A 144,179-nucleotide genomic window follows, 5' to 3' on the forward strand; every position below is an offset into this window, starting at 1 on the left:
TGAAGAGCTGCTGCTTCAATTCTATGCCATACTTCACATCAGAGGGTACAGCAGAGATCCGAAGACTTGGGTCCTGGAGTGGATGACTGGCAATGTTCATCACGAAGCCAATGCATTTGACATCATTGAGCTTACTGGCTTGCCCACTCCTGGCGATCTCTTCGAGCAAGGCTGTCAGCTGCATACTGAAGCTATTGAGAGCATCTTTCAGCGGCCAGAACCTGATATGAGTCAGATGCTCAGCATGATGAAGCCATTGCCCCAAGATGCTGCTTATCCCACAGAGTTCTTCATTGAAGACCTTGAGTATGTGCCAAGAACCATCTATCACATCATCAGGCGAACTCTCTGGCCTATCAAAGGGCACTCTCCAAATGCCAAGCTTCAGGGTGCAATGAAGACTTTGGTCTTCTATATACTTCATGGAAAATGCTTCAATGCACAAGACTTCTTCATACGCCAACTTGCTGCATCAGGCATCGATCTGTTTGGTTTGAAGTTCTACGCCCCTTGGGTCATGCGGCTGATCAAGCTACACTCCGCCATCTCGTATCAGCCCTCAGCCCGCAACCATCAGATCTTCTTGCCTGATGTGGACATGTCTACTGAAGCCATTTATTCTGAGCCTGCCAAGCAACCTCTAAGTCTTCAGAATGCAGAACATCAGAGTTTTACTCAAAACGTTGAAGGCGTTGAAGCAGTTTCTCGGGTGTATCCTTTGGCTGGCACTACACGTGCACCACACCCTGCTTCCACTGAAGCCACTGACAGTGCCACTGCTCCAAGACCCAAGAAGCGCACTCGTGTTCTCAACGACCGAGAGCTTCTTGTGGCTCTACATCAGAAATAGGATAGGCATCATGACTGGCTGAAGCGTCAGATGAAAAGCCTCTTGGTGGATGTTAATCGCACTCAAAATCTTGCCACCAAGAATGCTTTCGTTGCCCATGAAACCTGTCGCCGAACATGGAAAGGGCTCACGATGATGTGTTCTGAAGCTGATCTTCAAGAGGATGGCTTCACTGAGAGATTCAAGTTTGACTCCACACCTCCTCGAAGGGTTGTGCTGCTAGGAACTCCATCCCTTGAAGTCTCTAAGTTCTCTTCCTTTGCTGCCACAGTGACTGCCAGAATTATTGAGGAAGAAGACGATGCTACTTCACCGCCACCTCCTTCGGCACCTCCAAGCTCTTCTGCACCGCCAAACAACACCAACAACCCTGCTACTTCACCTACTCCTCATGGGAACGAGTAGAGGCTCTATGTCTTCAAACCTTTTTGGTCATTACTGACAAAAGGGGGAGAAGCATATGAGATTGATAGTCTTCAAGCGGGTCCATATGGGCGGGTGCCTTATATTTTGCTTCGTGCTTACAACTCTCATTTTTGCTACATTTGGTTCTTATGAGTTGTAACACTTAAACTAGATGGTCGTCTGCTACTTATTTGCCACCTTGTTTTGCGAAGATAAATTCCGCATGTGCGATGATAAATTCCGCACTTAGCTCATTCTGCAGACGTCCATTTTCCATTATGCATGTCATTATCTTCATATACTTTCACATGCATAGTGGATTGTCATCATAAGTTGAAGTGGATATTCACAAGTACAACCTGCCATGTGCATTTGCATTCCAAAAGCAAATTAACTTATATGCACATCTTCAGGGGGAGCCCTTGCAACTTATGAAGACAATTCCTTATCCTTTACAATTTCACAGATTATATTCCCCGTTGAAAACTTCAACTAGTTTGTCATCAATCACCAAAAAGGGGGAGATTGTAAGTGCATCTAGTGCCACCCCTAGTTGGTTTTGGTGTATTGACGACAAACCTAGTTGAGGGACTAATGTGTTTGTGAGAATTGCAGGATAACACAGGTAGAAGTCCCTCATTGATTCGGTTTTACTACCAGAGATGATCCCTAAAAATGTATGAAGACATTGAAGTCAAAGGTGGTATATGAAGATATTCATATTGAAGACTTTCACAACAGAAGACACTATATGAAGCCTATGGAGCTCGAAGACTTACATCTTTCGTAGTTCTTTTTCTTTTGTGTTGAGTCATAGGAACCACCGTACTGTTAAGTGGGGTCCAAGAGAACCAGTCAGAATGACTGAAGTGATGCCTAAACCAAAAACCTATGTCTTCGAGTGAAGACTATGAGAGCGAATCTTGTCCAGAGTCGGACAAGTCAGCTTTTCTTGTAGCCCAAGTAAAGTTGTCGTGTGAGTTTGAAATCTGACCATTGGAACACGTGTCAGTTCCTTAGTGACCCAGGGTCATTTTGGACAAATCAGGTCGGGTTGCCAAGTGGCTATAAATAGCCCACCCCCTACAACCATAAATGGTTGGCTGCTTAGATTGAAAGTACGGCTTTTGTCGTTTGAGAGCAACCCACCTCGAAGCCTTTGAGAGAGAATTCCTTGCAAGGATAATGCCCTAACCACCAGAGCCAGAGAGAATTGGGCATCACTTAAGTCTTCTTGTCTGTGTGATCTGAAGACTTATTACACTTGAGGACTGTGCATCCTCCAGCCGGTTAGGCATCGCGTTCTGAGCATCCAAGAGACATTGTGGACTGCCGATGAACGAAGTCTGTGAAGGTTTGGGAGTCTACCTTGAAGACTTACCAGAGTGATTGGGCGAGGTCTATGTGACCTTAGCTCAAGGAGAATACGGTGAGGACTGGGTGTCCTGAGCTGCGTGTTCAGGACTGGGTGTCCGGGACTGTGTTTCCTAAGGTTTAAATACCTAGCCGCTCCATCCAGACGTACAGTTGTCACAGCAACTGGAACTGGTCCAACAAATCATTGTCTTCAACGAGTCACTGGTTTCATCTTCACTTCACTTTACTTATTGTTACTCCTTGTGAAGTCATTGTATGTTTGCACTATCATTTGTCTTCACTGAGTGACTGCGTGTTCTGTTTGGCTTCACAATATCTTCCTACCTGATCCTTACTACCTAGCTGCTGTTAGTCTTTGTGCTTTCACTTCACTGAATACTTGACTATGGTTTGCCTAGTGTAGTCTACCTTCCACTGCATGGTAATAGGTTTAATTTTATCGTTTGTCTTCAAAACTTCTATGTTCTGAAGACTTTCATAAAAATCGCCTATTCACCCCCCCTCTAGTCGATATAACGCACTTTCACCACTATACCCTCTATAATTTCATGAGCAATACTGGGATCAATTTCAATAAAATTGCCTTTGGCAATGCAATCCAAGAGTTGTCTACAAGATAAATTTAATCCAACATAAAAGTTGCGAAGAAGAATTCTAAAATTCACCTCTAGGGTGCAATTACGATAAAAACCCATCATTCTAAACCAAGCATCTTTTAAGTTTTCTCCTTGTCTTTTTTTGAAGTGAAGAACCTCAAACACGGGAGACAAAGGGGAAGATAGGGGACTAGCCATAATGACAAGCAAGCAATCCAACACACAAGCAAACGAGGAACGGGCAAAGAGAGGCAAATAGAGAATGAGAGGGAGGATAGAGAGAGAGGGCGAATAAAACGGCAAGGGTGAAGTGGGGGCAGGAAAACGAGGGGCAAATGACAAATAATGCAATGCAGGAGATAAGGGTTGTGATGGGTACTTGGTATGTTGACTTTTGCGTAGACCTCCCCGGCAACAGCGCCAGAAATCCTTCTTGCTACCTCTTGAGCACTTGCGTTGGTTTTCCCTTGAAGAGGAAAGGGTGATGCAGCAGACTAGCGTAAGTATTTCCCTTAGTTTTTGAGAACCAAGGTATCAATCCAGTAGGAGGCCATGCACGAGTCCCTCGTACCTACACAAACAAATAAATCCTCGCAACCAACACGATAAGGGGTTGTCAATCCCTACACGGTCACTTACGAGAGTGAGGTCTGATAGATACGATAAGATAAAATTTTTGGTATTTTTATGATAAAGATGCAAAGTAAAATAAAAGGCAATAAAAATAACTTTGGAAGATTAATATGAAGGAAGATAGACTCGGGGGCCATAGGTTTCACTAGTGGCTTGTCTTGAGAGCATAAGTATTCACGGCGGGTAAACAAATTACCATCGAGCAATTGACAGAATTGAGCATAGTTATGAGAATATCTAGGTATGATCATGTATATAGGCATCACGTCCGAGACAAGTAGACGGACTCATGCCTACATCTACTACTATTACTCCACACATCGACCGCTATCCAGCATGCATCTAGAGTATTAAGTTCAAGAGAACAGAGTAACGCTTTAAGTAAGATGACATGATGTAGAGGGATAAACTCATGCAATATGAAATAAAACCCATCTTGATATCCTCGATGGCAACAGTACAATACGTGCCTTGCTGCCCCTCCTGTCACTTGGAAAGGACACCACAAGATTGAACCCAAAGCTAAGCACTTTTCCCATTGCAAGAAAGATCAATCTAGTAGGACAAACCAAACTGATAATTCGAAGAGACTTGCTAAGATAACCAATCATACATAAAAGAATTCAGAGAAGATTCAAATATTGTTCATAGATAAACTTGATCATAAACCCACAATTCATCGGTCTTAATAAACACACTACAAAAGAAGATGACGTCGAATAGATCTCCACAAGAGAGGGGGAGAACTTTGTATTGAGATCCAAAAAGAGAGAAGAAGCCATCTAGCTAATAACTATGGACCCGTAGGTTTGAGGTAAAGTACTCACACTTCATCAGAAGGGCTATGGTGTTGATGTAGAAGCCCTCCGTGATTGATGCCCCCTCCGGCGGAGCTCCGGAACAGGCCCCAAGATATGATCTCGTGGATACCAAAAGTTACGGTGGTGGAATTAGGGTTTTGGCTCTGTATCTGGTAGTTTTGGGGTATGTAGGTATATATAGGAGGAAGGAGTACGTCTGTGGAGCAACAGGGGCCCCACGAGGGTGGAGTGCACGCCTAGGGGGTGTAGGCGGGCCCCCCTACCTCGTGGCCTCCTGGTTGATGTCTTGACGTAGGGTCCAAGTCTTCTGGATCATGTTCATTCCGAAAATCACGTTCCCGAAGGTTTCTTTCCGTTTGGACTCTGTTTGATATTCTTTTTCCGCGAAACCCTAAAATAGGCAAAAATATAGCAATTCTGGGCTGGGCCTCCGGTTAACAGGTTAGTCCCAAAATTAATATAAAAGTGTATAATAAAGCCCAATAATGTCCAAAACAGAATATAATACAGCATGGAACAATAAATAATTATAGATACGTTGGAGACGTATCAGTCACCTGCTTACCCCGACGGTGCCTGACATTACTGTTTAGACGTTTGTTGGAGGCCTCCACGAACACTGAGCATGTATTCACCTGGCTCAACACCAACGGTCATACTCATGACTCGGCGCCTTGCTCATGTATATCATCCATCACAACGACAATATATATAACAGCCTAGCTAGAGAGGATACTATGGTACAGAGTATGTACTATCGTGAGCGACCGATCATAATGCCACTACACACAAGTGTGTGTCTGATCGATTCGTCCATTATTCGTAAGTTACGCATGGTTGCGTGGTGTCTAATGGTGGTCGTCGAAGGCTAGCTGGCGACAAGAGCGGTTGCATGGACACATGCTTGTCAATACGTGCCGCATACGCTTCAAAGGCTCGTCATCCAGGAGTTCACATTTTACCACCACGCTAGCCTCTGACCGCCCCGGCCTACCGAAACCCCTTCCATCGCTAGAGCGTGCTTCCCGCCTGAAACGGTCAAAGTCTCTCCCAAACATCAATGTCGCATTCACCGGACTTAACTGCAGGTGCAGTTGATGTGTCACTGACATGCGGGCCAGATGCCCGTTGGGCCCACATGTCAGTGACCCAACGCACCTGCAGTTAAGTCACTGAAGCATCGTCCACATTCACGCCCGACGCGACCTCTCACTAGCACCGGCATTGCAGCAGCGCGACGGCCGAGAGAGCACCACCCGCATGGCATCCTGGTGCAAGCGACTGCTCGGCATTAACGACACCACAGCCATCCTTCCGTCTGCCGCCTACATTAATGACACGCGGCTGCCGGCGAACCTACTCCGGCGCTCGCCGTCCATCCGTCTACTGCGGCTCATTACCATTCGCCCGCTATATTAACTTGAGCCCCAGCTCCTAGCTATAGCCAAAGACCCACACTCATTATCCTCCGGTCCCTTCCTTCTGTCAGCACCACTCCAACCATGGCCTCCTCACACTCCAAAGCTCTCTTGGACATACTGTCGCAGGAGCAGATGAAGGACATCGGCGGCTCCACTCTGGGCACGATCCAAAGCTCTCTTGGAAGAACTGTCACAGGAGCAGACGAAGGACATCGGTGGCTCCGCTCCGGGCGTGCTCCAAAGCTCTCTTGGACGTATTGTCGCAGGAGAAGACAAAGGAGATCACCGGCTCCCCCCCCCCCCCCCCCCCCCCCCCCCCCCCCCCCCCCCCCCGGCCACCCTCTGCTACCACGACCACGAAGCCGGCGCGCGTGCGCGGGCGCAGCCTGCAGCGAGGAAGAGTAGTACACGGTAGGTCGCCGCCGCTTTGGTCCCAAGAAGGCCACCGCTCCTCCACTCAGTCGACGCCAAGCTTGGTGTGATAAACATCAGCGGCCAATTAACTTGACAGTGATGTGGAGGTGGAAATCTTCAGAACCTTGTGCTTTGGAGGAGGAAGTTATCGAGGTGTATGAGGAGGAGGGAAAGGCAATGGCCGGCTTTCTCGGGTTCATGGCCGGACATGGTGGTCGGGCGTCGGCAATCGTTTAGATTAGGTTTACAGTAGGTTTAAGTACGGTTTGTGCGAAATATGTAATGAATTTCATCCAGTTTATAGGAAAAGTTTTTGAAATGTAATGAATTTTATCCGGTTAATTTGAGATCTGCTTTGTTTACAAGAATTTCGTCCGGTTAGTTCATATAGTTGTCGAAAGGTATGCGGGCAGCATTGGATCAGTGTCCTCGGACAGATGCCAGTGTAAATTTGTGGGCTAGTGCTGGAGATGCCCTAACTATCATGCTATAATCATTAGCAGTGCTCCAGTATTTCGTAGGGAACAGTTATCCCACGATCAAAATCAGATCTGCCATGTTTCGCACTCCACCCACGTAAGAGTGTAGACTATTGCTTACATAAAAATGGAGCAAGTGGACGGCACTGTAACAGGTCATATCACTCAAACTAGCCCGCCTAACGCACGTGAAAGCACCACCCTCGTCATTTTGTTGTGTATTTCTATCGATCGATCGCACAAAAATGTTATGCTCTGCAAGTTCAAAAGGAAAAGGCGGCACACTTACGAGTCGTATGTGTCACGTTCATGTCGCACCCCCAACAGTCCGGCTCACATGCCTCTGACCAGAGGGGACACGCGTTGTCTTGCATTTTCATTGACATGTGGGACTGCAATTGAATAAATCGTTGATAGCTGAAATCTCATCGCTCCGCGGGCGTCGGCTAAGAAGGGAGAGACGGGGGAGGGAGAAGAGATCGCCCACCCGCCGCGCACGGACTCCAAGAAATATATGGTGATAATGTGAGGTGGGCCATGAGGGAGTCCGGACCGCTTCCATGCCCGCTTCTGACCGCCCTAACCCACCAGAAACCCCCCTCCCCATGCGCGCTCCCCCCTCAGACGAGAGCTGCACACATTCATAGCAAGTAGTACCAGTAAATACTGGGCTATAAGCCCGCTTATGTGGAGGAGAGAGAGGCATTGACAAAGTCAAGGAGTGGGATCTGCAAGAGCCCGTGTCTACACGTGCTCCTAGGTATAAAAAGCTAATTCTAAAAAAAGAGGCATAAAAAACAATTGTGTCTAAAAAAGAAAGGTAAAAAACATTTGAGAGGAAATAGATAGAGAGAAAGTGAGAAAAGGTTGTAACCTTATAGCCAACCTTATAGTCACCACTATGGTAGTATTACATGAGGAAGGAGGGAGTGGTGCACATGCCAAGTTCACTGGGCTGCCGTATTTCACAAGCCTCAGTCATATAAGTGGAGACAATAGCTTTCGTCAAAAATAAATAATGAATACTCGTTGCTCATCCTCTATGGCCTCATTCGGTTTAAAGGATTTTTACAGGAAAAGCATAAGAACAAAGATTCCAAAGGAAAATTTCCTATAGATGCATTCGGTTAGTAAGAAAGGCATGTGGATTTTCATAGGAATACTATTCATTTCCTATGTTTTTGGAGGAATCTACACATCCACTCAAAGCTCATTTTGTGTGTAGGAACGAGGCAAGACAATTCCTTAGGACGGCAAGTTACATCCTATCAATTTTCTTTACTATTCCTAAATCCTACGTTTTGGTTTCGTCCAAACCGAATGAGCCTATATCGTAAAGAATACTTTCATTCGCCGACATGTGGGACGTCGACCATCCTGGTCCACCTGCCATGCACAAAATTATCCAGGTCCATCCCGGTCATAGCGCAGGCCCAACCTTTCCAACTGTAAGTTTGTTGGACAAAGGAACCATCTTGACTTCGTTGAATTCCACTTCTTCAAGAAAACTTACTGTACACGCAATACTGCTACCACATGCGAAGACTGGACGACACTGTACCGCGTCATATCACTGAAACCCACTAGGCCAAACTAGCCAGCCTAGGATTTGTGCTCCCTCCATTTCAAAGTTAGTAGAACAAAGTTGAGTTATCTATTTTGGAACAGAGGGAGTATGTCTCTGTACTGCTATGATTTTGTGTTGTACGTCTCTGTACTTTTGCTATGATTTTCCTATAGTATGAACCAAATGAGGCCTGAATGTATCCGTGTCGACTATTGTCTGATTGATCGCTAAGCCTACAATTTTATGAGCTTGGGCTATGGGCCGATCGACGACAGATCAATATAAGTGTACCACGAGCTCATCAGCCCCAACGTTTCTCTTTGGTGAGTGTTTTTCAAGTACTATAGCTCGCACAATAGCTAGCCTACTAACACCAAGAATCATCAAACAAGCCCTGCTGATATGATAAACAGTTCAAACTTACATCTAATCATGCCATATATTACATCAAAAGCTGGTGAGGATACATCTGTTTCCATAACTCGGAGACGGTTTGCATGATTCACTATCAAACAAAAGTAGCAAGTACCGCCCACACAAGACAGTGCACTAGCCCTAAGATGGTTTGATAACACACATCGTTCTGGTAATTAAACACAATGCAAACTACCCTGAAGGATTAGTGCGACCAAGTATTTCTTGTCATCGATCTCTCGGGCAATGACCACAGCACAGACAATGGCATGGCAATCAATGTGTAGGGCGATACCCACAGGATGGACCGCGACATCGGAATCGGTCTCTGGGGCGATGTCCACAGGATGGACAGAGGCATCGGAATCGATCTCCTGGGCGCTGTCAATATGACAAACCACGACATCGAAAATGATCTCTAGGCCGTTGTCCAGAGGACGGGCTGCAACATTGGAATCATCAAGGATGTCCACCAGCACCTGCACAACCCTAACATATTAGCAAGCACGTTGCAAATAATCAAAAACCACATCTATGGTAAGCCATTAATTTTTACCTTGTGCAGCTCACCGGGGGATCCCATCCCTCAGGGGGCCATCTCCTCGTCCTAGATGGGGGCCATCACCTTTCCAGGGGAATACTGCTTCTCAACGGCGACTATCTCCTCAAACTCTGCCTTGAGCCTCACATAGGTGGCCATTAGAGTTTCTGGGGTAGGCACGGTGGGGCCCTTGCTGTTCTTCCAACTTTCTTTGAGGAGTTCGTCCGCCAACGTCGTCAACTCTTTGTCAAGTGCTTGTTTCTTGGAGTTCTTTGTCTCCATGGGTTGGCCCACCAACACGGTCAACTCGTTGGTCGGTGCTCGCTTCCTGGAGATTGCTGTCTCAAGTGGGTTGTCCGCCAGCAACTCTTTGCCTAGTGCTCCAGGATCCATCAATGAACTGACAAACAAAAAGCAATCGAAAGGAAACCACAATCGCAATGAAAACGGGAAAAGAATAAGATGTGAGAATTGGTCGGTGCTTCACAAAATTAAGATTCTTGGAATGAAAACATAGTAGCATCACTGATTCGCCCACCTTTCCTTCGTCGGTACAGAATAAAAATGGCAGAAGTGAGTAGCCTGGAGTGAGGTTTTCTTCAAGAAAGGGGAGAAAGGGCTTCAACGAGCGTTCCAATGAAATGATGGTTACTTCGTCGAGTCCAACTTCGAGGCCACTTTAGCAATTCTAGTAAAGATGTGGGTTTTCTGATATGACGGGTCATGACGGCCACAGTGGGGTGACCGGTTAGTCTCGACTGTAGCACCTCGCTGCGATTTGGTGAATGGCACACGGGCCAGGATGCTTTGATGTCCCGCATGAAGATAGAGCGGCTAGTCATATACGAGTACTCAATATTGTGCATCGTGACCGAGGCAGAGAAGAAAACAAGAGAACTACGTATTTATTTACGGTGTAGATTCACTCATTTTGCTCCATATGTACTATACTACTCATTTAGGGTGTAGTCTAGTCACTTGTTGAAATCCCTAAGGCAAATACTCCTTTTCGGTTTACAAGGCTATACTAGCAAGTAGTACTACAATAGTGGGATCAAATAGCAAATTTTTCTCATGTAAGAGCCTGGCTATATGCGTGCTCCAAGGCACCGCACCACGCCCCATCCCTACACAAAGACTGCCACGCAAGCATTCGCAACTGCCACGTTCGGGTTGCGCTTGGCTCTTCGCCTCTTCGAGAAGACGAACAAGGATGTTACTACTACTACTTCTATAGTATCGAATCCACTACTGCATGTCCGTCCACCGCGTGCGGGAGGGATAGCTTGTTGCCCTTCCTCGTCTACGAGCCACCGCGCGCATGGGCAAGGGAGAAAGCATGTAGTAGTAGAATCAAGCTTCTCCTTGTTGTATGAGTTGACGCGACACATCATAGCACTAGCGCCACATGGTTGCCTCTAAACTTGGCTGAAAGACCCGTAGTGTACAATATATTTTCTGCAACCTCTAACATTTACCCCACCACAAATTAAAATATATATTCCTGTCTTGACCAGATGAGCATGCAAACTACAACCACCAGGATGACAGGTAGGGCCAGAAGATTATTTTAATCAAAAAAAAGCTTCAAGACGACCTCATAGCATGGAGCCGACCCCAACCATTTTAAGCTTAGAGGCACGGTACACGCTATCCTACACTACTCTACACATGAAATTGCCACACAAGCATCCGGGCTGCGCTTGGCTCTTCGCCTCCTCAGGAAGTAAAACAATGATGGAGTACTACTATAGTGGGGGAGTACTACAGTATGCTCCTGGCCATCTGACACCGAATGAACTGCTGCATGCCCACCGCGTGCGGGAGGGAGAGCATGTAGAGAAAGCTTCTCCTAGTCCTACCAGCCACCACGCTCATGGGTGAGGGAGGGACGCAGCTTCATTGACTTACTACTCCTGTCTTAGCGTGTATGACAGGTGGGCCCAACAGGTGGGTGGCCACCTGTCATACAGTCAAAGGCAGGTGCAGTTAATGCACCGGAGCTCAGTTCGCGAGGGAGAGAGCGTTGTAGTAACCCAAATTCTTGTTGTTGTACGAGTTGACGTGACCCATCAAAGCACTCCACTCGATATATTTCAATAATTTGCGTTTACCAATGAATTAACTACAACGCATGCATGCATGTCGTGACTTTCCTTTTGATACTTGCATGTGTTGATTTAATGCACCTTGCCAAATTTTGCCTATAAATTTAACTAACCAAATGTTCATGCATGTCACAAAAATTACATCATTGAAAACTATGTTCAAATACGAACCAAATGATATAATTTTTGTTAACATGCACTAACATTTTGTTAGTTAAATCTTTGGTCAAAATTGAGCACCAATTACAAAGGGGCCCAATAAATATTGTACTCTGACATTTTGTTTTGAGGATACTCCCACATAGAAAATATAAATAATAATGCTTGTTGGGGCAGCCCACGTTTCCGATAATGTTAACCGTGGGCTTGTTCACAAATTTTACGAGGCGGTGGTTGTTCATTTAATGGAGGTTCTTGTACCAGACTTGAACGATACAAAGTGCGACCTAGCACACCGTAACACCACTTGGAATAAGCAGGTAGCTATCTCGAAAATTAATCAACATCTCAAAAAAAGGGTGACTTTACACAATTTTGAACGATTGTTTGATGGAGTGAAAAAGGAAAACTACCCCACTATGTATATATAGGCTAGAGCCTCCGCGCTTGCTTGCTAGGGTCGCTCTATTCACACACTCTCATCCTCTCCATATCTAAACAAGATAGTGGTGGTAACACTATCTTTCTCCCTTCAAAAACACTGTCTTTCTATCCACACCGCTAGTTACAGATCCGGACATATCCCCCTCCGTCGGTGAAGGGGAGGAGGGGCAGCGTCTAGGCCATCATTAACAGCAAGGGAGGAGACCCACTGCCATCCGCACCATTATCTCTGGCTGAGCGCCAGCGCGGGAGGTCCTCCGATCCCTTCGTCGTTGCCTTAGTGTGGGCGGATCCGGCCTCCCGCTGCCCACCTATCCACATCTCGACGACCTTCAGGTATATCTTCCCTCGAAACTGCCCTATCTCTACTTCCCCAGCTCACTACATCGCTGCATGTGCGTCATTTTATACCTCTCAGCCCCTCTCGATCGGATGATTCGATGTCACCTGTTTTTTTTCTTCTACTGTTAGAGGTAAAGTTACTTCATGGAGTCGAATCTTATACTTGGTTCAGACAAGAAATAGGGTGGGGGGGGGGAATTTAGTATGTACATCAGACTTGGTACAAACAGGAAGGAAAGGGGGGAAAGTAGTACAGACTGGTCATCCAACAGGTCTTTTGGTCGAAGAGGGAAATATATGGGAAACGTTGTACACAGTGGTATGACCAGGACTAGTTTGCTATCCACACATAGGAGTAGGGGGCTAGAGTGAAGAAAAATGGGACCAACCCAGATATGTTTCTTGGATGTTTGTTTCTCGGGGCAACAAACTCTGAATCACCACTTTATGCCCCGATTTAGGTACATGGTGCTAGACTCCTGGTGCACCCACTGTCCCATGCCCTTATACCAAATATTTAGTTGTTCTTAATCTAATGCCCTTGGTAAAATGAAGCCATGCCACTGTTATAAGACATGGCAAGTTTAGCCAAATGTTTTTGCCTATAATTGTTTGAGACTCTGACCGTTTCCTCTATAGACAGGGATATCCATTTCATCTGGTTGCTCTTGTGACCTTTTGGTGCACTGCACAAAACACTTCTTAAAAGAAGTGACTTTTGTGATGTTTAACTGGAATGTCAGAATGGCACAGTTGGTTCATTTCGATGGAATTGCACAAAGGGAGATCTTTGTTCCAATCCTCATCATCCATATTGGCACCATAACCTTCCTTTAGGTAAGAATGATATTTAATGCATGTGTTCATCTCTATTTGGTGACTGCCATGAGAAAATAAAGCTATTATTTACGTACACTTGTACTCCCTCACTGACAAAACCAATTCTGAAATAGAAGTCCAATCATGTACTTGCTTTCACCAAATGGTGAGGATAAAGAGAAACTAAGCATGAAGAGGATGAAGAAGAAGAATAAATAGTGCCAAGGTGATCTTGCTAATGCTCGAGGCCTTAGTCGAGGCCATTCAAGGGCTCTGGCAACGTCTACCTTACATGTGAGATGATCCTCCAGGGAGCCCTTCCACTTCTGTTGTCTCTCTTGCAAGGTCACTTAATTAATTAGGAGTACTTAAGTACCACTAATTTATTGCTTCCTAATTTTCCTATCAGAGTTAAACAAATCTTTAGTAGCACCCTATGCTGAATCATGTACGTGTGTATGTTTGTCTGTGGAGGTGAATCATGTGGTGGAGCAGGGAGGAAATCTTGGTAGTGTCATGACATAATAGTGCTATTGTTTTGCATGTCAATTTATTGCCATTGGTTCAATGAGGCAATGTTTTGCGTACTGTCCATCATGAATTTGATGCTACTATTAGAGTAATATGCTAATGTCTTTCTATCCTTTCTCACTAAGCTAATGAAGGTTTCACCTTGTTCCTACTTGTGCAAATAGGGATCATGTTGTGCCAATCATACAGTTGAGTGGAACTACACAAGACAATACAATGAATTGTATCCCAGCCAATGCTTTAACTCTGCTGGAAGTTCTTGATAATCTTTCGATATAATCTCAGCACTAGTAAACAAGAGTGATTTCAACTATACATCTGAAGTGCACAAAAATATATACTATCGAGTGATTCAAGTGAGTGCTTTATCATCTCTTCTGGGACTGCATGAATAATCTTTTTTGCTCAGGTTAGTACCGGCTTAAGGCCTTCATCCATATTAGTTTGATGTCATCTCTATTTGTATCATGCTACTGTCATGAGAAACGCCTTTATCTTTGCACATTAAAGTTTTGCAACGTATGATACATGGCAATGCTTTGAGTGTTGAGCTAATTGGCACTAATTAAATAAACTAATACCTATCTTTAGGAATGACTACAATGTTGCTAAGTTTACCCATTAAGATAATGAGGGTGCTTCTATTTGTTAGTTTATGTTTCATCAACTAGTCCCACTATTACACTAATCTCACTCTCTCAATATATCTGCCAATAGGGATGCTCGATTTTGGAGGAACTGCACAAAAACTTTGGGTGCTTCATTGCCTTGACAACTTACTTCCTTTCCTGACAGTGGCTAATCTGGGTCTGCTTCCTTCCTTTGCTGTCAGTCGCTTCGCTTATCTCGACTTCCAGTCAAAGGAAATAGTAATTGATATGCTACCTCACACCGGTTGTTACTGGTCTTTATCCTGATTATTGTGCTTGTCATATGTATTGGTAATCTAGTATTGTGCTACTTTTTGCCGATTTTATAAAGGAGTAACTTGGAGCCTAAACTCGCAGGCAAATCAGTACATTGGGCGATTCTAATAGAACTGCAGAAAAAGATCAGATTGACAGATAATTATGCTGCTGCTATGTACTCCAAAGTTCACTCAGACAAGCATCGATGTTGACAAGAAGAAGTTCCTATATTCATTCGAGTATCAATGGGCGTCAACTAGTTGTCAAACTCCAAGTATTAGGATAGTGAACGCCAAAAATATTGCTTGGCGCATAGCCTAGAAAAACGCAGTCCCGTCTTTGGTCCCAACTTGTGCCTTTTGGTTATTGATAACCCACAAGTATAGGGAATCGCAACATTTTTCGAGGGTAGAGTATTCAACCCAAATTTATTTGATTCGAGACAAGGGGAGCCAAAGAATATTCTCAAGTATTAGCAGCTGAGTGGTCAATTCAACCACACCTAAAAGACTTAATATCTGCAGCAAAGTATTTAGTAGCAAAGTAGTATGAAAGTAATGGTAACGGTGGCAATTGTAACAGTAGTAGTTTTTGTGACAATCGTAACAATGGCAACGAAAAAGTAACTAAGCAAAGATCAATATGTGAAAAGCTTGTAGGCAATGGATCAATGATGGATAATTATGTCGGATGTGATTCCTCATTCAACAGTTATAACATAGGCTGACACAGAACTAGCTCCCGTTCATTAATGTAATGTAGGCATGTATTCCGAATATAGTCATACGTGGTCATGGAAATGAACTTGCATACGTGGTTATGGAAAAGAACTTGCATGACATCTTTTGTCCTACCCTCCTGTGGAAGCGGGGTCCTATTGGAAACTAAGGGATATTAAGGCCTCCTTTTAATAGAGTAGCGGACCAAAGCATTAACACTTAGTGAATACATGACCTCTTCCAACTACAGTCATCACCGGGAGTGGTCCCGATTATTGTCACATCGGTGTTACCGGATCATAACACAAGTGACTATTAACTTGCAAGATTGGATGAAGAACTCACATATATTCATGAACACATAATAGGTTCAGATATGAAATCATGGCACTAGGCCCTAGTGACAAGAATTAAGCACAACAAAGTCATCGCAACATCAATCTTAGAACATAATGGATACTTGCGATCAAACCCTAACAAAACTAACTCGATTACATGGTAAATATCATCCAACCCATCACCGTCCAGCAAGCCTACGATGGGATTACTCACGCACGGCGGTGGGCATCATGAAATTGGTGATGGAGGAAGGTTGATGATGATGATGGCGACGGATTCCCCTCTCCGAAGCCCCGGACGGACTCCGGATCAGCCCTCTCGATGAAGATTAGGGCTTGGCAATGGCTCCGTATCATAAAACGCGATGAATCCTTCTCTCTGATTGTTTCTCCCCAAACGTGAATATATAGAGTTGGTGTTGACGTCGATGGAGTCTTAGGGGGCCCACGACGCAGGGGGCGCGCCCCAGGGGGGCGCCCTCCACCCTCGTGGACAGGGTGTGGGGCCCCTAATGCTGATTCTTTCGCCAGTATTTTTTATTAATTCCAAAACGTGTCTCTGTGAATCTTCAGGTCATTCCGAGAACTTTTATTTCTGCACAAAAATAACACCTTGGCAATTATACTGAAAACAACGTCAGTCCGGGTTAGTTCCATTCAAATAATGCAAGTTCGAGTCCAAAACAAGGGCAAAAGTGTTTGGAGAAGTAGGTACGTTGGAGACGTATCAACTCCCCCAAGCTTAAGAATTTGCTTGTCCTCAAGCAATTTAGTTGGCAAACTGAAAGTGATAAAGAAAAACTTCTACAAACTCTGTTTGATCTTGTTGTTGCAAATATGTAAAGCCAGCATTCAAGTTTTCAGCAATGATTATGAACTAACCATATTCAAAATAACATTTAGGTCTCATGTTTACTCATATCAATGGCATAATCAACTAGCAAGCAATAATAACAAATCTCGAATGACAACACTTTCCCAAAACAATCATAACATGATATAACAAGATGGTATCGCGCTAGCCCTTTCTGAGACCGCAAAACATAAATCCAGAGCACCCCTCGACATCAAGGACTGACTAGACATTGTAATTCATGGTAGAAGAGATCCAGTCATAGTCATACTCAATGTAAATTAATAGCAATGCATGCGAATGACAACGGTCCTCTCCAACTGGTGCTTTTTAATAAGAGGATGATGACTCAACATAAAACTAAATATATAGGCCCTTCACAGAGGGAAGTAGGGATTTGAAGAGGTGCCAGAGCTCGAGTTTTGAAACAGAGATAAATAATATTTTGAGTGGTATACTTTCAATGTCAACATAACAACCAAGAGATCTCGATATCTTCCATGCTACACACGTTGTAGGCGGTTCCCAAACAGAATGGCAAGTTTATACTCCCCCCACCACCAACAAACATCAATCCATGGCTTGTCCGAAACAACAGGTGCCTCCAACTAACAATAATCCTAGGGGAGTTTTGTTTGCAATTATTTTGATTTGAGCATGGGACTGGACATCCCGGTTACTAGGCATTTTCTCGTGAGTGATGAGCGGTGTCCACTCATCGTGAGAATAACCCATCCGGCATGGAAGATATATACAACCCTAGTTGATACATGAGCTACTTGAGCATACAAAGCAGCATTTCATTTGAAGGTTTAGAGTTTGGCACAGACAAATTTACTTGGAACGGCAGGTAGATACCGCTTATAGGAAGATATAGTGGACTCATGTCGAATAACTTTGGGGTTTATGGAAGTGGATGCACAAGCAGCATTCTTGCTTAGTACAAGTGAAGGCTAGAAAGAGACTGGGAAGCGACCAACTAGAGAGCGACAACAGTCATGAACATGCATTAATATTAATCAACAATGACTGCAAGCATGAGTAGGATATAAATCATCATGAACATAAATATCGTGGAGGCTATGTTGACTTGGTTTCAACTACATGCGTGAACATGTGCCAAGTCAAGCCACTCGAATCGTTCAAAGGAGGATACCACCTTATCATACCACATCACAACCATTTTTATAGCATGTTGACACGCAAGGTAAATAATAATAAACTCCTAGCTAATTAAGCATGGCATGAGCAACTATAATCTCTAATTGTCATTGCAAACATGTTTCATTAATAATAGGCTGAATCAAGAATGATGAACTAATCATATTTACAAAAACAAGATAAGTCGAGTTCGTACGAGCTTCTCTCATCTCAATCAGTCCATCATATATCGTCATTATTGCCTTTCACTCACACGACCGAACGGTGTGGATAATAATAATAGTGCACGTGCATTGGACTAAGGTAGAATCTGTAAGTATTTAATACAAGGGAGAAGACAAGGTAATATGAGCTCTTGGTTAAATCAACAATAATGCATATGAGAGCCACTCAACATTTTCATCATGTTCTTCTCCTCCCGACCCCCAAAGAATAAGAAAAGAAATAAAACTATTTACACGAGAAAGCTCCCAACAAGCAAAAGAAGAACGAGATATCTTTTTGGGTTTCTTTTAATTACTATTACTACAGGCATGGAAAGTAAACTAGATAAAAGCTACAACTAATTTTTTTGGTTTTTCTTAAGGTTTTTCAAACACATAAGAAGAAGGCTTAGAGCAGAAAATAAACTAGCATGTATAATACAATGAAAAAGTATCAGCATCGACAACTCGCATGAGTGTGTGAACCTGAATGTAATGTCAGTGAGAAATACGTACTCCCACAAGCTTAGGCTTTTGGCCTAAGTTGTTCTATGCCCACGGATCGAAGCTACTCTCTCTGGTGTACTGATAAGGGTCCTTAGGATGCCACTGGTTGGTGATCTCCTCCGAATCCCACTGATAAACTGATTGTCGATAAGGGTCAAGTGGTGGCTCAGGCTCAGGTAATGGGACTTGTGTCAGCCTCCAGTACGCATAAATGGCCTCGGGTAAGATGAGGTACGTGCCTGAAAGTATGTTAAACAAAGAGGGTGCAGGAAAGGTAATATCTCACAATGAGTTTCATCAAATATCAAATTATACTTAAGCATCTTCATCTTATCTATACCTACTATTAAAGGAAATAGGTATTGTTGGTTTGGTCCTGCTTTCTTTCGTCCCGTTTTAGATATTTTTACATATGCTATATTTTAGTTGGAAACTGAGATATACGTGAAAAAAGGAAGAAAAAACTAAGCGAAACGGCCAGCCGGCCAACCCATGTCTGAACTCCTGTTGGCTCAACCTACGTATGCTATGTTTCAGTTGGAAAGTAAGATGTACGTGAAAAAGAACGAAAAAACTAAGCGAAACGGCCAGCCGGCCAGCCCATGTCTGAGCTGCTGCTGGCTCAACCTTTAGCAAGCTAAAAAGAATTGCTGCTCGCGCAGGTGTCGAACTTGCAACCCCACACAAACAGATAAATCTTCTCCACCAACTTATCCAGTTGTCTCCTCTAAATTGTCACAGGTTCCTTTCTATTTATACATTACTTTTGACAAAGTTACGTAGGCTAGGTCCTCAATGTGCGTGTGAGGAAAAATTCTACATGTAAGATCCTTAAAATTACGTGTACATGCAGATTCTTACAAAAAATCATGCATGTGTAGAAACTTTTTTTTCTTGACGCGACACATATGCACAAACTTGCTATTTTGAATTGCCATGTGAAGAAACTTGTGTTTTTTCTTTTGAGAAAGTGAGGAAACTTGATATGATGACCTTTTCATCTTTTTTTAGGGGTTGATGATATTTTTACCTGATACACCATACTAATTGATGGCAGGTCTGCCTTAAAAAATGTGTGCCGACTCAAACTGGGCCTGCTTCGCAAGAGAGAAAATGTGATCAATCGTTTCGCTACCTGATTAAATAGGACCACCTTGGCTTTTATACCAAATTTTATAGATTTATATGCATGCACGAGTTGTCTTGAAGACAAACAAGGCGCCTCAAGAATAAGAACAAAAAGGATGAAGTGTGTGTCTCATTCATCCGGTGGGCATAAATGGAAAGAGAAATTAATACCAGGAATTAAATATCCAACGAGGTGAGGGGTCATGGCATAGATTCCTGCAGGACAAATAGCAATGACACAACCATGTGGACTAATAACACAATGAAAAAAATATGAGGTAGGAGGGCACGACATGAGAGTCGATTTGGGAGGTGAGATGGGCTAAAACACATTTAGCAAGTTTTCTTCATGACCCCGTGCGCATTTCGAGAAATTTCTCCAACTTCCGAATAATGCCTTGGTATGTAGGATTTGAAATGAAGCCTTTTAAATAACATAGTAGTTGTAAAAAATCGTACCAAAAATATCATATGTGATGGTTTTTAATGTACGTCTTATAGGTATTTCTGGTAGCGTTTGTCTTGCTGCCGCCATTGGGTGGCACCATTCGGATATTGTTATGCCGTGTTGTGGTGGTGGACATGTTAATTATCTCTCCCATTGCAACGCACGGGAATATGTGCTAGTTTTTAACAATAAAAACATGTGCTACCATACTCTTACAATCTATAAAAATAGGGGCAGCAACTTTTCCTCTCTCTCATAATGCCGAATAAGTATCTCAAAGTGTTCAGCAATGCGTGAAGCAAAGATGCCTCCGAAGATGGGGCCCTTTGTACGGTTCAGACTCAGTTGTTTAGCAACAATAGCACCTAAGCTAAAAGTTGTATCACGAAACAAAGCATGGCACAAAATGAAAATATCCAGAGCACTAAGATTTCCACTATTCCCACAACCAATTAAGCATCTACTAGCAAATATCGCAAACTAATGTAGAACAGGAAAATGTATACTAGTAATTCTTGCATCGAAAACTTTCCTAGTCTCATCTACAACAATTCTATCAATAAACCAATCCACATCACTACAATGTGGTTCCTCGATGCTACCCTCACTGGATATCTTGCAGACCTGACAAAAATGATGGAGTGACATCTCCTTAACCTCATCATATAAGTGAAACTCCACTGAAGGTGGTGATTTCTTAGCATGGAAATAAAATTTTTGAATGAAAAAATTAGTGAGTAGGAGATACTATTTGTGTTGGTCGTGGAGGAAGTCGGTGAGGCCTGCATTCTCAGCCAAGTAATCAAAGTCATCCTGAATTCCAGCGGCTCTCAAGAACTCATCACAAGGCCATTCTCACGGCCAGACCTCAGCAGTGCGAGGAAGATTGTATTTGGTCTTTTTATTCTCCTCATTCTACTTATCCTTCGAGCTTCGGGTCGAAGAGCCTCTCAACAATCTCTTCAACATTTTCTCCCTCTGAAAATTTATGAAATTTTTAGTGACTCAAAATAAAAGTGAACCAAACTCAACAAAATTGATGGCAACTACTCCCATAAGTGCCTAGAGGCTATGTCATGCATTAAAACTACTTTGGACCATATAAATTTGACATGCAAGCTCAAGACCAGGATCACCTTAGCAGCAAAAATTTTCAATATATAAAGCACTAGAGAAAAACTAATTGGACCATTGGAGGATTCACATACCGAAGAACAAACTCCCCAAACAGTTTTGTGAATGGAGCTTTAATCAAGGAGATCTAAAATGGCAGCAAGATGAGCTAGAACATGGGTTTGAGGTATGGGAGGATTTTTTCTGGAGGAAGACGAAGTGAGTGGGTGCTGGAATAATTGGAGGGGGTCCACGTGGGTCCACGAGGTAGGGGGGTGCGCCCCAGCCTGTCCTGCACCCTCATGGACAAATGGTGGGGGCCCCTGGTGTGTTCTCAGTGCGAGTAATTCTTAAATATTCTACAAAAATCATATTTCATTTTCAGAACATTTGGAGAACTTTTATTTTCGGGGTATTTTTATTGCAAGGATAATTAAAAAAACAGACAGAAAATACTATTTTGCGTTATTTAACCTCAATAACAGAAAGTAAAAGGCGGGTACAGAGAGTTGTGCTTTCTAACTTCATCCGTCTCATGCTCATCAAAAGGAATACACTAACAAGGTTGATCAAGTCTTGTTAACAAACCCTTTCTGAATAACATGAAACCGGAGAATTTTCGAATAACAGTACGTTACCTCAACGGGGATGTGCATGTCCCCAACAATAAGAATATCATATTTCTTCTTGACAGTAGGAAGAGGGAATTCAAAACCTCCAATAGTTATCGTCGAAAATTTTCCAATAGAATTGATACTGTGGACTTGAGGTTGTTTCCTCGGAAAGTGTACCATATGCTCATTACCATTAACATGAAAAGTGACATTGCCTTTGTTGCAATCAATAACAGCCCTTACAATATTCAAAAAGGGTCTACCAAGAATAATGGACATACTATCATCCTTGGGAATATCAACAATAACAAAGTCCATGAAAATAGTAACGTTTGCAACCACAATAGGCACATCCTCACGAATACCGACAGGTATAGCAGATGATTTATCGGCCATTTGCAAAGATATTTCAGTAGGTGTCAACTTATTCAAATCAAGTCTACAATATAAAGATAGAGGCATAACACTAACACCGGCTCCAAGATCACATAAAGCAGTTTTAGCATAGTTTCTTTTAATGGAGCATGGTATAGTTGGTACTCCAGGATCTCCTGGTTTCTTAGGTATTCCACTTTTAAAAGTATAATTGGCAAGCATGGTGGAAATTTCAGCTTCCGGTATCTTTCTTTTATTTGTAACAATATCTTTCATATACTTAGCATAAGGATTCATTTTAAGCATATCAGTCAAACGCATATGCAAAAAAGATAGGTCTAATCATTTTAGCAAAGCGCTCAAAATCCTCATCATCCTTTTTTGGATGGTTTAGGAGGAAAAGGCATGGGTTTCTGAACCCATGGTTCTCTTTCTTTACCGTGCTTCCTAGCAACGAAGTCTCTCTTATCATAATGTTGATTCTTTGATTGTGGGTTATCTAGATCAACAACAGGTTCAACCTCTACATCATTGTTATTGCTAGGTTGAGCATCATCATGAACATCATCATTAACATTATCACTAGGTTCATGTTCATTACCACATTGTGTTTCAGCATCAGAAATAGAAATATCATTGGGATTCTCAGGTGTGTCAACAACAGGTTCACTAGAAGCATGCAAAGTCCTATCATTTTTCTTTTTCTTCTTCCTAGAAGGACTAAGTGCATCAACATTAGTTCTCTGAGAATCTTGCTCAACTCTCTTAGGGTGGCTCTCGGGATACAAAGGTTCCTGAGTCATTTTACCTCCTCTAGTCACAACTCTAACAACATTATCATTTTTCTTATTATTTAATTCGTTGAGAAAATCATCTTGTCCTTTAAGCACTTGTTCTACTTTAGTGGTAACCATAAGCATGTTTACTAATAAGTTTAAGGTCACCTTTAACTCTAGACATACAATAACTCAAGTGTTCAACCATAGAAGCTTTACGTTTCAACTGTCTACCAACATAAGCATTGAAGTTTTCTTGTTTAACAATAAAATTATCAAACTCATCCAAGCATTGGCTAGTAGACTTATTATGAGGAATATCACTTTCGTCAAATCTATATAGAGAATTTACCTTTACTACCTATGTCGGGTTATTAAGACCATGTATTTCTTCAATAGGTGGTAAATTCTTAACATTTTCAGCTTTAATACCCTTTTATTTCATAGATTTCTTTGCCTCTTGCATATCTTAAGGACTGAGAAATAGAATACCCCTTTTCTTCGGAGTTGGCTTAGGAGTTGGTTCATGAAGTGTCCAATCATTATCATTACTCAATATATTATTCAATAGCAATTAAGCTTGCTCAACAGTTCTTTCCCTGAAAATACAACGAGCGCAACTATGCAGGTGGTCTTTGGAAGCATCAGTTAGTACATTATAAAAGATATCAAGTATTTCATTTTTCTTGAGAGGATGATCAGGAAAAGCATTAACTAATTGGAGAAGCCTCCCCCAAGCTTGTGTGAGACTCTCTTTTTCAATTTGCACAAAATTATATATTTCCCTTAAGGCAGATTGTTTCTTATGAGCGGGGAAATATTTAGCAGAGAAGTAATAAATCATATCCTAGGGACTACGCACACAACCAAGAGCAAGAGAATTTAATCATGTTTTAGCATCACCCTTTAATGAGAACGGAAATAACTTAAGGATACAGTAGTAACGAATGTTTTCCTCATGAGTGAATATGGTGGCTATATCATTCAGTTTAGTAAGATGTGCCACAATAGTTTCAGATTCATAGCCATAAAAATGATCAGATTCAACCAAAGTAATTAACTCAGGATCGACAGAGAAATCATAATCCTATCAGAAATACAGATAGGTGAAGTAGCAAAAGTAGGGTCATATTTCATTCTAGCATTCGAAGACTTTTCTTTCAGCTTAGCTAATAGTTTCTTAAGATCATATCTGTCTTTTCAAGAAAAAAGGTCTCTAGCAGTTTCTCCATCCACAACATACCGCTCAGACACATCAGGCAATTCATATCTAGGGGGAGAATCTTCCACATCGCTTTCATCAATATTATCTGTTTCAATAATTTCATTCTCTCTAACCCTAGCAAGTTGTTCATCAAGAAATTCACCTAATGGCACAGTATTATCAAGCATAGAAGTAGTTTCATCATAAGCATCATGCATAGCAGAAGTGGCATCATCAATAACATGCGACATAGCGGAACCAATTGTAGGAGTAGGTGTCGCAAGTTTACTCAAAACAGAAGGAGAATCAACTGCAGAGCTAGATGGATGTTCCTTACCTCCTCTCGTAGCTGAGGGAAAAATCTTGGTTCTTTCATCTTTCAAGTTCCTCATAGTGATCAACAGATATTAATCCCAAGTGACTCAAAGAATAGAGCTATGCTACCCGGCAACGACGCTAGAAAATAGTCTTGATAACCCACAAGTATAGGGGATCGCAACAGTTTTCAAGGGTAGAGTATTCAACCCAAATTTATTGATTTGACACAAGGGGAGCCAAAGAATATTCTCAAGTACTAGGACTCGAGTTTTCAAATTAACCACACCTGAAAGACATAATATCTGTAGCAAGGTATTTAGTGGCAAAGTAGAATGGAAGTAATGGTATCGGTGGCAAAAGTAACAGTAGTAGTTTTTGTGGCAATCGTAACAGTGGCAACGAAAAAGTAACTAAGCAAAGATCAATATCTGAAAAGCTCGTAGGCAATGGATCAATGATGGAGAATTATGTCAGATGCGATTCCTCATGCAACGGTTATAACATCGGGTGACACAGAACTAGCTCTAGTTCAGCAATGTAATGTATGCATGTATTCCGAATATAGTCATACGTGCTTATGGAAAAGAACTTGCATGGCATCTTTTGTCCTACCCTCCTATGGCAGCGGGGTCCTATTGGAAACTAAGGGATATTAAGGCCTCCTTTTAATAGAGTACCATACCAAAGCATTAACACTTAGTAAATACATGAACTCCTCAAACTACGGTCATCACCGGGAGTGGTCCCAATTATTGTCACTTTGGGGTTACCGGATCATAACACATAGTAGGTGACTATTGACTTGCAAGATAGGATCAAGAACTCACATATATTCATGAAAACATAATAGGTTCAGATCTGAAATCATGTCACTCAGGCCCTACTGACAAGCATTAAGCATAGCAAAGTCATAGCAACATCAATCTTAGAACATAATGGATACTAGGGATCAAACCCTAACAAAACTAACTCGATTACATGGTAAATCTCATTCGACACATCACCGTCCAGCAAGCCTACGATGGGATTACTCACGCACGATGGTGGGCATCATGAAATTGGTGATGGAGGAAGGTTGATGATGACGATGGCGACGGATTCCCCTCTCCGGAGCCCCGGACGGACTCCAGATCAGCCCTCCCGATGAAGATTAGGGCTTGGCAGCGGCTCCGTATTGTGAAACGCGATGAATCCTTCTATCTGATTTTTTCTCCCCGAACGTGAATATATACAGTTGGAGTTGACATCGGTGGAGTCTCGGGGGGCCAACGAGGCAGGGGGCGCGCCCCAGGGGGGTGCCCTGCACCCTTGTGGACAGGGTGTGGGCCCCCTGATGTAGATTCTTTCACCAGTATTTTTTTAATAATTCCAAAACGTGTCTTCGTGAATTTTTCAGGTCATTCTGAGAACTTTTATTTCCGCACAAAAATAACACCATGGCAATTCTGCTGAAAACAACGTCAGTCTGGGTTAGTTCCATTCAAATCATGCAAGTTAGAGTCCAAAACATGGGCAAAAGTGTTTGGAAAAATAGATACGTTGGAGGCGTATCAGTTATCGGCACATATGGTAGCGAACTATATGACATAGAGTCTAAAGATTCCAGACAAGTTGGTTGACGCGTATATTCATCTAGCACTTAATCATTCTGCACGCCAGGGATGCTCCATTTCTGTTGAACTGCACACAAAATTTGGGTGGTTCATTTTCTCAACCGCCTCCTTTCTTGTTTGAAATGTAGAATTTTGGCGAGCTACAGGACCAAGATGAGCCAGTAAACTAGTTGGATGAAACTAGTGGACAAGTTGCTCAAACCTCCCTCGGCACGGGGCTACTATTTGAGGATAAACCTACAAGCAAAGTTCAGATTGTCTGTGCTGCCTCTTATGTACTCGAAAGTTTACTCGTACAAGCATTAATTTTAGCAAGAAGTACCTCCGACCGAACACTGATATGTCTCCAACGTATCTACTTTTCCAAACACTTTTGCCCTTGTTCTGGACTCTAACTTGCATGATTTGAATGGAACTAACCCAGACTGATGCTGTTTTCACCAGAATTACCATGGTGTTATTTATGTGCAGGAACAAACGTTCTCGGAATGACCTGAAACTTCACGGAGCGACTTTTCAGAAAATATGAAAAATACCTGCAAAAGATGAAGGCCAGGGGGCCCATCACCTCTCCACGAGGGTGGGGCCATGCCTGCCCCCCTGGGGCGCGCCCCCTACCTCGTGGGCCCCCTATTGCCTCTCCGACTCCAACTGCAACTCCATATATTGTGTTTCGGGGAGAAAAAAATCAGGGAGAAGAAATCATCGCGTTTTACGATACAGAGCCGCCGCCAAGCCCTAAAACCTCTCGGGAGGGCTGATCTGGAGTCCGTTCGGGGCTCCGGAGAGGGGAATCCATCGCCATCGTCATCATCAACCATCCTCCATCACCAATTTTGTGATTCTCACCGCCATGCGTGAGTAATTCCATCGTAGGCTTGTTGGACGGTGATGGGTTGGATGGGATCTATCATGTAATCGAGTTAGTTTTGTTAGGGTTTGATACCTAGTATCCACTATGTTCTGAGATTGATGTTGCCATGACTTTGCTATGCTTAATGCTTGTCACTAGGGCCCGAGTGCTATGATTTCAGATCTGAACCTATTATGTTTTCATCAATATATGAATGTTCTTGATCCTATCTTGCAAGTCTATAGTCACCTATTATGTGTTATGATCCGTTAACCCTGAAGTGACAATAATCGGGATACTTACCGGTGATGACCGTAGTTTGAGGAGTTCATGTATTCACTATGTGTTAATGCTTTGTTCCGGTTCTCTATTAAAAGGTGGCCTTAATATCCCTTAGTTTCCATGAGGATCCTGCTGCCACGGGAGGGTAGGACAAAAGATGTCATGCAAGTTCTTTTCCATAAGCATGTATGACTATATTCAGAATACATGCCTACATTATGTTGACGAACTGGAGCTAGTTCTGTGTCACCCTAGGTTATGACTGTTACATGATGAATCGCATCCGGCATAATTCTCCATCACCGATCCATTGCCTATGAGCTTTCCATATATTGTTCTTCGCTTATTTACTTTGTCGTTTCTATTGCTATCATCACTACAAAATACCAAAAACATTGCTTTTACTACTGTTACCTTTTGTTACCATTACCACTACTATCATATTATTTTGCTACTAAACACTTTGCTGCAGATATTAAGTTTCCAGGTGTGGTTGAATTGACAACTCAGCTGCTAATACTTGAGAATATTCTTTGGCTCCCCTTGTGTCGAATCAATAAATTTGGGTTGAATACTCTACCCTCGAAAACTATTGCGATCCCCTATACTCGTGGGTTATCAAGACTATTTTCTGGCGCCGTTGCCAGGGAGCATAGCTCTATTCTTTGAGTCACTTGGGATATATATCTGCTTATCATTATGAAGAACTTGAGAGATCCAAAAACCAAGATCTATCCCTCAACTACGAGGGGAGGTAAGGAACTGCCATCTAGCTCTCCACTTGATTCACCTTCTGTTTTGAGTAAACTTGCGACACCTACACCTGCTTCAGCTATTCGTTCTGATATGTCGCATGTTATTGATGATGCCACTTCTGGTATGCATGATACTTATGATGAAACTACTTCTATGCTTGATACTACTGTGCCACTTGGTAAATTTCTCGATGAACAACTTGCTAGAGCTAGAGAAATTGAAAATATTGAATCTGATGATACTGATGAAAGTGATGATGAAGAATCACTTGCTATTCCTAAGGGTTATGTTTTTGAAAAAATAGAAATGAACTCAAAAGGTTATTAGCTAAATGGAGTAAGCAATCTCTAAATGCTAGAATGAAGCCTGACCCTGCTTTTGCTACTTCACCTATCTTTGTTACTGATAAGGATTATGAATTCTCTATTGATCCTGATATAATTATTTTGGTTGAATCTGATCCTTTTCATGGTTATGAATCTGAAATTGTTGTGGCACAACTTACAAAATTGAATGATACAGCCACCCTATTCACTAAAGATGAGAGAACTCATTACTTTTACATCCTTAAAATATTTCCGTTCTCATTAAAGGGTGATTGAGGGAGTCCTGGATTAGGGGGTGTTCGGATAGCCGAACTATACCTTCGACCGGACTCCTGGACTACGAAGATACAAGATTGAAGACTCCGTCCCGCATCCGGGGGGGACTTTCCTTGGTGTGGAAGGCAAGCTTGGCGATACGGATATGAAGATCTCCTACCATTGTAACCGACTCTATGTAACCCTAACCCTATCCGGTGTCTATATAAACCGGAGGGTTTTAGTCCATAGGACGACATAGACATCAACGATCATACCATAGGCTAGCTTCTAGGGTTTAGCCGCTTCGATCTCGTGGTAGATCTACTCTTGTACTACCCATATCATCAATATTAATCAAGCAGGGCCCGAACCTGGGTAAAACTTCGTGTCCCTTGTCTCCTGTTACCATCCGGCCTAGACGCACAGTTCGGGACCCCCTACCCGAGATCCGCCGGTTTTGACACCGACAGTGATGCTAAGATATGGTTTAATTCTCTTGATCCTGGTTGTGTGTGTAGTCCCCAGGATATGATTTATTACTTCTCTGCTAAATATTTCCCTGCTCGTAAGAAACAAGCTGCTTTAAGGGATATATATAATTTTGTGCAAATTGAAGAAGAGAGTCTCCCACAAGCTTTGGGGAGGCTTCTCCAATTATTTAATGCTTTGCCTGATCATCCTCTTAAGAAAAATGAAATACTTGATATCTTTTATAATGGACTAACCGATGCCTCCAGAGATTACCTGGATAGTTCTGTTGGTTTTGTTTTTCAGGGAAAGAACACCGGATGAAGCTGAAATCCTATTGAATAATATGTTGACAAATGAAAATAACTGGACACCTCCGGAGCCAATTCTCGAGCCTATTCCTAAACCAACTCCGAAGAAGAGGGGTATTCTATTTCTCAGTCCTGAAGATATGCAAGAGGCAAAGAAATTTATGAAAGAGAAAGGTATTAAAGCTGAAGATGTTAAGAATTTACCTCCTATTGAAGAAATACATGGTCTTAATTTAGCGCCTGTTGAAGAAACATATAATATTAATCCATTACCTATTGAAGAAACTCATGGTCTTGATAACCCGACACAGGTAGTAAAGGTAAATTCTCTCTACAGATATGATAAAGCTGAAATCCCATTTACTAAATTTGCTAGCCCATGCTTAGATGAGTTTGATAAATAAGCAAGAAGACTTTAATGCTTATTTTGGTAGACAATTGAAATACAATTCAAATATGCTTGAACACTTGGGTGATTATATGTCTAATGTCAAAGGTGAACTTAAACTTATTAAACATGCTTCTATGGTTACCACTCAAGTAGAACAAGTACTTAAAGCTCAAAACGATTTGCTCAATGAATTGAATAGTAAAGATAATGATAATGCTGTTAGAGTTATGACTAGAGGTGGCAAAATGACTCGGGAACCTTTGTATCCAGAAGGCCACCCTAAGAGAATTGAGCAAGATTCTCAGAGAAATAATATAGATGTACCTAGTTCTTCTAAAAAGAAGAAAAAGAAAAATGATAGGGCTTTGCATGCTTCTAGTGAACCTATTACTGAAACACCTGAGAATCCAAATGATATTTCTCTTTCTGATGCTGAAACTCAATCTAGTAACGAACCTGAAACTAGTGGTAATGTTAATGATAATGTTCATGATGATGCTCAACCTAGTAATGATAATGACATAGAAATTGAACCTGCTATTGATCTTGATAACCCACAATCAAAGAATCAACGTTATGATAAGAAAGACTCTGTTGCTAGGAAACATGGTAAAGAAAGAGAGCCATGGGTTCAGAAACCCATGCCTTTTCCATGAAAGATATTATTACAAATAAAAGAAAGATACCGGAAGCTGAAATTTCCTCCATGCTTGCTAATTACACTTTTAAGGGTGGAATACCAAAGAAACTTGGAGATCCCGGTGTACCAACTATACCATGCTCCATTAAAAGAAACTATGTTAAAACTACTTTATGTGATCTTGGAGCCGGTGTTAGTGTTATGCCTCTCTCTTTATATCGTAGACTTGATTTGAATAAGTTGACACCTACTGAAATATCGTTGCAAATGGCTGATAAATCAACTGCTATACATGTTGGTATTTGTGAGGATGTGCCTGTTGTACTTGCAAATGTTACTATTTTAACGGACTTTGTTATTCTTGATATTCCCGAGGACGATAGGATGTCTATTATTCTTGGAAGACCCTTTTTGAATACTGAAGGGGCTGTTATTGATTGCACTAATGGTAATGTCACTTTTCATGTTAATGGTAATGAGCATACGGTACAGTTTTCGAGGAAACAACCTCAAGTTCATAGTATCAACTCTATTGGAAAAATTTCATCGATTATATTTGGAGGTTTTGAATTTCCTCCTCCTACTGTCAAGAAGAAATATGATATTCTTATTATTGGGGATGTGCATATCCTCGTTGAGGTAACATAGTGTTATTCAAAATTTCGCCGGTTCCATGTTATTCGGAATGAGTTTGTTAACAGGACTTGATCAACCTTGTTAGTGGATCCCTTTTGATGATCATGAGATGGATGAAACTAGAAGGCACAACCTTCTGTACCCCACTTTTACTTTCTGTTATTTATATCAAATAAAATAAAAATAAATATTTTTCTGTCTGTTATTTGATTATCCATGCAATATAAGATACCTTGAAAGTAAAAGTTCTCCAAATGCCCTGAAATTTAAATATGATTTTTTTCTAGAATATTTGAGAATATTTGGCACTGAGAACACAGCAGGGGGGTTGACCACCTGCCCACGAGGGTGGAGGGCGTGCCCACCTGCCTCGTGGGCCCACGGTGGCCCTCCACCACTTATCCTTTTACCCATACACTTCCTCTTCCTCCCACAAACACGAATATCCAGCTCAAGCACGAGTTCTAGCTCACTTTGCTGCCATTTTCGATCTCCTTGCTCAAAGCACCTCTCACAAAACTGCTTGGGGAGATTGTTCCTTGGTATGTGAATCCTCCATTGGTCCAATTAGTTTTTGTTCTAGTGCTTTATTCATTGCAAAATTTTGCTGCTTAGGTGACCCTGTTCTCGAGCTTGCATGTCAAATTTATATGGTCAAAAGTAGTTTTGATGCATGATATAGGCTCTAGGCACTTGTAGGAGTAGTTGCTATCAGTATTATTGAGTTTGGTTCACTTTTATTTTGAAGTTACTAAAGAATTGCAGAATTTTTTAGAGGAAGAAATATGCTTAGGAAAATGTTCCAAGGTGGTTCTTCGAGGAAGCAAGGACCCAGGCTTGCAATGCGTGATGCTGATGACGAGCCACCAAGAGACGCTCAATGCGTCCTTGTGAATGGCCTTCTGAGAACTTTATGGATCGAGCGGGAATTAAGGAAGAATTCAACGCATATTTGTGTAACGCTGATCTTGTGAGCTTCGAGGAAGAGAAGTGCAACCAGTACCACAACCTCACCAGTACCTTTGTGAGGAGGTTTGAATTTTCATCTTCACGTAATTCTCCAACTGTCCTGTTTGATCTTTACGATAATTCTTACACTATGGACTTAGAGGATTTTACCACTGCTTGCAAACTTCCACAATGGGATAGTATAAGGGATCCTTGCAAATCTGAATTTAGAGATTTTCATGCTAGCATAACTGTGGGAGAATCTAGATATATAACACAAGCTACCATAGGGAGCATTCACTTTCCAGCTATACATTACTTTGCTCTCTTCATAGGTAGATGCATTAATGGTAAAGATGAGGCATGTCACATGTGTGTACCTGACCTTAGTATTCTTAGGAGTGCTGTGTTAGGAGATAAATCTTATAATTTGGGAGCCATTGTTGCATGTAGGTTGCATCTTAATAGATTTAATGGAGATTTCTTTGGTGGAATTTATGCAACCCCCATAGCTAATTTTCTTGGTGTAGCCATACGCGAAGATGATATTGAATTACCTCTTGCTTATCTAGATTTTAATGTTATGGTTCACCACCAGTTTGTCAAGAGGAACGAATCACCTCTCCAGTATCGACTAATCTTTGACAGACGTTGTGATGTCCATATTACTCTCCCTGCTCATGCCTTCTTTGATTATCAGGCAAGAGGAAGATATACTATTACCAGAGAGGAGGCAGATGAGTAAGAGAGGAGAGCATAGGCCGCTCGTTGCCACGCCGCAGCTCAGCAGGCAATAGCCGCTGCATCGCAGTACGACCCCAGCTACTATTATGGATATCCGCCAGGCCACCCGTGGCCATAGACCAACTTAGGCCAAAAGCCTAAGCTTGGGGGAGTACATATTTCCCACCGACATTACATTTATGTTCACAGACTCATTACTAGATGTCAGTGCTCATACTTTTTCATTTGTATCATCCATGCTAGTTTATTTCATTTTTATGCTTTCTTCTTGTGTGTTTAATAAACCTTAAGAAAAACCAAAAAAACCATCCTTGTAGTAGTAATTAAAAAGAAAACCCAAAAAGATTTCCTGTTCTTCTTTTGCTTGTTGGGAGATTTCCCATGTAAATAGTTTTATTTCTTTTATCTTCTTTGGGGTCGATAGGAGAAGACCATAATTAAATTGTTGAAGTGGCTCTTATATGCATTATTGTTTATTTGACAAAAGAGCCCATATTGCCTTGTCTTCTCCTGTTTATTGAATGCCTGCAGATTCCAGCTTAGTCCAATGCACATGCACTATTATTATTATTCACATCGTTCGGTCGTGCAAGTGAAAGGCAATTATGATGATATATGATGGACTGGCTGAGATGAGAAAAGCTGGTATGAACTCGACCTCTTTTGTTTTTGTAAATATGATTAGTTCATCGTTCCTGATTCAGCCTATTATGAATAAACATGTTTGCAATGACATCTAGAGATCATAGTTTCTTGTGCCATGCTTGATTAGCTATGAGTTATAATGGTTTACCTTGCGTGCCAACACGCTATTGAGATAGTTATGATGTGGTATGATAGGGTGGTATCCTCCTCCGAATGATTTAAGTGACTTGACTTGGCGCATGTTCATGCATGCAGTTGAAACAAAATCAACATAGCCTTCATGATTTTTATGTTCATGGTGGATTATATCCTACTCATGCTTGCATTCGGTGTCGATTAATTTTAATGCATGTTCATGACCGTTGTCGCTCTCTAGCTGGTCGCTTCCCAGTCTTTTGCTAGCCTTCACCTATACTAAGCGGGAATACTGCTTGTGCATCCAATCCCTTAAACCCAAAAGTTATTCCACATGAGTCCACTGTACCTACCTATATACGGTATCTACTTGCCGTCCCAAGTAAATTTGTATGTGCCAAACTCTAAACCTTCAAATAAATATCCTATTTTGTATGCTCGAATAGCTCATGTATTAACTAGGTTGTCCGTATCTTCCATGTTAGACGGGTTATTCTCAAGAGGAGTGGACTCCGCTCCTCACTCACGAGATAAATGGCTGGTCAACGGGATGCCCAGTCCCATGATTTATGCAAACTAAATCAAAATAATTGCAAAAAAACTCCCCCTGGGACTCTTGTTAGTTGGAGGCACTCGTTGTTTCGAGCAAGCCATGGATTGATGCTTGTTGGTGGAAGGGGGAGTATAAACTTTACCATTCTGTTTGGGAACCGCCTATAATGTGTGTAGCATGGAAGATATCGCCATCTCTTGGTTGTTATGTTGACAATGAAAGTATACCGCCCAAAATATTATTCACCTCTGTTTCAAAACCGAGCTTTGGCACCTCTACAAATCCCTGCTTCCATCTGCGAAGGGCCTATCTATTTACTTTTATGCTGAGTCATCATCCTCTAATTAAAAAAGCACCAGTTGGAGAGCACCGCTGTCATTTACATTCATTATTGTTAATTTACAATGAGTATTACTTGATTGGATCTCTTTTACTATGAATTACAATGTCTAGTCAGTCCTTGGTCTTTAAAGGTGCTCTGCATTTATGTTTTGCGGTCTCAGAAAGGGCTAGCGAGATACCACCTTTTTATATCATGTTATGATTGTTTTGAGAAAGTGTTGTCATCCGAGATTTATTATTATGGCTCGCTAGTTGATTATGCTATTAATATGAGTAAACTTGAGACCTATGCGTTATTGCAAATGTGGTTAGTTATAATCTTTGCTGAAAACTTGAATGCTGACTTTACATATTTACAACAACAAGAGCAAACAGAGTTTGTAAAAGTTTTTCTTTATCACTTTCAGTTTGTCAACTGAATTGCTTGAGGACAAGTAAAGGTTTAAGCTTGGGGGAGTTGATATGTCTCCAACGTATCTACTTTTCCAAACACTTTTGCCCTTATTTTGGACTCTAACTTGCATGATTTGAATGGAACTAACCCAGACTGACGTTGTTTTCAGCAGAATTACCATGGTGTTATTTATGTGCAGGAACAAACGTTCTCTGAATGACCTGAAACTTCACGGGGCGACTTTTCAGAAAATATGAAAAATACCTGCAAAAGATAAAGGCCAGGGGGCCCACCACCTCTCCACGATGGTGGGGGGCGCGCCTCCCTACCTCGTGGCCCCCCTGTTGCCTCTCCGACTCCAACTCCAACTCCATATATTGTGTTCCGGGGAGAAAAAAATCCGGGAGAATAAATTGTTGACACCAGATTTTGGCATGGTCACGAATCCGGGTTCGTATGCAAAAGTTAGAGGCAACACTTCGCGGGCCGGCCCTGAGTGAGAAAGTATTCGGCCTTTGCCGGCTGAATGAAACCTTGCCGGGATAAAACCTTGCCGATGTGAGGCCTTGCCGACGTGGAAAGCTTGGCGGCGGAGAAGCTTGCCGGCATGGAAAGCTTGCCGACGGAGAAGCTTGCCGGTGTGAAATCTTGCCGAGGGAGAAACCTTGCCGAAGAGGAACTCTTGCCGGGGTAGAAACCTTGCCGAGGAGGAACTCTTGCCGAGGTAGAAACCTTTCCGATATAGGGAGAACCCTTGCCGGTGTAAAAACCTTGCCAGGGTGAAACCTTGTCGGTGCGGAAAGCTTACCCGGGTGGAAGGTCTGCTCGGGGTAGAGGTTGTGATAGTCAATCCGACCAGAAGCTGAAGATGGGCTCAAATGATTATCTAGATGGACTCAAATGGAGAAGTGATCTACATGAAAGAGTTTCGTATTATTGATATGAACATATTTGAATTTTGGGTCATCGCCGTCCGATTTCATCTCGAAGGCCGAAACTATGCTCGAATTACCAAGATCTTATATTCAAAGTACAGTTTAGCCGATTAAGCCCCCAAAACGACCTCAAATGAAAAAATGATCTACACGGGTTGTCTTCGTCTCATCGAAACGATCGGTTTTGATATAAAAATCGTTCAAGTCCGAGTTTGTATGCAAAAGTTAGTGCAATCGGAGTGCAGCCCTATCACGATGCGAGATGTGGCGCGCACCACCAGACACATGTCTGACGGGTAGCGCGAGGAGATAGCCTGTGTTGCGAGACCGATCTGACCCTCAAGATGATCTCTGATCAAAAAACCTTCAACATGAAAGTTGTTCGTCTCGTCGAAACGGTCAAGATTGCTTTTGGACTTGTTTTCATCCGAAATCGTTTACCGCCGCAAAAAGGACCCGCAAGGTGTAGCCAGTTTAAGCCGAACAGTTTTGGAAAGTTTGGATAAAACCAGTCCGAATTTGACTAGGGTTTTGGACATGAATTGATGTAATTTTCTTGTAAGGAAATCTTAGATAAATCCTTTGCTTGTACGGGAAGTCCAGCCGCCTCTTATATATGTTGGGGGTGACGGCCGATTGAAACAACACACAATCGAACAAATCAATATACTAATTTTTCATCTACGTTTTATCTCTCCACCGTTTTTCTCTCTCGTTCTTCGCTGTTCTTCGTTTGAGAGCTGCGAATTCCATGGCTCTAGGGGTGAGCGAATCGACCTAGGGCAGCCCATAGTCGCCGCACTCCCTGACGGGGTCCCTCTCGAGGGTGTGGGGTTTTCGGGTCTGCAAAAGCGCCCGTCGACTGTCTTGTGTATCGCGCTGTCGGTCGGGTCTCCTTCGACGTGAGCTGCGGTGCATCACCCCCGGTGTCGAGGGTACACGCGACATGTTCGTGTGTCAACACACTTTTTGGCGACTCCGCTGGGGATCGAAGATCAATCGTCATCATCCACCATGTCTGATATTCCCAAGCCATCTGAGGTAGACGCCGATAACATCATTAAGCCCAGTCTTATGAGATATCGGCCGATCATCGCCAACTTTATGAGGAGTACAAGAAGGCACGCGAGGAGAATAACTTGCAGGAGTTCCTTGCAAAGTTCAAGAAGGATCGCCAAGGCAACATCACTCCGATTGAAGAAATCAAGTTCCCTCCTCTTCAAGACGAGCAGGTTAAACCCTCTGTAAGTACTGCCTTTTCTCCTGAGCAGTGGGCTGAGATTGAAAGTCGTATTGCTGATGGTAACAATCTAGTCTACCAAACTTTCATACAAAATACTAATGCTCAGAAGAATACATCTCAATCGTCTAGTGGTAATGATGGTGTAGCTGCTAGTGTGCAAAACCCTAATCGGGCTTTACCTGTTCCATCGGCGCCTGCCTTGCCGATGGCTTATTACCCTACCCATACAAATCAAATTGTGGCTGCACCCATTAGTCCTATCATGAGCATGCCAGGTTCGGTGGCAACGCCGAACCAAACCCTACCTACAGCTACAACCACTCGACCACTACCAAATTATGGGTCGACATACATGCCACAAGTCTTACCGACAGCTAGTAATCCTACTCCTCCTATGCCACTGCCACAAGCTTCATCGTCCACTATGGATTATGGTCTAGCTAATCTTAGAGAGGAGATGGCTAAGATGCTTCGAGAGAATTTTGGAGTTGAGTTACCTCGGAATCGGATTTACCAAAAGCCGTACCCCGAGTACTTTGATGCCATCCAGTGCCCTCCAGGATATAAAATTCCAGATTTTGTTAAGTTTAATGGAGAAGGCACAAAAACCACATGGGAGCATGTTAGTCAGTATTTATAACAATTGGGTGAGGCCGGCTCATTGAATGAATTGAAAGTGCGTTTATTTCCTTTATCATTAATTGGTACCGCATTTTCATGGTTTTCTTCTTTACCCCATGGTTCCATTCGGGTTTGGTCGCAGCTAGAGCAGAAGTTTCATGATCACTTTTATAGCGGCGACAATGAACTCAAGTTGTCACATCTAACATCGGTTAAACAGAAGCACGATGAATCGGTCTCCGATTACGTCAAGAGATTCAGAGAAACAAAAAATCGGTGTTTTAGTTTGGTGATAACCGAGAGGGACTTGGCAGACCTAGTGCTGAGTGGTTTGAGAACTCCCATTAGAGAAAAGCTAGATGGCTATGAGTTCTTAAATATCAACCAAGTCTTACAAAGGGCTTTGGCTCAGGAAAGCCGAAGCAAAGACCTCAAAGAAGTGCATAGATACAAAGCCAATCGTCCAAAGATGAATATGGTGGAATATGATAGTGATCACTCGGACGATGAGGGTGATGTTTTTTCTACTGAATTTGTTTGGCCATCTAAGGCCAAACCCTTTACTTGCAATGATCTGAAACCGATTCATAAGAATCGTGATGAGGAGATGAAGTTTACTTTTAACATTTCGAAGTGTGATAGAATATTTGATGCTTTGCTGCAGGCTAAGATTATTAGAATATCTCATACATTACCGCCGTTTGAAGAGCTGAAACGGTGCGCTTATTGCAAGTATCATAATTCTTTTTCTCATGCTACTAATGATTGCAATGTTTTTCAACGGCAGATACAATCGGCCATTAATGACGGATGATTGAACTTTTCTGAGACGCAAGTTGATAAACAGCCTTTTCCGATGAATACCATGGATTTGGAGGGAAAGAAGCTACTCATTCGGCCGGAGGTTGCCGAATTTGCTAATAAAGCTAATGTCATTGTTGGTGAGCCCAGGAAAGACAAGGAGGGCGACAAGGTCTTGGGGATACAGGTTGTGCATGACAAGCAACCCTGTGGCAAGGAGACAATCAAAATCACCATCAAGAATCCTACACTCGGGGGGCAACCGCAAGCGCAAGAAAATACTCGTGTTAAATTTGTCAAGCCTAAAAGTCCAGAAGTTGGCAAGTGGAAGACGAATGAAGCTAAAGTGCAGCGCAAGAAAATCAAGCCAACTTTTGATATGTTGCTGTCCAAGTATGCCAATCATGCAGCCGGTTCTAGCTCTAACCGGTCACCAAATTTGAAGCGCTCAAGGTCACCTCATCGGGAAGAATTTCAGCATCATGCAAGGCCATATGGGTCATGGGCGCAAGGACCCTGGATGCCGCCACCCCCCTATGTGCCATACTACGTGGGGGATTTCAATGGAGGATGGAGGCAGCCCCCAATGGCCCCTTATGCTTTTCATCCGGGTTGGGCAGAACAAAGGAGGCCCGTTCATGAGAGACTTTCTTATCCCACACGAGGCCGTTTGAACAATGGTGTCAATTGGCCAGTGCAAGATAATCAAAAAAGGGTCGGCAAGCAAGAATGGCGTGTTAAATCGCCAAGTGTTGCAATGGTCGAGTCAAGCAAAGGCAAGAAAAAAACTGATACCAACTCACTCATCTTGGGCTCCGAAACATTCGCCATACAACAGCCGATTATGCATAACGATCCGACTGAGCCGATACTTGCTATCACGCAAAGTACTCGGCTAATGACCTTGAAGGAAACACCAGCCAAGTAAAGATGAGAGATCCTAAATACACTCAGCCAAAGTGGTGTCCTCTAGGGCTGACAAAAACACTAAAGAGGAAATTACAGAGGTTAAGGAGTAAGAGATGACAAAACAAGAAGCCGAGAAGCAGAGGGATAAGTTGTTCAATGACACTCGGCCCATGGTGCCTACAAAACAAGTGTGGAGGCCTAAACAAATACAAGATGCAGTCTCTTCTACACCTATCACAGCAGCACCTGCGCCACCAAAGGAGGACGATGCGACAACTATTACATCGTCTGTGACACTTCTTACTTCTCCTTCACTTGGACAAATTTCAGAATCGGTAGATGCAATTGAAGAAGAGGATGATATGTTGGACTATGAGTCTACGCCGGTTCATGAAGGTATGGATATCAATATGGTGTAGTACTTACCCGCTGAGTTTCGAGCTATAGATGAGGAAGGGGAGGTGGCTCAGCTGGATTTTGGCCCTAAAAATGCAATATTCAAGAAGCCAAAAGACCCAGTAACGCATCTGAAACTGTTGTATCTCAGAGGTCATATCAATGGATCACCGCTCACTCGGATGCTTGTTGATGGTGGTGCTGTGGTGAATCTTATGCCGTATTAGGTCTTCAAAAAATTGGGTCTGCATGATGAAGAGTTGATAAAGATCAACATGGTGCTCAACGGATTTGAAGGCAAAGAGAAAATTGAAGCCAAAGGTGTGATGTATGTGGAGCTCACGATGGGAAGTAAAACTTTGGCTACTGCATTCTTTGTTGCTGAGGTGCAAGGTAATTACAATGTCATACTAGGCCGTGATTGGGTTCATGCAAACCAGTGTGTGCCGTCCACTATGCACCAGTTTTTGATCCAGTGGGTTGATGATGAAGTGGAAGTCATTCATGCGGATAACTCGGCCTGTGTTGCTTTGGCCGAGGCATCAGTGGATTGGCAACACCCAAATGCTACTTGCTTGAAGGGACATGACTTGTCAGAGTTTGATTTCCTCAGCACAACCAAGAATGGTTTCGTGCCCGTCTCTTTAAAGCCGACTGAATGCAATCGGCTCCAAGGTATGATATGTTTAAATGGCTCTTAACTCAGAGTTGTTACAAAAGCGACTTGTATAATATCGGTCCAATGAGAACGATATGTATGAGTCCATAGAAGAGTTAGATGATATGGATAAATTAGGACAAGGTTTTACATCGGCCGATCCATTAGAAGAGATAGATATAGGAGATGGTCAACTCGTAGGCCGACATTTGTAAATGAAAATTTAAGAGCCGATCATAAAGCTAAGTTGATCGAGTTATTGAAAGAATATGTTTGTTGCTTTGCATGGGAATATCATGAGATGCCAGGTTTAAGTCGAGAGCTAGTGGAGCATCGGTTAGCTATAAAAGCTGGTTTTAGACCATATATACAATCGCCCAGAAAGTTTAATCCAAAAACATATGACCGGATCAAGGAAGAGGTCGGTCGTTTGCTTAAAGCTAATTTTATTAGACCTTGCAGGTATGCCGAGTGGATTTCTAACATTGTCCCAGTGGAAAAGAAAGGATCCGGCAAGTTGAGGGTGTGCATTGACTTCAGAGATCTGAATAGGGCTACACCCAAAGATGAGTATCCCATGCCAATAGCCGATATGTTTATTAATGATGCTTCTGGACATAAAGTTATTAGCTTTCTAGATGGTAATGCTGGATACAATCAAATTTTTATGGGCGAAGAGGACATGTCCAAGAGAGCTTTTCGTTGCCCTGGTTTTCTTGGTTTATTCGAGTGGACAGTGATGACATTCGGATTAAAAAATGCTGGCGCCACATATCAAAGGGCTATGCATTTGATTTTTCATGATTTACTCGATGTCATACTTGAAGTCTATATTGATGATATTGTTGTCAAATCGGACGCTTTTGAATCTCACTTGGCCGATTTGTGTTTAGCTTTTGAAAGAATGAAAAACTATGGACTAAAGATGAATCCTTTGAAGTGTGCATTCGGTGTGTCAACTGGTAAGTTTTTGGGCTTCATTATCCATGAAGATGGCATATAGATTGATCCCAAAAAGATAGAGGCCATACAGAAAGTGGAAGCTCCAACATGCAAGAGAGATATGCAAAAGTTCCTTGGCAAGGTCAATTACTTGAGGAGGTCCATAGCTAATCTATCAGGGAAGGTTGATGCGTTTACTCCTATCCTTCGGTTAAAGAATGATGTTGATTTCACTTGGGGGGCAAAAACAGCAAGAAGCATTTGATATGATCAAAAATTATTTGTGCACTCCTCTGGTGATGAAAGCACCGAAGCATAGGGAACCCTTCAGGCTTTACATTGCAGCAGAGGAAGGAGTTATTGGTGCTGTTTTGACTCAAGAAACCGAATGAAAAGAGCATGCTATTACATATTTGAGCAGGCGCTTATTGGACGCCGAGACAAGGTATACATTTATTGAAAAATTATGTCTATGCTTATATTATGCTTGCACAAAATTGAGACATTATTTAGTGCTGAGTGCTTGCGTAGTAGGTTGTCAGACCGATGTCATTAAATACATGTTGCATAGGCCAATTCTTAGTGGTAGAATTGGCAAGTGGGCTTATGCTTTGATTGAATATGATTTGGCTTATGAATCTCTAAAATCCATGAAAGGCCAAATCGTTGCTAAATTTATTGTTGAACATCAGATTGATGACAAGTACGACATTGATATAAACCTTGTCTCATTAGTACCGTGGAGATTATATTTTGATGGTTCAGTTTGTAGCAATGGCCAAGGTGTTGGTATTGTTTACATATCTCCTCATGGTGTTGTTCTTGAAGCCTCATGCCACTTAGAATATTTTTGCACAAATAATCAAGCCAAATATGAAGCATTGTTATTCGGTTTAGAGATGTTGCTTGCTATAGGTGTTACACTTATTGAGGCTTATGGTGATTCATTACTAGTGGTGCAGCAAATATCCAAAGTCTTTCAGTGTTTGGACGAATCACTTAATGTTTATCTTAATAAATGTCTAGATGTAATTTCTACTTTGGATTGTTTTAGCATTGCTCATATATCTAGACATGACAATTGGAAAGCAAATGAGTTGGCACAACATGCATCCGGCTACCATGTTGATCATGGCGTGTTTCATATTTCTGGAAAGCCGATGTCTAGTCTTGCCGACGTAGGGGAGGCCGAACCAGAGCCCACCGTTTCGGCCACTAATGAAATATTCAATGCAGGAGAAAGTCAAGACTGGAGGAAACCCATTGTTGATTATTTGTGTGATCCTAGTAGAAGGGTGGACAGGGCTGTTCGGCGGATGGCTTTCAAGTATATAATGAGAGATGATCTCTATCGCCGAACGGTTGATGATGTTCTTCTAAAGTGCTTGGACGAGGACCAAGCAAGAGTTGCTATGGTGGAGATCCATGAAGGTATTTGTGGCACTCATCAATCGGCTCCCAAGATGAAATGGTTGCTACGGCATGCTGGATTTTATTGGCCGACTATGATTAATGATTGCTTCAGATATTACAAAGGGTGTGAAGCTTGTCAAAAATTTGGTGATATTCAGTTGGCTCCTGCTGCTATGTTACATCCCATTATCAAGCCGTGGCCTTTCAGAGGATGGGGTTTAGACTTTATTGGACAAATTCATCTGTCTTCCTCAAAGGGGCATCGGTTCGTATTGGTGGCAACCGATTATTTCACTAAATGGTCTGAAGCAGTACCTCTCAAGAACATGACACATACGGAGGTGATTAAATTCATAACCGAGCACATTATTCATAGATTCGGCATTCCTCAAACATTGACTACAGATCAAGGCTCCTCTTTCATGTCACACCAAGTTAGAGAATTTGCCGAATCTTATAACATAAAATTGCTCAATTCCTCTCCATATTATGCCCAAGCCAATGGACAAGCTGAGTCTAGCAATAAAATTTTAATTAAGCTCATCAAGAAGAAGATTGAGGATAATCCAAGGAGATGGCATGAGTTGTTGTCTGAAGCTTTGTGGGAACAAAGGATCTCAAGGCATGGTGCTACGAAGGTGACTCCATATGAGCTAGTATACGGTCAAGAGGCTGTTTTACCGGTGGAAGTGATTTTGAATGCTTTGAGAATAGCCAAACAAAATGATTTATCGGCAGTAGACTTTTATAACTTGATGATGGACAATATTGATGAGGTTGTCGATAAACGTTTGGCTGCTTAGAAGGCCATAGAGAGGGACAAGTTGAGGGTAGCAAGGGCTTACAATAAGAAGGTTAAGTTGAAGAATTTTCAAGTTGGCGATCTCGTCTGGAAAGTAATTCTCCCGATTGGTTCAAGGGACAGAAAATTCGGGAAGTGGTCTCCAAGTTGGGAAGGTCCTTTTAGAATTGCAAGAATAGTTCCCGGAAACTCTTATTTTGTGGAATCCGTACAAGGGGCACTGTTACCTCGAGCTCTCAATGGCAAGTACTTGAAGAAATACCACCAAAGTGTGTGGCAAGAAGCCTAAGTGGGCAATGGCCGATATATGACTATCGCCCTTAGCACAAACATGGCCGATACCAGATTATCGTCCTGAGGAAAATAAATGGCCAATGGAGTGTTGACATCGTCCTTAGAACAAACACAATACAAGTTATTTTTCGGCACACAAGCTTTGCCGAAAAATAGGGGGGCATGTGTTGACACCAGATTTTGGCATGGTCACGAATCCTGGTTCGTATGCAAAAGTTAGAGGCAACACTTCGCGGGCCGGCCCTGAGTGAGAAAGTATTCGGCCATTGCCGGCTGAATGAAACCTTGCCGGGGTAAAACCTTGCTGATGTGAGGGCTTGCCGACATGGAAAGCTTGCCGGCGGAGAAGCTTGCCGGCGTGGAAAGCTTGCTGGCGGAGAAGCTTGCCGGTGTGAAATCTTGCCGAGGGAGAAACCTTGCCGAAGAGGAACTCTTGCCGGGGTAGAAACCTTGCCGAGGAGGAACTCTTGCCGGCGTAGAAACCTTGCCGAGCTAGGGAGAACCCTTGCCGGTGTAAAAACCTTGCCGGGGTGAAACCATGTCGGTGCGGAAAGCTTACCCGGGTGAAGGTTTGCTCGGGGTAGAGGTTGTGATAGTCAATCCGACCAGAAGCTGAAGATGGGCTCAAATGATTTTCTAGATGGACTCAAATGGAGAAGTGATCTACATGAAAGAGTTCTGTATTATTGATATGAACATCTTTGAAATTTGGGTCATCGCCGTCCGATTTCATCTCGAAGGCCGAAACTATGCTCGAAGTACCAAGATATTATATTCAAAGTACAGTTTAGCTGATTAAGCCCCCAAGACGACCTCAAATGAAAAAATGATCTACACGGGTTGTCTTCGTCTCGTCGAAACGATTGATTTTGATATACAAATCGTTCAAATCCGAGTTTATATGCAAAAGTTAGAGCAATCGGAGTGCAGCCCTCTCACGAGGCGAGATGTGGCGCGCCCCACCAGACACATGTCTGATGGATAGCGCGAGGAGATAGCCTGTGTTGCGAGACCGATCTGGACCTCAAGATGATCTCTGATCAAAAAACCTTCAACATGAAAGTTGTTCGTCTCGTCGAAACGGTCAAGATTGCTTTTGGGCTTGTTTTCATCCGAGATCGTTTACCGCCGCAAAAAGGACATGCAAGTTGCAGCCAGTTTAAGCCGAACAGTTCTGGAAAGTTTGGATAAAACCAGTCCGAATTTGACTAGGGTTTTGGACATGAATTGATGTAATTTTCTTGTAAGGAAAGCCTAGATAAATCCTTTGCTTGTACGGGAAGTCCAGCCGCCTCTTATATATGTTGGGGGTGACGGCCGATTGAAACAACACACAATCGAACAAATCAATATACTACCTTTTCATCTACGTTTTATCTCTCCACCGTTTTTCTCTCTCGTTCTTCGCTGTTCTTCGTTTGAGAGCTGCGAATTCCGAGGCTCTAGGGGCGAGCGAATTGACCTAGGGTAGCCCATAGCCGCCGCACTCCCTAACGGGGTCCCTCCCGTGGGTGTGGGGTTTTCGGGTCTGCAAAAGCGCTCGTCGACTGTCTTGCATATCGCGCTGTCGGTCGGGTCTCCTTCGACGTGAGCTGCGGTGCATCACCCCCGGCGTCCAGGGTACATGTGACGTGTTCGTGTGTCAACAGAAATCATCGTGTTTTATAATACGAAGCCGCCGCCAAGCGCTAAAACCTCTCGGGAGGGCTGATCTCGAGTCCATTCTGGGCTCTGGAGAGGGGAATCCGTCGCTATCATCATCATCAACCATCCTCCATCATCAATTTCATAATGCTCACCACCGTGCGTGAGTAATTGCATCGTAGGCTTGCTGGACGGGGATGGGTTGGATGGGATCTATCATGTAATCGAGTTAGTTTTGTTAGGGTTTGATCCCTAGTATCCACTATTTTCTGAGATTGATGTTGCTATGACTGTGCTATGCTTAATGCTTGTCACTAGGGCCCGAGTTCCAAGATTTCAGATCTGAACCTATTATGTTTTCATCAATATATGAGTGTTCCTGATCCTATCTTGCAAGTCTATATTCACCTATTATGTGTTATGATCCGTTAACCCCAAAGTGACAATAATCGGGATACTTACCGGTGATGACCGTAGTTTGAGGAGTTAATTTATTCACTATGTGTTAATGCTTTGTTCCAGTTCTCTATTAAAAAGAGGCCTTAATATCCCTTAGTTTCCGTAAGGACCCCGCTGCCACAGGAGGGTAGGACAAAAGATGTCATGCAAGTTCTTTTCCATAAGCGCGTATGACTATATTCCGAATACATGCCTACATTACATTGACGAACTGGAGCTAGTTCTGTGTCACCCTAGGTTATGACTATTACATGATGAAACGCATCCAGCATAATTCTTCATTACCAATCTATTGCCTACGAGCTTTCCATATATTGTTCTTCGCTTATTTACTTTCCCGTTGCTATTGCTATCATCACTACAAAATACCAAAAACATTGCTTTTACTACTGTTACCTTTTGTTATCATTACCACTACTATCATATTTTGCTACTAAACACTTTGCCGTAGATATTAAGTTTCCAGATGTGGTTGAGTTGACAACTCAGCTGCTAATACTTGATAATATTCTTTGGCTCCCCTTGTGTCGGATCAATAAATTTGGGTTGAATACTCTACCCTCAAATACTGTTGCGATCCCCTATACTTGTGGGTTATCAAACACCATTTACCAGTCTGTACCCTAGGTATTTAAAGTTCGTCCATGGATGATATTGGCTGCGATCTCAATCATTTGGATGCATAAACATATTGAACGTGTGTATATCTGAATCTTTTTGTGAATTATCTATCAATATTGTCGTGTGATCTATCAATCATTTGGATGCATAGACATGCTGAACTTGTGTATATATGAATCTTTTGAGTTGTTGATTGTGAATGTTGGCTATGAATATGAACGTGTCCTGTGAACCTGAGTTTGATACAAATGTTTACATTTTCTGTTGTACTTGTGTGTGAACTTGTTAGTATGAATAATGTGGGATTTGTGACGTGTGGGTGTCAACGACACACCTTCTTCCCGAGAAGAATTGCACCTGCTTTGTTAGGTTAGCAACGGTGCATCAGCTCTTTTTAATATTTTTGCTATGTCTTCCCCCTCCCCCGCTCAACCCCTGCCGTAATGTTTTTGGCCTCAAAACAAACATAGTACTACGTTGTTTTGGGGGCTTGATGAAAAAACGAGTGCTGGTTTCTATTGTAGCGACCAGACCTCAAACGGTCCGATCTCCGTGCTTTAGTGTCATCCCTGGATCAGTAATGCTGACACGCACAGTACTTGAAGGATTTATAACAGAGTAGCAATCACACACTTAGTACATCAAATGTCTCAAAAGAGAACTTATTACAATAAATATTGCTTCAGGCCATCTAATAACGATAATAGCGGAAGGCTTGGAAGATAAGTGAGTCCATCAACTCCAACGGCATCACTGAGTATAGAACCATGACCTAAAAGCTCCTTACTCGTCGTCTGAAAAGATTGCAACATGAACGTTGCAGCCTGAAACGGGTCAGCACATGGAATATGCTGGCAAAGAAACACATAGAGAGTAATGAAAGAATAAGGCTATACTACATGCATATTTGGCTGGTGGGAAGCTCTATGGTTACAGTTTTGCGTGAAGCCAATTTTTCCCTACTGCAAAGGAATAATTTTTATTTAACTATCACGGTAGTTGTTAAACATTGAGAGTGTAGACACCCTGTCAATCCCAATTAAGCATCATATATATATATATAACCCAACAATATTAATTAGAGTAACATGATGAGATTCACATGATAATCCAAGTACTAGATACTCAAGATGCCCATAACCGGGGACACGGCTAACCATGATTAGTTTATACACTCTGCAGAGGTTTGCGCACTTTCCCCACAAGACTCGATCTCCTCCATTGGGGTTCTCGCACTACATCATGTTTGAGAAATGGATGACCGAGACATGGTCTTTCAGAAGCGCTAGCACCTTACGAATGGGTAGATCGTTACACCTACTTTCCCCTACATCTGCTAGTCTACCACTGTAAGAGTTTGCACGACTTAATCAACTATGCTAGAGCCCATAGTAGCTTGTGGCTGCACACGGAAGTTTCTAGTATGAATGATCTCATGATCCCTTTGAGCCTAGGTGGCAGTCCATAAAGAAAAACAGTCAATCGCTGGAATACCCAGGTGCCTCAATCCACCCAGATGTGTATTTAAGTTGCCACCTTAAATAAACCATTAATTTAACAATCTCACATCTGTCATGGATACACTCACCCAATCCACATCTACAAGCATAGAATGGCAATATAAGCAACATAGAAGTAACTCCCAAGGGTTTGATAATAAAATAGGTAATAGGTACTACCTCATCTACTTCCCAACCCACAATTTAATTAGATCCTAATCATGCAATGTTTGAGGATTGATCTAATGCAATAAAAACTGGGTAGTAGGAGGTATGATCAAAGTGTCACTTGCCTTGCTGATGATCCGTGAAACCTAGCGATTCGAAGTAGCAAGCGGCACACTCCGGGTACTCTATCGCAAACAAACAAGCATACAATAAGTAGTCATCTAATGCACGGGTAAAATTCAAATAAGATATCTAACCAGAAAGTTCAACTTAACAACTCCGGTTTGCAAAAAGAATCAAATCGAACGAAGCAACGAAAGTCAAACGGCAAACGAAACAAGCTTTGTTTACTAATCTGGATCAAAGGCAAATTTTATAGAGGCAAAAACTTGTTTGAGTTGGTTAAACGGAAAGAGGGTTTCGAGACGAAACTCCAGGCGCTTGAATCACCTGATTCCGATAAACGAGCGAAAATATATACTAGAACGAAAATCGGATCTGAAATCGCGATCAGAAATAATCGCGAGAAATCCGAGAAAAAGAAAAACGACGAACAGATTAACGAACGAACGTTCGTTTTCTATAACTAAACGATGAACGCGTCCGTTAAAACAAACGAACGAGCAAAAACTCGCTAAATAAACTAAACTGGAAAAAACCGATCTATCTGAAAAACGGATCTAAAAAAACCGATCAAAAACCGGTGAAAACCGAATGGTTTTCTCAGAAAAACCGGCGGCGGCAGCGGGGTCAACCTCGGCGGCGCGGGGCGATGGCGCGGCGGGGCGGTGGTGCGGCAAGGCGGCGGAGCGGCGCGGCGTGGGGCGGCGGGGCGGTGGCGCGCGGTAGCGGCGGTGGCCTAGGGTTAGGGTTCCGGTGCGGGGCGGCGGCTGGGCTAACGGGCTCGGGGTCGGCGCTATATAAAGGCCCGGCCATAAGAGTCCGGGCTGAACCGGCTCTAAGTCGGTTGCGTTTTAAAAAAATATTACGCGTAGAAAAATAAATAAAATAAATACTAAACAGACTCCAAAAATCCCGAAATAAATTTTCTCCTGCTTCTAAAATCAAGCCGAACAGGATGAACATTTATTTGGGGCATAAATGCAATTTTGAAAAACATGCATTTTTCCTAAATTCAAATAAAATAACAAATAACTCCAAAATAAAATCTTATTTGATTTTATTATTAAATCCTCAATATTTCTTTATTTTGGGAAGTCATTTTATTCCCTCTCTCATATTTTTGTAATAGAAATAATTGAAGATAAAATAAATAAAATCACATGATCCAGTTTTAAAAATTTGAGAAAACTCAAATATGAAAATCATGAAATCCCCAACTCTCTCCGAGGGTCCTTGAGTTGCGTAGAATATCTAGGATCAAGCCAGAAGCAAATAAAATATGATATGCATTGATGATCTAATGTATAACATACCAAATTGAAAATTTGGGATGTTACAAACCTACCCCCCTTAAGATGAATCTCGCCCTCGAGATTCGGGTTGGCTAGAAAATAGGTGAGGGTGGTCCTTCAGCAAATCTTCCTCTCGTTCCGAGGTGGCTTCATCCTTGCTGTGATGGCTCCACTGAACTTTGCAAAACTTGATAACCTTGCTGCGGTGACTCGGCTGGCATACTCAAGAATCTTGACTGGTTTCTCCTCATAGGTCAAATCACTGTCCAACTGAATCGCTTCCAGCGGCACTATATCTCTCAGCGGTATATCAGCCATCTCTGCGTGGCACTTCTTCAACTGGGAAACGTGGAATACATCGTGAACTCCTGACAATCCTTCAGGAAATTCCAACTTGTAGGCTACTTCTCCCATATGCTCCAAAACCTTGTATGGTCCTACAAAACGTGGCGCTAACTTCCCTTTAACACCAAAGCGCTTAACTCCTCGAAGTGGAGATACTCGAAGATAAACTCGGTCTCCGACTTCGTAAATTGTCTCCTTGCATTTAGAATCTGCGTAGCTCTTCTGCCTAGACTAGGCTACCTTGAGCCTATCGCGAATCAATTTCACCTTTTGTTCAGACTCCTTAATTAAATCTGGTCCAAACAACTGGCGGACTCCAACTTCATCCCACGACAATGGGGTCCTGCACCTCCTTCCGTACAAGGCTTCAAAAGGGGCCATCTTCAAACTGGATTGATAACTGTTGTTGTAGGGGAACTCTGCGTATGGAAAATTCTCGTCCCAACTAGATCCGTAATCTAGCGCGCAAGCTCTCAGCATATCCTCCAAAATCTGATTGACTCTCTCGGTCTGTCCATCTGTCTGTGGATGAAAAGCTGTGCTGAACTCTAGCCTGGTACCCAAGGTTTCGTGCAACTGATTCTAGAACTTTGAGGTAAACTGGGTTCCTCTATCTGATACAATACTCCTTGGAACTCCATGCAGACATACGATCCTGGTCATGTATATCTTTGCCAACTTAGCACTGGTGTAGGTAGTCTTCATTGGGATGAAATGAGCTACCTTTGTCAAACGATCGACTACAACCCAAATCGAGTCATAGCTTGAACGAGTTCTGGGCAATCCCATAATAAAATCCATGCCTAGCTTATCCCACTTCCATTCGGGTATCGACAATGGCTGTAACAACCCTACTGGCTTCTGATGCTCTGCCTTTACTCTCTGACATACGTCACAAATTGCTACATACTCTGCAATATCCTTCTTCATTTCGGTCCACCAGAAAGTATCCTTCAAATCCAAATACATCTTGGTATTTCCTGGATGAATTGAATATGGTGAATCATGGGCCTCCTGTAGAATTAACTTCCTGATCTCTGGGTCGTTAGGCACATAAACGCGGTCTTCAAACCATAGGGTATCGTGCTCATCCTCAAGAAATCCTTTAACTTTTCCTTTGCTCATCTTCTCCTTTATAGAGGCAACCTCCCTATCAGTCTTCTGAGCTTCTCTGATCTTATCCATCAAAGTAGACTGAATCTCCAATGCTGCTACATAGCCTCTCAGAACTATCTCCAAACATACCTCACGAAGGTCCTCGGCTAACTCCTTCGGTAAATCTCCCGTCATTAGGGTGTTGACATGGCTTTTACGGCTCAGCGCATCGGCTACTACGTTAGCCTTTCCGGGATGATAATGCAATCTCATGTCATAATCCTTGATGAGCTCTAACCATCTTCTTTGCCTGAGATTTAGCTCCTTCTGTGTGAAAATGTACTTCAAACTCTTGTGATCCGTGTACACCTCACAATGGTTTCCAATGATAAAATGTCTCCAAGTCTTTAAGTCATGAACTATGGCTGCTAACTCCAAATCATGCATGGCATAGTTCAACTCATGAGGCTTAAGCTGTCGTGAGGCATATGAAACAACTCTTCCCTCCTGCATAAGCACCGCTCCAAGTCCTCGACGTGAAGCATCGCAATACACCTCATAATCCTTGTTCTGATCCGGCAAAATCAACACTAGTGATGTAACCAAATGTTTCTTCAACTCCTGGAAACTGGCCTCACATTCCTCAGTCCATATGAACTTGGTATCCTTTTTCAAAAACTCCGTCATAGGCTTCGAAATCTTCGAGAAATTTTCAATGAATCTCCGGTAGTATCCTGGGAGTCCCAGAAAACTCCGGATTTCTCCAACTGTTGTTGGGGCTTCCCAACTTGTCATAGTGTCAACCTTGGTGGGATCTACTGCTATACCTTCTCCGGATATAACGTGTCCGAGGAATCCAACTTCCGTCAACCAAAACTCACATTTGCTAAACTTGGCATATAACGGATGTTCTCCGAGCATCCCAAGTACCAAACGCAAATGCTCCTTATGCTCCTCTTCATTCTTCGAGTAAACCAGAATATCATCAATGAACACTACGGCGAACTTATCCAAAAACTGCATAAACACCTTGTTCATCATGTTTATAAAATAGGCGGGTGCGTTAGTCAGACCAAATGACATAACGGTATACTCGTACAGCCCATACCTGGTGGTAAAAGCCGTCTTAGGTATATCCTGTTCTCGAATCTTCAACTGATGGTATACTCATCGCAGATCGATCTTGGAAAATACCTTGGCTCCTTGCAATCGATCAAACAGATCATTGATCATCGGTAGTGGGTACTTGTTCTTGATTGTTACTTCATTAAATCCTCGATAATCGACAACCATCCTTAATGATCAATATCAATCCTTTTTCTCCACTAGAAGTACTGGTGATCCCCAAGGCGAAGAACTTGGGCGAATATAGACTTTATCCAGTAACTCTTTAATCTGCTTCTTAATCTCCTCCAAATCTTTTCCGAGCATCCTGTATGGTCTCTTAGATATTGGCCCTGTGCCTGGCAAAAGCTCAATCAAAAACTCAATATCTCTATCTGGTGGCATGCCTGGTAACTCCTCTGGAAATACGTCAGGGAAATCCTTCACCACTGGTACTTCCTCCTGTACAACTCCTGTTAGGGAGTTTACTTGAGTCCTCTTTGGCACATGTCGGGATACATACTTTATCCTTCTTCCTTCTGGGGTGGTAAGAAAAATCGACTTACTGGCACAATCGATGTTTCCTCCATACATCGAAAGCCAATCCATACCCCGAATTACATCCAAACCTAGCGATTCCAAAATGATCAAATCCGAGGGAAACACATGCCTACCTATACTCAATGGCACTTGAAAACACCCTCGGCTGGCCATATACTCCGCTCCTGGTGACCTTACTAGCATAGGTCTTCTAAGAACCTTGGTGGGCAGGTTATACTTATCCACGAATCCCCGTGAGATGTATGAATGTGATGCACCAGTATCAAAAAGAACAATTGCAGTAAAAGACTTAACCAAAAACTTACTGATTACTGCATCCGGCTGTTCTTCAACCTCCTCCACGTTTACGTGGTTCACCTGTCCCCTGTTGAAAGGTTTTGGCTTCTTCCCAGAGCTTTCGTTGCCATTTCCATTCTAGGATTCAGGACATTCATTGGCATATTGTCCGGTCTTCTGACACTTAAAGCAAGTGACTTGGCTCAGGTCTCTCTTGGCTGGGGTTGACGGGTTGGTACGGTTCTGGCTGTTGCTTCCTCCATTCCCATTACCATTCTTGGGGCCATTATGATTATGCGAACTTCCTCCCCCATGGGTATGCTGAAAATGTCCTCCTGGTTTAGGGGTAAAACACGGCCTCTGTTGAGCTCCAGAGTTGTACTTCCCTTGTCCATGCTTCCTCTTACGGTTTTCAATCTGTTGCTGCCTCCCTTCAATCATAAGAGCACGATCTACCAACTCCTGGTAGTTGTTGAAGTTTTCTACCATCAATTGCATGCTCAACTCATCATTCAGTCCTTCTAGAAACTTCTCCTGCTTAGCTGCATTCGTAGCAACGTCATCTGGGGCATAACATGCAAGCTTACTGATGTCATGCAAATACTGGCCAACTGTCCATCCTCCTTGGCGCAAGTTGCGAAACTCACGCTTCTTCATGGCCATAGCTCCTGCTGAAACATGCGCAGTACGGAAAGCCTATTGAAACTGGTCCCACGTGACAGTGTCGATAGGGTAAGTGGCTATGAAATTTTCCCACCATGATGCTGTGGGTCCATCCAACTGATGTGCGGCAAATTTCACCTTTTCCGCATCTGTGCATCCTGCCGTGGTCAACTCCCTTGCTGTCTTGTGGAGCCAATCATCTGCTACTATAGGCTCGGTGCTACTAGAGAACACCGGGGGATTCAGCCTAAGAAAACGGGTTAAGTGATCAATAGGTGGTGGTGGTGGTGGTGGGTTGTTGTTGTTCCCCTTATTCTGATTCTGGACTAGCAACTGCATCAACGTATTCTGCTGCTGGATCAACAGAGTGTGCTCCGGTGGGAAGGTAAATCCGGGGTCACGTCTCGAAGGCATCTGATGGGTTTAGAAAAGATGATATTTAAGAATAGAGAGAGGTCTAGAGATAAATCACTACCCATATGCACATGAGGCAAATGCACACAAAATCACTTTATTCAATCAAACAAGGACATACAATAGGTCTAACTATCGCAAAAGTGCTCGAACTACTATATTTACATGGTGGAATACTACTACTGATGGGGTGGTCTACTAGAAATATTCTTCGGTTGCAGACTCCATGATATCTGCTCCAGCTTCATCAACATAGTCATCATCGCTATCGTCTGGGTCCGAGTCGGTGCCGTCGATGATGATGTAGTCTTCCGGGCGAATCTCCTTGGGTTCTTCGTCTTCTTCTACTGATGTAGGGTCTCCCATGAATATTCCAATCTTCTTGATCAGGTCGTCATTTTTCTCCACTAATACTTCGATTTCCTCCATATAATCTTCACGTGTGGCCTTGAGTTCTTCCTCCAGTTCTATGATTCTTGTCCACGCCTTCTTCAAATCTATCATGTCTGCGCACATCTGGTTCTCCTGACGTCGAATGTGCTGGTTTAACTCCTGGATGAAAGATGCGACTGATCTATCCTTCTTGGTGCTGATCATCTCCCAGTGCTCATCTCGACGCCCACAAATCTGGTAGATAGTATCCTTGAGATCATTGCGGTAAACTTCTCCAATATGTCCCATGGCGATGTGAGCTGCCATGCTCTTTCCTAGACTCCAGGTTGGTGCATCAAAGGAAAACTCTATGGGCTCAGTGACTGGCATGAACGTCCTTCCTAGAACTTCAACTTGAATCATCCAGCGCTCCTCTTCAGGTAAAGTGGCGTTGTAGGTTCCGGTGAAGCTTGGTACTCCGCTGTTCAGGTATCTAGTGACTTCCTTCAAGTGACGTCCAAAGGGTATATCTTCATCCGGTTGCGCGAACTTGTTCCTTGCATCCGCCATCCTAAAAGAGTAGAAAAGATGAGAAGTCAGAAATGAGAAGAGTGAGTAGTGATCTAGGGCTTTAGCTTAGTGGTCGTGTCCTACAGTCAGCGTGTGCTCTGATACCATATTGTAGCGCCCAGACCTCAAACGGTCCGATCTCTGTGCTTCAGTGTCATCCGTGGATCAGTAATGCTGACACGCACAGTACTTGAAGGATTTATAACAAAGTAGCAATCCCACACTTAGTACATTGAATGTCTCAAAAGAGAACTTATTACAATAAATATGGCTTAAGGCCATCTAATAACGATAACAGCGGAAGGCTTGGAAGATAAGTGAGTCCATCAACTCAAACGACATCACTGAGTATAGAACCACGACCTAAAAGCACCTTACTCGTCGTCTGAAAAGTCTGCAACATGAACGTTGCAGCCCGAAACGGGTCAGCACATGGAATATGCTGGCAAAGTAACACATAGAGAGTAATGAAAGAATAAGGCTATACTAGATGCATATTTGGCTGGTGGAAAGCTCTATGGTTACAGTTTTGTGTAAAGCCAATTTTTCCCTACTGCAAAGGAATAATTTTTATTTAACTATCATGGTAGTTGTTAAACATTGTGAGTGTAGACACCCTCTCAATCCCAATTAAGCATCATATATATATATAACCCAACAATATTAATTAGAGTAAAATGATGAGATTCACATGATAATCCAAGTACTAGATACTCAAGATGTCCATAACCAGGGACACGGCTAAACATGATTAGTTTATACACTCTGCAGAGGTTTGCGCACTTTTCCCCACCAGACTCGATCTCCTCCTTTGGGGTTCTCGCACTACATGATGTTTGAGAAACGGATGACCGAGACATAGTCTTTCAGAAGCGCTAGCACCTTACGAACGGGTAGACCATTACACCTACTTTCCCCTACATCTGCTAGTATACCACTTTAAGAGTTCGCACGACTTAATCAACTATGCTAGAGCCCATAGTAGCTTGTGGTTGCACATGGAAGTTTCTAGTATGAATGATCTCATGATCCCTTTGAGCCTGGGTGGCGGTCCATAAAGAAAAACAGGCAATCGCTGGAATACCCAGGTGCCTCAATCCACCCAGATGTGCGTTTAAGTTGCCACCTTAAATAAACCATTAATTTAACAATCTCACATCTGTCATGGATACAATCACCCAATCCACGTCTACAAGCATAGCATGGCAATATAAGCCACGTAGAAGTAACTCCCAAGGGATTGATAATAAAACAGGTAATAGGTACTACCTCATCTACTTCCCAACCCACAATTTAATTATATCCTAATCATGCAATGTTGGAGGATTGATCTAATGCAATAAAAACTAGGTTGTAGGAGGTATTATCACAGTGTTACTTGCCTTGCTGATGATCCGCGAAACCTAGCGATTCGAAGTAGCAAGCGGCGCACTCCGGGTACTCTATTACAAACAAACAAGCATACAATAAGTACTTATCTAATGCACAAGTAAAACTCAAATAAGAGATCTAACCAGAAAGTTTAACTTAAGAACTCAGGTTTGCAAAAAGAATCAAATCAAACGAAGCAACGAAAGTCAAACGGCGAAAGAAACAAGCTCCGTTTACTAATCTGTATCTAAGTCAAATTTTACAGGGGCAAAAACTTGTTTGAGTTGGTTAAACGGAAAGAGGGTTTCGAGACGAAACTCCAGGCGCTTGAATCGCCTGATTCTGATAAACGAGCGAAAAGTTATACTAGAAAAAAAATCGGATCTGAAATCGTGATCATAAATAATCGCGGGAAATCCGAGAAAAAGAAAAACGACGAACAGATTAACAAACTGTCGGGTGGTAGATGCGACATATGCCAATGGGTGGCTTATCATTGTGGGAGCCAGTAAGACATCGCCGGTGCCTGGAAACGGGATAAGGCGAAGACATGCACGCCAGCGGATCTTACCCAGCTTCGGGGCTCTCCGTGGAGATAACACCCCTACTGCTGCTCTGCGGGGTCTCCGCATGTTCACTAGATGAATCAAGTAACTACACAATGCTCCTTGAGCTGTTTGGGGGGAGGAGGAAGAAGGGCACGACTAGTCTGCTTCTACTCCCGGTGTGGTGTCTAGGACTAGTGAGGGGTCCAACCCTTTGCATGGGTGCTCCGAGGGGTTTATATAGCCTACCCCCCGGGGGTACAATGGTAATACGACTGGGCGCGGGGCCCAGCCGTCTGTGACTGCGCTCACCGGCTTCTGCGCCGGCTACTGGGGCCCGCCGGCTGGTGGGTCCCGCCGGCTGCGGGCCCCTTGGTCGACAGGTAGGCCCCACTGTCCAGGGCCTGGTCGGCGGCTGGTTACTGTGGCTCCATCTTGTTGACGTGAGCTTCATCGTGGTTAGCGCGGCTACAGTACCGCCGCCTATCAGGCGATCGCTGTAGCCTTACCGCGTCTTGTCTCCTTAATGGGGCGTCCTCTTCGAGGAAGGCGGCAAGCCGGCTGCGGGGAGCCGGCTCTGTCTTGGGCCGACTAGTTGGAGGCATGGCTGCCTTTGGGCGTCTCTCTGCTCAAAGGGGCCCACCGCCTGTGGGCCACGCTGGCGGCCCGTCGTGGGTGATGCCAGGGTCAACATGGAAACAGTGCTGCGTCGGACGGGTCATGCCTACCCCGTATGGCGCACTGTACCAGGCGTGCTCCGGGATTCGGGGGTGGCAGGCTCTACTGTAGCCACGCCTCGTCGCCACGCCGTTAGGTTGGTGCAAACTTCTGTGGGTACGGTCTAAACCGCTTTATGGGGAGCCGGCTTCTTGGAGTCGGCCTTCTCATGGCCGACTTCTTGGAGTCGGCCTTCTCATGAGGGCTAAAGTCGGACCGCCTTCCGAGAGCCGGCTCGGGTGGCAGCCGGCAAGGGGAAGGCGGCCCCACGTCTTTGATTCTTGAGAGCCGGGCGGGCTCGCAACGTTTTCAGAAGGGCCAGGGGAAGCCGGCTAGGCTACTCATGGCTATTTACTCCGACAGTAGTCCCCGAAGCTGATCGAGCTCCGAGGTGAGCAGGGGGACGAGAAGCTTGGTCAGCTTCCCATCCTGAAGAGCCGGCTTAGCGGGTGTACGCCGACTTCAGAGAGCCCCGCGTCTTGTAGGCGAGAGGAGGGGGGCAACCCGCGTGCCGACTACGGGCCCTCCTGCGGCCACGTGGCGGCGAGATCCTGCGAGCGCACGCGCGCGACGGGACGCCGCCGCAGGCCCGGGCCCGCCACTCGCGAGCCTTGGTCCGGGCACGGATCTTCCGTGGCCCACAGGGGCCGCTCGCCTTCTCGAGGCAGTTTCATTTCGCCGTTAAGGCTCGATAATCGCGGGACGTGGGGAGTGGGCACGATCGGTCCCCACGCTTCCCCATGCCGCGCCTCCTCGGCTCCGCCACGTGAGCCTATAAGTAGGGGGAGGAGGGAGAGCGACAGAGGTTCGCACGCTCCCTCTCGCTCCGCCCCTCCTAACCCTCGTCTTCTTCCTCTCGCTGCCGTCGCAGCTTCCCGTCTCAGCGCCGTCGCGTCTCTACACCGCCTCGCTCCCATGGCGTTGTCAAGCTCGTGGGACGGCTCCAACGTCCATGAAGACCATGTGGAGTTCCTTCGCCCGACCCGGCGCCTGCCCGGCGCCGACCGCGTACAGGTCCGCCTGGCGCCCTCGAAGGAGATCTCGCCGGCACCGGAGGAGGGCGAGCGGGTCGTCTTCCGCTCGCACTGCCTGCGCAGCTTCGGCCTTCCGGCGAGCGGGTTTCTGCGCTCTTTCCTCGACTTCTACAACCTCCGGCCGCATCACCTCACGCCCAATGTGGTGATGCTGCTGTCGGACTTCGTCTCCCTCTGCGAAGGCTTCTTGGGGCTGCTCCCCACGCTGGAGCTCTGGGGAGAGTTCTTCCAGAGCAAGCTCGGCACAGTCGTCGCCGGCGTGCCCGCCCCCTGCGGAGCCTTCATCGCCATGAGGAGGGCGAACGAGAACAACCCGTTCCCGCCCATCCCCCTGATCCAGTCGGTGAAGGTTTGGCAAAGATCTTATTTCTGTGTGAAGAACGTCGCCGAGCAAGGAGACTACATCAACTTGCCGGCTTACGTAGCCGGCCCGCCGGCTGGGAGGCAGCCCTCGTGGAGCTTCCGGTCCCGGTCATTGACTCCGGCCGGGAACGCCGCCATCTCCCGGCTTCGGGTGTTGATTCAGTCGGAAGGCTTGCGCGGGGCCGACTTGGTGGCGGCCTTCGTGGAGCGTCGGATCCTTCCTCTCCAAAGCCGGCCCCATATGATGTGTCAGATGAGCGGCCGCTTCGACCCAAGCCATCTGAGCACATGGGAAATGCCCCACGCGGAGGTGGCGCTCATGGTTAACTACATCGCCAACTGCAAGCTCGCCGGGGACTGGCAATACGGCAAGGCGCCGTATTCTCGCGCCAATCCTCTGCCCGTGGTAAGTTTCTCTCTCTTCTTTTTTTGTCGTCGGCCGGCTTCATGACGGCCCGCTTCTGACTAGTCGGTTCTTTTGAGCAGAACCCTCTTCTTGCACCGCCGGCCGGGGTGGCGGGGATCGAATGCTAGTATGCCCCCGACCGCACGGTGGATGACGTTGACGACCCGGACTTGGGGGCGGCCGCCATGGAAGACGCCGTCGTGGGGGACAGCGCCGAGCCCGGAGGCTCAAGGTTCACCGCAAGCTTCGAGGACTGGCCAGACGATTTCGAAGCCGAAGTCGCCCCGCGTCGCCAGCCGGCGGCCGACCAACAGGGCGCGGGCTCGTCTGTCGCGCCGGCTGCCGGTGGCGCGCAGAAGCGCCGGGCCGCTCTGGGCCTCTTCGGCAGTCGGCCGAAGATGTCCAAGCCCTCCACCGCTGCAACAAAGCGAGACAAGGCAGCCGCGAAGGCGGCCCGCTTCCGCAAGGCGGTGAAGCAGCCCCAGGCGGTCTCGTCGTAAGTCTTCAATTGCCTTGCTGCATTCTCGTCATCATTCTCTTTCTCTTCGAATATTCTTCTTAACCTTTCCTCGCTTGCTGGACAGGGTGCCGCTTTCCCTTGAGCGGGGCCCGGGCGCCTCCGTCGTGGGGCTGGCTGGAGTGTCTTCAAGCTCCCGCCGCATGTACCCCAGCGCCGATCTCAGGGAGTCCGTAGAGCGGAACGCCGGCGAAGCGCGGGAGGAGCGCGAGGCGGCGGAGAAGGCGGCCGCCCAGGCGGCGAGGGAGTAGGCCGAAGCGGCAGCCCAGGCCCAGACGGAGGCGGCTACCGCGGAGGCGGAGGCGGAAAGCTCGCGCAGCCAGCCTCTGCTGCTCGCCATTCCTCTCCGAGCCGTAGCCCCCGACACCCCGTTGCCCTTGGCGGAGGAGATCGTCCAAAACCCGCCGTTGTCGGAGAGGGGGGAGGACCCCGTGGCCTTGGCGGGGAGAGTGCCGCCAGCAGCGCCAACCGGAGCGGGCCAAAGCGGTCAATCGTCAGCGGCGCCAGAGGGGTCGGCCGGAGGTGAGCCGGAGAACAGAGCCGGCCACGAGGTGCAGCCGGCGACGGGCCGGCGCGTAGGGGGAGGCGCCGCTCCGCCGGAGTTGCGCCGAGCCGCGGGCGCAGGCCAGTCGGCATAAGATCTGGAGGCGGCCAGCACTGCCACGTCCGAGTGGACTCCCAGCGGGGGAACTGGCGAGCTAAATGTAGCGTCTCAAGGGGTCCGGAGCCGGCTGCAAGCTCAGGCCGCCCTGCTGCAACAGTTCACCCAGGAGTTCCTATCAACGCGAGCCACTGTCCGGGTGAGTCCTTCGTTCTTGGCTGCTTTGCTTTCTTAATTTCTTCCGTGGGGGCGCGTCAGCGCACCCACTGGGTGTAGTCCCCGAGATCCGGGCCGACTGCTGCGCAGTCGGGTCGGATCTTTCTCGACGGCTATCTTACTTTGCTTTTTTCTGAACCTTCAGGAATACCACAACCTTCGTGCTGCCGCCTTCAACTCCCAGGCTTGGGAGTTGAGCCGGCGGACCGACGACCTGGCCGACAGCCGAAGTAAGTACTTGGTTTTGTCTGTCTCCTGTGGGGGCGCGTCAGCGCACCCACTGGGTGTAGTCCCCGAGATTCGGGCCGACTGCTGCGCAGTCGGGTCGGATCTTTCTTGATGACTCTTTTCTTATTGGTTTTTTCTTTTTCTTTGTCTTCAGGGGCCAACGCCGACTTGAGGAAGGAGCTTGGCGAAGCGAAGGCCGCCCTCCACACCAAGGAGGCCGAGTGCGCCGCCTTGGTCCAGGAACGGGATCGCCTAGCCAAGAAGCTGGCCGACCAAGAGGAGAGCCACAAAGCGGTCCTGCAGGCGGCGAAGGAAAGTGAAGCCGCCTTGTTGGCGGAGTATGAGATGGCGGTGGTGAGCTGGTCTGAGACCCGGCGAGCCCTGGATGAAGGCTTCGGCCGGATCGAGGACTTGATCGATGGTAAGCTGCCTTCCTCGGCCCTACTCCTGCCCCTTGCCGCCTGGGTTTTTTGACTTATCTTGAGCTGTTGCTTGTTGTTTCTTGCAGATTACTTCCCGGGCTACTCAGCCTTCGCCGCCCAAAGCATTGAGGCCCATCGTGAGGCGCGCCGTCAAGCGGGGGCCGACATTGCGCCGGATGCAAACCGGACCCTTGAGGAGCAGCTCCTAGCTGTCCAGGCACGGTTGCAGCCGGCTCATCGGATGCTTCGCCGGCTCCAACGTGCCGGGGCACAAGTGTTGGCCGCCCTCTGGCCCAGGGAGACGATCCCCCGCACCCCAAGCCGAACTGCCGACTGGCTGGAAGTCGCAGTTGGTCGCTTCGAGGCTTGGAAAGCGCCAGCGGCCCGCCTCAGAGCTGGGCGGGCGTTGGAATTCGTTCGGGCTTGGTACCCAGGGCTGAGCCTGGACCAGCTGTGCACTTGGCAGATGGAGGCCGACGCGGAGCTGGAGGAGGTGAGGCCGGCTATCGCCCAGCGAGCTTCGACGATCGCCAAGTGCACCGACATCAGCGTTTTCACACCCGAAATCGATGATGACGGTGTTGCTCAGCTGAAGGAGTGGTTCGGGCTGAACCCGGCGGTGGGCGAGGACTCGGCGGAGGAGATTGCCTCTAGCGGCGAGGGCGAAGAAGACGAAGACGAGGACGGTGAAGACGTCGAGCCGGCTGGTGGAACAACTAGCCGACCTTAGGCCGACCGTGCCTCCAGCAACAAGGCGCATGGAAGCGCGCCCTCTGCGGGAGGCGGCGACCAAGCCGAAGTTCGTCAGCCAGCCGCTCCTTCAGCCGGCACGACCGTCTCCGCCAACCAGTCTGGCTCGTCGGCCGCTCCGCCAGCTTGACCTTCCGTCTTTATCTTTCCTGCTTTGTTGTATTTGAACAATCTTTGTTAAGTTTTCGCAATTCCACCCACTGGGGGTGTATCCAAACTATGTTGAATGCTGGCCTCTTGGAGGTCTTTTTATGTAAATATTATCATGTGCATGTTTGGTTTCCATTCGCGTATGCTTTTTATCCTTAGGCTTTTTCCTTTGTCGCTTTCCCTCTTTGGGGAGGCAAGTACTTGAGCTTTCTTGGACTGAAGTGAAGTGAATGGAAACCGGCCGGCAGGCTACTCTAGTAGCCAGTCGGCGGTGTGAGAAAAACCGGCTTTTGTTATATTAGTCCGTTAGTCCCTAGCCGTTTTTCGTGTGGGTGCCCGTTCCTACCTTTTACTCTTGCCAGCCGGACAGCCGGTTCTTCGAACTTCGACTTTTGGCAAGAGAAGGCTTGAGAGCTGGCACACTACTTGTCTGACTGCGGGTAGGACTTCTAACATAACTCCAGTCGACCAGTCCCTGAGCCGACTAGTCGAACTCGGTGCCGGACGGAATAAGTAAATGATACGACAAGGTCATAAGCATGATACTTTTCATTCATAAATAAGGGATGGCAGTCCCCGAGCCCTCCTCGGGGAGCCTATTGTCTTGTACTTAATACAAAAGTTAACGTGATACATACTGCCTTTCAACTGTAAAATCTTCGGAGGAGGTTGGCGTTCCATTGTCGTTCCGACTCCTTGCCGGAGTCGTCTCTCTTGCGCGCCTTCGGCTTCTGTGCGTCGATCAGGTAGTAGGAGTCGTTGCCTAGAGCTCTGCTGATGACAAAAGGGCCTTGCCAAGGGGCTGAGAGCTTGTGCTGGCCGGCTGTTCGCTGGATCAGCCGGAGCACAAGGTCGCCCTCTTGGAAAGATCTTGGCCTGACCTTCCGGCTGTGGTAGCGGCGCAAACCCTGCTGGTAGATGGCAGACCGGCTGAGGGCTAACAGCCGGCTTTCTCCCAGTAGGTCAACGCCGTCTTCTCGTGCTTCCTTGGCCTCCGCTTCCATGTACATGGTTACTCGAGGCGAGTCGAATTCGATGTCAGTTGGGATGACCGCCTCGGCACCATACACAAGGAAGAAAGGGGTGAAGCCGGTTGACTTGTTTGGTGTAGTGCGCAGACTCCAAAGGACAACCGGCAGCTCATCGAGCCAACAGCCGGCTGAGCGCTCTAGAGGTACGACCAGTCGAGGCTTGATTCCGGATAGGATGAGGCCGTTGGCTCGCTCGACCTGGCCGTTTGACTGCGGGTGGGCGACGGATGCTAAGTCCAGCCGGATACCTTGGGCGGCGCAGAAACGTGCCAAGGCTCCTTTGGCAAAATTCGTGCCATTGTCGGTGATGATGCTGTGTGGCACGCCGCACCGAGTTGTTATGTCTGCGATGAACGTCACGGCAGTCGGCCGATTCAGCTTCTTGATCGGCTTTGCCTCAATCCACTTGGTGAATTTGTCCACGGCGACGAGCAAATGCGTCATGCCGCCGCGCGCCGTCTTGAATGGGCCCACCATGTCCAGTCCCCAAACGGCAAAGGGCCAAGTGAGGGGAATGGTCTTGAGTGCCGAAGCCGGCACGTGTTGCTTGGAGCTGAAGAGTTGGCATCCCTTGCAATGTTTGACTAATTCTTTGGCGTCATCCAAAGCGGGCGGCCAGAAGAAACCATGGCGGAAGGCTTTGGCGACAAGTGATCTTGAGGCCGCATGGTGGCCGCATTCTCCTTGGTGAATGTCTATGAGGATTGCAATGCCCTTCTCTTGCTCGACGCACCGTTGGAGGATTCCAGTGACACTGCGCTTGAGGAGCTCTCTATTGACGATTGTGTACGCACTGGCTCGACGCTGGACTTGTCTTGCTTCTGTTTCGTCAGCCGGCAGGTCTTGGTTTACTAGGAAGTTGAGGATGGACTGAGCCCATGATGGAGCCGTGACTTCTTCTACTGCCACCAGGGTGGGCGGGCTGGGCGGTGAGGTGCTGGAGTCGGCCGCCGGCTGTAGTGCTGGTGTAGTCCCCGGGCCGGCTACCGCAGTCCCCGAGCCGGTTGTGGCAGTCCCCGAGCCGGTTGCCGAAGTCCCCGAGCTGGCTGCCGAAGTCCCCGAGCCGGCCGCCGAAGTCCCCGAGCCGGCTGCCGACGTCGCCGGGCCGGCTACGGGGGTCTTGGGGTCGGCTACTTGATTCTTCGAGCCGGACCGGGCCGCATCGGGGTCAGGCGGCACGAAGATGGAATCAGATTCTGGAGACGGCTTGATAGACGACTTGAGGAGGCGTTGTAGAGCGACGCCGGTTGGAATTGCTTGCCGAGTGGAGCCTGTTCGAGCCAGGGCATCGACTGGCTCGTTGTCGGCTCGTGGTACGTGGAGGAACTCGCATCCTTCAAAGTATCCGCTGAGTTGTTGGACTAGGAAACGGTAGCTCGCCATATTCGCGTCCTTGGCGTCCCAGTCGTCGGATGATTGCTGGACCACCAGGTCCGAGTCGCCATAACATAGGATCCGGCGAATGCCAAGTTCTTTGGCAAGCCGGAGCCCGTGTATGAGCGCCTCATACTCGGCCACGTTGTTGGAGGCAGCAAAGTGGATCTGTAGCGTGTATCTGAGCTTGTCGCCTTTCGGAGAGGTAAGGACGATGCCGGCTCCCAAGCCGGTGCGCATCTTGGACCCGTCGAAGTGCACCAATGGGTGGAGTCGGGAGCCGGTGGCAGGTACTGGGTCTCGGCCTAGTCGACGAGGAAGTCGGCCAGTGCTTGGGACTTGATGGCAGTGCGGGACTGGTAGAAGATCGTGTACGGGGCCAGCTCGATGGCCCATTTTGCCACCCGGCCGGATGCATCCCGGCTGCCTATGATTTCGGCTAGCGGGGCAGTGCATACGACCGTGATGGGATGCTCTTGAAAGTAGGGCTTCAGCTTCTTGGCGGTGAAGTACACGCTGTAACACATCTTTTGGTAGTGCAGGTAGTTCTGCTTTGAGGTGGACAGCACCTCGCTCAAATAATACACCGGCATCTGGACCGGCTGGGCTCGGCCTTCTTCTGGGCACTGGACTACGATGACGGTGCTGACCACCCGGCTGGTTGCGGCGATGTAGAGGAGCATGGGTTCTTTCTCAGTCGGCGCCGCGAGGACAGGCGGCGTGGCTAGCATCTTCTTCAGCTCATGAAAAGCTTGGTTGGCCTGGTCATTCCACTCGAAGTGAGTGCTCTTCTTCATGAGGCGGTAGAGGGGGAGAGCTTTCTCTCCGAGCCGGCTGATGAAGCGGTTCAGGGAGGCCAAGCACCCGGTGAACTTCTGAATGTCTCGAAGCTTGGTGGGGATCGCCATTCTCTCGATGGCCTTGATCTTCACCGGGTTGCACTCGATGCCGCGTTCGGAGACCAGGAAGCCTAGGAGCTGGCCGGCTGGCACTCCGAACACGCATTTCTCGGGGTTGAGCTTGATTTGGAACCGACGTAAGTTCTCAAATGTTTCCTTGAGGTCTCCCAGCAAGGTGCCGTGTTTCTCCATCTTCACCATGATGTCATCCACGTAAACGTGAGCGTTTCTGCCGAGTTGCTTGAGGAGGCACTTCTGCATGCAACGCTGAAAGGTGGCACCGGCATTTCTCAAGCCGAATGTCATGGTCAGGTAGCAGAAGGCTCCAAATTGCGTGATGAAGGCGGTCTTCAGGGGTCGTCCGGATCCAGCTTTATCTGATGGTATCCGGAGTAAGCATCCAAAAAACTCAACAGCTCGCATCCGGCTGTGGAATCTATTACTTGGTCTATCCTGGGCAGGGCAAAGGGATCTTTGGGGCAGGCCTTGTTGAGGCTCGTGTAGTCTATGCACATGCGCCACTTGTTGTTCTTCTTTAACACAAGGACCGGGTTGGCGAGCCACTCTGGAAAGAAAACTTCCATGATGAAGCCGGCCGCCAAGAGCCGGGCTATCTCCTCCCCTACAATCCTGCGTTTCTCCTCCGACAGTCGGCGAAGGGGTTGTCTGACTGGCTTTGCGTCTTCTCGAACGTGTAGTTTGTGCTCGGCAAATTTCCTCGGAACACCCGGCATGTCCTTGGGGGACCATGCAAAGATGTCCCGATTCTCACGGAGGAAATCGGCGAGCTCGCCTTCCTATTTGTTGTTCAGGTTTGCCCGATGACGGCAAACCTCTCTGGATGCTCGGGGTCAAGAGGTATCTTCTTCGTCTCCTTGGCCGGCTGGAAAGATCGTTGAGCATCATGCTCCTTGGGGTCGGGGGACACGACCGACTACTTGCCGGCTATGGCCACGACTCGGTCCAGCATCTTCTTCTCTTCGGCAATCACAAGGGACTCGGCCAGCCGGCTGCTGGCCGCTGCGCACTCGGAGGACTTCTTGTAATCACCGGCTACGGTGATGACGCCTTTGGTGCTTGGTATCTTCATCTTGAGGTATGCATAGTGGGGAACTGCCATGAATTTGGCCAAGGCAGGTCGGCCCAGCAATGCATGGTAAGGGCTCTCCAGGTCCACCACTTCAAACCAGATCGAGTCCCGGCGGAAATGCTCCTTGTCCCCAAAAAGTACATCAATCTTGATTTTGCCAATGGGGGCGTAGGACAGGCCGGGTACGATGCCGTGGAACACTGTCCGAGTGGGCGTGAGCTGCTTCGTCTTGACGTTTAGCTTCTCCAGGGTGTCACGATACAGGATGTTGATGCTGCTCCCGCCGTCTATCAACACACGGGAGAAGCGGGCGGCGCGTCTGTCTGTTGCAAGGGTGGCTTCCAGGACCAAAGCATAAGAGCCGGGAGACGGCATCACCTCCGGATGGTCGGCCCGGCTCCAGCTGATGGGCTTTTCTGACCAATGCATGTGTCCGGCGGGGTTGGCAGCGACCACGCTAACTTCCTGGCGCTCTTGGCGTTTGCTGCGCCGGTCTTCGGGCTGGCTTGTAAAGACGATGTAGGTTGCTTGCTCATCAGGGAACTCGTCATGCATGGCTCCGACTGCGGGCCGAGTGGCCGGAGGCGGTGGAGGCGGAGCCGGCGGGCCGGCAGGCGGAGGCGGCACGAGCCCTTCGCCCTTGGAGATTCTGGTGAGCCAATGGCACTTCCGGGTCGTGTGGTTGGACGGCTTCGTGCCACTGTGGAACTTGCTAGGGGCGTCGAGGGTTTGCTCGTAGGAGAAGGCGGGCTGCCAAGCCGGCCTGCCGCCCTTGGGCTTCTTGGGCGCCGGTCGTTCTTCAGGCGGCTCATCTTCGACTGTGGCCACCTGCCGGCTGACGGGAGGCGGCGCGGGGCCCTTGCGCTTGTGGTCGTTCGAGTTGGGGTGTCGGCCGGAATCCCAGTCGGCGGCTTGGGCGCCGGGTTGAGTACCTTTCCGGACGCGTCTACCCGAAGCTCTGTCTTCATCGAGGAGTCGGCGGTGGCGTACTTGTCCGCTATGTCCAGAAGCTCGTCGAGGGTAGCCGGCTCGTCGCAGAGGAGCTTGTGCTTGAGGAGGGTGCCTTCTCGGCATCCGGCTGTGAAGTATTCTATTGCTTGCACCTCGTGTACCCCTTCACAGGAGTTGCGGAGCTTGGCCCAACGCGTGAGGTAATCGCGAGTGGACTCGGCGGGGCCTTGTACGCACAAGGAGAGCTATCTGGGCTTGGGAGCCTGCTTGTAGGTGCTAGTGAAGTTGCGGACGAAGGCTTCTGTGAAGTCTAGCCAGCTGTTGATGCTACGCGGCTTGAGGCTGTTGAGCCAGGTCCGCGCCATGCCTTGCAGCATGAGGGGCACGTACTTCACGGCAACGCGTCGGTTGCCGTTGGCTATGCTAACCGCCGTGGAGTAGTCGATCAACCAATCTTCCGGCTTCGCGGAGCCGTTGTACTTGGGAGTGTCTCTTGGGAGCGAGAACAATTTGGGAAAGGGCTCGTCGCGGATGCGGGGGCCAAAACAAGGTGGGCCGATATCATCTTCTTCTTCCAACGTCAGGGATCGCGCTAGGCGGTCGATCTAATGGCGGGCGTCGTTCTCACTGATTCCTTCGCGGCGGCCCAGCCGGCCGCTGAGAGTCGGTTGCGCCACTGGCGGCGAGGCGGGATATCTCTCTCGACGGGGCAGAGGCGGAGGCGGGTCGCCCCGCCATTCCATGGCTCGGGGATGACCGTCCGCGTCTCGCTCGATGGAGATCCGGGTCCGGCTACGGCTGGCAGCCGGCTCCCTCTCGCGTTGCGCGCGAGTATTGCTCGTAGTCGGCGTCCGGGATGTCGTGCCGTGTTCTCGGCGCGGGGGAGGGCTTTTCGCGCGGGCGTCGGCTTTGTGTCGCTATGCGGCTGCGTCAATCAATTGCTGGATGCGCCGGGTCATGTGGGGGAGGTCTTCGGAGCGGAGTGGCATAGACCGGGCGGTCGACTCCCAGCGTGTCGGCGATGACGGCGCCGCGTTGCTTGACAAGGCCGGCCCGGCTTGGCCCGCCCGGGGCCGGCGTGCTGAAGGCGGCACGGTCAGCTTCACACTGGTAGGCCTCAGTGAGGCGTCTTACGGAGGCCAGCCTCCGGCCCTCTGCGAGGAGGGTGAGGCGGCGTGCTTCCAGTGCTTCGTCGTCGGCATTAGCCGGGAGGGGAGCGGACAAGTCGTGGGCCGCCGCGCGCGAGGCGTCGTGGGCGCTCTCGTTGGCCAGGCCGCCGTGGCCGACAACCATCACTTCGGCGGTGACAGCATCGCAGCCGTCAGCTCGAGGAAGCGGGTCGTTGTAGATCGCGACGTTGGTGGGGAAGGTGTCGTAGGAGGCCGTGTCGGAGTCGACAGGCATCGGGTCGGTGGAGCCAACCGACTCCAGGTCCGCAGTGGGCTCGCTAGAGACATGGAGCTGGCCAAGAAGGTTGGCGAGGTGGTCGGTGCCCGCATCGGAGGCGAGCTCGTCGGAGATGAGAGTTTCGTCGAGGAGATCGGCGAGGCCGCTTGCCGCGCAGATGCTGGTGACGCCTTGCAGCGCGTCGTGGCAAGCGCCATCGGGCGTGCCGGGCTGGCTACGCTCGAGGGGGAGGAATAAGGTTCCCGTCCAGAACAGGTCTCCGGACGACGGTGCACCTGGCACCACGGTGGGCGCCAAATGTCGGGTGGTAGGTGTGACATATGCCAACGGGTGGCTTATCATTGTGGGAGCCAATAAGACATCGCCGGTGCCTGGAAACGGGATAAGGCGAAGACATGCACGCCGGCGGATCTTACCCAGCTTCAGGGCTCTCCGTGGAGATAACACCCCTACTGCTGCTCTGCGGGGTCTCCGCATGTTCACTAGATGAATCAAGTAACTACACAACGCTCCTTGAGCTGTTTGGGGGGAGGAGGAAGAAGGGCACAGCTAGCCTGCTTCTACTCCCGGTGTGGTGTCTAGGACTAGTGAGGGGTCCAACCCTTTGCATGGGTGCTCCGGGGGGTTTATATAGCCTACCCCCCGGGGGTACAATGATAATCCGACTGGGCGCGGGGCCCAGCCGTCTATGACTGCGCTCGCCGGCTTCTGCGCCGGCTACTGGGGCCCGCCGGCTGCGGGCCCCTTGGTCGACAGGCAGGCCCCACTGTCCAGGGCCTGGTCGGCGGCTGGTTACTGTGGCTCCATCTTGTTGACGTGAGCTTCATCGTGGTAAGCGCGGCTACAGTACCGCCGCCTGTCAGGCGATCGCGGTAGCCTTACCGCGTCTTGTCTCCTTAATGGGGCGTCCTCTTCGAGGAAGGTGGCAAGCCGGCTGCGGGGAGCCGGCTCTATCTTGGGCCGACTAGTTGGAGGCATGGCCGCCTTCGGGCGTCTCTCTGCTCAAAGGGGCCCACCGCCTATGGGCCACGCTGGCGGCCCGTCGTGGGTGATGCCAGGGTCAACATGGCAACAGTGCTGCGCCGGACGGGTCATGCCTACCCCGTACGGCGCACTGTACCAGGCGTGCTCCGGGATTTGGGGGTGGCAGGCTCTACTGTAACCACGCCCCGTCGCACCGCTGTTAGGTGGGTGCAAACTTCTGTGGGTATGGTCTAAACCGCTTTATGGGGAGCCGGCTTCTTGGAGTCGGCCTTCTCATGGCCGGCTTCTTGGAGTCGGCCTTCTCATGAGGGCTAAAGTCGGACCGCCTTCCAAGAGTCGGCCCGGGTGGCAGCCGGCAAGGGGAAGGCGGCCCCACGTCTTTGATTCTTGAGAGCCGGGCGGGCTCGCAACTTTTTCAGAAGGGCCAGGGGAAGCCGGCTAGGCTACCCATGGCTATTTACTCCGACACGAACGAACATTCGTTTTCTGTAACTAAGCAATGAACGCGTCCGTTAAAACGAACGAACGAGCGAACGATCGCTAAATAAACTAAACTGGAAAAAAACCGATCTACAAAAAAAGGATCTAAAAAAACCGATCAAAAACCGGCGAAAACCGAACGGTTTTCTAGGAAAAACCGGCGGCGGCGGCGGGGCTCCGGCGGCGGGCGACGGCGTCAGCGGCGGCGGTGGCGCGGGGCAGTGGTGCGGCGGGGCGGCAAGGCGGCGGCGCGGCGCGGCGTGGGGCGGCGAGGCGGTGGCGCACGGCAACGGCGGCGGCGGCCTAGGGTTAAGGTTCCGGTGCGGGCGGCGGCTGGGCTAACGGGCTCGGGGTCGGCGCTATATAAAGGCCCGGCCGAAAGAGTCCGGGCCAAAACCGGCTCTAAGTCAGTTGCGTTTTTTTTAATTACGCGCAAAAAAACAAATAAAAGAAATACTAAACGGACTCCAAAAATCCCGAAATAAATTTTCCTCGACTTCTAAAATTAAGCCAAACAGGATGAACATTTATTTGGGGCCTAAATGCAATTTTGAAAAACGCACATTTTTCCTAAATTCAAATAAAATAGCAAATAACTCCAAAATAAAATCTTATTTGATTTTATTATTAAATCCTCAATATTTCTTTATTTTGGGAAAGACATTTTATTCCCTCTCTCATATTTTTGTAATAGAAATAATTGAAGATAAAATAAATAAAATCACATGATCCTGTTTTCAAAATTTGAGAAAACTCAAATATGAAAATCATGAAATCCCCAACTCTCTCTGAGGGTCCTTGCGTTGCGTAGAATTTCTAGGATCAAACCAGAAGCAAATAAAATATGATATGCATTGATGATCTAATGTATAACATACCAAATTGAAAATTTGGGATGTTACATCTATATGTTGGCCAGCCCAGCAAATGGGTTGCTAGTCCACCATGGACCGGGAGGCTAAAACTACAAGTTGTATGGTGCAGAGGCAAGTAAAAAAGCCATCGAGAGCCATCCACTGAAGAAAAAAATCGCTTCTGATGTGCTTCTTCAATCATGCTGCCGCCCCCCTCTTTAATCCAGTTCGCTCAGGGATCTAGCTGGTATCATTTTTTTTCATAGGGCGAACAAGTATCAGCTAGGCCTAGGTTTTGTTTTTGAACATGCGTAGCCCACGACATACAGAGACAGTTGTTTCAACTAATTTTTTGAGGTCCATAACGGCCTATGGGCCTGCCAGCGTAGGTTTTACTTTTTCTTATAGATCGGCAGCCCAATGTATTTTTTTAATAAAACACAGATCTCTGTTCTATTTATCTGTATATAAGAATAATAATGTTGTGTCCAATTTATGTTTTCCTTTCTAACCACATTATATATATATATTTATATTATTACTATTATCGTATATTTTATAGAGACTTATGTATAGATTATAAAACATCCCATGTGTTATTAACTTACAAAAGTAAATGTTTAACGGAAGTTGGCAAGGAAAATCTTGGTTGTTTTTTACTCACAGGCAAAGAAAATCCAGGTGATTGCGTACAAAAGCTTGCGAAGATTTTAAGGACCAATGCAATAATTACGCGCTCATTTTTAGTTTGAGTAATAACTCGCTAATTTGTTAATTTTATATATAAAAATGTGTCGCTACGGTTTATTTTTTGATATTAATTGCTCCTTCTAACCTAACATTATATGTAGAACGAGCCCACCTAACTCATGTATTTCAAGAAAGTGCAAATGGGCTGGGATTTTTAGAAAATATTAAATGGGCCGCATTGACGTGAAATTATTTGTTCAACCAGCCCAGCAAATATTGCACATTTTTGCAGGCTGACATGTGGGCCAATAGGTCAAAGCCAACGCAGGGTGTTGTCAACTTGGTTAAAAATGATTATGACATCCACAGCCATTGGATTTATATCCAATGGCCGGCATGCACCTTCAATCTCTCGTCTTCTTCCTCCAGCGTCACCGGGACCGCCTGGTCCGGCTCTGCTTAGCATGCATCGTTGTGAAGCGCTACCCCACCGCGCGGCCAGGCTATCACTCCACCCCTCCAAACCTCCTGTTATTCTCCACCGACTTCAGCCCCATGCCACACCAGAAACAGTTATAACCCTTGTACTCCTCCCAATCTACGACTCCACTGCCACGCCTTCCCATCTCCGGGTCGTTCCCGTACGGGGCCTCGCCATCGTCCACCGCCTCGCTGCGCTCGGTGCGGCATGGTCAACAAACAAGAGTCATCGGAATAGGACTGTACGTGGTGATCCTAACGGCTGGGACCCCTGAGGTCCATGGTCGCACGCAAGGAAAGTTCCTCCTTATTAAGATGAAAAAAATGTTTCCTCCCCCCGACAGCTGGGACCCACCGGCTGTATCTTCGAACGAAAGGAAGTGCCTCCTTGTTATGCGAAAAAAACTATTCCTCCCATTGACAGCTAGGACCCGACAGATTTGGTGGCTGATTGTGGGCCTACTAAGTGGACGTGTACGCAAGGCTTTGTCAACTTAATCAACAAATGATTCTAGCAGCTGGACCATTGGATGTTAATCCAACAGCCGTGCTCCTTCTTCAACCTCTGTTCTTGCTCTTGTCTCCCGTGGGCGGCACCGCGGCAGTGGTGACGCACACATGAACCAGTCAAGTTTCCCACTCCTCTCCATCTGCGACTCCACTGCCGCGTCTTCCCCATCTCCGGGTCGTTCCAGTCTGGGGCCTCGCCGTCGTCCACCGGCCTTGGTGCGCTCGGCACGGTGTGGTCAACGTGGTCAACAAACGAGAGTCATCAGAAGATGAGTGTACGTGACAGGTTGACAGTGGGGACGCACCACGCCCATGGACGCATGCATGCAACTACATCCTTTTTACCCTGAAAAATAATTTTTTTCTCCCCCTGACTGCTGGGACCCACCAGCTACATCTTCGCACGCAAGGAAGTGAGTCCTTATCCTCCCTGGCCGCTGGGACTCACCTGGTCGAAGCGTACGTACCGTTGTCTGTCTTGTCGAAACATGTACTTACATACTGGTCGATTGGTCGCTCTGCAACGATGAACCGTGGCCGAGTAAGTAGCGGCACATGTCATAGTAGAGCCCCCACGTAGTAGTTCAGGCTATCCCATCTAAAACGTGTACACATACATACAACCACACACCAAAAAATACGGCCATGTACGTACATACGGGCGGGGTCTCGAACGCCTACTGGCTCATACATATGGCTAGGTCTCGTGTACATGGCTTGGTCGGAACGGAGAAACTGTGTTGTCGTGTTCATCGAGAGGCAACAGAATGCGTCGTGTTCATCGGGAGGCAACGGAATACATCATGTTCATCGGGAGCCAACCGGCTTGGACGGAACAGCCGATAAAAACTAGGCCTAGCGTACAGCAGAACGGAGGAAACTGCCTTGTGTTCGACCAGCCATGGTCGAAACAAGATCCTGTTCATCGAGACGGGTCTAGCGTACCGCAATACGGAGGAAACGGACTTCTCTTGGACCACCTACGGTCGAAACGGGGTCCTGTTGATCGGGAGGGGTGTGGCGTATCGCAAAACGGAGGGAACGGACTTGTGTTGGAGTGCTACGGTCAATATGGGGGTCCTGTTCATTGGGAAGTGTGTGGCGTACGGCAAAACGGGACTCCACACGATAATGTTCATCTCCACCATCAACCTCCTCCAGCCTCCACGGGCTACTGTTCATCCCCCATCGACCTCCTCCAGCCTCCACCTTTGACTGTTCATCCATGGGCTCCTGTTCATCCAGCCTCCACTGCTCCTCCACAGGCTACTGTTTAACCAGCCCTCTCCACGGGGTCCTGTTCAACCACCCCTCCACAGGCTACTATTCATCCAGCCCTCCACCGGCTATTGTTCAACCAGCCCTCCACGGCGTCATGTTCATCCATTCCTCCACATGGTCCTATTCATCCACCCCCAACCGGCTAAATTGGGGTCCTGTTCATCCAGCAGCAACGGCCTCTACTACCACGGGGTCCTATTCATCCAACCGTCCACCGGGAACTGTTCATCCAACCCCCCATCGGGAACTATTCATCCACCCCCCCAACAATGCTCACTGTTCATCAAGGAAAGAGCCATCAGGGTTTGATCGGCTTCAGTTAGCATCTGTAGCGAAGGAATCACTGGGGTTCAGTTAACAACAAGGGGTCGATCACATGGGTTCAGTAACGTAGCTACTGCAATCACTCAGGTTCAGTTAGAGCGCAACGCCTTGCTTGGGTTCAGTTAGAGCGCAATGCCTCACACACACGCACGTACGTGTATGAGAGAAACACATAAACCATCATGCATCGCTCAGCCCCGACCACCCACCGTAACCGGGGACACCCTGATATTTTCCTCGGCCTCACTTCTACCACGGTTTTTCCGTCATGGACGGCCCAAAGAATGTCATGTTGCTGCGTCTTCCACCCACCAAGGACGAAAAGCCCATTTTCTGTCGTGATTTTTTGTCATAGAAGTAGGAGCCCACCACATCTATGATGATACCAGGTTTTGTCACAATTATCGTCATCAAAGTGTCATAAGCATGACAGAAAAAAAATCGTTCGGCCCAAAATGTCACAGATGTGTCTTTTATTGTAGTGATCGTGGCCACGCGCACGATGCAACGGCATGCATATGGGCCCCCAACATGATTGTGTGCAGGCCCCAACCACTGGTAGACACGTGAACAGAGCGCTCCGCAGTGCCTCAATGGCGAGCACCCATATATATATATGCATATATCAGTTGAACACACAAGGAAAAGTTGTCCACAAGCCAAGAGCGTGGAGGTATGTGAGCAGAGCACGCGGCGGCACCTAATGGTGAGCACAGTTCACCGAGGAATGCGAGCAGAGGCAGGCACAGTGATATATGGCAAATAAGACGAACTATGCAAGCGATGGCAGATACATCAAGCACGAATCTCATTATAGTTCTTATGTGATACGTGGCATACAGTTGATCCATCTGAGCTGTTTGTGATGGAATAAGCCATGTGTGTTGTGGGCAAATGCTACTGGTATATAACCGTTTGCGATTGATGAATTCATCACCGACGTGTTGCCTAGTGTGGTTCGTGTGCGATGTGATATGCTTTGTCTGCACAACATCTATGCTCTGTGTGCAAAAGAACAACATATATATCCTTATAACATGACATGATTGCAAAACCAAATTAAGCATCCAATTATGTTATATAACAAATACCATAAATATTGCAAGGTTCAAATTCCAGCATTAAAAGGCCCAAATACAAAGATTACAAGGTTCAAACTATTCAGACACATAAAATAAATCTTCTTCAGAATCTTTTTCGTGCATTATTTCTGCGAAACACTAGTACAACGAGATGCTATACAAACGGTTTTTAACCCCTTTCCACGACGACATTTCGAACTGTCGCCAAGTGGGTGACGGTGATAGGGGGTCCTTCCCACATGATCTAGAAAACGTCGGGGATATGCCCTCCTGGCACACACGCTCGGCAAAATGAGGTCGTGTGCGGTCGGCGAGCGATCAAATACGACTATACGTATAGTAGTGCTAAAAAATACAATTATACAGGCGAAATTGTTTCCGTTCGTAAGTACATCCCACACAGTCAGTCCTTGCTAAACGTTACCGTTGCTATGTACGTTCCACATAGTTAATCCAAGGAATACATTTCCATTAGTATGTACATCCCACACAGTTAATCCAAGAAGTATGTTACCGTTCATATATACATCCCACACAGTCGCTCCAAGGAAAATGTTTCCTTTCGCAGGTACATCACACACAATTTTCCCCATTAAATCGTTTGTGATAGCATTGCCATTGCACACGATATTAACAAATTTATCGTTTGCGTTATTGAATGCATCACACACGGTGCGTAGAAGAAACTATGTGGCAAAGGCTGTCCATCACACACAATTTTTATGTGGTAAACATTTGCGCAAGGTGCCCTAACGCAAACAGTTTTCAAGAGGATGTCGTGTGTGGTTGTTCATTAATCCTACACGGTTTATTCCTAGAAACTGTGTGTGTTGCCTGAGGTCATCGCCCACCGTGTTTTCTCAATAACTGTTTGTAATAGAAAAACCAAATTAGTAAGCTAATTGTCCTATTATGAATAATCCATTTATTAATCTAATTGACATTTGATATTAAGCAAACAATATATTTCATTTTCATATTAAGGAAGCAGGATTTCATAATTGAAATACATCCGAGTACAACATCATATAGCTTCAGCACTCAGCTACCCCATTACACAACTGAAGTTAGCATCATAGACGGTACATAGACAGATGAATCTCATCTGGAATACTGCTGAAGCGGAAGGCGAATATTGAGTCTTCATTGAAGTTGAAGTACTTTGAAACTTTAGGCCAGTGCATGTGGATGATTGACCGTCCATCCTTCGTCCTTAGGAACACATCAATATTGAACCGTGGGTGTTGTATGAATACCTTCCTCGCCTCCTAACCATACAGGTGGTTTGAGAGGTAATCATCAATGAACTGCTTTGGAAAGGCACTGCTTTGGAAAGGCCTGAAAACAAGGATGTGCATAAATATCTTCTCTATATTGGAAATGGGGCAAAGGAATATAAAAGGCAACGTATAATAGTTAGTGCCATCCTGTAGTGAACTGATGTCTTCTTCATTGTGTAGACAAAGATCTTGTTGTTTTTTGTTGCTAATTTCTTTATCCTAACAATCTCTTTGAGTTTCTTGACTTGACTAATATTCATGGACAACTCATTTCCCCATATGCAAAAAGGGTCGAACAGTGGGTCAAAACCTCTGACAGCAGGACCTGCATGTGCAAGACCAAATTGTTAAAAACATAAATATTAGAATGGTTCCTGCAATTGCACAATAATGTGCTATTAGACATCAGACAATGCATCTGCTAACCTCGATCAAAACCTCAGTGCTTCCCAATGTTTCCCTGCAACACATATAAGGTAGTTAGATCAGGTTAAGTGAGGGTTCACATGCTATTAGTAAAATGTATTGATGAAAAATAAGCACGTTGCAGATTCATTAGATTAATTCAAGCCACATGGAAAACCCATTTATCCAAACCAAGCATGATTAAGAACTAGGAAATATAGCAATTGTATATGTTTCTCATGTATTAAGTGCAGCCAAATTTGATTTATTCCTCACATGCACAACAATACAAAATTCTACCCACGACAAATTGGACATCGCGTTGCAGAATTGAACCAAGCAGTTAACTAAACACCACAACAAATGAACCAAACATTAACTGAGTAACACATTGCACAATATAACATACTCCTAATAGAAGATCAGACAGTTAACCAAACCAAGCATGCTTAACAACTTGGAAATATAGCAATTGTATTTGTTTCTCATGTATTTAGTATAGCCAAATTTGATTTATTTCTCACATGGTATACAATAAACATAATGCACCCACAACAATTGAACATCGCATTGGAGAATTGAACGTTAACTAAACACCACAACAAATGAATCAAATGTTAACTGAGCACCACATTGCACAATATAACATAGTCCTAATAGAAGATCAGACAGTTAACCAAACCAAGCATGCTTAACAACTTGGAAATATAGCAATTGTATTTGTTTCTCATGTATTTAGTACAACCAAATTCGATTTACTTCTCACATGGTATACAATAATAGAATGCACCCACAACTATTGAACATCGCATTGTAGAATTGAACCAAACAGTTAACTAAACACCACAACAAATAAACCAAATGTTAACTAAGCACCACATTGCATAATGTATAACATACTAGAAGTCAGTTAACTGAGCACCCTAAAGAATTGAACGTCCCATTTGCAAAATTGAACCACAGAGTTAACTGAACACGACAACTAATTAACCAAACAGTTAATAAGTGAGCACCACATTGCACACCATATATAACATATACACTAGAGCAACATATTGCATGGTTAAAGTAGATAGCACAATTCACTAGAATTTGTTAAGGAAAGGCAGGAGCAATACATGCAACCAGTAAACAAAGCATGCTTAAATGGCATAGCTAGCAAACTGAACATGGGTCCTTACAGTGAGATAATAAGACAAGCTACTCATCACCGTTGGATATATCGATGATGATTGGCTCCTTGGACATGGAAGAGGGCGAGGCATCCGCATCGTGGGTGCCCTCGTCGTAGTGGTGAGTTTCCTGAGCCTCTCCGGGCACGAACCTGATGGCTCTCGAGTCGAGGTAAGCAGGTGCACGCTGAGAAAACACCTCATAGAATTCATCGAAGGCACTGAGGGTGGCCTCGAGAAAACACCACAAACTGTCGTTTATAGCAGCCAACTGCGTTGCGGCGTCGGTGCGCGAGGCATCGATGGTGGCCTTGACGGTGAGGTTCTCCTCCAAGATCTAGGGGTCAGCACGAATGGCAGCCATCGCGACCTCATCCACGCGTGCGTCCGCGATTTGCTTCTCTGCTGCCAAATGCTCCTTCAACTCCTGGCTATACTGCGTGCACCATGGCTTAGGGTGGTGCTTATTTGGTGGAGGGGTCGGTGATTTGGGTGGAAGGTGTCGCGCCGGCAGTCGGGGCATGTGGGATGTGTAAGGAGGAGGAGGATGGGGTCGGGTGTGGATTACCTGCCTCGATAGACGAGGCCGAGCAGCATGAAGGAGGGTCGCCGGCGAGGAGGCGGCGCTCCAAGCAAGGAGTGAAGGTTTCAACTTGGAAAGAAAGGCAAAAACATGGGACATGTGGCTTTTGGTAAGGTGAGGGGGTGGGAGGTAGATATTTCCGCGGAAGCCGAAAATTTTGAATCGGTTCAGCTAAAAAACTGGTGCGCAAAGTGTCATCAGACACAGTCCCTTATTGAGCACTTTGTACGATATGTGAACATCACAAACGATTCATATAACTTAACCCATGTGTGATGAGTTTGAACGTGAAAAACGTTGGTTCAAATTTCCCTGGTTATAGTGGGCATCCACGTCATTTAATAATTTGGGTACACAAAGGAGACTACAGCACACCCACACTTCTTAATCGAGAAGCTTCAACAATTAAACAGAGCTAGCTGACGTAAACATTACTCTAACGAATTAAAGACCGATGCTCTTTATTAAACAAGACAAAGAGTACTTTTCGATCTCCGCCGCCTCCTCCTTGTCCAGCTCGCGCCTGATGATCTCCTGCGGAAGGGGCTCCATGGCATCCATCGCACCATACTCGGCAAGCATCTCGCCATCCGCATCCGCCATATCTTTGGAATAGGCTGCCACGAGCTAGGCGTGGGCACCCGTGATCTGGGCTTGGGCGGGCTCCGTCATGGCAGGGTATGCCGCACAGGAACGGGCAGCTGCTCGAACGCTCTCGGCGATTGGCAATTATTCGGTCATGGGTTGTTGACCATTGTCGGAGAAGCTTCGTTCCATTTGTGCGGTGACCGCCATGAGATGGGCGTGGGTGGCCTCAACATGGTCGTAGGCAGCCGCCATCAGGGCTAAGTCTGTCACTGTGGAAATGACAGTTGTTGTGCCGCTTTCGCCAGTTGCTATCCCCAAGGAAGATGTTGCTGCCGCCACCTGAGAAGCAACAGTGGCCGTTTGGGCTGGCTTGGTCGCCCGGTCGCAGACTTTGGCCATGCTCACGAAGCTTGTTAGCATGCGCCTGGCAGCTGCAGCCACGCTCTCGTCGGAGTGGGCCACCGAAGTTGCCCTCACGAAGCGGGTCCACGTCCCCATCTTTCACCGGCGATGATTGAACAGTGAAATGATATTTGGGGAGCGAGCTAGTGTGCTTGACATGCCGACTTTGGACTTTAGCTGACGCACCTTCTCACATCAGTCATATGCGTACTATATACTCCGACAGTGCTCCAAGATATTTTGTGTTGCATCTCACATGGTTGGTGATAATAAATTGTGTGCAATCTACTTGGTTTTTTGTCTTGATTTGAATTACATAATGGGGTCACAGCTGCAAAGGATGGTGTCTGAATTGCTAGAACTTTTATCTGCAGTGAACATGCAACTATAGGTGTGTCGTCAAAAAATTGGAATTATTTAGGGTTCGTTTGGACATTTTTATACATTCACTTGGTTTTCTAGGCATTTTAGGTGCACAATTCAAAATTAAACTACATGCACATGCTCCGGTGCACCAAAATGGGTTGTAAAATGATATATGTGTCCATGGGTTGATTCTTATGTCCCATGCAAGAAATGGGGATGAATTTCAAACACCACCGCACCGTGGCTCTCCGACAAACGTTGAGGTGCTTGCTTTTGTAATCCTAGTAAATCCAAAACTCGTCTGAAATTGATGAACCTTGGCATGATATCATGGAATGGCATCAACATGCTAGGGGTAAAAAATATTGTCCCATTTGGGGTAGGTTATGGTATAAGCTTCTCACAAACCAGAGCTTCTCACAAAAAGCGTCATGGTACCACTAGGGAACTGTGTCATCTTTGTGGAAAAATGATATCAGTTGCCCCTTCTTGCTTTCAAAACATTTCTAGTGTCAACATAGAACAACATGAGTGTTGTGTCATTTTTTGGGATTTTCATGGTTTGCTTCCACAGTTTTATACATTAACTGAGTTTTCTATGCGTTTGTGTGCATAATTAAAATTTGAACTACATGCACATGCTCCGGTGCATATAAGCGGGTTGAAAAATCAAATGTGTGTCCTTGGTTGCAACATTAGGTCCCATGCAAGAAATGGGAATGAATGTCAAACACCTTTGCCACCGTCGCTCGCCCACTAACATTGAGATACATGGTTTTAAAATTCTAGTAAATCAAAAACTCGTCTGAAATTCATGAAACTTGACATGTTATCATGGAACGGCATCAACATGCAGTCGTAAGAATATTGTCCCATTTGGGGCAGGTTGGCATATAACTTTTTCACAAACCAGAGCCTCTCGCAACATGACTCATGGTTATGGTAGGGAATGTTTCACCTTTCTGGATGAAGCGATATCTGTTGCCTCTTCTTGATTTCAATTTTTCATGTAGTGTCAACATAGAACAACAGGAGTGTTGTGTTAAATTTTGCAATTTTTCGGGGTTCATTTGGACATTTTATACATTAATTGAGTTTTCAATGCATTTATGTGCAAAATTCAAATGTGAACTACAGGCACATGCTCTAATGCATATAAATTGGTTGAAAATTCAAATATGTGTCCTTGGTTGCATGCTTGGGTCCCATGCAAGAAATAGAAATGAATGTCAAACACCCTGCAACCGTCACTCGGCCGCAAACATTGAGATACATGGTTTTTAACTTCTAGTAAATCCAAAACTCCTCTGAAACTCATGAAACTTGGCATGCTATCGTGGAGCGGCATCAACATGCCATGGTAAAAAATTTGTCCCATTTGGGAGAGGTTTGGGTATAAACTTCTCACAAACCAGAGCTTCTCAAAACAAGCCTAATGGTTTCGGTAGGGAATGTGCCACTGCTACGTCTTGAGCTTGCGTTGGTTTTCCCCGAAGAGAAAGGGATGATGCAGCAGAGTAGCGTAAGTATTTCCCTCAGTTTTTAAGAACCAAGGTATCAATCCAGTAGGAGGCCACGCTCAAGTCCCTCGTACCTGCACAAAACGATAGCTACTCGCAACCAACGCGATTAGGGGTTGTCAAGCCCTTCACGGTCACTTACGAGAGTGAGATCTGATAGATATATTGTTTTTAGTATTTTTGATATAAAGATGCAAAGTAAAAAGTAAAGGCAAAGTCAAAAGCAAAGAAAGATTAAAGTGATGGAGATTGATATGATGAGAATAGACCCGGGGGCCATAGGTTTCACTAGTGGCTTCTCTCAAGAGCATAAGTATTCTACGGTGGGTGAACAAATTACTGTTGAGCAATTGACAGAATTGAGCATAGTTATGAGAATATCTAGGCATGATCATGTATATAGGCATCACGTCCGTGACAAGTAGACCGAAACGATTCTGCATCTACTACTATTACTCCACTCATCGACCGCTATCCAGCATGCATCTAGAGTATTAAGTTAAAAACAGAGTAACGCCTTAAGCAAGATGACATGATGCAGAGAGATAAATTCATGCAATATGAAATAAATCCCATCTTGTTATCCTCGATGGAAACGATGCAATACGTGCCTTGCTGCCCCTTCTGTCACTGGGTAAGGACACCACAAGATCGAACCCAAAGCTAAGCACTTCTCCCATGGCAAGAACTACCAATCTAGTTGGCCAAACCAAACGTATAATTCGAAGATACTTCCAAAGATAACCAATCATACATAAAAGAATTCAGAGAAGATTCAAATATTATTCACAGATAGACTTGATCGTAAACCCACAATTCATCGATCTCAACAAACACACCACAAAAAGAAGATTACATCGAATAGATCTCCACAAGAGAGGGGGAGAACTTTGTATTGAGAATCAAAGAGAGAGAAGAAGCCATCTAGCTACTAACTATGGACCCAAAGGTCTGAGGTAAACTACTCACACTTCATCAGAGGGGCTAGGATGATGTAGAAGCCCTCCGTGATGACGACCCTCTTCCGGTAGAGCTTCGGAACAGGCCCCAAGATGGGATCTCGTGGATACAGAAAGTTGCGGCAGTGGAATTAGGCTTTTGGCTCCTGTTCTGATCGTTTGGGGGTACTTGTGTATATATAGGCGGAAGAAGTACATCAGTGGAGCACCAAGGGGCCCATGAGTAAGGGGGGCGCGCCCTAGGGGGGGCGCCCCCCACCCTCGTGACCTCCTCTTTGACCCCCTAGCATAGGGTCCAAGTCTCCTGGATCACGTTCGGTGAGAAAATCACGTTCCTGAAGATTTTATTCCGTTTGGACTCCGTTTGATATTCTGTTTCTCCGAAATACTGAAATAGGAAAAAAACAGCAATTCTGGGCTGGGCCTCCGGTTAATAGGTTAGTCCCAAAAATAATATAAAATTCGAAAATAAAGCCCAATATAGTCCAAAACAGTAGATAATATAGCATGGAGCAATCAAAAATTATAGATACGTTGGAGACGTATCAGGCATCCTCAAGCTTAATTCCTACTCGTCCTCGAGTATGTAAATGATAAAAAGAGAATTTTTTATGCGGAGTGCTACTTGGCATAACTTCAATGCAAATCTTCTTAATTGTGGTATGAATATTCAGATTCGAAAGATTCAAGACAAAAGTTTATATTGACATAAAAATAATAATACTTCAAGCATACTAACAAAGTAATTATGTCTTCTCAAAATAACATGGCCAAAGAAAGTTATCCCTACAAAATCATATAGTCTGGCTATGCTCTATCTTCCCCACACAAAGTATTTAAATAATGCACAACCCCGATGATAAGCCAAGCAATTGTTTCATACTCTTAACTTTTTCAAAACTTTTTCAATCTTCACGCAATACATGAGCGTGAGCCATGGATATAGCACTATAGGTGGAATAGAATGGAGGTTGTGGAGAAGACAAAAAGGAGAAGATAGTCTGACATCAACTAGGCGTATCAACGGGCTATGGAGATGCCCATCAATAGATATCAATGTGAGTGAGTAGGGATTGCCATGCAACGGATGCACTAGAGCTATAAATGTATGAAATCTCAAAAAGAAACTAAGTGGGTGTGCATCCAACTTGCTTGCTCACGAAGACCTAGGGAAATTTGAGGAAGCCCATCATTAGAATATACAAGCCAAGTTCTATAATGTAAAATTCCCACTAGTATATGAAAGTGACAACATATGAGACACTCTATATGAAGAACATGGTGCTACTTTGAAGCACAATATATGAGACTCGCTATATCATGGTGCTACTTTGAAGCACAAGTGTGGAAAAAAGATAGTAGCATTGTCCCTTTATTTTTGGGGCCTTCTTTTTTTATTTGGCCTTTTTTTGGCCTTTCTTTTTTTAATTTGGCCTTTTTTATTTGGGACAATGCTCTATTAATGATGATCATCACACTTCTATTTATTTACAACTCAATGATTACAACTCAATTCTAAAACAAAGTATGACTCTATATGAATGACTCCGGCGGTGTACCAGGATATGCAATGAATCAAGAGTGACAAGTATGAAAGAATTATGAATGGTGGCTTTGCCACAAATACTATGTCAACTACATGATCATGCTAAGCAATATGACAATGATGAATATGTCATGAAGAACTAGATGGTGGAAAGTTGCATGGCAATATATCTCGGAATGGATATGGAAATGCCATAATAGGTAGGTATGGTGGCTGTTTTGAGGAAGGTATATGGTAGGTGTATGATACCGATGAAAGGTGCGCGGTATTAGAGAGGCTAGCAAAGGTGGAAGAGTGAGAGTGCGTATAATCCATGGACTCAACATTAGTCATAAAGAACTCATATACTTATTGCAAAAATCTAGAAGTTATCAAAGCAAAGTATTACGCGCATGCTCTTAGGGGGATAGATTGGTAGGAAAAGACCATCGCTCGTCCCCGACTGCCACTCATAAGGAATACAATCAATAAATAAATCATGCTCCGACTTCATCACATAACGGTTCACTATACGTGCATGCTACTAGAATCACAAACTTCAACACAAGTATTCTTTAAATTAACAACTACTCAACTAGCATGACTTTAATATTATCACCTCCATATCACAAAACAATTATCATGCTTCAATCTTTTCTTAGTATTCAACACACTCAAAAGAAAGTTTCACAAATCTTTAATACCAAGCATATTATTATTAAGCAAATTACCATGCTATTAAGAGAATCTCAAAATAATTTAAGTGAAGCATGAGAGATCAAATAGTTTCTATAAAAAAATCCACCACCGTGCTCTAAAAGATCTAAGTGAACCACATAGAGCAAAATTATAACGCTCAAAAGATATAACTGAAGCACATAGAGCAAAACTACTTAGCTCAAAAGATATAAGTGAAGAACATAGAGTATTCTATGAAATTTTAACTCGTGTATGGCTCTCTCAAAAGGTGTGTACAGAAAGGATGATTGTGGCATACTAATACACAAAGACAAAAATAATACAAGACGCTCCAAGCAAAACACATGTCATGTTGGTGAATAAAAATATAGCTCCAAGTAAATTACCGATGCAAGTGGACGAAAGAGGGGATGCCTTCCGGGGCATCCCCAAGATTTGACTTTTTGGTGTACTTGGATTATGTTTCGTGTGCCATGGCCATCCCCAAGCTTAGGCTCTTGCCACTCCTTGTTCCATAATCCATCACAAGAATTCACCCAAAACTTGAAAACTTCACAACACAAAACTCAAAGAAGAAAACTCGTGAGCTCTGTTAGCGAAAGAAAACAAAAGACCACTTCAAGGTACTGTAATGAACTCATTATTTATTTATATTGGTGTTAAACCTACTGTATTCCAACTTCTCTATGGATTATAAACTATTTTACTAGCCATAGATTCATCAAAATAAGCAAACAACACACGAAGAACAGAATCTGTCAAAAACAGAACAGTCTGTGGTAATCTGTATCTAGCGCAAGATCTGGAACCCCAAAAATTCTAAAGTAAATTGATGGACTTGAGGAATTTATCTATTAATCATCTTAAAAAATAATTAACTAAATAGCACTCTTAAAATAAAAATGACAGAAGTTCTCGTGAGCGCTAAAGTTTCTGTTTTTTACAGCAAGTTCAACAAGACTTTCCCCAAGTCTTCCCAACGGTTCTACTTGGCACAAACACTAATTAAACACAAAAAACACAACCAAAACAGAGGCTAAATAAATTATTTATTAATTAACAGCAAGGAAAAATATTGGGTTGTCTCCCAACAAGCGCTTTTCTTTAAAGCCTTATAGCTAGGCATTGATAATTTTAATGATGCTCACATGAAAGACAATAATTGAAGCACAAAATTTGCATCATAAAGCATGTGACAAACACATCTAATTCTAACATAATTCCTATGAATAGGCATCTTATAGGAAACAAATTATCAAGGCAAGCAAAAACTATCATATGCAAGGAAGAGGAAAGAAACAATAGCAATCTAAACATAACGAGAGGTAATTTAGTAACATGAAAATTTCTACAACCATATTTTCTTCTCTCATAGTAATTACATGTAGGATCATAAGCAAATTCAACAATATAGCTATCACATAAAATATTCTCAACATGATCCACATGCATGCAAAGTTGGCACTTTTTCGAAATAGTGGGATTAACATTAACTAAAGTCATGACCTTCCCAAACGCACTTTTATTAAAAACTTCATAAGATTGAACATTCTCTAAATATGTGGGATCCAAAGTTGACATTCTTCCAAACCCACTTCCAATATTATTGCAAACATTATGATCGATCTCATATTCATCATGGGGTTTAAATAAATTTTCAAGATCAAAAGAAGAATCACCCCAATCATGATCATTGCATCAAGTAGAGGACATAACAAAACTAGCATCCCCAAGCTTAGGGTTTTGCATATTATTAGCACAATTGTCATTAATAGAATTTATAATAATATCATTGCAATCATGCTTTTTATTCAAAGATCTATCGTGAATCACTTCATAACATACTTCATCGCAATTTTCAGATTCACGAATTTGAAGAAAAACTTCATAAAGATAATCTAGTGCACAAAACTCACTAGCAATTGGTTCAACATAACTGGATCTCTTAAAAAGATTAGCAAGCGGATGAGGATCCATAAATCTTAGGTTCTCTGTTTAGTAATAAATAAACAACTATTCCAACCATACGAGCAAACAAGAAACGTGGAAAAGAGGCAAATAGAGAGGGAGGATAGAGAGAGAGAGCGAATAAAATGACAAGGGTGAAATGGGGAGAGGAAAACGAGAGGCAAATGGCAAATAATGTAATGTGAGAGATAGGGATGGTGATGGGTACTTGGTATGTTGACTTTTTGCGTAGACTCCCCGGCAATGGCGCCAGAAATCCTTCTTGCTACGTCTTGAGCTTGCGTTGGTTTTCCCCAAAGAGGAAGGGATGATGCAGCAGAGTAGCGTAAGTATTTCCTTCAGTTTTTGAGAACCAAGGTATCAATCCAGTAGGAGGCCACGCTCAAGTCCCTCGTACCTGCACATAACTATAGCTACTCGCAACCAACGCGATTTGAGGTTGTCAAGCCCTTCACGGTCACTTACGAGAGTGAGATCTGATAGATATAATATTTTTAGTATTTTTGATATAAAGATGCAAAGTAAAAAGTAAAGGCAAAGTAAAAAAGCAAAGCAAGATTAAAGTGATGGAGATTGATATGATGAGAATAGACCCGGGGGCCATAGGTTTCACTAGTGGCTTCTCTCAAGAGCATAAGTATTCTACGGTGGGTGAACAAATTACTGTTGAGCAATTGACAGAATTGAGCATAGTTATGAGAATATCTAGGCATGATCATGTATATAGGCATCAAGTCCGTGACAAGTAGACCGAAACGATTCTGCATCTACTACTATTACTCCACTCATCGACCGCTATCCAGCATGCATCTAGTGTATTAAGTTCAAAACAGAGTAACGCCTTAAGCAAGATGACATGATGTAGAGAGATAAATTCATGCAATATGAAATACACCCCATCTTGTTATCCTCGATGGCAATGATGCAATACGTACCTTGCTGCCCCTTCTGTCACTGGGTAAGGACACCGCAAGATCGAACCCAAAGCTAAGCACTTCTCCCATGGCAAGAACTACCAATCTAGTTGGCCAAACCAAACGGATAATTCGAAGAGACTTGCAAAGATAACCAATCATACATAAAAGAATTCAGAGAAGATTCAAATATTATTCATAGATAGACTTGATCATAAACCCACAATTCATCAGTCTCAACAAACACACCGCAAAAACAAGATTACATCGAATAGATCTCCACAAGAGAGGGGGAGATTCAAAGAGAGAGAAGAAGCCATCTAGAAACTAACTATCGACCCGAAGGTCTGAGGTAAACTACTCACACTTCATCGGAGGGGCTAGGATGGTGTAGAAGCCCTCCGTGATGATGGCCCTCTTCCGGCGGAGCTCCGGAACAGGCCCCAAGATGGGATCTCGTGGATACAGAAAGTTGCGTCGGTGGAATTAGGTTTTTGGCTCCTGTTCTGATCGTTTGGGGGTACGTGTGTATATATAGGAGGAAGAAGTACGTCGGTGGAGCACCGACGGGCCCATGAGGCAGGGGGCGCGCCCTAGGGCGGCATGCCCCCCACCCTCGTGACCTCCTCTTTGACCCCCTGGCGTAGGGTCCAAGTCTCCTGGATCATGTTTAGTGAGAAAATCACGTTCCCGAAGATTTTATTCCGTTTGGACTCCGTTTGATATTCTGTTTCTCCAAAATACCGAAATAGGCAAAAAACAGCAATTCTGGGCTAGGCCTCTGGTTAATAGGTTAGTCCCAAAAATAATATAAAAGTGGAAAATAAAGCCCAATATAGTCCAAAACAGTAGATAATATAGCATGGAGCAATAAAAAATTATAGATACGTTGGAGACGTATCAGCCACCTTTGCGGACGAAACAATATCCGTCGCCTCTTATTGCTTTCGAAAAATTTCTAGTGTGAACATAGAACAATAGGAGTGTTGTGTTAAATTTTGGAATTTTTCGGGGTTCGTTTGGACATTTTTATACATTGACTGGGTTTTCTAGGCATTTTATGTGCATAATTCATATTTGAACTACATGCACATGCTCTAGTGCACATAAATTGGTTGAAAAATCAAATGTGTGTCCTTGAGCGCATGCTTAGGTCCCATGCAAGAAATGGGAATGAATTTCAAACACTAGGGCACTGTTGACAGAATGCTATCATGGAACTCGTCTTAAATTCATGAAACTTGGCAAAACGTTGAGATACTTTGTTTTTAAATTCTAGTAAATCCAAAACTCGTCTTAAATTCATGAAACTTGGCATGCTATCATGGAATGGCACCCGACATGTTGTGCTATTTTTAGTGTCCATTTTGAGAGAAGGCGCACTCGAGTAATAGCCAACAAAGGCATTTTGAAACAAATAACCGCCACTATAAGATCCCAAACGTTTTGTACTCCCTCCGTTCCTAAATATTTGCCTTTCTAGAGATTTCAACCAATGACAACACACAGAGCAAAATGAGTGAATCTACACTCTAAAATATGTCTATATACATTCGTATGTGGTAGTCCATTTGAAATATCTAAAAAGACAAATATTTAGGAACGGAGGGAGTATATTTTAAATCGTGTGCATTCTGTTAACCATTCACATGATGCCACGCGTCACTCTTTTAATGGCTAGGAGGTGCTGTGCGGACAAGTGCTTGACTAAATGGGAGGCGTGAGAGCTGTACTCCAACGCGCAGGATCACCGGGAAGCGTGCGAGCTGTACGCCGTGTAGGCTCACTGGGAAGCGAGATCTTTGAGTTCCATGGTTGCCCACCTTGCTCGTATCCTCTCCATTAATGGCTCCCAAGCCGCAGTTTAATACGGTTTTTAAATATAAAACATTCATTGCAAACATTTTAGTTATGACACCCATATGCAAACCGATAGCTTCCCCAGGAAGCCTAGAGAAAATGTGCTCGAGCAGGATTTGTGTAGCTCTTGATCGCAAACGTTTTAGATAGAACACCCATATGTAAACCGATAGCTTCCCCAGCAAGCCAGTGGAAAATGTGCCAAGCAGGATTTGTGCAGCTCTTCATCGCAAACATTTTAGATAGAACACCTATATGCCAAGGGAAAATTCGCCACATAGGATTTCTGCATCTCTTCAACGCAAAGCGATACTTCGGTGCTAAGCCAAGAGAAAATCTAGCAAGCAAGATTTGTACCTCCCTTCAACGCAAACGGTTTTTTCGGATGACCCGTGTGCAACTATGTACAGACAATTGGGTAAGATTTGCATCCGTCATATTGGGTATATTGCCATTTGTCAAACTGGAAAGATTGACATTTGTTGATCTACTAAAATTGCCATTTGTCAACCTTGTAACACTGTGATTGTTGCCAACCATGTACTGAAATAGCTAGTTCAACTATATATACTAGCTAATTTTAAGTACGTTGTACAGTTCCACCACATCTATAGTCTGATGAACTGAACAAAATAGCCCCTAAATATACTAATACTACAGAGGGGGTTTGTAATACTTCCGGCAGCCTCTCCTCTGCCCAGCTCACTTAGTAAGAGGAAGTGGAGGAGGATCCTACCGACAAGCTGGACAACTGCAATACGGTGCCTACCGCTGCTGCACCTTTAGCGACGCTCACCTCGAACGCCCGATGCCGCTCCAGACAACCCCTCTCGAAGCGGCAGCACTGCTCATAGATCTCCTGATTCCTCGCCTATGTGTCAGCGTGCCCTGCGGCCATGGCTGCAGTAAGGCTCTTTGCGTGCTCGACGAGGAGCTCCTCCTCCTCCCGCAGGAATTCGATGTAGCACGCAAAGTTGCTGACGCACGTGCGGGCCTCCACCTCCCACCTTCGGGCGGTGGTGGCGGAACGGCTAATGATTCCGGCGGTTGACGGTGGGCTGGCGGCCACGGAGGCCGACGATGGGGTGGCGGCCACGACCACCACCTCCCGCCTTCGGGCCGCGGTGGCGGAGCGGGTGATGGCCATGGTGGCCGGCAGTGGGGTGGCGTCCACGACGGCCACCTCCTGCCTTCGAGCCATGGCGGCGGAGTGGGCGATGGCCCTGGTTTTCGACGGTGGTGTGGCGGCAATGGCGGCCGACAACAGCTACTGACGTGTAGTGGCAACGAAGCGTGTGGTGGGTGTTCCACGCACACCCAACAGGGACGCCATGCGCACTACACTGCACCGGGGACTACGCCCGCGCCGCAGTGTAGCCTCTCAGATGGAGCTATCCTATGATGATGGTGGAGTGGTTGAGCGACGACGATGGACTGGTGCCATTGGTGATTGTGGGAGAAGCAGACGAGATAAGTTACAGGGAGGGAGCAGAAATGCAACGCAGGACTCGCCGGCCGTGAGGGTTTATATAGTAGGCTGGTAACCATTGGGATTTTGGGGGATTTCACCGAGTCGGGCGGGAAGCTGCGCGGTTGCGTGGAACGGGCTCGCGACCGTTTGGCGAAAAGAATGCCCCCTCCCGCTCAACCTTGTGCTCGAAGCCCTCTACGCCAGCGGGGTGACAAGATGTGTCAGAGGAGGATGAAAGGACACGTACTTATACGGTCACTAAAAAATGTTTATGATTTAGTTACCTACTATACCCCCATGCTAGTTTATAAGTAGGATTTAACTAATAAAATACGAATGCACGCGTCTACATCTAAATGGAAAAGGCTCTGCACAAGCTGAATTTCAGTTTGTAACTTCATATGACAAATTATTCTGAAGTCACTATATCGAGCCGCTATATGACTTCTCAATGGCTGATCCTTTCGCATAAATAATGCATGAAAAATATTCTGAATATGATGAATTTTGTGTGTCTGAATTGTTTGAACCTTGTAATGTTTGAATTTGGGCCTTGTAATGCTAGAATTTGAACCTGGCAATACTTATGGTATTTGTTATAAACGTAATTGGATGTTTAATTTGGTCTTGCAATCATGTCCTATTACAAGTATATATATGTTGTTCTTTTGTACACAGAGCATAGATGTTCTGCAGATACAGGATATCACATTGCACACGTACCACACTAGGTATCCCGTTGGTGATGAATTCATCAATCGCAAACAGTAATATACTAGCAAGTGTTTCCCACATCGCACATGGCTTATTCCATCACAAACAGCTCGGATGGATCAACTATATGTCATGTATCACGCACGCAACTCTAATTTGATTCGTGCTTGATGTCTCCGCCATCGCGCTCGCAGAGTTCGTCTTTTTTGCCACGTATTACTGTGCCGGCCTTTGCTCGCATCCCTCGACAAGCTCTGCTCGCCGTTAGGCGCCGCGACGTTCTCTGCTCGTGTCCGTCGGCGCGCTCTGCTCGTGTCCGTCGGTGCGCTTGGCTTGTGGACAGCTTTTGCTTGCGTGTTCAAGTGCTATATGCATATATATGATTGCCCGCCATTGAGGGGACCATGGAGCGCTCTGCTCGCGTCCCTCCATGCGTGCTCTGCTAGCTCTTGGGCCTGCGCACGATCACATCGGGGGCCCCATATGGATGCGGTTGCCCCACAACACAACAAGCAAACCCACGACGACACATAGAGAGGGGATGTCTAGCGGTGCTAAAATGCAGATCAGCGAGCATAAAGTGGAGACCCACGCGAGGGAGACGGATCTCTTGGTGGTGTACACCATCGACCCAGCCGTGGTGGACGACTACATCAACACCGTTGAGCAGTTGGTTGCTCTAGACAAGTACATGGTTGTCGGCATCGACCTCCAGTACACCGGTGGTTGTCCCAACGTAGATCATGTCGTCATCTATCACTACTGCATGGCCACAGAGCCTTGCGACCGTTTTGACAGGTTTGTCAATAGCACCGACTATAAGTTCCCAATGGTGGAAACCTCCAACGATGTAAAAGCGCTCATGGTTACGGGCTTGGCCTACAAGAACCTTGTCGAATCCGTGACCACTATAGGGTCTGGGGCAACATGAAGAAGGACTCCCTGGTTGAACTCCCCTCAACCATCATCGACCCCTACTACAAAAAGATGAAGCAGGATGCCAACAGAACCCGTCCCGTATCCCGGCACGAGGCCTGGATGTGGAAACTAGATGAACCTCACCTTGGGTTCGCCGCCAAGAGCGTGTATGCATTCTACGAGATGCACATGCAGAGCGTTTACATGAGGAAGTGTCTCGTTACCGAGATCGACGAGGCCGGATTGAGCCACAAGCAAAGCAGTAGCTGCAAGCATCCCAAGAAGTAGATGATGATCAGATGATCGTCTATCCTAGTTAATCATGCATGTAATATATAGTTGACTTTGGTGTGTGGAAATGTCATTTGTGTAGTAGCCACCTATGTAATTATGCATGTAATAGTTTACTTTGGTGTGTGCAAATGTCATGTGTATAGTAGCCACCTATGTAACTGGATGTTTAATTTGGTTATGAAACCATGCCCTTATAAGTCTGTATATAGATAGGTTGTTGTTCTGTATGAAATCCCAATGCACAACACACACATCTTATTAGCAGCAATCGTCTGTGTTATTACCGGTCTTCGCACACACTTCTGATGACAGACTTGTTTGCCGCGTATCACACACATCTATTTAAATTGAACTGTTTCTGTTCACTTGGCTCAACGCAAATAGATCATCCGAGTGAACCGTATGCCGTATATCACACACACCTTGATCTGGCTGATCGTTTCTTTTGTGTTGCCTAATCACAAATAGTTCATCCAAGTGAACCATATGCTGTATATGGCACACACCTTCATCTGGCAGCCCATTTTTGTTCTTCTGCCTCATCGCAAATAGTTCATTGAACTGAACCGTATGCCCCGCATCGCACACACAACTAAACTCTGAACTGTGTTTGATGCATCCGTCATCTCAAACGTTTTGCATCTTTTTTGAGGGTTTTTTACATCATCGTTTGCGATTACTGCATCGCACACGGTTTCGTCGAAGGGTCTCTGATCGTAATATCGCGTAACAGCATCCTGCAGTAGTGAAATGATCGGCCACTGAGAAGTCATATAGCGGCTTGATATAGTGATTTCGGAATAATATATCATATGAAGTTACAAACTGAAATTCAACTTATGCAGAGCCATTTCTATTGAGCTATAGACGCCTGTGCTCTTTAGCAATCCGTTCACTTCTGCACAATAAATATAGGGCAAACCTCATTACCTTGAGCAACCTTGCTTTCTCAACAAAGAACATGTCGAAAATAATTTCTGGTGTGGTGCCTCGGTACTCGTTAAAAGTAATTTCTGTGAGATGAAAATCAAGGCATTCAATGGGATTGTTATATTCCCCAACATTTTCTACTTTCGGGCCTACTAGTATCTGCAAACGAAGACAACATATTAGTGCCTAGTTGCAGATTTGAACACTTCGGGACTTGTTGATTTGTAGGATTTCTAAAATACACGAAAAGAGTGAAATGCCACCTTCGATCTTTCATGATAAACTTTTATCACGAAAGCATGTCGGACGAAGGAACAAAATGCGTACAACACTAGCATCTCAAAAAAAATATGTATTGAAATCCTCCAAATTTCCTTTAGAAATCATTCTATATTTGTCATTGTAATCATGGGTAAAATTAACAAAAAATTGAGCTCTATTTTGGTTAACAATTAACAGGAAAGGAGCATCACGTCGATGTATAGCTTCTCCGTGCAAGGAAAGCATCTAAGGAATCTAACAACTTCATACAGATCGGGGCCGACAGATTGTAGTGCCAGGATGTTCATTGTGCGTAGAGGCTAGGTCAAGCTTGTGGGAATCTTTTTCTGGACGATAGGCGAACATATAGATCAACAACAATTAGATAAAATGTGTTGTCCAATAATATATAATAAGGAGAAGAATAACACTATTGTACCTAAACGGATAATGATCCAATAACAAGTTTGTTAAATTCAGCACACGAATAGCCCAACATTGACAAATTTTGGTGCGTGAGTGACCCTGATTCTTGCTGGACCTAATTTATCAAGTACATACAATCTCTCGAGGAAAGGCACATTCTCCATGACAATATCGTGAAACACCTCAAGTAGCAGCCATGGGCGGTGCCAGCAATGCACATAAATCGCATGGACATTCATCAAGGTGATGTGGAGGCTACTGAACCAATCCATCGCATGAAGAAAAAGGTACTCGAGCACCGTACAGCCGCCGAGCAGGCACTCCAAATCCTCCTTCGAGATGCGAATGGCAATGAGCTCCAGGTACTTAAGTTTAGGGAGATGAAGAGCGCACGCGGCATCGATCCAGGGGGAAAGGCACCGCTTGAATGTAGCGCGGTGCAGCGTGGGCACGAGGCGGAGCTCGGATGGCGGCAACGAGCAAGGACGTCTAGCATGAAGGCTGAGCTCCTTGAGCCTATCTAGGGCTCAGAATAGGAACCAGTAGTGCATCCTGGGTTCGGTCTTGTTGTGGGGACTGAGCCTGCCGATAGCAAGGCGTTTGACCGGCCCTGGGTGTGTGGCGAGGACGTGGGACAATGCATCCAGGCGTTCCTGCTCCCCGTTGTAGAACTCCTGGTCGATGATGAGGTCTAGGGGGTGGAGTGCCAGAGGGGGCGCCACCGCCCCAAGAGGACAGTGGTCTGCATGCCATATTTGATGGGGATGTGGGATATGATGGTTACCAACATCTCATCGGGGAGGCTGCTGATGAAGTCCATGTTCGTCGGAGGCTCTTGCGGTTCAGGCTGGACCAGCCCCTGCTTGTTGGCCGGCTCGTCCTCCATCTCGCAACAAGCGGTGACCCTCAGCGGCGGTGGTTGCAGATGAGAACGGAGGACAGTTCTACATACCTTCCTGAGGAGGCAAAAACAAAAGTCCAAAACCAGCAATAAATTGCAGCACTCGCAGCGTGCACGATGGACTGCTCACAGTCATCCCGTCTAATCAAACAGTTGCCCGCGGTAGTAAATGGTTAGTTGAATGCGCACAGTTGGACTAATACGATTGTTTGCGATAATAAAGTGGTGTCTATTTGTTTAAAATGCCTAGGGAAATCAGTGTATTAAAAGGCGAAACGAACCTTGAATAATTTCATATGTTTAGCATAGTTGCATGTTGCCTCGATAAAATAAATCTAGACGGGAAGATACAACGTATGTCATTTTGCACAAAGATCATGTCACCAAGTTCCCTCTCGGAACCATGAGGCTTCTTGATAGAAGCTCTGGTTTGTATGAAAGAAAATATGGGTCAAAGCCGAGTTGAAAAGGGCAGCAATATCTAACCCCAGCTTACACAAGGTACAAAAGCATGATCATTAATTGTTCAGCAGGTTTGCACAAAATCAAGATTGAATAGGACAATAACAACGAACTCAACTAAAGTTTTCGGCATCCACAATCAAATGGGTCGGTCTGATCCATAAAATCAAGATCTTGGACTAGAAAATCTACTAGTACATGAAGACAAGTTGTTGTAAATAGAAGCCGAGGATGTTCAGAAGGCCTTTTGTCCACCTGAAACTTCTTTTTATGTTGTTCAACATGTCCATCTACGAGAATTTTTTTGTTAAAAAACTTAATCCTCATGGATAATAGTACCCTCGCATTCAACAGGAAGAATGGGACAAAGCTAGTGTTTGCATGGTTGGATGCATATCCTTCCAGCGTTATATTGTCCTCAAATGAATGTCATGAGAACTGAGAAAATCCCAGTGCTTCTTATGCCACCAATTAGTTATACCTCTTTGTCCATGTCCTTTAGACTAAATACACATGAGGACTTAAAATAGTTAATGTGTAAAAAAATATTACAGCTGAACGGTTAGTTCTAGTAAAGTATATCAATGTGTTGATATCATCACCTCTATATACAAACTCTCCAAACATTGAAAGCATCGTAGCAAGCCGATAATCATGTTCAGATCAAAACAGCAGGTACTGATATGTAAGGTCTTGACAGAATCCAGCACCATTGATAACCCATGGACAAACTCTTCATTGAGCATAGAACATAATATTAGTACCAAAAGCGCACTCCAAGATTATAAAAAACTTATGTGCACAAATGAAAAATGCAGCTTATTACTACAAAATTGTTGATGATATAAAACTTATGCACACAAATGAAAATTGCAGCTTATGATTACAAAAGTATTGATGATAATATATAGTACCTAAATAAGTGTAGAGCCAACCACCATGTTGTAACCTTCAAATGGATCAGGAATTACACCCAAGGTCTCCAGTTTAGGCGCAGAGACCACAGTTATTTGCGAAGGTGTATAACGATAATCAAGGAGCAGCCTTTGGAGTGAAGGGGCATATTTGATGATGAGCTCATCTCCATTGCTTGCAAGGTGAGGCGACTTTATTTGGAGACAATAGATACGGATTTCTTTTCCAAAAACAAGCAGCAAGTGCTCCAGGGCAGGATAGCAGGATTGGATGATGGTGTGCAGTGATGCCTCGGATGGATCGACCACCACAAGCGCGAGTTTTTTTAGCAGTGGGAGTCGAAGCATTTGTACCAGACTGTCTGGTAGATGACACCAGGCCAGGGTGGTGGTGTGAAGACAGGGCGAAAACCATGAGATGGACATTGGTGGTGAGGGCACAGCTACAACGCTTGGTGGACATCTATTTGTATAGTAATGGTAGAACTCAATATGCTGGAGTTTTTCGAATTGACGGGATGTCAGCCAGGCGTCTACCATGCAGGGTATGTGCAGCAGGCAGCATGCCAGGATGCATAGGCGTTGAATGGAGCACTGCTGGGAGAAGATGATGGCTCTGTGGAGTTCAAAATCATGAACGACAGATAGCCGACGACAGTCGAGATTAAGAGGTGTGGCGCTCCATAGAGTGCCCCACCGAGATTTGAGGACCTCTGTGCAGCAGCCATCCTTGGTGGGGAGAAGGACGATGATCACCCCAAGGATGGCATCCGAGAGATCGCTGATGCGGTCCGCCTGATATTCTATGGGTTCCTAAAATCCAGGGGGCGTGGACACATTTGCACGCGTTGTCGGGTGCAGGACGTACAACTGGTGGAGCCGCTGGCTGAAGCCTCATCTGTGTACATAGCAAATAATCACTAACCATAGATACCATTCAAACAATCAATACACTACAGGGATCTAACGAATCTTATTCTGATTTCATGGACTTGGTGAACATAACCAAGGATTTCTGTTCCCAACAAAAGTGTTGGGGGGACTAACCAGTTTTCTGTTAGGGTCGGAGTCATTGTCGGAGTAGTTGTGGACCTCCGACTCCGGCTAGGGAGGCACAATGACGGCGATGAAGTCAAGGTCGCGCTGCTGCCCATGCGATACCTCGTCAAAAGCGACAACAACCCCTATGACCAGCTTCATGCATTGCGTGGCTGCTTTACCAGCCTCCGGCGTCGCCACTCCCACCTATGGTGCGCTTGGGCAAAATCCTAATACACTCCATGCGGCGGTGACAACTATGGACGGGGCGTGAGGCTGCCTATTATGCCCAGCGGATCAGGCGCGCCATTAACATGGAGCAGTGGGAGTGAGGTGGTCGGCGGTCAAAGGGCTAGCTCACCTCCCAGTAAGCCTCCGCAGCGAACAGCTGGCATGCCTACCGTCATTTTACAGAGCTACTAGCATGCGCCCCACGGTGAGTGCGTAGCGAACACGTGCATGCCTCGGCCTCCTGGTCTGCCTGTTAGCATGCATATCTTCAACTCATGCATGCTCATACAGCACACGGGACACGTGCGCGACACGTATTATATTGATTTCCCCTTTTGATGATTAATTCAGCCGCTTTATTGCTTAACTAAAGCATGACACGTACATTGTTGGTCTAACGTACACGGTTTGAATAAAAGAGTCCATTTGCGATATTGGTTGATTACTATTTATAATTTCCTATATGTAAGAATATTATATCAAATCTTGTCTCAAATTTGAAAAAAAATATCACAGTCTATTGGTGTCCATATGACACCACGATAAGTTTCATGTAACACCCCGGATGTAATTTACCTAATATGTACTCCAACTCTTGCCGTTTCCGGCGCTAAGTTATTTATTTCCTCGGGTTAGGGGTTTTGTCTCCGTGTGTTGTTGTTGTTGTCATGCATCTCATATCATGTCATCATGTGCATTGCATTTGCATACGTGTTCGTCTCATGCATCCGAGCATTTTCCCCGTTGTCCGTTTTGCATTCCGGCGCTCCTATCTCCTCCGGTGGCCCTTTCTACCTTCTTTTCGTGTGTGGGGGTTAAACATTTCCGGATTGGACTGAGACTTGCCAAGCGGCCTTGGTTTACTACCGGTAGACCACCTATCAAGTTTCGTGCCATTTGGACTTCGTTTGATACTCCAACGGATAACCGAGGGACCGAGAAGGCCTCGTGTGTGTTGCAGCCCAACACCCTTCCATTTCGGCCCAAAACCCACCAAAACCCTCTCCAGCATCGAGAGCGTTCGATCACGATCGCGTGGACGAAAACCGCACCTCATTTGGACTCTCCTACCTCCCTCTGTGCCTATATATAGATCCTCTCCCAAAATTTTCGGGTCTTCTTCCCCAAACCCGAGATCCCCTTCCTCTCCGCGCGCTGGACAGGGTCCGGACGCGCCAGACATGTCCGCCGCTCCGCCCGGACCAATCGCCGTCCGCCACGTGTCCCAGCCGGCGCCCCACATCGCCGCGAATCCCGCCGGCCCGCGGAGCCCGTCCCGGGCCCCCGAGGCCCGTCTCCCAAGTGCCGCTCGTCCCCGCCGCCAGGGCGCCCGCGCCGCCCTCCTTCCCCGACACCGTCGCCAGCTCCGCCGCGGGCCACCGCGTCCCTCGCTGGTGGCGACGCCCGACCTCGCCGCCGTTCACTCCGGACCTCGTCGCGCCGCCCGGCCACCGCCGTCGCCGCTCCGGCGAGCTCCGCCGACCTCCTCCACCGCCTCGGCTTCCCCCCCTTCCTCCGGCGATGTCCAGCAAGTCCGGCGACCTAGAAACTCCGGCCGGCGAACCTCGGATTGCGCGCAGCTACACTAACCCGATCCGGATCCAGATCTGATTCGGTTGACTTTTTCCCTCCTAACCCTAATTTTTCTTGCAACTTCATCATGTCGTAATTCCACATCCGTAGCTCCGTTTTGCGTGTGTAGCATATCAAAATGTTCGTCTCAAAGAGTACATAATTTAATCTCATTACATCATTTTCATTTGAGCTCATCTTGATGCCTGAAATGCTGTTGGAAGAGAGCTATTTGAGTTAATTATCAGATCTGCTGCACCAAATAGCTTTTTGTCATTTTTGCCATGTTTAATGTGTGCATGATATGCTCCTGAGCTCTACATGAGTTTTGTTATATGCCATGCCAGCTTTACAGAGGTGATATCCATGTATTTTTGTGATATGTGTGGTGACTAGCACAAGCTTGCAAAGTAGTGCATTCGTTAATGCTGATTTCAGGGACTAAGTCCTTGATCTGGTTTTATCAATATGCCATATGTTCATGTTGTTTCCTAGTGATCCGTTCCTCTTTTGAGGATGATCAGTAAGGATGATTTGTTAATATTGTGGTGCTATATCCATCCATGTCTTTGTTTGCAATTATGGAGTACCCTAGCTTGAGTCAATCGAGCTCTACTTTTGCTATTTCGTGAATCCTGGCAGATTGTTTACTTGTTTGCGATTTTGCCGAGGATGTTGTTGTTGATCCGTGCATGCTATGTTGTTGTTCTTGCCATGTATAGTTTATATAATATGTATTCTTGATGGGTGTATGCTTAGTTTGTCATGCCATGCTCTGTAGTGAGTGCATCGAGCTCGTAAACATGCCTACTCGTTAACAGATTTGCATGCTCCAGTTTTTCTCTAAGTCTGTAACCTGATTATGTTTTTGCCATGTTCACATGCTTGCAATTGTATTTTCTGATCCCTTTTGGCTCAAGGTCACTAAGGGACTTTTGTTAAGCTCTTTGATTAGCTCATTGCTATGCTTTGCTTTGCCATGTTAAGTTCCTGTAGCATATAGTTTGCATGCTCCAAAGTGTACTACCTGATCTGAAATTCCAGACTTGTGTTAATTTCACTAAGTCTGAAACCTGTTTATCATTTGCACTTTTGCCATGCTTGTTTGAATCTGTTAATGGATGAATTGGCCATATCTCAGTGTTCATCTTTTGTCAAGCATCATGAGTGAATCCCTTCCATGTATTTTGTTGTCTTGATGCATTTAGATGGCTACTTGTTGTTTATCGCAGACCGGTGCCATATTTGTTTTGCTTGCCATTTCCAAACCGTGCATCCGATTCCGGTGATCTTTATATCGATTTCAACCGAAATCACCTCACCTTTCCAGTGGCACTCTTGGATTTCCATGTTTAGGCCAGGTTCAATCATCCTTTGTCAGATCTTGCATATGCATCACATACCGCATCCCACATAGCATACCATGTTTGCATCATGTTGTTTGAGCTTTGCATGTGGTTGATTGTGTTCCTTTTGCTTGTTTGTCTTGTTTGGGTAGAGTCGGGAGACGAGTTCGCTAACGAGGAGCCCGTTGAGTTTGCTTACGAGGATCAAGTCAACTCTGACAACTTTGCAAGCAAGATGATCATACCCTCGAAATCACTTCTATGTTTGCTTGCTAAATGCTCGATCTTTTGCTATGCCTGTGCTACGATGCCTACCACTTGCTTATCATGCCTCCCAAGTTGCCATGTCAAACCTCTAACCCACCATGTCCTAGCAAACCGTTGTTTGGCTATGTTACCGCTTTGCTCAGCCCCTCTTATAGTGTTGCTAGTTGCAGGTGAAGATTGGAGATCGTTCCTTGTTGGAACATTGTTTATTGTTGGGATATCACTATATTATCTTGTTATCTTAATGCATCTATATACTTGGTAAAGGGTGGAAGGCTCGGCCTTTTGTCTAGTGTTTTGTTCCACTCTTGCCGCTCTAGTTTCCGTCATATCGGTGTTATGTTCCTGGATTTTGCGTTCCTTACGCGGTTGGGTGATAATGGGAACCCCTTGACAGTTCGCCTTGAATAAAACTCCTCCAGCAATGCCCAACCTAGGTTTTACCATTTGCCACCTAGCCTCTTTTTCCCTTGGGTTTCCGGAGCCCGAGGGTCATCTTATTTAAACCCACCCGGGCCAGTGCTCCTCTGAGTGTTGGTCCAAATAGAGCCACTTGCAGCGCCACCTCGGGGAAACTTGAGGGTTGGTTTTAGTTGTACGTAGTGTTCATCTGAGTGTGCCCTGAGAACGAGATATGTGCAGCTCCTATCGGGATTTGTCGGCACATTCGGGCGGTGTTGCTGGATTTGTTTTACCTTGTCGAAGTGTCTTGTAGAACCGGGATACCGAGTCTGATCGGAATGTCTCGGGAGAAGGTTTATCCTTCGTTGACCGTGAGAGCTTGTGATGGGCTAAGTTGGGACTCCCCTGCAGGGATTTGAACTTTCGAAAGCCGTGCCCGCGGTTATGGGCAGATGGGAATTTGTTAATGTTTGATTATAGATAACATGAACCTTAACTTAATTAAAATGAATCAACTGCGTGTGTTACCATGATGGTCTCTTCTCGGCGGAGTCCGGGAAGTCAACACGGTGTTGGAGTATTGTTTGCCGTATGTTGTTCTATAGTTCTTCGTTCGTGCTTTGCCTTCTCTTCTCGCTCTCTTTTGCGAACAGGTTAGCCACCATATATGCTAGTCGCTCGCTGCAGCTCCACATATTACCTTGCCTTACCTATAAGCTTAAATAGTCTTCATCGCGAGGGACCGATATTGCTGAGTCCCCGTGACTCACAGATTACTTCCAAACCAGATGCAGGGCCCGATGACTCCGTTCCAGATGATGCGCTTGAGCTCAAGTGGGAGGTCGATGAAGACTTACGCCGTTACTATGTGTATTTCCCTGATGATCAGTAGTGGTGCCAAGTTGGGGCGATCGGGACCATGTCGCTGGTTGGGGTTGATCTTTTATTTTGGTACCGTAGTCGGACCATGAGTGTATTGGATGATTGTAATGCTATTTATGTACTTTGTGTGACGTGGCGAGTGTAAGCCAACTATGTACCTTTCCCCTTATTATCTATTTACATGGGTTGTTGTGAAGATTACCTTTCTTGCGACATTGCTTTCAATGCGGTTATGCCTCTAAGTCGCGTTTCGACACGTAGGAGATATAGCCGCATCGAGGGCGTTACAAGTTGGTAATCAGAGCCTTCCCGACCTTAGGACCCCCACTGCTTGATCGAATTAGTTGCCGTTGTTGAGTCTAGAAAAATGTTTTGAGTCATTTAGGAATTATATATCGGAGAGTTTTGGAATTCTTTTTACTCCCCAGTCCCTTCATCGCTCTGGTAAGGCATCCTGACATAGAGTTTTGACTCTTCTCTTCTCAAATTTCACTAAAAAAAATTTAGGATCACGCAGGTATCTTGGAATCGTTCCGATCGATTTGTGACGAGAACATTGTTCTTGGTGCCTCCTGTCATTTAGGGGTTGTGGCAGTGTCCCAGGGAGTTGAGCTCCGAGGTGTTGTCGTCACAATTTTATCGTTGTAGTTCTGGAATTCCTGAGTTTAGTTCGCCGACAACGAAAATCTCTTTTATGCAGTTGTTGGTGAGATAACCTCGACGCCACCCAGTACTGGGGCGCGGGTTCGGGAGTATTGCCATAACTTGTATAACGGATGCTTTTCAAAGGTTGAGGTAGACGATTTCCGAAGTTTTTCTCGGTTATGTGTTGAAGGATGGATACAGCTGGATGTAGGAATTGCTAGATTTGGGTGAGATATTATGCTTCCCCTGTATCCCCAACACCTGATTGCATAACCGGAAAGGTTCGGGAGTTTCATAGGTGGGAATTCTTGTAGCTCTAGCTCTTCTTCCACGGATATTTGGTTTGAAATTGGGTGATCCTTACCGAGTATTCGTTCTTGCTCCGTACCTTGTTGGTTTATTCTTCTACCTAAATTCTAAGTGGCTTCTCAATTTATGGATATGTGACCATTTCAATTGGAATGCATTCGTTCATTTTGTTCGGATGTGAAGACTATATGTTGCAATTTCTACCCATTTGGTTCAGCTTCAATATTTATCTGTCAATGTGCTAATGGATGTCAACATGTTCAGGATGGCTCCTCCAATCCGCACGACTCCGAATCCTGATCCGCCACCACCACCTCCTCCTCCGGAGGCATGGCAAGCTATGATGGCTGCTACCAATGCAAACACGCAGCTGATCATGCAAATTCTTCAAGAGCACAACCAAGCGAACCAAGGGAACCAAGCCAACAATCAGAATCACTTTGCTACACTCAACCAGTTCCTTGCTAACCAGCCAAAGACCTTCAGCAATTGTGTTGAGGCAACTGACGCTGATGATTGGCTCGTGGACTTGTGCAAGCATTTCGAGTGCAGTAACGTCAGTCCTGAGGACTTTGTCAAGTTCGCTTCCTTCCAACTCAAAGACCAAGCTGTAGAATGGTTTCAGCAGTACAAAGATTCCAGAGGAGGCCGTGTGATTACCTGGGATGAATTCCGTCAAGACTTCAAAGCTCATCATATTCCTCAGAGCGTGGTTGAAAGCAAGCGTGAGGAATTCCGCAACCTGAAGCAAGGCTCTATGTCTGTCTATGACTACAACAAGATGTTTCAGAAGCTCGCCCGTTTTGCTAAGCAGGAGGTCCCTGACGAGAAGAGCATGATATACCAGTTCAGGGGTGGTCTCAGAGAAGAAATCCAGCTAGCTCTTGTCCTCTTTGAGCCCAGGAGGTACGATGAGTTTTACAACATGGCATTGAAGCAAGAGGCTGCTCAACTTAAGTGCGATGCTTCCGAGAAGCAAGTCAGAGATGCTACTCCTTCTTCCTCAACTCAAGTGGCTAAGCAGGAGAAGTATTGGCTTCCTCCTCCTCCGTTCCGTCAGCCGTATCAACAGAAGAGCAAAGGTGGCAGTGGATCTTCCCACCCACCCAACCCTGGCTTTCAGAACAAGACTTCGTCTCAAGCTCCAAGATCGAGTGCTCCGTATCACCATCCGCTTTCAGAGGACACGTGCAACAAGTGCCAACAGAAGGGTCACTATGCCAACAAATGCTTCAATCATAGGCGCCTCCCTCCTCCTCCTCCTGTGAGATCGGCAAGTACAGCTGTGGTCAAGCATAACCCCAAGCACGCCAAGGTCAACTTGTTGAACGCATCTCATGCAGAGGACTCGCCAGATGTCATCATGGGTAACCTTCCTGTTAACGATGTTCCTGCAAAAGTTCTTTTTGACACTGGTGCATCGCTTTCTTTTATTTCAACACCATTTGTTGCCAAGCATGATTTTGTGACCGAAAGGATTCCTTTCCCGTTGAAGATTGTGTCTCCGGGCAAGCAAATGACTTCTAACAATTGCGTCCCGGATGTCTCTATCACGTTGGGCGACTACAAGTTTCTTTCTTCTCCGGTGGTTCTTGGTAACTCGGATATTGATCTTATTCTCGGAATGGATTGGCTTTCTAAGAACAAGGCGCATCTTGATTGTGCAGCCAGGCAGATTCAATTGACTCATTCGTCTGAGGATGTAATTGTCTTTGCCGCTCGTGATGATACCATCCGTCTGTTTTCCCTCAGTGAGAAGGGTGAACTCGATGCCATCTCTCAAATTCCAGTCGTTTGCAAATATCAAGACGTCTTTCCAGAAGAGCTTCCAGGAATGCCTCCGCACCGGCCAGCTGAATTCGTCATTGATCTTGAGCCTGGCACGGAACCGGTGTGCAAACGTCCTTACAAGATCGGACCTGAAGAGTTGAAGGAGCTGAAGAAGCAACTCGATATTCAAGAGCTCATGGGTCTCATCTGACCTAGTTCTTCTCCGTGGGATTGTGGATTTCTTTTTGTGAAGAAGAAGGATGGAACGGACCGACTTTGTGTTGACTACCATCCATTGAACAAGAAGACTATCAAGAAAAAGTACCCACTTCCCAACATCAATGAGCTGTTCGAACAACTCAAAGGTGCCCAAGTATTCTCCAAGCTTGATCTCCGTATGGGTTATCACCAGATTCGAATCCGTGAGCAAGATATTCCCAAGACGGCTTTCAGAACAAGCTATGGTTCATATGAATACACTGTCATGTCTTTTGGCCTCGTCAACGCTCCTCCGACTTTCTCTCACATGATGAACTTCATCTTCAATGCCTACACAAATGACTTCGTTTTGGTCTATCTTGACGACATTCTGGTCTTTTCGAAGAACAAGGAAGATCATGCCAAGCACTTGCGTTTGGTGCTCGATAAGCTCAGGGAACATCAGTTCTACGCAAGTTCTCAAATGCGAGTTTTGGCTCGATGAGGTTCTCTATCTTGGGCATATCATCTCTGCCAAGGGCATAGCGGTGAATCCTGAGAAGATGTCTGCAATTGTGAATTGGGAACCACCTCAGAACGTGAAGCAACTCCGCAGCTTCCTTGGTCTCGCAAGCTACTGTCGAAGGTTCATGGAGAACTTTTCAAAGATCGCGAAGCCTCTTTCAAACCTTCTCCAGAAGCACGTCAACTACGTTTGGTCTCCGGAATGTGACATCGCTTTCAACACTTTGAAAGAGAAATTGGTCACTGCTCCAGTTCTGACTCCTCCTGATGAATCCAAACCGTTCGATGTCTTCTATGATGCCTATCTTCAAGGTCTTCGTGCAGTGTTGATGCAAGAGAAGAAAGTTGTGGCTTATACCTCTCGCCAGTTGAAGCCCAACGAGAAGAACTACCCCACTCATGACCTTGAGTTGGCGGCATTTCTGCATGCTCTTTTGACTTGGAGACATCTCTTATTGGGAAGAAAAGTGGACATTTTCACTGACCACAAGAGTCTCAAGTACATCTTCACTCAGCCTAATCTCAACCTCAGGCAGACTCGTTGGGTCGAAATGATTCAAGAGTATAATCCGAGTATCGAGTATACTCCAGGAAAGTCCAATGTGATTGCTGACGCTTTGAGCAGGAAGGCTTACTGCAACAGTCTGATTCTCAAGCCTTACCAACCCGAGCTTTGTGAAGCTTTCCGCAAACTCAATCTGCAAGTTGTTCCTCAAGGTTTCCTCGCCAACCTTCAAGTCTCTCCTACTTTGGAAGATCAGATTTGCGAGGCTCAACTTCTTGATGCTATGGTGAAGAAGGTGAAGATGGGGATTGCCAAGAGTCAACCCAAGTACAAGTGCTATCGCCTTGATGACAAGGACACTCTCTTCTTCGAGGATCGTATTGTTGTGCCCAAAGGTGACCTTCGTAAAGTTATCATGAACGAGGCTCACAATTTACTCCTCTCCATCCACCCTGAGAGTACGGAGATGTATCAGGACCTCAAGCCGGCTTATTGGTGGACTCGAATGAAGCGCGAGATTGCTCAGTTCGTGAATGAGTGTGATGTCTGCAAAAGAGTGAAGGCAGAACACCAAAGGCCAGCTGGTCTCCTCCAACCTCTTGCCATTCCAGAATGGAAGTTTGACCACATTGAGATGGACTTCATGACTGGGTTTCCAAAGTCCAAGCATGGCAATGATGCTATATTCGTTGTCATCGACAAACTCACTAAAGTGGCTCACTTTCTGCCTATCAAAGAGTCTATCACTGCAGCTCAATTGGCGGAGCTTTATACCTCTCGGATTGTCTCTCTGCACGGCATTTCGCAAGTGATCTCTTCAGACCATGGCAGCATCTTTACCTCCAAGTTTTGGGATTCTTTTCAGAAGGCCATGGGCACCAACATCCGCTTCAGCACAACTCTCCATCCTCAAGCTAGCGGTCAAGTCGAGCGTGTCAATCAGATTCTTGAAGATATGCTCAGGGCTTGCGTGATCTCCTTCGGTATGAAGTGGGAGGATTGTCTTCCATACGCTGAATTCTCCTACAACAACGGTTTTCAAGCAAGTTCGGGTAAGGCCCCATTCGAAATTCTGTATGGCAGGAAGTGTCATACTCCTCTTAACTGGTCAGAAACCGGTGAACGTCAACTTCTGGGAAATGACTTGATCACAGAGGCAAAGGAAATGTGCAAGGTCATTCATGATAACCTCAAAGCAGCGCAATCGCGCCAGAAGAGCTACTATGATAGTAAGCACCGTGATTTGGCCTTCGAGATCGGAGATCATGTTTACCTCCGCGTCTCTCCAATGAAAGGTACTCGTCGCTTCGGTATCAAAGGGAAGCTTGCCCCTAGATACGTGGGTCCTTTCAAAATCGTCAGCAAGAGAGGCAATCTCGCCTATCAACTCGAGCTTCCTTCAAACTTTGCAAATGTGCATGACGTGTTCCATGTCTCTCAGCTCCGCAAGTGCTTCAACACTCCTGATCGCACCGTCAACTTCGAAGACATTGATCTCCAAGAAGATCTCTCTTATCGTGAGCACCCCATTGCTATTCTTGAAGAGACTGAACGCAAGACTCGCAATAAGTCAATCAAATTCCTCAAATTCAAGTGGTCACACCATTCCGACCGAGAAGCCACCTGGGAACGCGAGGATCACCTCTGTTCTGAGTACCCGGTGTTCTTCCAGTCCTAGATCTCGGGACGAGATCCTTTCATAGTGGTGGAGTGTTGTAACACCCCGGATGTAATTTACCTAATATGTACTCCAACTCTTGTCGTTTCCGGCGGTAAGTTATTTTATTTCCTCGGGTTCGGAGTTTTGTCTCTGTGTGTTGTTCTCGTTGTCATGCATCTCATATCATGTCATCATGTGCATTGCATTTGCATACGTGTTCGTCTCATGCATCCGAGCATTTTCCCCGTTGTCCGTTTTGCATTCCGGCGCTCCTATCTCCTCCGGTGGCCCTTTCTACCTTCTTTTCGTGTGTGGGGGTTAAACATTTCCGGATTGGACCAAGACTTGCCAAGCGGCCTTGGTTTACTACCGGTAGACCGCCTGTCAAGTTTCATGCCATTTGGACTTCGTTTGATACTCCAACGGATAACCGAGTGACTGAGAAGGCCTCGTGTGTGTTGCAGCCCAACACCCTTCCATTTTGGCTCAAAACCCACCAAAACCCTCTCCATCATCTAGAGCGTTCGATCACGATCGCGTGGCCGAAAACCACACCTCATTTGGACTCTCCTAGCTCCCTCTATGCCTATATATAGATCCTCTCCCGAAATTTTCGGGTCTTCTTCCCCAAACCCTAGATCCCCTTCCTCTCCGTGCGCCGGACAGCGTCCGGACGCGCCGGACATGTCCGCCGCTCCGCCCGGACCAATCGCCGTCCGCCACGTGTCCCAGCCGGCGCCCCACATCGCCGCGAATCCTGCCGGCCCGCGGAGCCCGTCCCGGGCCCTCGAGGCCCGTCTCCCAAGCGCCGCTCGTCCCCGCCGCCAGGGCGCCCGCGCCGCCCTTCTTCCCCGATGCCGTCGCCCGCTCCGCCGCGGGCCACCGCACCGGCCGCCGCGTCCCTCGCCGGTGGCGACGCCCGACCTCGCCGCGCTGCCCGGCCACCGCCATCGCCGCTCCGGCGAGCTCCGCCGACCTCCTCCACCGCCTCGGCTTCCTCCCCTTCCTCCGGCAACGTCCAGCAAGTCCGGCGACCTCGAAAATCCGGCCGGCGAACCTCAGATTGCGTGCAGGTACAGTAACCCGATCCGGATCCAGATCTGATTCGGTTCACTTTTTCCCTCCTAACCCTAATTTTTCTTGCAACTTCATCATGCCGTAACTCCGCATCCGTAGCTACGTTTTGTGTGTGTAGCATATCAAAATGTTCGCCTCAGAGAGTACATCATTTCATCTCATTGCATCATTTTCATTTGAGTTCATCTTGATGCCCGAAATGCTGTTGGAAGAGAGCTATTCAGTTAATTGTCAGATCTGCTGCACCAAATAGCTTTTTGTCATTTTTGCCATGTTTAATGTGTGCATGATATGCTCCTGAGCTCTACATGAGTTTTTTTATATGCCATGCCATCTTTACAGAGGTGCTATCCATGTATTTTTGTGATATGTGTGGTGACTAGCACAAGCTTGCAAAGTAGTGCATTCGTTAATGCTGATTTCAGGGACTTAGAATTTCTCTAAGTCCTTGATCTGTTTTTATCAATATGCCATATGTTCATGTTGTTTCCTAGTGATCCGTGCCTCTTTTGAGGATGATCAGTAAGGATGATTTGTTAATATTGTGGTTCTCTATCCATACATGTCTTTGTGTGCAATTATGGAGCACCCTAGCTTGAGTCAATCGAGCTCTACTTTTGCTATTTCGTGAATCCTGTCAGATTGTTTACTTATTAGCGATTTTGCCGAGGACGTTATTGTTGATCCGTGCATGCTATGCTGTTGTTCTTGCCATTTCTAGCTTATATAATATGTATTATTGATGGGTGTATGCTTAGTTTGTCATGCCATGCTCTGTAGTGAGTGCATCGAGCTCGTAAACATGCCTACTCATTAACAGATTTGCATGCTCCAGTTTTTCTCTAAGTCTGTAACCTGATTATGTTTTTGCCATGTTCACATGCTTGTAATTGTATTTTCTGATCCCTTTTGGCTCAAGGTCACTAAGGGACTTTTGTTAAGATCTTTGAGTAGCTCCATGCCATGCTTTGCTTTGCCATGTTAAGTTCTTGTACCATATAGTTTTCATGCTCCAAAGTCTAAAATTCCAGACTTGTGTTAATTTCACTAAGTCTGAAACCTGTTTATCATTTGCACTTTGCCATGCTTGTTTGAACCTGTTAATGGATGAATTGGCTGTAGCTCAGTGTTCATCTTTTGTCAAGCATCATGAGTGGATCCCTTCCATGTATTTTGTTGTCTTGTTTGAGTGATGTAGCATAATTATCTTGATGCATTTAGATGGCTACTTGCTGTTTATCGCAGACCGGTGCCATATTTGTTTTGCTTGCCATTTCCAAACCGTGCATCCGATTCCGGTGATCTTTATATCGATTTCAACCGAAATCACGTCACCTTTCTAGTGGCACTCTTGGATTTCCAATTTGAGGCAAGGTTCAATCATCCTTTGTCAAATCTTGCATATGCATCACATACCGCATCCCACATAGCATACCATGTTTGCATCATGTTGTTTGATCTTTGCACGTGGTTGATTCTGTTCCTTTTGCTTGTTTGTCTTGTTTGGGTAGAGCCGGGAGACGAGTTCGCTAACGAGGAGCCCGTTGAGTTTGCTTACGAGGATCAAGTCAACTCTGACAACTTTGCAAGCAAGATGATCATACTCTCGAAATCACTTCTATCTTTGCTTGCTAGATGCTCGATCTTTTGCTATGCCTATGCTACGATGCCTACCACTTGCTTATCATGCCTCCCAAGTTGCCATGTCAAACCTCTAACCCACCATGTCCTAGCAAACCGGTGTTTGGTTATGTTACCGCTTTGCTTAGCCCCCTCTTATAGCGTTGCTAGTTACAGGTGAAGATTGGAGATCGTTCCTTGTTGGAACATTGTTTATTGTTGGGATATCACTATATTATCTTGTTATCTTAATGCATCTATATACTTGGTAAAGGGTGGAAGGCTCGGCCTTTTGTCTAGTGTTTTGTTCCACTCTTGCCGCCCTAGTTTCTGTCATATCGGTGTTATGTTCCCGGATTTTGCGTTCCTTACGCGGTTGGGTGATAATGGGAACCCCTTGATAGTTCGCCTTGAATAAAACTCCTCCAGCAATGCCCAACCTTGGTTTTACCATTTGCCACCTAGCCTCTTTTTCCCCTGGGTTTCCAGAGCCCGAGGGTCATCTTATTTAAACCCCCCCGGGCCAGTGCTCCTCTGAGTGTTGGTCCAAACAGAGCCACTTGCAGTGCCACCTCAGGGAAACTTGAGGGTTGGTTTTAGTTGTACGTAGTGTTCATTTGAGTGTGCCCTGACAACGAGATATGTGCATATCCTATCGGGATTTGTCGGCACATTCGGGCGGTGTTGCTGGATTTGTTTTACCTTGTCGAAGTGTCTTGTAGAACCGAGATACCGAGTCTGATCGGAATGTCTCGGGAGAAGGTTTATCCTTCGTTGACCGTGAGAGCTTGTGATGGGCTAAGTTGGGACTCCCTACAGGGATTTGAACTTTCGAAAGTCGTGCCCGCGGTTATGGGCAGATGGGAATTTGTTAATGTCCGATTGTAGATAACATGAACCTTAACTTAATTAAAATGAATCAACTGCGTGTGTTACCGTGATGGTCTCTTCTCGGCGGAGTCCGGGAAGTGAACACGGTGTTGGAGTAATGTTTGTCGTATGTTGCTCTATAGTTCTTCGTTCGTGCTTTGACTTCTCTTCTCGCTCTCTTTTGTGAGCAGGTTAGCCACCATATATGCTAGTCGCTTGCTGCAGCTCCACATATTACCTTGCCTTACCTATAAGCTTAAATAGTCTTGATCGCGAGGGTGCGAGATTGCTGAGTCCCCGTGACTCACAGATTACTTCCAAACCAGATGCAGGGCCCGATGACTCCATTCCAGATGATGCGCTTGAGCTCAAGTGGGAGTTCGACGAAGACTCACGCTGTTACTATGTGTCTTTCCCTGATGATAAGTAGTGGTGCCCAGTTGGTGCGATCGGGACCATGTCGCTGGTTGGGGTTGATCTTTTATTTTGGTACCGTAGTCGGACCATGAGTGTATTGGATGATTGTAATGCTATTTATGTACTTTGTGTGACATGGCGAGTGTAAGCCAACTATGTACCTTTCCCCTTATTATCTATTTACATGGGTGTTGTGAATATTACCTTACTTGCGACATTGCTTTCAATGCGGTTATGCCTCTAAGTCGTGCTTCAACACGTAGGAGATATAGCTGCATCGAGGGCGTTACATTTCATGAGTTTCAACTTAGTTTTGCATTTACTGGATTTTAAAAGCAAGATTCTCTATGTTAGAAATTTCTTGCATTGGGACTCAAATGCACCCAGGGACACATAGACATATGATTTTGCAATCCATTTTCGTGCACTATCACGGGTCTCATGTAGATCAAATTTGATTTTTGCACATTAAATCCCAGGGAAATCAATCAATGTATAAAAACGAACAAATGTTATCTATTTTTTTCAATTTTTAACACTAAACTCCTTTGGTCCCATGTTCGCTGTAGAAAAAGTTTGACATGCATCTTTGGGCCACATGCACGCGGTGGTCCTACGACACTCACTCACGTGGGCCTGCGAGGTTGCCGTCAAGCACTATGACATGCGATGAGAGAGAGGTTAATTTTACCAACAAGGATGGTCATTTTTTTTGGTTTTTGTTACGTACGGTATGAGTACATATATATAGTACGCGTTGAAGATGGTGGCTGGGGGCAATACTATACGTCATATAGGATAGTCACTCGAGTGCGATGCTTAAATCTGTTGGCCCATGAGGTTATCCTCCATCACTTTGACCCAACAAGGAGGTTTCTTTTTGGGTTGTGTTGTGGTAGGAGTATATAGTACGCGTCGAAGAGGGGACGAGGAGGCCGGAGCAGCACATACTACACACACGTCATGAACGATCTTTCTCCGTGTGGGGACTTTTCGGTTTCTGAAGCAGGTGCCACAAAGAAGTTGTACATATTGGGTATTAAAAACATAACCAACATATTGGGCTGCTTGCAGACAATGGTTGTCACTCATTTTCCTGCGACTCTTCCCACCATGGGCACGTGAGGTCGTCGTCCATCTAATATATGACACAACGAGAAAGATAATTTGAAGAACAAGTAGGATTATTTTTGGGTTGTGTTACGGTACATGGGAGTATATATTATGGATCAAAGAGGAGAGGGGGACAACATATACATACTATGTGTCATGAACCTTGGTTAATGTGGGGGACTTAAAGGTTTCCGAGGCAGGTGCCACATCAAAGTTCTGCATATATATTAGGTACTCAAACATCACAACCACACATCTCCATACATGTGTTTGGCCCAGAAGCAAGCGATGGCGGTTGTCCTCTAGCACTCACTCACGAGGTTATCAGTGAGATGCTTCGTCCATCTCTGTGTGCCCGCTTGGTCAATCACTTCGACTGACAGTGATAGAGGTTAATTTGACTTATTATTAGGAGGGGATTAAATTTAGGTTTGTGTTATATGGTACGGTACATGCAACTATACTTCGAGCGCATGTGTACGCACGAATCCCACCCACCGGGATGAAGTGGGGGGGGGCACGCAACGCATCATGAACGAGATCTATGTGGGGACTGTGTGATTTTCGACGCATGCATGCGCCACATCAAAAAATTGTGCTTTTGGTATTCAAACATATATGCATGCATCACGCATGTCCATACATATGTTTGGGGAACATACATGAAGTGGTTGTCTTTGGACACTCTCCCTCGCTTGGTTATCATCGACGGCCTATATATTCATGGGCCCTCGTGGACATCCATCACTTCGACAAACAGCGCGAGAGAGGTTACCAGGGTGGATTCTTCTTCTCTTGGTTCGCGTTACCGTATAGTCGTACGTCGATCATGGTGAGATTCGAGACCTAAGTTCGAGGGCTCACATACACATCAATCCCTATATATATAGTATACACGTCGTGAACCCTCGCTTCGTGTGGGAACTTTCCGGTTCCAAAAGCACGCTGCCACATCAAAGTTGTTCATTGGGTATATTCAAACACCACATGACACTGCATACGTATGTTTGGGCCACATGCACATAGTGGTTGTCTTCAGGCACTCCCTCGCGTAGTTATCGGCGACAAGCTACACTACTGCAGGATGCTGCTAACGCGACACTACGATCAGAGACCCTTCGACGAAACTGTGTGCGATGTAATAAATGCAAATGATGGTGTAAAAACGTCCAAAAGGTGAAAATGTTTGCAATGATGGATGCATCATACACGGTTCAGATTTTAGTTGCGTGTGCGATGCAGGGCATATGATTTAGTTCAATTAACTATTTGCGATGAGGAGGAACAAAAGAAACGGGCAACCAGATGAAGGTGTGTGCGATATTGTAGGATCTAAATTAGTTCTAGAGGGGGTGATTAGACTACTTGACCAAATAAAAATCCAGCCTTTTCCCAATTTTAATTCTTGGCAAATTTTAACAACTTAGCACAAGTCAAGAAATCAACCTACACATGCAATTCTAAGAGTATAGTAGCGGAATGTAAATCATTGCATATGAAAGTAAAGGGAGGGGTTTCAAGTGGCAAACGCAATGTAGACATGGAGATTTTTGGCGTGGTTCTGATAGGTGGTGCTATCGTACATCCACGTTGATGGAGACTTCAACCCACGACGGGTAACGGTTGCGCGAGTCCACGGAGGGCTCCACCCACGAAGGGTCCACGAACAAGCAATCTTGTCTATCCCACCATGGCCATCGCCCGCGAAGGACTTGCCTCACTTGGGTAGATCTTCACGAAGTAGGCGATCTCCTTACCCTTACAAACTCCTTGGTTCAACTCCACAATCTTGACGGAGGCTCCCAAGTGACACCTAACCAATCTAGGAGACACCATTCTCCAAAAGGTAATAGATGGTGTGTTGATGATGAACTCCTTGCTCTTGTGCTTCAAATGATAGTCTCCCCAACACTCAACACTCTCTCACAGATTTGGCTATGATGGAAAGATGGTTTGAGTGGAAAGCAACTTGGGGAAGGCTAGAGATCAAGATTCTTGTGCTTGGATTGGAATGTCTTGGTCTCAACACATGATGTAACGCCACGATGCGGCTATATCTCCCACGTGTCAAAGCACGACTTAGAGGCATAACCGCATTGTAAGCAATGTCGTATGTGGGGTTGTCACACCCTGATTTTCATGCCACAACACTTAAGCTAATAAATCATGATAAAATGTGGTTTGACAAAAACTTTTGAGTGTTTTGGACCTTGCCTTGATTGGATTTTGTGTGTTGTTTGCAAGTGGTCTAAAAATCAAATAAATCCTCCAACTCCTATACTTCATCTCCTTGCTCCAAACTCTTGAACCAATGATCATGCCATGTGTATAGGACATAAAAATAATTTATTACAAAAAATAATTTGGCCAAATAGTATTTTCAAAAATTAGTTTTCCAAAAACCCCTGAATTAAGGTTTGCACTGCAAGTACTTAATTAAGGGCAATAAAAACCTTTCCAAAAATATATTTGACTCCTATCAGATATAGGATACCCAGAAACCACAAAAATATAATTTTAAAAGTTATTTACCTATTTTATTTAAAGGATTTTTCTTTAGTCCAGAAATGGTCTTTAATAGGTTAAAATTATTTTTATGCTTTAAAAATATTTGGTAAAACCTAGGGAAACTCAATGGACATATATTGTCCATATATGAGAGTTTCAACACATGGTCATGATCAAAATATTGGTTAAATCCCTCAAAAAACCCTTTCTGGATATTTCAAGCTTTTGAAATATTTACAAAGGAAATATTCTCCAACAATTCCAGGAAAATTCTAGAATGTCACATATGACATTTTTAATGATCTTTCCAAGTCTCATGTCATGGAGAACAGTATAACCCCATGAAACCCTCTCAAAACCACTTCTGTCCTTTTTCAAGTTTGAACAACTTTGCACTGTCAAACATGTCCAAATGCTTTCAAACTTGGTTCACATGCTCAAATGGTGTAATAATGCATCTAGACCAAATGGCACAAGTTGGAGAGAGTGTTATCTTGATCAAAGTGCCCCAAAACCCTCTCTGTCCAGAACCAAATTTGAACAAGTTTACATTGGCAACTTTCTCCTTTTGATCTCAACTTTTGTGGACATGTTCAGAATCTTAAATGATGACACTACACTAAGTGGTGCATCAAGGAGAATAGATTTGCATGACTAAATCTTGAAAAGTCTATTTCTGCTAATTTCTAGGGTTTACAAAAGTTGCATTGGCAACTTTGCCCAAATGAGCTCAAAATTGGTGGAAGGCCCTAATTATATGTGACATTTCACCCTGTGGAGTCGCATGGAAAATGGAAATCATTTGCTTTCCCAAAACACCATCAAACACCTTCTGGCAGAAATTTAAAATGCATGTTTTGGCCATTTCCATGAATCTCCATGAGCTAAGCTTTCTCCCACAGCATCATCTGGTCCTCCTCTAACCCCTGCATCTTTCCATTCCCGAGGAGCCATGATGATGGGGGTGAAAAGCTCTTTTTCCCTCTCAGGACAGCTGCATTTCTCCCATTTTCTCACCTCTCTCACTCCTGCCAGGTCCTAGAGCATCCAAGGCCTCCTCCCCCCCTTGTTTATTCTTCCTGCAGCCATTGGACACAAGTGGACGCGCGAGTGCGCGCGGAAAAGTCGTGGATGCCGGCCAAAGACGTGCTCTGGAGCGCGAGGCAGAGCAGGTGACTATTGACGCCGCGTCCCCTGACCACCTCGAGCGTCCCCCTTGCGCCAGTCGAGGTGCCTCGACGTCCGCTACACGCCACCGCGCTGGCCCCCTCCTTTCCCCCTCTGTCTTGCCCACACCGAGCGTGCCCAGAGCCGCCCGAGCCCGCCATTGTCGTGCGAGCTCGTGGCTCCACCCGGAGCTTGCCCCGCTCCTCCTCTCTCTTCCTGGCGCCCTACTCCACCCCCACTAACGCCGCAGACAAGTCCTCGCCCTCTTTCCTGGCCTCCCGAGCCGTTGCCGCGGCCACCTGTGCACCGCATCCACGGTGAGCCACGGGTCGGCTACTTAAGGCCGCCCCCGAGCCGCCTCTCTACTCCTTTGGCCCTCTCTCCCTCCCGTGCATCCCCTGGACCAATCCGCACCTCCTCCCGTGCCCTCCAACCTCGTCCATGGCCGGAGCCGAGCCACCGGCCGCCGCTTAAATTCATGGGCCTCGACCCATCTCTCGTCCCCATGAACACACCCGCACCCTCTCATCACCACCGCCAACTCCCCCCATGCTCCATCCCCTCCTCCTCGTGCCTTCCTCGCCTTGTCGAGCCCGCCGTCAACCCCGGTCCGCCGCACCCGAAGCCCTCCTCTTCCCGGGCTCCCCCATGGCTGTGCAGCACATGGACGGGTGCGCCGCGGCGCACTGAGTCCTCCGGTCTGCTGGGCGCCGCCTGAGGTGGCCTGTGACGCCCGGGAGAGCGCCGGCGCCGCTCGGCCTCGCGTCCCCTGCCTCTGCTCTGTTCGAGCGGGAGGTAGGAGACGGCCTGAGCCCCGGGCCCCGCTCGTCAGCAACCCGGTGGGCGGACCCCGCCCGTTTAAGTGGAGACGGACAGCAGAAATTCTGCCTCTCCCGCGCGAAGGCGTATTACACGGAGCTGCCTCCGACGTCACCCCCCAGCGCGCGCGGCTGAGCTGCTGGGCCGGCCCAGTGGCGCCCTGCCGTTAAGCCTTGCCCAATGCACGCTGTTGCCGCCAAGGTCCAGCCCGTTTGGGTAAAACCCTTTTTCTTTTTCTTTTTTTGTAAACTTGTAAAATCCACAAATAATTCAAATGATATCCAAATTTGATGATTCAAATTTCTAGGAGATCCACAAATCATGATCTATCACATGGTGCTATTTGCACATTTTTCCAGAAACTTTCTCCTTAGAAATATTTATCAAAATCCCATTTTCCATTTCTGTGATGAACTTTAGAAAATCACGGAGAGCTCAAATTTGATCCAAATGCCATGATTCAAATTCCTAGATGTTTCTAAGTTCATAACTTAGTTTATGAACGTTTTTCTTAATACTTTCTGTACCCCAAAAAATAATGAGCCATTTCTTCATGTTTGTCAACTTTGCAAATCCATAGAATATTCATTTGAACCCCAAATCCAGTGAAACCAACTCCTAGATGCTTCTAAAATCATGGTTTGTTAAATGGGTGCCTTTGCTCATTTTTCAAAAATATATTTATATACACTTCTTGCAAACCCATAAACCCCTTGATTCCATCATATCAAAATGCTTAGAAATATCCACTGACCCAATTCCAATGAAACCACTCTGGTTATTTTTCATATAACTAGAGATGTCCTAGAAAAGTCAAATTAATATTTTAGAGCACTTTTATTTCCTGCCTTGTTATGTTGCTTATTATGGTTGCTTTCGACGATAGTTGACGAAGTAGACGAAATGCTCGGAGTTGGACCAGAGATATTTGAAGACCTCGAAGACTTTGTTAAAACAGGCAAGCAGCCCTTTGACCATGTCTATGAAACCCTTTTTATGCATGTCATATAGCACTTTATTATTGTTGCATCGGGATGATAATGAGATGGTAACCACTTTGGTGGGTTGCCTTTGTTACTTCCTTGTTGATACTTGCATTGTGCATGACCCTACCTTCCTATGAGGGTTATGCCGGTGGGAGTAGATAGGATGCTAAAGTAGTTGCTACGCAAAAAGGGGACGGGTATATGCATGGTGATGGAGACAAAGTATTTTCAAAAGACTTTTCGAAAACCCCATCGGCTGCCACTTATGCCCGGGGGAGATGATGAGTTGGGTAGCCACTTGATGACGAAGTGGTGTACCGAGGCAAGTGTGTGTGTTGTTTTCAAAACGGATTGGTTTAAGTTGCGACTGTTCTTCCAACCTTACATGCGCAACCACTCTACCCTTGTATGGGAAAGGGCATTATTAATTACCTAGGCCGATACTAGCTTGGAGCCCGCATTACTAGTGATGGGGGAGAGTTGGTGCTCTCTCTCGGGACAGGGTCGTGCCAGGTAGGGCGGCCATGACTGTCTTCACAGGGCACCGGACACACCGTTGGTACCCCGTGCTTGTGGTAAGTGATGAAAATGGGAGCAAGGCTCCACAATTTTAAGATTTGAAATGTTGGGCACGGGGGTTACTGCCAATCGAGTGGACTATATGTTAGTGTTGTCTAGGGAAAGATAGTGATCGGGTGCTTACGCCGGGTACTTGAGGTACCGTGGGTCGTGGATGACATGGAAGTTCCCCGGATCTTGTGGGTAAAGTGTGCAACCTCTGCAGAGTGTAAAACTATTCGAATAGCCGTGTCCACGGTCAAGGAAAGTTGGGTAACCGCTATTGGGCTACGTCCACATGTTACAAACCAGTGTGTGTTTGGATAAGTGGGAAGATCTACGTGGGTCAAGTCAAAGGAATTGACATGCTTGAGTTGGGTTGATGCCCACGCTATTTATGTTGATATCTGTAACCTGTCCTCATGGTTAATTGAATTCTCCTTATGCATGTCTTACAAGTTGTTGAACATGTCATTGCACTCAAAACTAGCTTTCTGCAAAAATTTACCTATATCATGCATTGGTGTATCTTTAGCCAAAACATGGGTTGCTTGCGAGTACATTCAAAGTACTCATTGGCTTGCCACTGGTTATTTTATTGGCCAGGCATGAAAGAACAAGATATAATAAAGAATACTTCGGCGACGAACGTGCGAGCTTGGACGCTTCCCAGTCAGAACGGCTGTAGGGTTAAGGCAGATGGCATGGGTCCAAGTTGTTATTGAAGATTTCCGCTGCGATGATACACTCAAGACTTGACCATAATGGTCCTACTTGTGTAGAATGTATGTATGTATGTAAGACTCTTGTTATTCAGCTTCTGTGTGTTCAGTGAGCATTGATCTCTGGGATCACTGTACACGTGCATTCGGTGATCTCGACTTATGGGTCGAGGTCCCAATAGGGGTAATCTTCACACAACCCATGTACTGAATAAAGGAAAGAGATACATAGTTGGCTTACACTCGCCACGTCACACAATAGCATAAATATCATTACATTCATCCAGATACAATCAAGGTCCGACTACGGAACCAAAATAAAGATAACCCCAAATGCAACAAAGTCCCCGATCGCCCCAACTGGGCACCACTACTGATCGTCTGGAAAAGAAACGTAGTATCGTCCTGAGTCCTCATCGAACTCCCACTTGAGCTCAGTCGAATCTCCTGGAGCGGTATCATCGGTCCCTGTATCTAGTTTTGGAAGTAATCTATGAGTCACGGGGACTCAACAATCTCACACCCTCACGATCAAGACTATTTAAGCTTATAGGTAGGGTAAAAGTAGGAGGTGGAGCTGCAGCAAGCACTAGCATATATGGTGGCTAACATACGCAAAAGAGAGTGAGAAGAGAAGGCAAAGGCACGATCAACAAACTATGATCAAGAAGTGATCCTAGAACAACCTACGTTCAAGCATAACGCGAGACCGTGTTCTCTTCCCGGACTCCGCCGAAAAGAGACCATCACGGCCACACACTCTGTTGATTCATTTTAATTAAGTTAAGATTAAGGTTTTCTACAACCGGACATTAACAAATTCCCATCTGACCATAACCGCAGGCACGGCTTTCGGAAGTTTAAATCCCTGCAGGGGTGTCCCAACTTAGCCCATCACAAGCTCTCACGGTCAACGAAGGATATTCCTTCTCCCAGGAAAATCCGGTCAGACTCAGAATCCCGGTTACAAGACATCTCAACAATGGTAAAACTAAACCAGCAAAGCCACCCGAATGTGCCGACAAATCCCGATAGGCTGACAAGTTGGACCAACAGTGAGAGGAGCGCTGGCCCAGGGGTTTAAAATAAGGGACATTTTCATCTATGCCCCTAATTTGCGCCCACTCTCAGATTTACCCCTAATTTCAAAGCATGCTCAAATTTTCCCCTCCGCCGTTAGGTGCACTTACAGAAATACCCTTCTGTGCCGTTACCGTCCGGTCAAAACAGGTCAAAGCCGGTCAAAGGGCTTTGACCATCCTGAAAAAAATAGCAAAAAAATTCTAAAAAATATGAAAATTTGCGGGATCAAAGATACTTAGGTTCGCAAGGTGCGTGCAAAGTTTTGTGTTGTTCGTACATTCCAAGAGCTCGTGTCAGAGGAAAACCAATAAAATGTAAGCCTGTGAACAGTAAATTCAAAAAAATAGTAAGAAAATTCAAAAAAATATGAAATTTTTTGGCATCAAGAGGCTCGGGTCTGCAAGCTGCGTGCAAATTTTTGTTGTGTTTGGACATTGGAGGGGCTAGTGGAGAAAAAAACAAAATTTGGCTTGGGAAAAAATGACTATTTTGTTTTTTCTTGCTATAGCTCCCCGCATGTCATTTGATCACAAAAACTTGCAAGCACCTTGTGCACCCAAGCCACTTTGATGCTAAATTTCATATTTTTTTAAAAAAAATTCCTATTTTATTTTAAATTTATTGTTCACAAGCGTGAAGATTAACTGTTTTTCCTCGCCACGTGGTCCTGGAATGTCCAAATAGCATGAAAATTTGCACGCACCTTGGGCACATGAGTATCTTCGATCTCACAAAATTTTAGATTTTTTTGCTATTTTTTTCAGTACGGTCAAAGCTGTTTGACCGGACGGTAACGGCGCAAAAGGGCATTTCTATAAGGGCACCTAACGGCGGAGGGGCAAATTTGAGCAGGCTTTCAAATTAGGGGTATATCTAATTAGGTGGTTCGAGTTAGGGACAGAAATGCAAATGGCCCTTAAAATAAAGATGACCCTTGAGTCCGCTGAACCCAAGGGAAAAAGAGGCTAGGTGGCAAATGGTAAAACCAAGGTCGGGCATTGCTGGAGGAGTTTTATTCAAGGCGAACTGTCAAGGGGTTCCCATTATAACCCAGCCGTGTAAGGAACGCAAAAATCAAGGAACATAACACTGATATGACGGAAACTAGGGCGGCAAGAGTGGAACAAAACACCAGGCATAAGGCCGAGCTTTCCACCCTTTACCAAGTATATAGATGCATTAAAGTAGACAAGATATAATAATGATATCCCAACGACAAACATGTTCCAACAAGAAAAATTCCAATCTTCACCTGCAACTAGCAATGCTATAAGAGGGGTTGAGCAAAGCGGTAACATAGCCAAACAACGGTTTGCTAAGACAATGTGGGTTAGAGGTTTGACATGGCAATATGGGAGGCATGATAAGCAAGTGGTAGGTATCGTAGAATAGGCATAGCAAAAGAGTGGGCATCTAGCAAGCAAAGATAGAAGTGATTTCGAGGGTATGGTCATCTTGCCTGCAAAGTTCTCCGAGTTGACGTTAGCTTGATCCTCGTAAGCGTACTCAACAGGTTCCTCGATCACGTACTCGTCTCCCGACTCTACCCAAAGCAAGAACACAAGCAAAGGGAGACATAATCAACCACGTGCAATGCACAAACAACATGATGCAAAACATGGCATGATATGCGGGATGTGATATGCAATGCATATGCATGCTTCAGAAAAGAAAGATTGAACCTGGGCTCAACTTGGAAAACCAAGAGTGCCTCTGGAAAGATAAGTTGATTTCAGTCGAAATCAATATAAAGATCACCGGAATCGGATGCACGGTTTGCAAATGGCAAGCAAAACAAATATGGCACCGATCTGCGATTAACAGCACGAGGCCATCTAAATGCATCAAGAACAACAAGCTACTGCACTCTATCATAGCAACAAAACGGATGGCAGGGATCCACTCAAGATGCTTGACAAAAGAAGAACACTGAGCTACGGCTAATTCACTCAATAGCAGGTTCAAACAAGCATGGAAAAAGTGCAAAAGATATCAGGTTACACACACATAGCATGAATTTAACATCAGGAAGCAAAGTTTAGAGCACGATAACAACATGCTACAGGAACATATCATGGCAAAGCAAGGCATGGCATGAAGCTACTCAAATATACAACAAAAGTCCCTCACTGACCATAAGCCAAAAGGTATCAGAAAATACAGTGGCAACCATGTGAACATAGCAACTTTTGTTAACAGATTCAGACTTAGTAGAAAACTGGAACATGGCAAACATATATTAAGCAGGCATGTTTGCGAGCTCGATGAACTCACCACAAGGCATTGCATGACAAACTAATCATACACCCAGCAAGTAGACATGGCATAGAAGCTAAGCATGGCAAGAATAGTCTCATAGCATGCACGGATCAACTACAACAAGCTCGGCAAAAATGCTTAACACGTAAACATTCTGCCAGGAACATTTTATAGCAAAAGTAGAGCTCGGTTGAGTCAAGCTAGGGTGGTCCAAAATTGCAAAAAAAGACATGGACGGATAGAGAACAACAATATCTACAAAACATCCTTACTGATCATGCTCAAAAGAGGCATGGATCACTCTGTAGCAACAAGAATACATGGCATAAAAATATTAACAGGGCAAAGACTTAGAAGATTTCTATGTCTCTGAAATCAACAACATTAGGAGAGCTACTTTGCATGCTTGTGCTAGTCACCACAAAGATCACCAAAATACATGGCATACACCCTTGTAAAGATGGCATGGCATACTTCAAATACTGATAAGAATCTGAAACTAACATTGCATAGCACTCTTGCAAAAACATTGTGGGCATCAAGATGAGATCAAATGAACATGGTGCAATGGAATGAAATGAAGTACTCGTCGAGACGAACAATTTGACATGCTACACGTCCAAAACGGAGCCACGGAGATGAAGTTATGATGCGATGAAAATGCTAAAAAAGTAGGCAAAACAGGGGACGAAGTCAACCCTAATAGACCCGAATTTGGATCTAAGGCGGCGCGCTGAACGAGGTTCGCCGAAGAGGGATCTCGAGGTCGCCGGACTTGCCAGAGAGAGCTCGGTGGAGCCGGACTTGGCGAGGACGGCGTCGAAGTGGCCGGCGAGGCGTCCGGCGCGGCGAGGCGACGCGGTCGACGGGGAGGCTCCGGCTGGATGCGCGGTGGCGGGTGCGGACGGCGGCGGTGGTCGGCGCCGGCGCAGGAAGGAGCTGGGCGGCGCCGGTGGGCGCGGACGGAGGCGCGGCGGAGTCAGGCGGCGGGGCCGAGGCGCGGGCGGCGCTTGGCGGCGATGGGCTCCGAGGGCATGCCCTGGGCTCGGCGGGCCTTGGCGGCGGTGGGGCACTGCGGTGCCACGTGGTGCATAGAGAGTGGCGGCGGCGAGGTTGTCCGATGGTGGCTGACGCGTCCAGCCACGCGGAGGTGAGGGGAGCTAGGGTTAGGGTAGAAATGACCCGAAATTTCGGGGAGGAGTGCCTTTTTATATGTAGAGGGAGCTAGGAGGCTCCAAATTGAGCAGGGTTTGCAGCCACATGATCGTGATCGAACGGCCTAGATGATGGAGGGGGTTTATGTGGGTTTTGGGCCGCTTTGGAGAGGTGTTGAGCTGCAACACACACGAGGCCTTTACGGTCCCTCGGTTAACCGTTGGAGTATCAAACGAAGTCCAAATGGCACGAAACTTGACAGGCGGTCTATCGGTAGTAAACCAAGGTCGCTTGGCAAGTATCGGTCCAATCCAAAAATTTTTAACACCCGCACATGAAAAGAGGTAAAAGGGGACACCGGAGGACATAGGAGCACCGGAATGCAAAACGGACAACGGGGAAAATGCTCGGATGCATGAGACGAACACGTACGGAAATATGATGCACATGATGACATGATATGAGATGCATGACAAAGACAAAAGCAACACGAAGAAAAAAACCCAACAACGAGGAAATATCATAACTTAGTGCCGGAAATGGCAAGAGTTGGAATACAAATATGGCAAGTTACATATGGGGTGTTACAACACTCCACCACTATGAAAGGATCTCGTCCCGAGATTTAGGACTGGAAAAACTCCGGGTACTCAGAACGGAGGAGGTCCTCGCGTTCCCATGTGGCTTCACGGTCAGAATGATGTGACCACTTGACTTTCAGGATTTTGATAGACTTGTTGCGAGTCTTGCGCTCAGTTTCTTCAAGAATAGCAACGGGATGCTCATGATAAGACAGGTTTTCTTGGAGATCAATCTCTTCAAAGTTGATGGTGCGGTCAGGAGTCTTGAAACACTTGCGGAGTTGAGATACATGAAACACGTCATGCACTTTTGCAAAGTTGGATGGAACCTTAAGTTCATAGGATGCACACAACAATCATGGTAAAAATGACAAAAGTCCAAATACTGATAAGAATCTGAAACTAACATTGCGTAGCACTCTTGCAACAGCATTGTGGGCTTCAAGATGAGCTCAAATGAACATGGTGCAATGGCATGAAATGAAGTACTCGTCAAGATGAACAATTTGACATGCTACACGTCCAAAATGGAGCTACGGAGATGAAGTTATGATGCGATCAAAATGCTAGAAAAATGCAAAACAGAGGACGAAGTCAACCCTAATAGACCCGGATCTGGATCTAAGGCGGCACGCTGAACGAGGTTCGCCGGAGAGGGAGCTCGAGGTAGCTGGACTTGCCGGAGAGAGCTCGGGGGAGCCGGACTTGGCGAGGACGGCGTCAAAGTGGCCGGCGAGGCGAGGCGACACGGTGGCAGGCGCGGACGGTGGTGCGGCGGAGTCGGGCGGCGGGGCCGAGGCGCGGGCGGCGCGGGGCGGCGATGGGCTCCGAGGGCCCGCCCTGGGCTCGGCGGGCCTTGGCGGCGGCGGGGCACTGCGGTGCCACGTGGCGCACAGAGAGTGGCGGCGGCAAGGTTGTCCGACGTTGGGCTGACGCGTCCGGCCGCGCGGAGGTGAGGGGAGCTAGGGTTAGGGTAGAAATGACCCGAAATTTCGGGGAGGAGTGCCTTTTTATAGGTAGAGGGAGCTAGGAGGCTCCAAATTGAGGACGGTTTGCGGCCACGCGATCGTGAACGAACGGCCTAGATGATGGAGGGGGTTTATGTGGGTTTTGGGCCACTTTGGAGAGGTGTTGGGCTGCAACACACACGAGGCCTTTGCGGTCCCTCGGTTAACCGTTGGAGTATCAAACGAAGTCCAAATGGCACGAAACTTGACAGGCGGTCTATCAGTAGTAAACTAAGGCCGCTTGGCAAGTACCGGTCCAATCCGAAAACTTTTAACACCCACACATGAAAAGAGGTAAAAGGGGACACCGGAGGACATAGGAGCACCGGAATGCAAAACGGACAACGGGGAAAATGCTCGAATGCATGAGACGAACTCGTACACAAGTGCGATGCACATGATGACATGATATGAGATGCATGACAAAGACAAAAGCAACACGAAGAAAAAAACCCGACAACGAGGAAATATCATAACTTAGTGCAGGAAATGGCAAGAGTTGGAATACAAATATGGCAAGTTACATACGGGGTGTTACAACACTCCACCACTACGAAAGGATCTCATCCCGAGATCTAGGACAGGAAAAACTCCGGGTACCCAAAACGGAGGAGGTCCTCGCGTTCCCATGTGGCTTCACGGTCAGAATGATGTGGCCACTTCACTTTCAGGAATTTGATAGACTTGTTGCGAGTCTTGCGCTCAGTTTCTTCTAGAATAGCAACAGGATGCTCATGATAAGACAGGTTTTCTTGGAGATCAATCTCTTCAAAGTTGATGGTGTGGTTAGGAGTCTTGAAACACTTGCGGAGTTGAGACACGTGAAACACGTCGTGCACTTTCATGAAGTTGGATGGAAGCTGAAGTTCATAGGATGCACACAACAATCATGGTTAAAATTACAAAAGTCCAAATACTGATAAGAATCTGAAACTAACATTGCATAGCACTCTTGCAACAGCATTGTGGGCATCAAGATGAGCTCAAATGAACATGGTGCAATGGCATCAAATGAACTACTCGTCGAGACGAACAATTTGACATGCTACACGTCCAAAACGGAGCCACGGAGATGAAGTTATGATGCGATGAAAATGCTAAAAAATTATGCAAAACAGGGGACGAAGTCAACCCTAATAGACCCGGATCTGGATCTAAGGCGGCGCGCTGAACGAGGTTCGCCGGAGAGAGCTCAGGGGAGCCGGACTTGGCGAGGACGGCGTCGAAGTGGCCGGCGAGGTGGCCGGCGCGGTCGGCGGCGAGGCTCCGGCTGGATGCACGGTGGCGGGCGCGGACGGCGGCGGTGGTCGGCGCCGGCGCGGGAAGGAGCTGGGCGGCGCTGGTGGGCGCGGACGGTGGCGCGGCGGAGTCGGGCGGCGGGGGTGAGGCGCGGGCGGCGCGGGGCGGCGATGGGCTCCGAGGGCCCGCCCTAGGCTCGGTGGGCCTTGGCGGCGGTGGGGCACTGCGGTGCCATGTGGCGCATAGAGAGTGGCGGCGGCGAGGTTGTCCGACGGTGGGCTGACGCGTCCGGCCGCGTGGAGGTGAGGGGAGCTAGGGTTAGGGTAGAAATGACCCGAAATTTCGGGGAGGAGTGCCTTTTTATAGGTAGAGGGAGCTAGGAGGCTCCAAATTGAGCACGGTTTGCGGCCACGCGATCGTGATCAAACGGCCTAGACGATAGAGGGAGTTTATGTGGGTTTTGGGTCACTTTGGAGAGGTGTTGGGCTGCAACACACACGAGGCCTTTACGCTCCCTTGGTTAACCTTTGGAGTATCAAACGAAGTCCAAATGGCACGAAACTTGACAGGCGGTCTATTGGTAGTAAACCAAGGCCGCTTGGCAAGTATCGGTCCAATCTGAAAACTTTTAACACCCGCACATGAAAAGAGGTAAAAGGGGACACTAGAGGACATAGGAGCGCCAGAATGCAAAACGGACAACGGGGAAAATGCTCGGATGCATGAGACGAACACGTACGCAAATGCGATGCACATGATGACATGATATGAGATGCATGACAAAGGCAAAAGAAACACGAAGAACAAACCCGACAACGAGGAAATATCATAACTTAGTGCTGGAAATGGCAAGAGTTGGAATACAAATATGGCAAGTTACATACGGGGTGTTACAACACTCCACCACTATGAAAGGATCTCGTCCCGAGATCTAGGACTGGAAAAACTCCGGGTACTCAGAACAAAGGAGGTCCTCGCGTTCCCATGTGGCTTCACGGTCAGAATGATGTGACCACTTGACTTTCAGGAATTTGATAGACTTGTTGCGAGTCTTGCGCTTAGTTTCTTCAAGAATAGCAACGGGATGCTCATGATAAGACAGGTTTTCTTGGAGATCAATCTCTTCAAAGTTGATGGTGCGGTCAGGAGTCTTGAAACACTTGCGGAGTTGAGACACGTGAAAGACGTCGTGCACTTTTGCAAAGTTGGAGGGAAGCTCAAGTTGATAGGCGAGATCGCCTCTTTTGCCAATGATCTTGAAAGGACCCACGTATCTAGGGGCAAGCTTCCCTTTGATACTGAAGCGACGAGTACCTTTCATTGGAGAGACGCAGAGGTAGACATGGTATCCGATCTCGAAAGCCAAGTCATGATGCTTGCTATCATAGTAACTCTTCTGGCGCGATTGCGCGACTTTGAGATTTTCAAGAATGACTTTGCACATTTCTTCAGCCTTTGTGATCAAGTCATTTCCAAGAAGTTGACGTTCACCAGTCTCTGCCTAGTTAAGAGGAGTACGACACTTCCTGCCATAGAGAATCTCGAATGGGGCCTTGCCCGAACTCGCTTGGAAGATGTTGTTGTAGGAGAACTCGGCATATGGAAGACAATCTTCCCACTTCATACCAAAAGAAATGACACATGCCCTGAGCATATCTTCAAGAATTGGATTGACTCTCTCGACTTGGCCACTGGTTTGAGGATGAAAACCTATGCTGAAGCGAATGTTGGTGCCCATGGCCTTCTGAAAAGAATCCCAAAACTTAGAGGTGAAGATGCTACCACGATCTGAAGATATCAACTGCGGAATGCCGTGCGGAGAGACAATCCTGGAGGTATATAGCTCTGCCAACTGAGCTGCTGTGATAGATTCTTTGATAGGAAGAAAATGAGCCACTTTACTGAGCTTGTCGATGACAACGAAGATAGCATCATTGCCACGCTTGGACTTTGGAAATCCAGTCACGAAGTCCATCTCAATATGGTCAAACTTCCATTCTAGAATGGCAAGAGGTTGGAGGAGACCAGCGGGTCGTTGGTGTTCTGCTTTCACTCTTCTGCAGACATCACATTCATTCACGAACTGAGCAATCTCGCGCTTCATTCGAGTCCACCAATACGACTGCTTGAGGTCCTGGTACATCTTTGTACTTCCAGTGTGAATAGAGAGGAGTGAATTGTGAGCCTTGTTCATATTGACTTTACGAAGGTCACCTTTAGGCAAAACAATGCGATCCTTGAAGAATAGAGTATCCTTGTCATCAAGACGATAGCACTTGTACTTGGGTTGACTCTTGGCAATCCCAATCTTCACCTTCTTCACCATAGCATCAAGAAGTTGAGCCTCGCGAATCTGATCTTACAAAGTAGGAGAGACTTGGAGGTTGGCAAGGAATCCTTGAGGAACAACTTGGAGATTAAGTTTGCGGAAAGCTTCACAAAGCTCCGGTTAATATGGCTTGAGAATCAAACTGTTGCGGTAAGCCTTCCTGCTCAATGCGTCAACAATTACATTGGCCTTGCCTGGAGTATATTCAATACTCAGATTATACTCTTGAATCATTTCGACCCAATGAGTCTGCCTGAGGTTGAGGTTTGGCTGAGTGAAGATGTACTTGAGACTCTTATGATCAGTGAAGATGTCCACTTTTCTTCCCAATAAGAGATGTCTCCAAGTTAAAAGAGCATGGACAACTGCCGCCAACTCGAGGTCATGAGTGGGGTAGTTCTTTTCGTTGGGCTTCAACTGGCGAGAGGTATAGGCCACAACTTTCTTCTCTTGCATCAACACTGCACCAAGACCTTGAAGGGAAGCATCACAGAAGACCTCGAACGGTTTGGATTCATCAGGAGGAGTCAGAACTGGAGCAATGACTAACTTCTCTTTGAGGGTGTTGAAAGCGATGTCACATTCAGGCGACATGACATACTTCACATGCTTCTGGAGAAGGTTGGAAAGAGGCTTCACGATCTTAGAGAAGTTCTCAACGAACCTTCGACAATAGCTTGCGAGCCCAAGGAAGCTACGGAGTTGCTTCACATTCTGAGGTGGTTCCCAATTCACAATTGCAGACACCTTCTCAGGATTAACAGCTATGCCCTTGGCGGAGATGATATTCCCAAGATAAAGAACCTCATCGAGCCAAAACTCGCACTTAGAAAACTTCGCATAGAACTGATGTTCTTTGAGTTTATCTAGCACCAATCTCAAATGCTTGGCATGATCCTCCTTGTTCTTGGAAAAAACCAAAATGTCATCGAGGTAGACCAAGACGAAGTCATTTGTGTAGGCATTGAAGATGAAGTTCATCATGCGAGAGAATGTTGGAGGAGCGTTGACAAGGCCGAAAGACATGACAGTGTATTCATATGAACCATAGCTTGTTCTGAATGTTGTCTTGGGGATATCTTCTTCATGAATGCGAATCTGATGATAGCCCATATGTAGGTCAAGCATGGCGAATAGTTGAGCACCTTTGAGTTGTTCGAAAAGCTCATTGATGTTGGGAAGTGGGTACTTGTTCTTTATGGTCTTCTTGTTCAATGGACGGTAGTCGACACAGAGTCGGTCTGTTCCATCCTTGTTCTTGACAAAAAGAACACCACAACCCCATGGAGAAGAACTTGGTCGGATGAGACCCATACGCTCTTGAATATCGAGTTGCTTCTTCAGCTCCTTCAGCTCTTCAGGTCCAAACTTGTAAGGACGTTTGCAAACAGGTTCCGTGCCAGGCTCAAGATCGATGATGAATTCAACTGGCCGGTGCGGAGGCATTCCTGGAAGCTCTTCTGGAAAGACGTCTTGATATTCGCAAACGACTGGAATTGGAGCGATGGCATCCAACTCACCCTTCTCGTTGGGAGAAAATAGTCGGATGGTATCATCACGAGCGGCAAAGACGATTACATCCTCAGACGAATGTGTCAATTGAATCTTCCTGGAAGCACAATCAAGCTGAGCCTTGTGCTTAGAAAGTCAATCCATTCTGAAAATAAGATCAATATCTGAGTTACCAAGGACCATTGGAGAAGACAGAAACTTATAGTCTCCCAATGTGATAGAAACTTCTGGAACCACGTAGCTTGCTGCAAGCATTTACCTGGTGAGACAACAGCTAACGGTCTATGCAAATCTTGGAAAGACAACTCATGCTTAGATGCAAATGGTCTCGAGATGAAACAATGCGATGCACCAGTGTCAAAAAGAACTTTTGCAGGAATATCGTGAACAGGAAGGTTACCCATAATCACATCTACCGAGTCCTCTGCCTGAGTTGTGTTCATCATGTTGACCTTTGCAAGCTTGGGATTATGCTTGACCACTGCAGTGCTAGCAGATCTCACAGGAGGGGGAGGAGGAAGATGCCTTTGATTGAACCATTTCTTGGCATAGTGACCCTTCTGCCGACACTTGTTACACGTGACCTCCGAGAGTGGACGGTGATACGGAGCACTTGATCTTGGAGCATGAGACGAAATCTAGTTCTGAAAGCCTGGGTTGGGTGGATGGGAAGATCCATTGCCACCTTTGCTCTTCTGCTGATAAGGCTGACGGAACAGAGGAGGAGGACGAGGCAACCAATACTTTTGCTGCTTAGTTGCCACTTGAGTTGAGGAAGGAGTTGCATCCCTGACTCGCTTCTTGGAAGCATCACACTTGAGTTTAGCAGTCTCTTGTTTCAGTGCCATGTTGTAAAACTCATCGTACTTCTGTGGCTCAAAAAGCACAAGAGCTAGTTGGAGATCTTCTCTGAGGCCACCTCTGAACTAATAAATCATGCTCTTCTCGTCAGGGACGTCTTACTTAGCAAAACGAGCGAGCTTCTGGAACATGATGTTCTACTGGTAAACATACAAGCTTCCTTTCTTCAGATTGCGGAACTCCTCACGCTTGCTCTCAACAACACTCTGAGGAATCTGGTGAGCTTTGAAGTCTTGACGGAATTCATCCCAGGTAATCACACGACCTCCTCTGGAATCTTTGTATTGCTGATACCATTCTGCAGCTTGGTCTTTGAGTTGGAGTGAGGCAAACTTGACAAAGTCCTCAGGCCTGACGTTGCTGCACTCGAAATGCTTGCAGATATCCACGAGCCAATCATCAGCATCTATTGCCTCGACATAGTTACTGAAGGTCTTTGGCTGGTTAGCGAGGAACTAGTTGAGTGTAGCAAATTGATTCTAATTGTTGCCATGGCCTTGATTCCCTTGGTTACACTCTTGAAAGAGTTGCATGATCAGCTGCGTGTTGGCATTGGTAGCGGCCATCACAGCTTGCCATGCTTCCGGAGGTGGAGGTGGTGGCGGCGGTTCAGGATTCTGATGCGTTGGAGGAGCCATCCTGAAGAAGGTGACATCCGTTAGCATCATGACAGGCATATATTCAAGCTGAATCAAATGGATCGATATTGCAACATATAGTCTTAACATCCGAACAAAATGAACGAACGAATTCCAATTGAAATGGTCACACTTCCATAAATTGAGAAGCCACTTAGATAGAGGTAGAAGAATAAAACCACAAGGTACGGACATGAACAAATACTTGGTGAGGATTACCCAATCACAAACCAAATATTTGCGGAAGAAATACTAGAGCTACATGAATTCCCACCTATGAAACTCCCGAAATTTTTCCGGTTATGCAATCAGGTGTTGGGGATACAGGGGAAGCATAATATCTCACCCAAAGCTAGCAAATCCTACATCCAGTTGTATTCATCCTTCAACACATAACTGAGAAACCTTCGGAAATCATTTACCTCAACCTTCGAAAAGCATCCGTTATACGAGTTATGGCAATACTCCCGAACTCCCTCCCCAGTACTGGGTGGCGTCGAGGTTATCTCACCAACAACAGCATAAAAGAGATTTTCGATGTCGGCGAAACTCAGGTATTCTAGAATTGCAACGATAAAATTGTGACGTCAACACCTCGGAGCTCAACTCCCCGGGACAGTGCCACAACCTCTAAATGTTAGGAGGCACCAAGAACAATGTTCTCGTCACAAAACCATCGGAACGATTCCAAGATACCCGCGTGACCCTAAAAAAATTTTAGTGAAAATTTGAGAAGAGAAGCGTCAAAACTCTACGTCAGGATGCCTCACTAGAGCGACGAAGGGACTGAGGAGTAAAAAGAATCCTACTATCCGATATATATATATAATCCTAAATGACTCAAAATATTTTTCTAGACTCAACAACGCCAGCGATTCGATCAAGCAAGGGGCTCCTAAGTCGGGGACGGCTCTGATTACCAACTTGTAACGGCCACGATGCGGCTATATCTCCCATGTGTCGAAGCACGACTTAGAGGCATAACTGCATTGTAAGCAATGTCGCAAGTGGGGTAATCTTCACACAACCCATGTACTGAATAAAGGAAAGAGATACATAGTTGGCTTACACTCGCCACGTCACACAATAGCATAAATATCACTACATTCATCCAGATACAATCAAGGTCCGACTACGGAACCAAAATAAAGATAACCCCAAATGCAACAAAGTCCCCGATCGCCCCAACTGGGCACCACTACTGATCGTCTGGAAAAGAAACGTAGTATCGTCCTGAGTCCTCATCGAACTCCCACTTGAGCTCAGTCGAATCTCCTGGAGCGGTATCATCGGTCCCTGCATCGGGTTTGGAAGTAATTTGTGAGTCACGGGGACTCAGCAATCTCATACCCTTGCGATCAAGACTATTTAAGCTTATAGGTAGGGTAAAAGTAGGAGGTGGAGCTGCAGGAAGCACTAGCATATATGGTGGCTAACATACGCAAAAGAGAGCGAGAAGAGAAGGCAAAGGCACGATCGATAAACTATGATCAAGAAGTGATCCTAGAACAACCTACATTCAAGCATAACACGAGACCATGTTCTCTTCCTGGACTTCGCAGAAAAGAGACCATCACGGCCACACACTCTCTTGATTCATTTTAATTAAGTTAAGATTCAGGTTTTCTACAACCAGACATTAACAAATTCCCATCTGCCCATAACCGCAGGCACGGCTTTCGAAAGTTCAAATCCCTGCAGGGCTGTCCCAACTTAGCCCATCACAAGCTCTCACAGTCAATGAAGGATATTCCTTCTCCCAAGACAATCCGATCAGACTCAGAATCCCGGTTACAAGACATCTCGACAATGGTAAAACTAAACCAGCAAAGCCACCCGAATGTGCCGACAAATCCCAATAGGAGCTGCACATATCTCGTTCTTAGGGCACACCGGATTGTCCAAACTTCCAATAGCCTAGCCCAGAGTTTCCCCTGGTGGCCACCAGCGGCTGACAAGTTGGACCAACACTGAGAGGAGCACTGGCCTGGGGGATTAAAATAAAGATGACCCTTGAGTCCACGGAACCCAAGGGAAAAAGAGGCTAGGTGGAAAATGGTAAAACCAAGTTCGGGCATTGCTGGAGGAGTTTTATTCAAGGCGAACTGTCAAGGGGTTCCCATTATAACCCAACCGTGTAAGGAATGCAAAAATCAAGGAACATAACACCGGTATGATGAAAACTAGGGCGGCAAGAGTGGAACAAAACACCAGGCATAAGGCCGAGCCTTCCACCCTTTACCAAGTATATAGATGCATTAAATTAGACAAGATATAATAATGATATCCCAACAACAAACATGTTCCAACAAGGAACAAACTCCAATCTTCACCTACAACTACGAACGCTATAAGAGGGGCTGAGCAAAGCGGTAACATAGCCAAACAACGGTTTGCTAGGACAAAGTGGGTTAGAGGTTTGACATGGCAATATGGGAGGCATGATAAGCAAGTGGCAGGTATCGTAGCATAGGCATAGCAAAAGAGCGGGCATCTAGCAAGCAAAGATAGAAGTGATTTCAAGGGTATGGTCATCCTGCCTGCAAATTTCTCTGAGTTGACGTTAGCTTGATCCTCGTAAGCATACTTAATGGGTTCCTCAATCACGTACTTGTCTCTCGACTCTACCCAAAGCAAGAACACAAGCAAAGGGAGACACAATCAACCACGTGCAATGCACAAACAACATGATGCAAAACATGGCATGATATGTGGGATGTGATATGTAATGCATATGCATGCTTCGGAAAAGAAAGATTGAACCTGGCCTCAACTTGGAAAACCAAGAGTGCCGCTGGAAAGATGAGTTGATTTCGGTCAAAATCAATATAAAGATCACCGGAATCGGATGCATGGTTTGCAAATGGCAAGCAAAACAAATATGGCACCGTTCTGCGATTAACAGCACGAGGCCATCTAAATGCATCACGAACAACAAGCTACTGCACTCTATAATAGCAACAAAATATATGGCAGGGATCCACTCAAGATGCTTGACAAAAGATGAACACTGAGCTACGGCTAATTCACTCAATAGCAGGTTCAAACAAGCATGGCAAAAGTGCAAAAGATATCAGGTTACAGACTTAGTGAAAATAACAACATAGCAGGAATTTAACATCAGGAAGCAAAGTTTAGAGCACGATAACGACATTCTACAGGAACATTTAATGGCAAATCAAGGCATGGCATGAAGCTACTCAAAGCATACAACAAAAGTCCCTTACTGACCATAAGCCAAAAGGGATCAGAAAATACAATGGCAACCATGTGAACATAGCAACTTTCGTTAACAGATTCAGACTTAATAGAAAACAGGAACATGGCAAAACAGATATTAAGTAGGCATGTTTGCGAGCTTGATGCACTCACGACAAGGCATTGCATGACAAACTAAGCATACACCCAGCAAGTAGACATGGCATAGAAGCTAAGCATGGCAAGAACAACCTCATAGCATGCACGGATCAACTACAACAAGCTGGGCAAAAATGCTTAACACGTAAACATTCTGCCAGGAACATTTTATAGCAAAAGTAGAGCTCGATTGAGTCAAGCTAGGGTGCTCCAAAATTTCAAAAAAAGACATGGATGGATAAAGCACAACAATATCTACAAAACATCCTTAATGATCATGCTCAAAAGAGGCATGGATCACTCTGTAGCAACAAGAATACATGGCATAAAAATATTAACAGGGCAAAGACATAGAAGTTTCTAAGTCTCTGAAATCAGCAACATTACGAGAGCTACTTTGCATGCTTGTGCTAGTCACCACGAAGATCACAAAAATACATGGCATACACCCCTGTAATGATGGCATGGCATACTTCAAAACACATGTAGGGCTCAAGTTCATAGGATGCACACAACAATCATGGCAAAAATGACGAAAGTCCAAATACTGATAAGAATCTAAAACTAACATTGCATAGCACTCTTGCAACAGCATTTTGGGCATCAAGATGAGCTCAAATGAACATGGTGCAATGGAATGAAATGAAGTACTCTTCGAGACGAACAATTTGACATGCTACAAGTCCAAAACGGAGCCACGTAGATGAAGTTATGATGTGATGAAAATGCTAAAAAAATATGCAAAACAGGGGACGAATTCAACCCTAATAGACCCGGACCTGGATCTGAGGCGGCGCGCTGAACGAGGTTCGCCAGAGAGGGAGCTCGAGGTCGTCGGACTTGTCGGAGAGAGCTCGGGGGAGCCGGACTTGGCGAGGACGGTGTCGAAGTGGCCGGCGAGGTGGACGGCGCGGCGAGGCGACGCGGTCGGTGGCGAGGCTCCGACTGGATGCGCGGTGGCGGGCGCGGACGGCGGAGGTTGTCAGCGCTAGCGTGGGAAGGAGCTGGGCGGCGCCGGCGGGCGCGGACGGCGGCGCGGCGGAGTCGGGCGGCGGGGCCGAGGCACGGGCGGAGCGGGGCAGCGATGGGCTCCGAGGGCCCGCCATGGGCCCGGCGGGCCTTGTCGGCGGCGGGGCACTGCGGTGCCACGTGGCGCACAGAGAGTGGCGGCGGCGAGGTTGTCCGGCGGTGGGCGGATGCTTCCGGCCGCGCGGAGGTGAAGGGAGCTAGGGTTAGGGTAGAAATGACCCGAAATTTCGGGGAGGAGTGCCTTTTTATAGGTAGAGGGAGCTAGGAGGCTCCAAATTGAGCACGGTTTGCAGACATGCAATCATGATCGAACGGCCTAGATGATGGAGTGGGTTTAGGTGGGTTTTGGGCCACTTTGGAGAGGTGTTGGGCTGCAACACACACGAGGCCTTTATGGTCCCTCGGTTAACCGTTGGAGTATCAAACGAAGTCCAAATGACACGAAACTTGACAGGCAGCCTACCGGTAGTAAACCAAGGCCGCTTGGTAAGTATTGGTCCAATCCAAAAACGTTTAACACCCACACACAAAAAGAGGTAAAAGGAGACACCGAAGGACATAGGAGCGCCGGAATGCAAAACAGACAACGGGGAAAATGCTCGGATGCATGAGACGAACACGTACGCAAATGTGATGCACATGATGACATGATATGAGATGCATGACAAAGACAAAGCAACACGAAGACAAAAACCCGACAATGAGGAAATATCATAACTTAGTGCCGGAAATGGCAAGAGTTGGAATACAAATATGGCAAGTTACATACGGGGTGTTACACATGAGTAGGTGGTTCTCTCTCAGAAAATGAATGGTGGAAGTGTAGGCATGTTCGGATGGCTCTCTCACACATGGTGAGGAGGGTGGAGGGGTATATATAGCCTCCACACAAAATCTAACCGTTAACACAAAGGACCCAACTCGGTTAGACCGAATATGTGAACTTGGTCAGACCGATTCAGTTCAAAATGTGAACGTTAGGGTTTTCGGTGGGACCGACATGATCAACTCGGTGGGACCGATGATCTAGGGTTAGGGCAAAAGTTGATCTCAGTTTGACCGATTACTTCAACTCGATGAGACCGATTTCAGTAACAAGCAAACAAAGAGTTGGTCAGGCAAACTCGGTGGGGCCGATCGCTCCTTTCGGTAAGAACGAAACATTACGAAAGGGAAACAGAGAGTTTGTGAAAGTGCGTTATATCGACTAGAGGGGGGGTGAATAGGCGATTTTTATGGAAGTCTTCAAAACGTGAGAGTTATGAAGACAAACAGCGAAGATTATGCCTTTTACTATGCAGTGGAAGTTACATTACACTAGGCCAGCCATGGTCATGTATTCAATAGAGTGAAAGCACAATGACAAACAACTGCAGTGTAATAAGGATCAGGTAGGAAGAAGTTATGAAGCCAAACAGTTCATACATTCACGTTGTGAAGACAAAAGATAAAGCAAGCATGCAATAGCTTCACAATGTGTAACGGTAAGAAAAGGAAGTGAAGATGAAACCAGTGACTCGTTGAAGACAATGATATGTTGGACCAGTTCCAGTTGCTGTGACAACTGTACGTCTGGTTGGAGCGGCTAGGTATTTAAACCTTAGGACACACAGTCCCGGACACCCAGTCCTGAACACACAGTCCAGGACACCAAGTCCTCACCGTATTCTCCTTGAGCTAAGGTCACTTAGTCCTCGCCCAATCACTCTGGTAAGTCTTCAAGGTAGGCTCCCAAACCTTCACAAACTTCGTTCACTGGCAATCCACAATGTCTCTTGGATGCTCTGAACGCGACGCCTAACCGTCTGGAGGATTCACAGTCCTCAAGTGTAATAAGTCTTCAGATCACACAGACAAGAAGACTCAAGTGATGCCCAATTTGCTCTGGCTCTGGGTGGTTAGGGGTTTTCTCCTCACTAGGAATTTTCTCTCAAAGGCTTCGAGGTTGGTTGCTCTCAAACGACAAAAGCCGTGCACTGAAATCTGAGCAGCCAACCGTTTATGGTTGTGGGGGTGGGCTATTTATAGCCACTTGGCAACCCGACCTGATTTGTCCGAAATGACCCTAGGTCACTAAGGAACTGACACGTGTCTCAATGGTCAGATTTCAAACTCTCATGGCAACTTTGCTTGGGCTACAAGCAAAGCTGACTTGTCCAGCTCTGGACAAGATTCGCTCTCATTGTCTTCGCTCGAAGACATAGGTTTTTGATTTAGGCATCACTTCAGTCATTCTGACTGGTTCTCCTGGACCCCACTTAACAGTACGGTGGTTCCTTTGACTCAACACAAAAGAAAAGGAACTACGAAAGATCTAAGTCTTCGAGCTCCATAGGCTTCATAACGTGTCTTCTTTTGTCATAGTCTTCAATGTGAATATCTTCATATACCACCTTTGTCTTCAATGTCTTCATACATTTTTAGGGGTCATCTCTGGTAGTAAAACCGAATCAATGAGGGACTTCTACCTGTGTTTTCCTGCAATTCTCACAAACACATTAGTCCCTCAACTAGGTTTGTCGTCAATACTCCAAAACCAACTAGGGGTGGCAGATGCACTTACAATCTCCCCCTTTTTGGTGATTGATGACGAACTAGTTGAAGTTTTCAACGGGGAATATAATGTGTGAAGTTTGTAAAGGATAGGGAATTGTCTTCATAAGTTGCAAGGGCTCCCCCTGAAGATGTGCATATAAGTTAATTTTCTTTTGGAATGCAAATGCACATGGCAGGTTGTACTTGTGGAGATCCACTTCAGCTTATGATGACAATCCACTATGCATGTGAAAGTATATGAAGATAATGACATGCATAATGGAAAATGGACGTCTGCAGAATGAGATAAGTGCGGAATTTATCGTTGCACATGCGGAATTTATCTTCGCAAACAGAGTGGCAAACGAGTAGCAGACGACCATCGAGTCTTAGTGTTACAACTCAAAGAACCGAATGAAGCAAAAACAAGAGTTGTAAGCACGAAGAAAAATGTAGCAAAAAGGAATATAGCACCCGCCCATATGGACCCACTTGAAGACTATCAACCCATACGCTTCTCCCCCTTTTGTCAGCAAGGACTAAAAAGGTTCGAAGACATAGAGTGTCTACTCGTTTCCAGGAGCAGCAGGGTCGTTGGAGGTGTTTGGCGGTGCAGACGAGCTTGGAGGTGCTGAAGCAGGTGGCGGTGATGTAGCATCGTCGTCTTCATCAATGATCCTTGCAGTAACTGTGGCAGCAGATGAAGAAAGCTCAGAGTCTTCAAGTGATGGTGTGTTGCGCATCACAGCCCTTCTGGGAGGTGTGGTGTCAAACTTGAAACGCTCTGTGAAGCCATCCTCTTCAAGTTCAGCTTCAGTACATATCATTGAGAGCCCTTTCCATGTACGACGGCATGTTTCATGTGTAACGAAAGCATTCTTGGTGGCTAGGTTTCGAAGACGATTGACATCCACCAAGAGGCTCTTCATCTGACGCTTTAGCCAGTCGTGATGCCTATCTTGCTTTTGGTGAAGGGCCACATGAAGCTCCCGGTCATTGAGGACACGAGCACGCTTCTTGGGTCTTGGAGCATTTGTGCTGTCTGTGGCTTGAGTAGATGCTGGTGCACGTGTAGTGCCAGCCAACGGATATACCCTGGATATGGCTTCAACACCTTCAACATTCTGCGTGAAGCTCTGGTGTTCTGCATTCTGATGACTTATCGGTTGCTTGGCAGGCTCAGGATATATTGCTTCAGCAGAGGTATCCACATCTGGCAAGAAGATCTGATGGTTTCGGGCAGAGGGCTGATACGAGATCGCAGAGTGCAGTTTGATCAGCCTCATCACCCAAGGTGCATAGAACTTCAAACAAAATAATTCTGAGCCTGACGCAGCAAGTTGGCGTATGAAGAGATCCTGTGCATTGAAGCATTTGCCATGCAGGATATAGAATATGAGAGTCTTCATTACACCCTCAATCTTGGCATGTGGTGAGTGTCCCTTAATGGGCCAGAGAGTCCGCCGGATGATGTGATATATGGTCCTGGGCAGGTACTCTAGGTCTTCAATGAAGAACTCAGTAGGATAGGGTGCATCATGGGGCAATGGCTTCATCATTGAGAGCATCTGACTCATATTGGGTTCAGGCCTCTGGAATATGCTCTCAATAGCTTCAGAATGTAGTTGACAGCCTTCCTCGAAGAATTCGCCTGGAGTGGGCAGGCCGGTGAGCTCAATGATATCAAATGCATTGGCTTCATGATGGACATTGCCGGTCATCCACTCCAGGATCCAAGTCTTCGGATCTCTGTTGCATCCTTTGATATGGAGGGTGGCATAGAACTGAAGCAGAAGCTCTTCATTCTAGTGCTCTTCATCAGTCACAAACGGTAGCAGACCCACTTGCCTGAAGCAATCCAGTGCTTCCTCTAAGCAGGGCAGACCAGTAATGGCGTCAACCTCAAGGCGCTTGTGCGGGAAGATGCGACCTTGGTTGTATAGGATGCATGAATAATAGCTGTGCTAAGAATAGCTCCAGAACCTATCTGATACAATCCTTTCCCTTGAATAGGGGTTCTTGGAGCTATTGAAAAATGTATTGTCTGCCTTGAAGCTGTTGATGTCAAAGGAACCAGGTGCTGATGCAGGACCTGGGAACCTTGGCAGCCTTGGGACTGGATTCTGAACATGAGGCCTGTGCTCAATATGATAATCAAATTGAGGACCTGCAGCAGACTCAGGAACAGAAGTGTCTGGCTCGGTAGCTTCGCTGTCCGCTAAAGCATTTGGTGGGGCGGGCTCCACATTGGCTTCAGTGTTTGTGGTGGCAGCCGCAACATTTTCTTCCTCCGCTTGTGTAGTTGGAGGGACAACCTCAGGCACGTTCTCCTGGAGAACTGCATCTTGATGGAGCGGGGGAGTGGGTTCTGGTGGTGCTTCTTCATTGTCTTCGGCTGATGCAGCCGGAATTTCTGCAGAATGGACTTGAGGCCGTGGACCTTTGCGAAGCCTACGGAACGCAGACGACGCTTGTGGGGTTGGAGTGGGCTGGGCCTCAAGGTCTTCTTCCTCCTGAGGGCGATCCGCCCATGACGCATCTTGTGCCATTGGCGTCAGAGGACGACCAATGCTGATGAGTTCTCTTGTTTCAAGCTGAGGAAGGGCTGCATCATCTTGCACATTGGCCTGGCGACCAATGTCTTCAGCAGCTGTGGTGCCGGCTGCTGGAATATCTTTAGCTTCAGGAGCCTCTGTGGGAGCAGGCTCATGAACTGTCAGCTGACGTTCTGCATTGGGGTGAATGACAGAGAGGGGTTCAACCATCAAGGGCTCTGTGGGAGCAGCCCGAGCTTTCTTGATCTTGCGCTTCTTCTTGGTGGGGTCAGAAGGAGAGGCTTCAGAGTGTTTCCTCTTCCTAGATTCAGCCTCTGCATTCCGTGTCTTCTTAAGCTCTGAAGCGGTTGACCGGCTCTTTGGCTTCGAGCCAGTCGTGGCGGTTGGGAAGACAATCGGAATAGCTTCTTGTCTTGGTGCCTCTGGTTCATTCACAGCAGGCTGCTTCTTCTTCTTCGCGGCCATCTTGGGGTCGATGCCAGGATGCCCAAGTGCCTTGCGCTTCTCGGCCTCATTGTAGGCCTGCACACATCGTTCTGCCAGAGACTTCATCCGCTCACGCGAGCCCTGAGCTTCAGCATGCTTCTTCAGAAAATTTTCCTTGAGCTCATGCAACATGGTTTTGAAGCTCTTCACTTCCTGCACGCTGAGCCTGGCCATGTGCTTCTTGAACTGAGCCTTTTCATGATCAATTTTCTGCTTCAGCTCAACTATGCGCTGAGCAATGGCAAGTTCTGAAGCAATTGCGCCTTGGAAGGCGACGCTGAGACCGACAGGCAGCTACAGATCTTCGAAGCTGATGTCTGGTGAGGAAAACCATTCATCGATGAAGTTGTGGATGATGGCGACATCAAAGAGAGGCAAATTGTTGAAGATTTCAGCTTCTTCTTTGCTTTTGATAAGCTACTCTAGAGCGTCATCGCCAAGATCTTCATCGCTAGATAGATCAATGGCTTCGCTGCGCAGAATGGCAGCAGCAGTGAGCTCTTTGCCGGTTTGTTGCTGGGGCTCCTTTTCTTTCTGGGGCTTGGAGACGCGGGATACGTCTTCAGACTGCACACTGACTTCAGGAGGTGCAGTTTTCAATGGCTTTGCCCTTGAGATTTTTGAGGCAGGGGCCGGCTTTGAAGCTTTTGGTTTCTTCGTCTGCTTTGGCTTCGGCACAGCAGGAGCTTCATCAGACTCAGAGTCAGCTGGAGGGTCATTTACGGCAGTCCCTTGGACTAAGATGTGAGTGATCAGGCCCTCAAGATTGGCAAACGGACCGATGATATTGGGTTCGGCGTCGCGTGTGCCATCTGCCCTTGGTGCGGAGGGACCAGGGTTGAAGTCTAACCCAAATTTCTTCTTGTTCAGCTTCGCTGATTGTTGAGCAAACTGGAAGTTGCGCTTGAACAGATTGTCGTCACGACACCAGAGTAGTGACGACGGATGTGCATCAT

Source organism: Triticum urartu, chromosome 4 (genome assembly GCF_003073215.2).
Source record: "Triticum urartu cultivar G1812 chromosome 4, Tu2.1, whole genome shotgun sequence".
Taxonomy (NCBI): Eukaryota; Viridiplantae; Streptophyta; class Magnoliopsida; order Poales; family Poaceae; genus Triticum; species Triticum urartu.